Raw genomic sequence first — 144,179 nt, 5'->3', positions numbered from 1 at the left:
GTACGATATCGAGTAGTCACGTCGAATTAAGGCCAGTGAACATTATAGTGCGACAGAATGCGATCAACGGTGAATCGAAATCTTCGATACTGGCATCGCTATAAAATATTCTAAAGCATAAAAATTACGAAATTTTTTATACTTTCGTAAGGGAAAATTTGTCTATTATTCATCATATATATGTTAATTTTTTGCATTTATAATTTTTTCCTAGAGAAAAATAGTATTAACATATCAGAATGATAAAGATTAAATATATATTTAATAATCATCTATCTTATTAGAATTAAAATGTTACCTTTATATCAACGAGAATATCTTGAAGAAGCACAGAGTTTCATTTTACACAGTGAGAATGTTATCATTACTTTGAAGTCTGTCTCATAGACTTGTGAAATTCACGAGGATGAATACAGTCAGTGCAGTTAATTCAGACAGGGAGGAACTCGTTTCAAGCATTAAGTGCACAGCTCCACAATGGATTTGCTACGTGCTAGAGGCTAGTTCGGTATTAACATATTTCTGTCGTACTTGAAATTCAAATTTTATTATATATTATTATCACATATAAAATTCATCAAAATCTGAATTTTATTAACTTTTTTTTTTTATTGAATTTTCTCTTTTAATATATCCAATTTAAAAATTCAAATTCAAATAATAATATAAAATAGAAATTCACATAGGAGATATTCAAATAAGATACTTTCAAAATAAAAATAATAATTCATTTGAATCGATACATTATAATTCTTTTTATTATATAATATTCTAAACATCGATAAAATTTCTTCTTGACATTTCTTCAGAAAATTTCACTCGTTCAACACGAGTACAGCGGAAAATTTTCGAGATAAGCGGAAATTGAATCATACACCGTTCGTTCACTGCGAATCAAAATCAGTGCACATTTCACGAATGAATTTGCGTTTTTACGCAAATATCGTAAGAGAAATTTGTTTCAGATTGTATAGATCACCGTGAAACGAGCATGTGACAAGCGCAGAGGAAATAATAACAGCTCTGCACCCGTTCTACAGACACCGGATCTGTGTCAATCGATCCTTTCTTTTCTCTGTCCATCGCGAATTCCATTCCACCTACTTCTAACTTATGATATTTTTTTGTTGTAACAAATATTTTTTTTTTGAAATGTAAAATAATCGAGAGATAACGCGCGTGATCATACAAGAGAAATGATTTTTAAGATTTTGTTCGAATAAAATCGCGGAACAAGACATTCGATGCGGGATTTCTCCGGGGTTTATAGCACGGTAAATCGAGGCTGAAGTTTGTGGGTCGAGGTCATTCGATTTATGGTGTTCTCGCTGGATAAAACTGTAACGCCCTTTTGTTTATTCTCTATTACAGGGTGAAATGGGAGTGCAGTGAATGTAAATGATAGACGGATAATTTATTCCATAGATGTTTTGAGATATCGATTCTGCAAAAGTTGAAAGGTTAATAAGTAAGGGAAAATTGACGATTGACTAAATTTTTAATACATCTCAAGAATTGCTCTCGAAAGTATTTTTCACAAATGAAAATTGCGTTTAGAATAACTTTTACTTTTAATTATTCATTATTTAAGAAAAATAACTTTCGAATGAAAAATCAAAAAATTTAATTCTCTTCACATCTTTAAAATGAAAGTACTATCATCATTTACAAACAATTCAAAAACAATCTAATATCGATAATACAATCTCTCAACGAAGAATAAAATACGAACTTATCCCTCTAAGAATCCACAAGATTCTTTTCCCAAATTAAATTGAATAGTTGAAATATCAATCGGAATATATTGTAGGATAGATAACTTTAAGCAGTCGTAAAATAGTTAAAACGACATCAAACGTCGTTGAAATAGAGACGTAGATGCATTCTTATCCTCGAGATATTTTCTTTCATTTCCACCCTTATCTTCATTCGTTCCGCCTCTATTCTTATCCTAAGCCTTTTATCCATCGTTCTTTTTCCATTTTCCACATTGTTACGTTATCATTGAATCGTATCCGAATGAGGACACCGCACCGTTTTTCCTCTCCGTTAATTAACTTTCCACACTGATAAACCGGAGATCGTTCCGCGTATGATTAATTTCCCTATCTACAGAGTAAATGGACAGGCACGTATCATTTCTACGGTTATGCACAACATTTGTGGCAAATCTGGATCAATTATGTCATAATTTTTAAAAATTCTTCTACGTGGGGATTACGCAGATATCGTTTATTTATTGTCCCGTGCTAAAGATTGTATCTTGTGTTGGAAAGTAGATTAATTTTTTAATCATACACGTAGGTTGTAAAGGTTTTTGGGTAAATATTGGACATTCGTGTATTGAGGTTTTAATAAAAATTTAATATCGGAACGAATATAGATTGTTATTAGCAGAGAAAATTCCTAGAGGGTTTTGTTAACTTTTATGCATATTTCTGAGACTTTGAAATGATATAATAATTTAAAATCGTTTGGATAATTAATAATTTAAGCTTGTAATCAATATATTGGATCGAATTGTCAAATTTACTTTGAGATTATTTTACTTGAAATAATTGTCTGATTATTTTCATCAATTTTTAATCCATTTATAATCAAAAGATTTTATCCAATATTTCAATATGAAAGTTAAAATACATTTCATTAAAATATTTTCCAAAAATTATAATTTTAAATTATTATATAAAATTAACTACAAAATTTGCAATGGGTAATTTTCCAAAATTACCTTTAAAGACCAATTGATCCTTTCCAAAATACAACAAGACGTTTCTTCGAGAAAATCTTTATTTCTTCTCGATACTATTCTCAATCCATCAAATCATCCATTCTACCCCACCAATTTCCCTCATTTAAGACGATTCGATTGTCGTCCGATTACCCCGAGACGACTCACTCTCGACGTTTAACAAAGAAGCAAGAGTTCGAATCAGTCCGGCTAATTGGAGCCGATCTCATGGTGCTAACTAGTTAGAAACTAAAGGTGTAACCGAGGCTCGTTTCCATCCCCTTTCGTCGACCCTTCTACGAGTCTCGAACACGCACCCTAAGCGGAGGAAGAGCTCGTTATACGAGGCGTGCGCCGTCAGAAATCGTGTCTGTGGAAAATACGACGAGACGTCGTCGTGTTTGAGTTTCCAACGATCGTTATCTGGAAACTGTGACACGGTTCGACGTCGTCTAGAAATCCCTTGATCGCGATACATCTCGAGAAATATTGTATAACTATTTATAAATATGAACTAAGAATAATTTTTTAATATATAAACCTATTTTTTAATTAATTATCGATGAGACAAGCAAAAAAAGAGAAATTATTATATCAAAATTTAAAATCTGTTTCATCGGAATGATTTATTCGTTTATATATTTTTTTATTTAATAATTAATTAACGTATGTTATTATTATGTTGTACGAATGGACTATCGTGGAAGGGTTAACAAATAATTTAACATTTGAGTTAATATTTTTTTTATTTATTGTTAGTATAAATTAGAAAGATTTATCATGTTTCATTCAAAAGATTTTTAAATCTAATTAAATTAAATCTAATTATTTGATTTTCATAATAATTAGTTATGAATTCATATTCCAAAACTTAGAATTTTATTATTTTAAAATTAATGAAAATTAAATTATTTTAAAATTAAATAAAATTAAATAAGCTCGTGAACTATTTGAACTACTGATATAAGTTGAATAGAAGAAAAGGGAATCTTTGTGCGAGTTATAAAGTTTGCCGGAAACCGCTATCTAATGGAAACCGGATAACGATGTTCGAAAGCATGTAGAACGAGATCTGTTTCATTCTCAACGGACATCTTCCTTTTGTTAAATATATAATTCCGATATTAAATATTTAATTTGTGTGGGAAGTTGTCTTCTACAGGAAATAAGTTATTAAGACTCATTTTCGTTCGTACTCAGTTTATTTCGTTTATTTTTTATATTTTTCTTTAGATTGGTCGAATATTGAGTTTTCGTAATTTACTTTTGGATTGAATATCTCGTTTTATTTGTGCTTCGTATATAATTTGTGCAAATGATTGTGGTTATAAATATACCAATTTCTCTAGTTTTCCTTTAGAATTCCGTTTTAGGTTTTTTATTATTTGTTATTTAGCTGTTTTTGATGATATTAATTAATGATACTTTTATATAATTTATTTTTAAATGAATTACGAAATAGAATCATTGAAACGATTCGAAATAAACAATAAAGATTATGCAAATTTTTCTGGAAAACATCAAGTTTAATACATATAATTATTTAAGTAATTTACATTTATAAAAATATATACTAAATAATAAATAATAATAAATAATTAATAATATATCTAAGAAGAAAAATTAATTTTTCTGTGCCCTTAATTTAATAAAAAATTTAGCTATTATTTCAACATTTATTTAAGATATCCCCAATCATTTAATCCCATTAAATCTTTCTTCAATTCGTAAATAAATTTTTTCCTAAACTCTTAAAAAAAATCTCCAATTTTAATTCAATCATCCTATAATAAATAAAATTTTTTTCTTCAAATTAGAAACATTTAATACAGATTCCTATTTACACCCGGGTAATGCTTTATCCCGCTTAAATACTCGAAAATTCATTCACTCGTTTAATAACCGCGAATGATCGAATTTGCATTGCAAATGGAACAAAACGAGATAGGCGATTTTTGCCCCGAGGTCTTGTTTCGCTTAAAAACGTTGGCCGCATCGTTATGCTGACCTTTATATCATTAAGTTTACGTAACTTTCTTTTATTATTTCGGGCCAGTTGCGTTTCGTTACGGTCTGCATACTCGCGAGAAATCGCGTGCCAACTGCGAGCTCTAGTTAGAAACGTTAGACTAGATTCTCCAGGGGATGAAAACAAAAGAAAATAAAATTAAAACCCGGGAAGTATTATACGCGAATATTTTTACACAAGATTTATCACCACTGTAGTTTAAACGAAAAAAAAAAAGCATTGTTTTATCGCATCGATCAACACGAGAATTGATATTTGTGTTCCAGCTGTTGTTGCGATGATCGAGATTGATTTATGATCAGCTTGTCGTTTTTCCCCAACTTAATTTAACTTTGTTTCATACGTTACTGTTTATACGCTGTTCGTATTTTATTTATTTTAATTTTATAAAAAATTTGCAAGGATATATTAGAAACGTGTGAATTGATGGTGAAGGGATCGAAAAAATATCGTTGAATAATTTTTTTAAATAGTGCAAGTTTATTTCAAGTTTTGTTATATATGTTATAAGTTTAGGAAATAAATATATTTTTAATTGTCGTTCAATAGATGGTTTTTCGGTATTTTATTAATTATCGTATGTGCAAATGTTATGCTGATTCTTTGTTATCTCGGCTCTGTCTAATTAAATATTTTTCATTTCATGAAAATGAATTTGTTCATCAGCGTGGAATAATTGTGTACTTCTCTTTCGGTGAGAAATGTCTTTGATGTTGTAATCTTAAAAACTTCTCTCTGATGATGAGATTTTCAATGACAAACGAAGTTCTCATTAAGCACTGATCAATATTTTTCATGTTACTTATTATTCATTCCTTCTCTTGCTTCTATTTGATAATTTAATTTATGTTATGATCTAAACGAGCACGATAATTAATTTTGCACGACAAGCTGCGTGTGAAGCAGTAAAATATAAAATTTAAAATTAAAACGCATGACTCGCTTTTAATTAAGCGAATTAATTTCTCTTATTCAATTTATATTATTTATACTGTATTTCGATATAATATTTTATGATATAAAATTTGATGTCAATTATTATCTTTCTCCCTTTTCCTTTTTTGTTAGGCAATTATACAACAAATTATCTACATTGAATTCAAATTGCAAATTTTTATTTATCTCTATCATTTTTCGAAAATTTTAATCTAAATAAAAGTTTTCTCGAATTTCATGACAATTGATTCTTATTTCTCATTAATTTTCAATTCGATAATGACAAGTTTATAATTATTTCATCGAAATTCCTATGATTTTGGAATACGTCCATCTTAAACGCAATTTATACGGAAACTTTTTAATTTGTCGTCGACGTAAGAACAGAAAGAAGAATCCATTAAAAGAATCAACTTTCGAACTAATTTCCCATAAAGCTTCCTTACAAAATTAGTTGACATTTTTTCTTCGAGTAGCGAAAATAGCCTCAAATATTGTTAATTGCATCGTAATTAACTTTCATTTGTTAACTTTTATAACTTGTTTTCAATTATTTAAATCTAATACTAAAAACATTTGTATTAAAGAATCGTTAATACATTAATTTTACATTTTACATTTGAGAGTAAAACCTTCGAGAATATTTTTCACATTGCGATAAAGATATCGATAGTAACTTTCAACGTAATGTCTACTATCGAAAAATAAACTCTCGACAACAATTTTCAGAGATTTTATTATCCAATCCATCCAAACACTCGAAATACCAAATCCACAATTCAAACTTTAATCAACGCATTCAATCGACATAACTATAAAAAGACGTATATAAAAATTTACGAGAAATTTACGCGGAAGAGTTACAGCAAGTTGTAAACTTGCTGATCCATCGTTTAATGCGCGACTTTCGTGGAAGCGGGATTAGCGAGATTCACGAATCATAGCGATGATCGGATATCGAATACCAAATCGCGATTACAATTGTCGAGACATTCAGCCGGTGACCAAGTTTCCTCCAGATGTCGGTTGTCCTCTCGTGAACGCAATTAAATTGATTTGCATTCGGCTATCAATTTGCCCGAGTTCGATGCCCGTCGTGGTCTGAATCGATTGGCAATTATGCAATATGCAGCCGACGCGCCATTGCGGATATCGGCCTCGTTAATTTAACTTGGCGAAATGTTTATACACGGACCACCGATAATGCTTCACGTTTGGCTTTCAACTATTTGAAAGTTGGAAAAATCTCGTCAATGTTTGCCCAAAGGTTTGTAAATCGCTTTACATACGGGCGATGCTAAGTCTGATAAATTTTACATTGTTCGTGCGGTTTATGGATCGTGACTTTTGGCGGTTTTAGGAATGAAAAAAGTATCTGATCGTGGTGGAAAATAACGATTGATTTTTTGAGATACAGATATATAAGGGTACAGATATATAAGGTATATATGATAACTTTGATACAATGTAGTATATTTATTTGTTGTTGGAGTATATTACATTGTATCAAATTATATAAACAATAATATCAAAGATATCAAAGTAATTTCTATAATTATATTTTCAAGCTTTTATTTTATAAAAGATGGAACTATTATTTAAAAAAGAGATATCTTTACTATTCTCAAATGCTATATACGTATATTGAAATAATACTATTCTTGAGAATTGTAGAGATTCTTTAAATATTATAATATTTATATCATAATTATTTGGAAACGATTCAACGATAGAGAAGAAAATAGTGATATGGTCTTTTTAATCATCAGATTTCTATCATCCATTGAATTTCTTTGAAAGCAAAGATAGTTTAAAAAAAAAAAAACATCGTGAAATTCATTTAATATTTGAAACTCACCAGAGGAATGATAAAATGTTGGAAGAAATTTTAGAAAATTTGTTTCTTAAAGCAAAATATGTGCTGTGATAATCGAATTGCGAAGTGGATGCAATGAATAGTGATTATCTGAAATACAGTATCATAAAATGAATGTTTAATCGTGAATTTTTAGCGCACTCATGTTTTATTTTATAACACGATGTTATAAATAACGTTACAGCGGATAAGTTTTGCGATAAATTTAATGCATATAGTCGTTTATATTTTTTATATTTTTATATTATAGGATTGTTGTTTTATCTTTTATTATTGTTGTCTTTTATTACTATTAATATTATTGTAAATTTTTCAAATTTTGGAATAATGAAGCAGAAGTTTCGTATAATTTATAAAACTAATTTTGAGGTATAATAATTGAGTTAGGTTTTTTCTTAAAATAAAATGGCATCTTAGGATTCTTGGCTCATACATAACTTCATAAAGATTAATTCCGGTTTGATCGACTGCTAAGATACGAAAAAGCTTCATATCTCAGACAGGATCTTATTGGCAACATCTAACACCTTTAAATGTTCTATAAATCATTATACTTTGGCCGCTTGATAAGGGCAGTACGTGTCGAAAATTTCCAATAGCATTCTTCATGAAGTCAACCATGTTACAGTTATAAAAGTGGCTTATATATATATTGGAAATCAAAGAGGACAAACAGTTATATCAACTTTCATCACTATTGTTTCATGAATATAAATTCGTTTCATATTTGCTGAAATCTATCTATATTTATATATATATATATGTTTATCTACAGAACATGCCTGTGAAACTAAATTGGAGATCACTATTAATCTCCAGCCAAGCGCATTAAATTATTATGCATATAGTAAAACTAAAATTTAAATAGGGCATTACAAGCAATGTTAAAATTACTTAAATAATCTAAAATCTTATATAATTATATAATTTTCGTTTATAATATAAAATCCAAAATACAGTTTTTAAATAAATCTGAAATAAATATATTTAGAATACAGTTATAATAGATAATGGGAAATTAATTCTTAAAAAATAAAAAGATTAATATTTCGAATATTATTCCATATTATATCGTTTAACAAACAATCGAATTCGTCAATAAATTTAATTTATAACGCGTAATTCATAAAATCGTCCATCTAAATCTCATGAATTTTCAGTATCATGAAACGGTGACCTAGGTTGATGATTTTCGCATTTTCTGCCAGCTTCTATCCGCTCATAATCCTATTGGCGCAATGGCCCACGAGTAAACAGCTAAAGCTCGGAACCAGAGAGAACGAACGGTGTGCGAAAAACCAGATTATATCCTCCTTTCAGCGACACGCTCTATTTGATCATCCTCCTATGCAAATCTCTGTTCGAGCGCGCGGTCGTTTCACGTATTCGCGTGAGTGCATGTAGAATACACGCAGTTATATAGGATGTCTCATATAAATTAATCCATGAAAATTTCGAGAAATTTTTCAGATCTTGGTTATATAATTTTAAGTATAATAATCTGATATATAAATTAAAATGTGATATGTGGAATTTAATTTTGGAAATGTTTCTGCGAAATGTAAATATAATAATTAAACAAAGATTTAAGTATTTTTTTTTCTTTTGAACTTTTAACAAAAAAATAGGTGGATTAAGCTTTTATGTTTCGTGAAATTATTTAAACATATACGTAAAACATTTTTTGGAACTTAGTCTAGTTTTACAGATATTTGCATAAAACGATTTGAACATCCTATATATGTGCATACATAGGGATTAGAATTGAATCCATTCATCGTTATTTGTGCTTGATATCCTTGGAAAATTCACTTTAATGGAAATGTTATTAGAATTGCTAGATAAATATGAATATATTTAATAAGAATTTTCATTTATATCATTATCAAAGATATATTAAAGATATTTTAAATATAATGTGAAATAAAATAGTTATAATGTAGATAAAAATAAAATAAATCAATATAGTTAGATAAGTTGAATAATTCAATTAAATATCAATTAATATTCGTTCAAATTTTCTTTATAATAGTTATTAAATATTTTATCTCTCAATTTCAATTATATTGTTTATAAACTTGAACAATTACAATTATTCAAGTAAATATTTTATATTTCTTTCATAATTAATATTTTAACAATTGAAACAAACAACACAAACATTAGTTCTACGTATTCTTTTGAAAATATCACATTCTATGATTTCGACATTTATACTTTGCTGCTCCACACGAAACAATCATTATGTCACTCACGTTTCACAAAATTTAATTACCATTATTCAAGTCCCAGAAATTAAATTATATTCTGTCATATACACTACCATCTGGATACACAATTCAAAGACACTTGCGTGTTTTTACAATGATTTTATATTTATTAATTTCATTAAAAGATATTTTTGAAATTAATTTTTCCATAAAGTTTTTCGTAAAATTCATATTTTTGCTATAAAATAAATATTTTCAAATATTTGCAAGTGATAGCTTTTATATTGAATCTTCAGAAAAAAATTTAAAAGATGAAAAGATGTGAAGAGAGATGAATTTTAAATATGATAGAAAAACTTTTTTTTATTAAAAATAAGTATTTTTAAAAATAGGTTACAGTTATAGTATAAATTAATAGAATTTATCAATTGTAAAAAAAAGTTATGTAATATACACAAAAATTAAAAATTTTGCAATAATGAATAATAAGAAATCTATATATACATATGGATTAATTTATACAGAATATGCTCAGCTAATTAAACCTTTTGATCTTATGTCTATATGAATCTCACAAATTCATCTTCTTCTCTGTTAACATCCTACTTGATTTTTCAATTTTTATCAATTTCGATTCATTTTTCATTTTTTCGCAGAATAATCATGTCAGATCGAAAACTAGGTGAGAAAATAGTAAATTCCGGATTACATTCAGCGTCCATCCTTATGTATTTGCACGATTGCGACCGCAGACCACCAAATTGTGAATTCTATTACATCTGCACTTCTATGTATAGTATTGCACAAGTATGGTGTTCTTAATTAGTTGTCGCGAGTTATGTGGAAGTTTACCTCGACTTGCAATCCATTTCTCACATGGTGAGTAAAAGAGTGGAGGTATGTATATCGAGGGATGAATATGAAAATGGAGCTTAGTTGAGATAAAATGAGCAAGATGTAGAGATTGTAGATTAAATTAATTTGATAATTACTAGGATGCTTTTGATGTATCATTTGAATATTATAATTTATCAAATATAATTTTTCAAATATTATGAGCTTACATAAATTTCGATCAAGTATAATATAAATTTAATAAATGGATATTAAAAAAGATTGTAGACGAAAACAAAAAGTTTTTATATTTGAAAAAAAAAAAGAAGAAAATATGCACGAAAATAAAATACAATTATATAGGAAAATATAATTTTCTGTAACATGTAATATCGTATCAGAGCACCAACATTGCGCGATCCTGTACAAGGGAAGTTATATAGAAATGTAGTTGACCAGATGCAATGTAACCACGAACGAGGGTGTCGGGAAATTGATACGGGACAGCTGGGACTTGGTATTATCACGGAGGCGTAAATTATGCAGAATTATATGCACAGAAGTGTATATGCCATCGCAATCGAATGAGCGTGTTTGAAAAATTCATATTTTTGCACGAAAGGGGTGTTACGATAAATTGTTCATGGAAAAGCCAATTTTTCGTCGTAAAAATGCTTTTTATCGAAATTCTCTTCTGTAAAAATTGTAGGGTAACCAGCAAAATTTATTTTAAAATCTTTTAAAGTGAGGAACGAAGTATGAAGAACATTTATTCACGATCAGGAATATTTTATCTTTTTCTCTTTTCTTTCTTTAGCAGAAAATATATTAAATTGTTTTTTTTTTATTATTTTGTGGTTTATAATTACTTTCAAATCCTGTTCGTGGTTTGAAATTATTTTTATACTTCTATATTCGTATATTCTTATTAATTTTAATAATCTCTTAACGTAAAAGAATTCTCTTTGGTAAAATTTTATGGAATATTTTATAGAAAAAGAGATTTGAGACAAATACTCAAGACTGACCAATTCAAATTGTTTTTCACAAAATTTCAAGAAATATATCATTCTGTAATTTATTGTGCAAGGAATATTAAGAAAAATTCAAAAAATTTTAACTTTGTAATTAAAAAATGTTTCATAAGAGATGAAATGTTATAGGAATTATAAAGCAGAAATGAAAATTATATAATTCAACAGAAAATATAATGCGTAATCAGAAAATGTTTTACAAGAGATTGTATTACAAATAATATTTGAGAAAAAATTAATTATAAAATTTCATCCGAGTATCAATCAAATCAAAAATATTTTATATATATTACAATGAAAAGTAATTTCATTTCATTCATAATAATTTAATAACTTTTAAATTAATTATGAATCTACTAATGGATCATTATTATTTATTAAATTTTCCAATTATCCTTCTTATCTTATCTTTCATCACAAAATTGATCAATCTCTTTGGACAATCGCCTTTTCACGTCAAAATTTCATTCTCTGGCAAATCAATTTCTGGAAAATCGTACTTCTGAATCTATGGATTCTGCTCGAAGACGCACACCAATTCATGCAGAAAACTACTTCCGAAAGGAATGATTCCTTTGTAGAATTTGATCGAATTTCATTTAAATAAGATATTTCAACAGGATTTGACTCAAGACATCCTTTCAAATTTGCAATAGATATATTAGAGAAAATAATTAGACGAGGATTAATTATGCAATTACGTATATCTTTAATTATTTCGGTTTATATTCATTTAATTAATAAATCATTTCATGAAAGTGATATGAACTAACTTCATAACGTTTAAAAATAAAAGTTTCTCGTGATATTTTCGTCAAATTTATCTATTTTTTACCTAATTTCTCATAAGATCCTTATAAGATAAGAAATTTTATTAACGAAAAATACAACTATCTAATTAAACATTCTAAAAGCAAGTACTTTAACAAACATCAATATATTATAAAATCTAATATAAAATTCTATAGAGATACGATAAAAATTACACGCAAAAATTACACGAGAATTATTAAGCTAAAGAAATTTCCGGCGAAACATCCGAGAACTATCATACGAACTCAAATCGATATTTCGGCACACTCTCGAAGCACATCTTTGGAATATCAAATTTCCGCTTATGAAACGTGAATGTAAATCATATTTCCACATAAAGAAAAAAAAAAAGAAAGAAAAAGAAAACGAGAAGATAAAAATGAAATCATGTTACTCTCGATCATAAAGCATCCTTCTGTTATGAACGTACATCTTTAAATCATCGTTTGTCGAACGTGTCTAATATTTGCTATGAAATTTCTTTAGGCGTATGACGACTAATATCTAGCAGTTTTGCACACGTGAACGTTCACACGAGATCCAGACATGGATGTCGGACGATAAATGAGGTGGAAATTGACAGAATAGTCGTAGAACCATGCCTTAGGGTGGTATATCGACCCTCTATGTACATAACTTCGCATATGCCATCTATCTCTCATTTATATACGTATTGCAAGAAGAGAGAAAGGAGAAAGAGATTGGAGGAGGTCAAAGAGACTAGCCAGTTCCCCTCTGTATCTCGTTATTATGCTATGGAAACTCGTTAATCGATGATTTTATAATGTTCAAACATTTAACGAAGATTAGTCTACCTTAATAAATCATACTTGTTAAATATCGATAAACGAGTGACACGTCACCTCGCATAGTTATCATTTAATAAAAATTATTAATTGGCAATGAAATGAAATATATTTAAAATTCAAGAGAGGATGATCTGGAGAACATACAGGAAATCTATTTCTACGAATATCTCAATTACTTACAATTTCTCAATTGAATTTATAAATGAATTCAATATATAGTAGTTGAAACAATCGATGATCAATTAAAATTTCATTCTAATAAATTTAATTTAAAATAAAATTACATAATATACATAATATAAATAAAATACATAATATTTAATAAAAAAAAACTCTACATCGTTATATCTTTATATATAATTAAATTAATTATTACTTAACGATAAAAAGAAAATCTCACGTATTAATATTAGAATTCATAAAGCTATTATCAAAATGCTATAAATATTTGTTCAAACAAGAAGAAAAAGAGGTAGAAAAATGAAGAGAAAGAAAAATCACATTTTCCACGATAAAATACCTTAGGAATTTTACGAAGGTAACGCACAATCTCGCGAAGAATTGCTTCGAAATTACATCTACTGGAGGGAGAAAGAAGTGTATATACCTTGCAGAGTACATACATTTAAGAGAGCAAACGAGTTTACATATGTGAGCATAAACTCGAAGCACGTGCAAAACTCAAATTCACCGTCTTGTACCTTTATCAAATCATCCAACTGCTTCCAACTTTTTATATCAACAATGGTTCTTATCCAGCATTCTGATGTAATTTCATGCAAATACCTGTACTTAGCTACAGTTTATATCTTTAACCTGTTCATCGCCTGTTTGTTCTTCCACTCAATCGAGAACTCTATCATCCAATTGGTGGACATACTTGCGGATATTTGCATGGCTTCTCCATTTAGACGCTCGCCAATGGCTTTTGGTGTATCTTAAACCGATTATCGATCGACTAATTATCTTCGATCGAATCGAGAGCCGGCCAATTCGGTTTGCGATGAATCAAGAGACGAATTCAGGAGTGTGCTGGATGTAAATGAGATGAGCAGATAAATGGAAATTTCTAAACATATGAAATTGGATTTTGGTTTCATTTTCTAGATTTTTTCTGTTTTTACTTTTATTACATTCCATTAATTTTTATTTGGAGATTTCGTATTACTTATTATTTTTAAGTTGAAGAATTATTAACATAAAGGAATAGCTTGATAGTCAAATATAAGGATAAAGAAGTTCATTATGAAATAATGATGGCAAGACAACGAAGAGGAAATAATAAAAAAGAAGTAAGAAATAGTGACGATAAATTGTATGAAACATGAACGATTTATCTAAATTAACAGCAGAGAATGATGTGAGTTAATGAATGTGAATAATCGTGTGCTTGCATGGAAGAAACTGTTGCTTTCATGAATGTATGTTCGTTCGGGGCATTATGCACACGTGGCTTCACCCTTTCAAGATTTACGCCACTATTCGATTGATTTATCTATACGATAAATCATTTATCTATACGATTATTTCAATTTATGATTTAATATATACAATTTACTTTTTGTATGTATACAATCTCTTTATTGTTTTTTATTAAAAAATGAAATATTAAAAATTGAAGTTATGAAAATTACGAAGAATTATGTAATAATTCTTTCATATTTATAGATATAATACAAATCAGGTATTTAAAAATTTGTTAAAAATTGTTATGTCATTTGATGTTTGCTTCTTATAAATTTTTTCAAGAAATTCAATCACAGATCAATCACACTTTTAAAAAATTAATTAACATCATTAATCTATCATTTTGTATTGAATGAAAAATATCAATTATAGATTTTCAATTATAGAGAAGACTAATTTTTCATTAGAAAGAACGTTTAATGTTCATGTTCAGAAAGGAAACTCGAAGAAAGTGCATTGAGCATTGGGAGCCACTTTGAAACATTTAAATTTTATTTTTCACTTATGGGTCAGAGAGGTGAAGCGTTCGCAAGAAAGTAGGACAAGTAGATGCAAAAATATAGAAATGTTTTCTCGTTTTTAAATTGCAATCGCTGTTCGAACAACTTTGCGTGATACTATTATACCTACGTTACTCCAAACGTTCTTCACTTTTTATCACTAATTCGTGACATTTACCAAGCTTCGAATGTTGCAGTGTGCAATTCTTGCAAAACGTAGTTAATTATGCGTCAATTAAACCATTCTGATTACAATCCGCAAAGGAAATTCAGTAATTCAATTACTTCTTGGATATTCAAGTTTCTTGTAACGTAAGTAAATTCTATACTGCGGAATAATTCTCGAAAATTTATTCTATAAAATTTATTCACATAACTTCGTATCGCATCCACGACGTTAGCTCTATTTCTTTTAAGTTCTCTTCGATCCGTTCTGACCCGCTTCGATTCGCTCTGATCCGTTTTGCTCAGCCCTACTCTGATTCATTTCATCTCGATCCGATTTACTCCGATCTGCTCCATTTCGATTCGTTCTATTCCACTTCACTCCGTTCTTCCTTCGTTCCCATTTAATCCAATTTACTTTTTTACTCTTTCGATCCACTTTCGATTCGCTTCGATTTTGGTTCGTTTCGAGTCATTTCAGTTTACTCGGACTCCAATCTGATCAGATCCTCTCTATTCCTTCACTCCGACTACTCGAGAGTCAAATCGAGTCGAATCAAGAGCGAGACTTGTTTGCAATAACATTGCTTTTTTCCAACGATTCTCGTCGAAGAAGGGTAGATAGTTAGGTGGAGGAAAATAGGTCGTGGCAGGTGAGCGCCATGGCATGCAAATCATACTTCATCCTTTGGTGACCTTATTTCGTGCCTCACAGATTCGCGAGAAAGAGACTTCTGATACGTACTCCTGGCAATTCGCTCTTATTCTACGTTTTTTCTATATCTCTTGATCTACTTCGTAGTATTAGCTGATCGCGAAAAGACCATCTTTTTCATGATGTACTTGTATATGTCTCATTTATCTCTAAAACGAGAAAGATTCAGAGTTACGGATTTAAGCAAGATACGATCTTCATCCTTTATATCTTTCCTCCGTAGACGTATCGACTCGTTTCGAGATTAATTTCTAGTCTGACGAACTCTTTGAAACTGGACTTTTCACGAACGAAGGATAAATTCTCGAGATGAAAATCCTTATTTCATTAACCATTACAAAAGCATCTTTTTTTCGATTAAACTTTTTATCAAACTTGATTATATTGATTAAATATATGTAAATTAACAAAATCCTTTCTTTCATATTTATCACAAAAATATCTATCGCAAACAATGCTGTTTAATAGCAAGAAAAAAATGTTAAATGTTGTAAAAGAATATATAAAGAATATTTTATATGATTCGGTATACATTTTGCAACGAATTATCGATTTAAAGGATAAATCTGATATCTAATTAAAATATGCAATGCCATTAACTTCAGTAAATCTAGAAAAAGATTTTAAAAGAATATGATATATCATTGATCAAATATGCATCTTGCAATGACTGTCAATTCAAAAAATTGACATGATATTTAATTAAAATAAACAATTAATCTTGACGAATCCAGAAGGTTAAATTAAGGATCGTAAAAGAAAAAGGTCAAAAGGTTATAAAAGGGCATCAGTGATACCGCATTTTATAATCGATTCAAGGGACAAACGTGACACTTCGACATAATCGAACGACTGTAAATTACATTGGTGCACGAAAGTTCCTGATTAACAAAACTTATTGTTAGCGATGACGCATGACAAGTTAATGGGGCACAAAATAAGAAGTGAAAACAACAGGCTAGAGCAACTTAACATAGGATGAACATTGAGAAACAGGAAAATCATTGTGAAATTAATTATTATTCATCATTTCTTTTCAAATCCATGCTGAGAATAAGTTCCATTCGTTCGTTTTATATGAGATAAGATTAATTAAGATAAGATTAATTAGAAGATCAAGATTAATTAATTAATTAAATAGATTGACTATTATAAAATTTGACGAATAATTTAGGTTGAATTTATGATTTTAATAAGAAATTTGAAAAATATTCAATTTTAATCTTGGTTTTTCATTTGGTTTTTGTTTAATAGATTTTGGTTTGAGTTTAATAGATGGTTTATCGCGTTGAATGTTCTAATTTAGTTCGTTTATGGAAGTTTGATTTATGTGTTTGTGGTTTAGTTTGGGTTAAGCGAGAATTGGATTTCCACAGAAATTTCTGGATTTTGATTATATATTTTTAATGATATTAGGGCGTAATATTTCATTAATTTCCAATTATTTTTTCAGAAAATTTAGATTTTTGATATAAATATGAAAAATTTCTAATATATTATTCATATTCACTGATATTAAATTTTCTTTTTCAATAATTGATGATACGATACACTTCGTGTTAAAAAGACAAATTAATTCTATCATTCATTGTTTTATAATTACATTCCTTCCTAAATTGATTTATGAACCTTTTGGTTGATTTATGAATCTACTACAGTTCATTAAATCTAATTAATTTATACAGTGTTTGCTATTTCGTCACGTGATACCTAATTTATCATGTAGTTAGAATAGATTAATTTGTTTCAAATAAGAAAAGAAGAAAAAAATATTAAAATTTATAAAAAATATTATTGAATATAAATATCAACATTTCAAGAAACGATATATATTTTTACCTTGAAATATGATCTTTCATCTGTATGAATGAAAACGAAAACGTTGCAAAGTTCTGCAAAACTATCGCGAGCAGGATAACCGATCCTTATCTGCATTTTTATTTCGTTTCGGGCGCCTGCTGGAAGAACGTGAACTTGGGAAAGATGCAAAGTACACTTATTTATTGCATGCCGTTTCATGATTTTGCATATGAACGAGCGTATAAGCACGAGAAGAAAGTGAAAGAAAATCGCGTTGCGCATCGAACAACTATGACCGACTTTCTTTCCATCTCTTTTCTCAAAGTAAAAGAATCATGTGCAAAAATGCATAAAATATATCTTTTTTAGAAAATCTTTTTATTTTGCATCATGCACGATGATAGAAAAAAGAAATAAAAGTTGAAGTAAATAAATTTTATATGAATAATGATTATTTCATTGGTTTTCTTTTGGAGAAAAAAAGGATTCTTAATCTTAAGAATCATTTATTGATATTATATTTATTATTATTATACTATTTCATATTTTGATTGATACAAGCATTCCTACATATATCCACTGTGGAGTATATGACTTACTTGTATCATGTCAGAAACAGGAAGATGATCAACTAAACTGACAACTGGAATATTGATTAACTAAGGAGTTTCCGGAAATTGAACAGGATAAATGATGATACTGTTCATACTACTTTATGTATATTAGAATAGTTATTGTTAATTGTTTGTAAATGTGTATTATTTCATTTTATATAATTTTAATTACTTCAATGAAATTTAAAAAAAAATTAATTTTTACATGAAAGTAATTTTGGAGAAATTTAATTATTTAATTAATGTAGGATTTTCCATATTTTTCATCCACAATTTTTTCTAGCATTATTAATTTTATTTAAAATATTGAGATGACTAAAATTGATTTATTTATCTCACCACGAACTTAATAATATTATTATTATTAATATAATTTGAATTTCGTGGTTTCGAGTATCTCTAAAGAGCTATTAAATTTTGAAGTTGAAGCATAATTGAAATGTTAAATTATAGAACTGTCACAATTCAGAGAGTTTAACAACCAATAATTGTGTTTGCGTATTAATTTATTATAACGTTATAATATCTTTTATCTTTTATATTCCATTAACAAATTTTCATTGGTAGAATTTAATTAAAATAAAATTTATTTAAAATTCCATAAAATTAGTATAAATAATCTGAAAATTGTTAATTAAAATGAAATTAATCATATTTTTCTTCGTATAAAAATACAAAAAAAAGAAATAAATAACTATCATAAAGCTTATTAACCTCTTCTAACAAGGTCTCTACTAACAAGCAGTTTTCCGCTCATTTTTTTTCAAGTCCACATTTATACTTACGTCATCCTACACGTTTTTTTTTTTTTTCACCTACATATGATATAACACGCTGTATATCTATATCTTATCGTGTCCTAGAAAATATTACAATATTTCAATATCTTATAATCTTAAAACAAAATGATTAATATGAAAAATTTTTCACTACAATTGATATTTACAATAACAATGTAGCAATATAAATTTTGAATGTAATAATATAAAATTTCTGTAGGTATTTTTGAAAATAATTGATAACAATGATCAAAGAATGGATAATATTTTCCAGGACATTTTAATAGTTAAAATACACGGTTTGAATGGTCCAACAATTTCCACTCTCCAATCCAATTTCACGAAACATTGATATAGAAATTTACAATGAAACTACAATTTTTTATATGACTAATGAATTATCGAAAATAGGCGTGAAATTCAATTTCAAATTACGTTTTTTTAAACGAAATAAACAGTGACATGATATTAGAATTATGGAAATATCAGGATTAAATATAATAGCATTCACTTAATTTCATTTTTAAATTTTGCAAAAAAAGAAATTATTAAAAAATCATCACAGATGTCATCTTTAATCAATTGTAATCATTGGCTAAGTATCTAAATAAATTATAAATTGAATAATTCCATAATAAATCCAATATTTATTCAATTTTATTCAAAATTTCACACGTAAAAACTTATCCATAATTTAATATTTCTGTATCAATGACTTCAAATGTCATGATGCAGGCTCGATCCGCAACAGATCATTACAGTAGCTACTATATACTTGTCCAGCGTGTTCAATAGGCCATCACGCAGAGGTAATGATTTAAACGTGGCATGCATGGCTGAATTTTCCGGCTGATTCTGAAATCAACGTGACCGATAATGCACCGCGTGCTACGAAACACGCGTTGCACCCTCGATCCAAGTTATCTCGACGATAGGAATTCGCATACAATTTTGAATCAATGTGTTTTGAAATGAAACAAATTGCCGTGATAAAGTTTGTCGAATGGATTTCTTTTCGTGGAATAAATTTGATAATAAACTTGTTGACATTTGAAATAATTGATAAAAGATAAATAAAAGTTTATTTCTCTTTTCTTTTTTTTTTAAACGTAATAGATGAACCGTGTTTATCAGTATTTAATTTATCACGACGAATGGGTTATATTGGATTCAATGAATTCACCGAGATTAGTCATGATCGATGGCAATATTGTCAATAATGACGATAATATGTGCATATTGGTCATTGCCAATTATTTACTATTTCATCGCGTATTATTGTCATTAATTGTTAATGAATGGCTAATTTGATGAAAATTGAAAATAGTTCATTTCATTCAATCATTCATTTCACTTTCAATTTGGAAAGAATTATAAAATTTTAATAAATATAATTTCTCAAAATAAAGGGATAATTTCGATATTTGAATAATAATATTTTAAAACTGAATGAATAATTAATAATATATCTTTTAATAAAGAAAAAAAAATTTTTTATTTTCCATTTGATAAAAACAATAATAAGTGTAAATTCGATAAACTCATTGCGAACAATTCGTGTAAAATAAAATTCTAAAATCAGATTATCGCTTTAAATTAGGCTATTCGAATAATGAATTTGTTGCTGTTGAATGAAACGAGGAATCGTTATGCTCACAATGGTTAATCGTGACAGTTGTTCCCTCGTTAGTTATTATATTCGTGGTCATTGTACGATCAAACAGATACGATGTCTCGTTTTGCATTTCAAACTGCAAACGATCAATAATTCACTTGTCGTGTACACACACGTGCAAACAGAAACGAAGCACTAGTCAATAGTTAAACACAATTTTTATTTCGTTCCGCGACTTACTAGCTGTAATTTCTCTCGTGGATCATTAATCATTTACGTTAATCTTTTAACATCATTCTTATTGTCAACTTAAGATCATAGCAACGAAAAAAGAATCCAATTGTTGTTTACTATTTTAAAGATTATTAAAGACAAACAAGCTGCTTTAATTTCTTTGATCGATATATTGCAAAAATAATAAACAAAATTTTTTCCCTGAGAAATTTACCAATCGTTTGGTAATAATTTTGGCATGTATAATCTTGAAATGAAACATTCTTCTAATTTTAATTTTCTTTGATTTTTGGAAAATTAAAAGAAAAAGATAAATTCATATAAAAATCTTTATGGGTTATTTTATGGATAATTTTAATAATAAATTTTAATAACTCTGCTAATTATGTGGTCTGAAGAATGAGTTTTTCATTTCCCTTATTTGTTTTTTTATCGTTTTGTGCTTTAAAAAATTTTGAGACATTTATTATTATTAGTTTTTTAATTTAAAAAACAAATAATACTTATTAACTAAATATTTAAATCTTTTTACAAAAACAAACAAAAAGTCAAAGATAAAAATTTTAAATAATCTAATATAATCTAATTATATTTAAAATTAATTTTAAATATAGTTTTAAATATAAGTTTTGAAAATACGACTAGAATAACATAAATAGCGGTAATAATCGAAATATTTACGAATTCGAACGAATTTTGGAGAGTGGGGACTAATAGTATTGAACGAGAAGGAGAAATCGCTAGACAGTGTTTATACTTCGAACCGTGCGTACGTGTCGCTTAATCGATAGATTCAAAATTTCTTCGCATTATATTTTTGCGCAGTAAGTTTTTCATTTATATTTTATTTCATTTTATAAATTAATTGATTATTTAATTAATAAATTTAATATTACAATATTAAGAACAGAAAAATTATTTTAAAAATAAATAATATTAGGAATAAATAATACTAAGAATAAAAATATTTAGTAATTTTTATTTTATTTTTTTTTCTTTTCGTGCAAGATATCACGTAATTCTATTCTCTATTATTCATTTTGTATTATAATTTACATTTCAATTTTGTTATATCGTATACAGTGTTTAAACGAATCATCATTTTCCATCTCGTTTCAAATTAGTCTCTCTCAATGCTTACATAATTCCGTTCATAAAAAACATTCTACTCATTAAGCAATTGCATAAATTATGATTTAATCGGACCGCGAATTAGAAGTCAAAAACAGTTTCTCCTAAAACATACTGAAACGTGTTGCACGGGCAATCTTACTGCTCTCCCGGGTATACTTCCGGTATACAATATGCTGGGATCGAAGCTTTTAACCTGTTCGTTGTTTCAACCGCTAATTACTCGTAAATTACTCGTTAATTAGGCTATAATCGCTTACACGCCTGCCAACCGTCGAACCAAATCTCGTTTTGTGTTAATTATTTGTGTAATTATTGTAATTATATGTTGTATCATTATAAATGGCAAAACACCTTGTATACGAAATAATACAATTGAATGAAATTTATGCATCACTGAAACAATTTGATTTCTTTATTGAACTAAGCTATAAAATTTACGAGTTCTTCTATTTCAAAGAAAATTTTTATTTTATTAAATTGTTATTTTTTTAATCTCGTAAATTGTATTTTTTTTTCGATAGATTTTTGATTGTTTAATATCTTAAATATTATTTTTTTTTATCATAAATTTGTATTGTAAGTATTCTTACAATACAATTATGATTTATTCATCTATCATCTATCATTATCGAACGAATCGTCATATTTTCAAGTAATTTTAAAATATTATAAAATAAAAATAAAATAACAAATTGTTTCAGAATCATAATCATTACAAAAATTAATTTCAGGTATTTCAGAAGTATATTACAATAATTTGAAATTATAAGTAATCGTATTAAAACAAAAAAAAAATGCAGAGGATAAATTTGTTTTCGTAATTCATTTATTATAATTGTAAATCATTTAAAGGATAGTTACACAAATTGGAAACGTTAGTCATACGTTCAATATCCAGGCTCGCTTCAAAACGTTAACAGAACGATATTTTTTTTCGGACTTCCTCCGCGATGTCGATTGTCGATACATCATGTATATTAGATATAAACTCTACATTTAAAATTCCTATAAACATCTCACATGTGTCCCTCGATTCATCTCTATATATAATTAATAATATCATTCGATAACGCTTCTTAAATACAATTTCATTTTATATTTTTTAAATACAATTTATACTATTCAATTCATATTAATTTTCGTTTTTTCTTTCTCTTTCGCATTCTTCTTGTTCGCATTGTTCTCTAGTCGAGATCAAATTTTCACATTTTTCTTCTTCTCTCTTCTTTTTTTTTCTATCTTCTGGAATATAATAAACAATCACATTCTTTCGATATTAATTCTTTTTCCCGTTTCGATTTTCTCGATTCGAGATCGGGGAGGAGTCGAACTCGAAGGGTACACGATTATTTATGGTACAGCGATATTTACAAGGTGCTTACGAACGAGAAGTACTTACAATAAAAACTCGTCGATGCTCGTTATACACACACACACACACACACACACACACATACATTTTTTTCTCTTATCATCTTTCGTTCGTTTTACATATCGTTTCGATTATCTAAAGTCATTTCTCGCTGCTTGTCATACAAAAGTTTTGATGAATTTCGCGAGAAGCGAGTTCTTATGAAGGGTACGCGTTATTTTTGTCACATTTCGAGAAGATTTAGTTTTTTCGATTCTTTGGAAATGAATGATTATTTTCTTTTTTATACTCGTGATGAATCTTTGATACTAAACGAGTTGATGAAGATATGAATTTTTTTAATTCTATATATATTTTTTTTTTTATTAAAATGTGATGGAGAAAATATATATCCATAGAAATTTTTAGCAAAATTTTTAGTGGTATGGTTATTATATATATATTTATGGAATCGCATTATACCGAATAGCTTATAAATAGGTTTAACTCCTTACGTGACCAATTCGAAGTTGTAAGGGGATGATATGGCTACTCGTATCACGGTCATGTTCCATAAAAGATAGTAATGGTGAAAAAAATTGGAATAGAAAGGAGATTGTAAAATAGTTGAGATTAAATTTTATGTTTATAGATAGTATTAATCACGAAAATATAATATTAGTCACGAAAAATTAATTATTATCTTAAAATAAAAATATCACTTATTTCAAAATTTTATTCCATGAGTTTCATATATTGTTTTTACATTCTTAAATTATTATTTTTTTTAAATTTTTCCCGGCAAAAGTTATCATAGATTAGGTAATTGTAGAAATATAGAAATCGTTTTTCTTTTTGCAATTCAAGCTGTTTTTATTTCCGAACGTTTTAATTGTAACGCAATCGCGATCGAGCTGATCGAACAATTCAAACAATAAATACACACCTCCACAGACAAACGAAACGTTGAAAACTTTTCCTCGAAACTCGGTTACACTCCTTGCTCCTTCCACAAATACTAAAACTTGTTCGACTGCTGTCAAACTTTTTCGCCCTCGCTCTCAGTTTTACGTTCGTTTTACGTTAATCAATACGTATGGCGTGAGATTTATACGAAAACAAAGAAAACGACTCGTCAAAATAAGAGGCTAGAATTACGAAGAAATCATTTTATATTTTTAAATTTTTCCTTTTTTTTTCTTCTTTAATATTTAATTATTTAAAAGTTCTAACATAAATTAAATCTTTATAAAGAAATTTTTAATAAAACAAATTATAAGTTGATTTCTTCTTTTAGAAAACTTAAAAATTTTATGAAAACAAGGATCTTTATATAAAAATTCGTAAATAGAATTATTTACATAATAATAATTTTCATAAAATTTAAGTATAGAAATCAATCAATGCACAATGCATAATATTCTTTGTAAATAATATTAATCATATTCAGATGATTTAAAAATTCTTTAAATTCAAATTAATCTTAAAATTCCATATAATCATTCCACTAATCATTTCGTTAAAAATCAACGTGACGTAATATCGTTTCAAAATTGTTTCCATCATATTACATTTTAGCTACGATCTATTTCAGAATTCGTAATTTTCCAAGTTCTACCAAATTTCAACAAGATCGTGAACCTTTCCATCGCACGTTCTCATTGCGAAATCCAGTTTCCGACCGTCACGATAAATCACGTTGAATTCCATTCTATTCGAGCATTACACAGGACACGCGTGTTTCCCTAACTTCTTCCACGGATCAGTTTAATGGAAATTTACATTTTATTCGCGGAGTTAGTGACGGGCACGTACCCATTTTAGAAATGTTTCTCGCGAAATAATATCAGGCACTCCGCTTCGAACAAGTCACCTCGACAATAGGGTAATTTGGATATGCTCAGAAACAAAGTTCGTGAGATGAGAAGAAAGAATTTTTGGAAAAATTAATGTTCCTGTTCCAAAATCATATTTTGGATTTTTAGTTTGGAGTTTTATAATTTAGAGAAAACGAAATCAATTATAAACATACTAGTATTTTATATTTATGGTTTAGAGAATATTTTATATTTTATTTTTTAAATTGCAAAATATATTTTAATAACTCGAAAATAAAGATATGCCAATAATAAAAATAATTCGTGACTTTATTTCTGAGCCCATAATTACATCCCTATTGATCGATGCGTTAATAACTTGTCTTTGGTACAATTTTACATGCTTTCTTAGTTAGTAGGTATATAATGGTAATAAATAATAATTTGCGCAACGTTCAATACATTAATAGAAACGCAATTTTGCCATTATATAAAATATAAAAACGATATTATATTTATTTTTCGCGTTGACTCTCCTTAGTTGTTTATAATAATCTTAGTGAATTATAGAGAGATAAAATCTCTTTGAAATTGATATATAATCAATTTCAAATTATTGCATTTCATAATTAAAGAAAAAAGTTTATAGAATTAAGAATATTAAATACGAAAATATATATGTAACTTAAACAAGAAAGAAATAAAAATTAATTTCTTTGGTAATGTTAAGTATTATAAAGAAATTAATTAAAATATTAATATTATATAAAGTAAAGAGAAATTAATAATAAGAAAATTATAAGAGAATATTATATTAAGAGAAATTAATTATTGCAGTGACGAGTATAAATAAACAGCACAAGATATCAATATACATTGTCAACGCATCGTACATATTAATACTTAATATTTATTTATAAAAACAGAATGCTTAATGAATACCTGGTGCTTTACGTGAATCTACAAATGATAATTATCCTTTCACTCTTGACACATCGTAACAGTTCATTGAATATCTATTATACATTTTTGTTTCATACCTTTCATTCCATTGAGCCAATACCAATGAGAGCATATTACCCTATGGTAAATTATTCGAAATTCTCTGCACATTCTCTGTGATCCTCGACTTTCAAATTACCATTTGGAAAAAAAAATGGTAAAAGTATTGATCAAATTGAAATAAAATATAAAAATTGAATTATAGAAGAAAGAATTATAAAACTTCCTAAAAAAAAAAAAAAAAAAAAAAAAAAGAAGAAGAAAAAATTCACCAAGATGAAAAATGCCAGAGGATTGAGCGATGGAAGAAAGAACACGTGGGAATATCTGAGAAGTGAGAATAAAAGGGCGGAGAACCAGCATTCTTCCGGCAATTAGAATTTTCCTGAGACCAGTGTGACTCGCTACAAACCCTCACGAGTGGCTTAATTAAGCCAGACCAATTAAAAACACGGCCACAGCGAATTATATATCACCGTGCGATCTAATCAACGGAACAACGCGGATTTTTTTCATTCTTCTTTTACAAATAAGTCGAATTTAATAATTGATTGGCTCATTGATATATTTATATTGATATATTTAAAAAAATTTATTATTTATTTTTCCATGTTCTTCAATTTTTCACCACCGAAATATATACCATTATATTTTGCAAAATTAATCGCATGGCAAAGAAATATGTGGGAAGTCTGTTGTTACCTCATAGTCTATTGTTAGATTCAACCATTTATAAAATCGTTTGTTGCACGAAGAACAGTTGTGTTGGACTGTTCCATTGTCGTTGCATTATTATATTCGACCGCTTAGTCGCGTGAGAAAATCGTATTTTTCGAAATACACGTAAGTTTGGACGGTAGAGTTAAAATTGAATTTCGCATGCTATGATTCCGGGATCAAAGAATGCTTATTGTAATCCTGATGTTGTTATCGTGTAACGAATATCGTGTTTAACTTGCATATTTAATGGCCATGAGAAAGATATTCTCGAATAATTAATTAGAAATTATGGTATATTCGTTGGAAAAATAAGTTGCATTAAGTTTACAAATGTGCAAAATCAATGTGCAAAAATCCTTTTTCTCTTGTAATTTCGTAACATATAATTAAGAATATTTATTTTAACATTATTTCAATAAGCCACTCAATTTTCATTATTTAATTTTCGATTCAAAAAAAATATTAAATAAGAAATTCTTATATTAAATATCCTCGTTATTTACGATAATAACGCCGTGAGTACAAAATTGTAGAAATTAATGTACAAATTAATACTTATATTATTACCTATAAACAATTTATAAACCATAAATAAAAAAAGGATTAATTATGCGAGAATGGCACTATGAATTTCACTTAATATTTCTTCAAAATATGTGCATATTTTATTACAATTGAAATAAATATTATCAATTAATTAAAACATTTTCATTTCTTCGCATGATTATCCATATATTGGTTAAATTCTTATTTTAAAAAACGTATCATAACTTTTCATTGTACATATGCACAACTTTTCAGTGCAATGTAAAAAATAAAATACAAAGAAAAAAATAGTCTAAGGATTATCTTAAAATTAATATATAAATTTTCTGTTTTGTCAATTGATTACCTAATATTAGTTTAATATTAATCTAATATTAATCTAATATGTAAAATTATACAAATCAATCCTGACAGAAACAGAAAAAAATCATTTAAATAGCATGAAATAGTAGAATTTTTCCATGCTTTTTAACATAATGTCAAGTGATAATTTCACAAGATCATTTTTGATACAATTTATAAACTTAAAAAAAAACAAATATCTTGTATATTCCAAATCATGAAATACAAGAAAATTTAATCTCATTTATAATTTTATAATTTAACAATATATTTGAAGATCCTAACTAGATTCTCTTCCATTACCATCAATCACAATCAATCACGTGAACCACCACAGAAGATTTAGATCCTCTATAGTGAAATTCAACTCAATGGCACAGAGAATAATTTTCTCGACTACTTCCTTCGATTACACTCTCGATCTAGATACAACGTTCTCTCGCATACATACACTTTCTTCCTCTTTAATTGAATTCCCTTAACAATTACAGTAAATTACATTGTTCGTATTTACAGCGTGATATACATACAGATCATTTCTCTATAAAAGTTGTTTCGCAGTGCATTTTTATTTTCATTTGTGTTTCTTTCCTATTTCTTTTTTGGTTGCGTGTACTCGATACACAAAACCGCTGTAATTTCGTTGAGATCGATCGATTTCCTGTTTCTTTAAGGCTAATATGGTTAAACCACCATAACGAATACCAATTTCAATGAATTTCAATCGAAATTAGGCATTCGATCCATTGCTTTTGTTTCTTTTTTGTTTTTTTATATGTTTATTTATTTTTTTTTGTTTTTTTTTTGATATATTTTTTTTATTGTTAAAGATTTTTCAGGTTAGATTTTAGGAAGATCGATCGATCGTCGATTCGTCTCGTTCGATCGTGTCGTTTTCGTTCGTCCATCGAATGCAATATTGATCCTTTCAATCGGTGACTGTTCGTTCCGGTTCTAACTAACAATGAGCTTCAATCGAGAGAAATTTGAACAATATTACCAATTAATGTTTTGCATGCCTGATTGGTAATATGTGTAGCTCAATTACTTTTAAATTTTAGAATTATATTTAATAGAAAATTCAGAATACCATTTTTTCAGTTATTCTATTTTAAAAAATTATCTCATAAAAAGTTATCAATTGTTTTAATTCAAAATCGAAGAATATATTCGTATGCATGTTTAAATTACATTTATAAAATATTTAAATATAAATTATATTTCGAGCTATACATACTTCTTTTCAATAAGATAAATATTCAAAATTTATATTAGAAAAATTATTATCAAGGAAACCACATTATTAATATTTGTTTCTATATCACAATATCAATAACATAGCTCGATTTGAGAAAAATTTAAGAAAATTTGGTTCGTAACAAAAGACTCGTATGTCTTTTTCTCATCGATTAGGCAGTGATAGATTTTTTTTTAGACAGTCTCCTCGATCTTTCGACAAAAAATAATAATCTTTTAAATGGAAAGAATTACGATTATTTATTGCTGTACACAATTTGTTTGTGCAGATATGTATTATTTTCTCTCTCTCTCTTTTTTTTTTCTTTTTAAAGAAATATGTGCGTGATTTTCGTTGGAAAAAAGTGATTTTTCACAATAAATTATTGTATGTATATATAGGATATCGATTCGCTTCTCTCGCAGATATTTATTGTTATTGTTGCTACTGTTTGATAGGCAGTGATACTTTCTTTTCATTTCATTCAATTTTTATATTTCAATCTCGTTCTTCCAATATATTTTTGAATTCATATACAAAAGTTGACTGAAAACTGTTATATATTTTTAATTTTAACAAATCACATCTTTTTTGCATAAATTTTTAAATAAATCAACTTAAATTTCAATTATTAAGATTTCTAATCATCGAAAAATATCGTCAGAAAAATCAAAAACATCAGAATTTAATGATTAACATCACGAATTATCTTTTTATCTCTAATATCGATTATTATTTCATTCCTTATCCTTCATATTTCATAACACTTTTCCAATAAATTCTATCGTTTAGATATCAAAATCTAATTACAATTAATTAATCATTTACGCATCTTTGACGGTGTCGTAAATATTTATTTCCGGTATTGGTCGCAAGAACGAACACTGCCTTCATAAATTTTTCTATTTTCTTCGTTTACATTCAACGTATATTTATATACTTTCTATTCGATTATCCAGCCTTATATAATAGCAGTTTCTTATGAAAAAACAATACTATCTTCAATAACATCATCTTCAACAAACAATAGAAGTTCTCTTAATATCCCTATTCGATCGGGGTATTTTCGAGATATTTCTCAGAATTTCCATAGAAATAGCTCGAAACCCTCGACGATGTATTTACAACGCTCTCGTTAGATTTCCCGCCTCGTTGGCCGAGCTCTCATTCGCTTCCGGTGTCGGATACAGGCACGCGTGAAACGATTTCGCAGCGAGAGATAACAAGTTTGTCCACTTCCAACGCTCAGAATCCAACTAAATTTCCATTCGTTTCGTGCTATTGATTTATAGGGATCAAATACATCGCTTCCTGCAGTGAAAGCATACGGCCACGAATATTCCTCTCGAAAATTTCCAATTGAAATAATCTCAGGGAACAGAATCGTAGCACGATTCTTTCTCCCCTCTCTCTCTCTCTCGTTTTCTCTCGCGTGAAATCGAATTTTTCATCGAATTTTTTGCTCGAGAATTCCAAGAGTTGGAAGAAAAGTAAAAAAAGAAATAAAAAAAAAAAAAAAAATGCGTCACCTCCACATGCTCATTTTCGGTACCAGGACGAAGATCTCTTGACTTTCGCTCGAGGAAACAACGATTTCGATCGACAACGAGTATCGCCCGTTGATATCGATTGTCTTTTAATATCGTCTTGTCTTTTACAGCGGCTTCGTACGCCGTTAGAAAATCGGTCTCTGGATTAAAAGCAGTACTTCCGCGTGCTCACTTCCGGTACCGGGCTCAAGGACGGGGGCCGCCCCTCGCGCGGGACAACCCCCCCTTCCTCCTGTCAGCCGTAGTAATAGCTCTTCGTGCTCAAACTCCGTGGATTTTCTGGGCGTAGAATCGTGTGAAGACTGTCCGTGCCTACCATATGGTTGCCCAGGTCCACCCTGACACCTGTGTTGCCAGGGTAATGCCCTGGCGCTGGATGCATCGTGGTGGGCGACATAGGTATCCTTGTTTCCGCGTAGTAACGATCGCCGTGGAGCCTCTCGGCCAGCTGGGTCTCTGGAAGCCTGGAAAGGAAATTCAGAGTAAAATAAAAATAGAACTTTTTGGAGTGGTCTAGAATGTTTGCAAGACTGATTGTGTTGAGATTGACGAGGATTGAAGAAAGATGGGATTGTAATTGATATAATTTAGTAGATGCTAGTAAGTTTATTATTATTATTATTATTATTATTATTATTATTATTATTATTATTTAAAAAAGATATTTTTAAATTGTTAGATCGTTTGAAAAAACGTATTCGAATGGTGTACGAACCTTGTGTCTTGCATCGGAACTGGTACTGGCGTGGTAAGATCAATATCAGCGTCAATTTCCGAAATGTCATCGGTGAATCCATTTGGAAGCGCTTCGTTATTTGCATGGAACTTTGCGTCTCTCTTCGCACGATGACGGCTGACTAAAAGACGTCCAATTACCAAGCCCAGGAAGATTAAAATACCGGCTGTGACCGACACGATGATATAAAGGTAGAATTTCTCTTGATTTTCTGTGTGAACGGGAAATCCAATAAAATGTAACAATGATCAAATTTTATAAAATTAATTAGATTATATAATTGAATTAAAATATGAAATATGAAAATTTAGGAAGGGTTCAACTTGCATGCAAAATTACTGGAAAATCTACTACTATAGATGCAATGCAAACACAAATGCTCAATCTTTTTGATTGCAAACTAATCGCGTTTCGAGCAATAAAGTGCAATATTACTTAATATTTTCAAATATTCGTTTTTTTACGCAACATAAATACAATACAAAAAAAATATTTATTAAACATACATACGACTACCTATAATTTCTAAATTTTCTAATCATAAACTTTTATCTTCCAAATATTTTAGAAAAATTTAATAATTATTTTTCAACATTTTTTTTGTAAATGTATTACATTATATTATTGACACTTGATGATAAATTAATGACATCATTAACTGTAGGAACAGAGGTTTACCAATTAATCTAGATAAGCTAAATTATCGATTGTAAATAGTTACTATCATTTCAGAGCTTGGTAAAAGCGGGATCTCTGTTTACCGACATTTCCCTAGACGATATATCTCTAGTTCAACCGATAAAGAAATAAAGAGAACAGAGGGAAAGACCGGTAAAAAAGGCGACTTACCGACTGCTCGAACGGGAAAGTGGAGTACAGAGTGTACTTACTCGATATGAACGAATAGGCATTGATCCATTCATTGATATATCCGACAACGACACGATCCTCTTCGGGAAAGGCGTAGACTACCGTGGTGCAATTAATCGGTGACATCGTACTGCTGGTAATATCGGCCACGTTGTTGTCGAACATAATCATCCCTTGAATAACCGTGGGTGTTAGGGGCGAGTCTTTCGCTCCTACACCGATTGACTTAAACTTGTTCGATCGTGTATCCACTGTGTAGACGCGAGAAATAAATGAATAGGATTGGCTGATCAAGAATAAAAGATCGATAAGAAGGGATAAGAGAATGCAATGCACAAATAGGTGCCGATAAGTTATATTAATCATCCCTGATCCTGTTATTTACAAGAAGCCATAATAATCGTTGTTCTTTACACGATAACAGAGGTAATTTCAAAAAATTTCAAATACAACGCACGTTTCTTTGCAATATATTTGATATAACGATCAATATTTACACATTATTTGTCAGATATACGATTATGTGTGTTAAATACGGAAATTATAAAAGATAATCGAAACACGGTTAATTTATTTTACAGATAGCGTATTCTTGGCAAGGCAATGGTGATTTATTCGTAGCTTCGTATTATATACAAGAGTATTGGGAATAAAATGATGTAAAACGTAATCCTCCACCAAATCGTAATTGCTTCGTGTTATTTGTACAAAATTGCGATCAATGCGAGAATACGAGGGTGCTGTGTAAAGTGATAGAGCAGAAAATCTGATATCAGGGAAAATATTAAGATAAGATGAATAATGTGAATTTACAAATTGAAATTTATACGTGTAATAAAGGCTAATTTATAAAATTTAAGTGATGTAGGATATAGGAAATTTTGAGAGATATTTAAATATGCGATTACATTGATTTTACTACTTAAAATATATACATTTTTTGCCATTTATCGTATATATAATGAATTTAATCATAATTGAGATACTTCATTATATTATATTCGTTAATAAAATGGATGAGAAGGATTAAATATAAAATTATTAAATTCAAAGTTATCTTTTTTGCTATTTTTAAATATAACAACTTTAAATTAAAATAATATAAATAAAAATAAAAGACATTTCATTTTAATCCTTTCTTTTATCTAAAATAATCTCTCAAAATTTCCTGAATTTTCTAATAACGCTAAATCAGTATGAATTAACTTTATTTATAGTGACAAAAACAAAATGATATCAATTCAATTGTCGATAATTTAACATAAATTGAACGTATGCTACGTTACGATATTGTTTTCGACCTAATATCAAACATTATTGATATCTTCTATACATTTCGTTGTCAATCTATAAGCACAAATGACTGTCGATGTTGCATATGCTCTTATCACTAATGGACCCATTTCATTCCATAATCAGAATATGTCAATGCTACTAGACACTCTCACATAATAATAAACTAACATTATAATTATTTAATTTTCAGCTCTCTATCAATTACCAGTTACAAAATTATTATGCAAGAGGACTTTAGTGTCGATTCTGCGCCATACAATGTTACCAACTTTTAAAATTCCCTAAAATAAAATAATCTATATAATCTTATCAATCAAAAAGACATTCCACGCTCCTAAAGTTCATCAACCCCCAGAAATCTCTTAAATGAATTTAAACGAAGCAAATTTCATTTAATCTTCTCGTCCAACAATCAAGACCCTTTCACGAAACGCGTTGGAGGTTCCCTCTGACGAAAGATGAATCGAAATAACGTGGAACAAGCGGAGTGGTCCATCGATAACCCGTTCGACGTGTCGTTCACCCCGTGTTTTTTACGGATCGATGATCCGGCAAAGAAGATACCGATACTCCGCGCTTTCGACAGGTTTTCAGAGCACAGACAGGCCATGGATATTTTTCAAGAGGAGGAGGAGAAGGAGGTGAATGCCAATGGGAATGGAAATTCGAAGTTCATCTTATTATATATCGGCATACGACAGTGGCTTTTGTCATTCGTGCCGCAAAAATACGTAAATTACATGCGAGCACGGATATCTTGTTTGAAATTTCAACGTGTTTATATTCATATTGATGAAAATTTGGAAAATTATAATTATAATCGAAAATAACTCGAAAATAAACGAATTTTGAATTTGACTATAATCGAGAGAATTGGAAGAAATAATGGATTGGAACGAATTTTGAAAGCGACGTTGAAGTTATTTCATTATGAATGTAAACTGGATTTAAATCGAGATTATAACCATTGAAATTACAATTGATGCAATCATTTGTTTTAATTATAAATATCACGTGTTTGTTTCATAAATTTAAAAAATGAAACAATGTTATAAAATATAACGTGATATAATTAAATTTCTCATATTAGAATTCTTCGTTTGGGCTACCAATTTTAATCATCTGAAATCACCCTTAAAATCGAATCTCTTTGAACGTGTATAAATAACGAAACGCAAACTTACGATCTTCACGAACGATGAGTCTGACGTCCCTGTTTATTTGATTTGGAAAACCGAGCCAGTTTATCGTGGTTCTTAACTAGAACGCTTCGAAGACACTGATTTACATAAACGGAGCCTCTGTGCGACGCAATTCTGCAAACGCAGTGAAATTTACATGGGAATCAGCAAATAACTTACCGCGAAATTTTGAATCGTCATCAATACGAAGAAGAAACTAAAATTCAGCATATACGTTTTATGATGTTGACAAAATCAATATTTTTTTTTCTACATATCCCAGAATTTATTTTATTATTTTTATGTCGGATAATATATTTTCAGTTGCATTGTATCTTTAACTTTGACACGATTAAGGAATTAAATAATATTTCTCCTTTTGTAAAATATTCGAATGGATCATTTTATGAATCTAATTTAATTATATAGATTGAATATGTTTTCTTTGAATTGAAGAGAAAAAAAGAGAAATTATTATTAACTATTTATAACTATAAATTTTGTAAGAAATATTTGTATAAAACTTTAATTGGAGCAAATACGTTTCGAAGTTGGACGAAATATTATGTAGGATAGAAAGAAGAATTAAGTATTCTAATATCAAGTGACCTAATTCAAACTTATGCAATTATATATGATCTGACGAAACTCGACGAGCAAGGATGGTTAAATATGCATAATCAGCCATTTCAAATAGTACCTACATTTCATCTTATCATCAATATATGCTAAAAAGAAAAAATAAAAAAATAAAAATTGTAAAAAGAAGAAATAAAAGGACGAGTTTATTAAAAATTTTCATTAATTAATTAAAAACTACGAAGAGAAAATAATTAATCAATAACAGTAATTGTTGACATTATCTTAGTAAAAGTTTTTTTGGTTTTTTTAGAATGAAGAAAATTTTCCTACAAAAGATTCCCAAGATAAAGTCTAGTAAAGTTAAAAGAATCTTCCATATTATTTACATCTGAATTGAAACTGAATTGAAGTCAGATCCAGCAGTTTCATGATCCGTATTTGCGATCAGATCATCACTTGAAGTTTCGAGTTTTCCAATTAAGAACTTTTAAATACTTAGAATCAGTCATATTATTTTAATGAACCAATTAAAAAATATAAACATTATAAATATTTTCTTAACATCAAAGATATTTTTATTTGCATCTACACAATAATTCACAGCTCAAGAACAAAATCTCAATAAATTTTACTTACTTTGGAAGTGATAACATTTTATATCATAAGAATAAATTATTAAAAAACAGTTTTCTTCTTTAAACGTTCACTTAAAAATCATTGATTATAATTTCCTTTCAATACTATTTAATTCATTCGACCAACAATAAATAATTAAATCAATATGCACTTGTATCCATCGAAATTTTTCAAACTCACAAACGAAAAGTTGTTCTCCAATCGATTGACATTTATGATTTTTCTTCGCCAAAATGAAATCGATAGAGCGATTTTCTCACTGGAAGTTGTTCGGCACAACCACGATAGACGTAAAACTATTCAAGTGATATATTGTAGGCAAACATTTAAAACGCTTATCAGCACTCCACGCGATTTGCACAGGCGGTCAGATAATACCAATGTTTCGTATTCTCAAATATTTGTTATATAACTAAGACTACAATGATAATCAGTATCGAACTAGAACATTATTTTAAATATTCATTTTTATTATTAAATATTATTTAAATTTTTATTCTTGAATGGGAAAATGGAAGAAGCTCTTATCGATTGAATCAATCAGTTAAAATTATTGATGAAGATCTTATCTGAGAAGAAATTGTTATGTAGAAAATTTTTGCATAGGAAGAATAGAACTGATTTAAATAATTTTTATATATAATTTATATTATCATCAATATTTGTAGGAAATATATTGTTTCAAATAATTATTTGATTTCACAATAATATCTCATACATGTATAACATCTAAATACGAATATTTCTCACTTTTCTTTAACAAGATAATCTAGTTAAATTTTAAAAAATTGTTGTCTTCTATATAATTTTATTTACCTGTTACGAAAATAAAGAAAATAGCATTCGTGTAATTTTCATTATACGTGCAATTATTTCCACAAGCAGAATAAACAACATGCCCAGAGTCATTATTACCATCGTGATATTTAGCAAAATAAATATACTATTATATATAGATAAACTAAATACAACGGTAGATTCAGATTATGATGTATTTTCCACTTAAGAAGTATGTAGTATGTGCATTATGTAGCTACATCATACAGTATTTTGATGGAGTATTATACATTATAATGCATCATACTTGGAGCCATAATTTAATGTTATTTTAATGAAATGTTGCTAAATATCTAAAAGGTAAAATTCTTTAAAATGCATGCAATACTAATCTTTTATTCATCCGCACTGACACATATATTTATGCTAATATACGTATGCGCAATATTTATACTAATTTTGAATTATTAAATAATGAAAGTAATAATATAATTTATCTTTTATTATTTTCTATAATAAATAAATAGGAGATAATAATGAAGATATTTTTAATTAATTAGATGTTCAAAAAAATATGCTCGACATATATATCTATATTTATCTGTATTAGTTTTTTTATGTATATAAAATTGTAAAAATTTATAAAATTGTTAGTTTAGTTTAATTTTAATTTTTTGATAAAATTTTTCCTACAATTAATCTTCCAATAAAAAATTAATGATAAAAGAACGATAAAATAAAGAGGCACAAAATTAAAATTCTAAATATTTCATTAAACAATATAAATGTTTATATCCACATTCTTCTTTTCTTCGTGTAATATATTTCGAAGATTATATTTTGGAGATTAAAATTAAAAACAGTTATTATTATTGCGAGATATGCTTTCCATATTATTGTTGCTCATACAAATTTCATACGTATATTACGTATATTTGCAGAACAAAATGGAAATAATAATATTTATGTTACGAGTTATCTGTCTTATATTATTATCGTTATATTATAAATAATACAATCTCACCGTTCATTATCATTTTCAGTTCTAAATTTTTATTCCATCATCGTTTACAAGAATAGATGATGAAATTATCCGCTAAACAACGCGTTTGAAGAAAGACAAGATCTCACTGAAAAATGGCAATCACTTAACAGACCACAGTTTAACTGCTTCTCGTTAATGGCGTTTGAAACACTTGAATATAGAGAACGGAAACATCTGTATTAGTATGTTGTTGCAATGACGATGGTTCCGTCACAGATTGGTCTATCGGTTGGCGATCCGCTATCAATACAAGAGGAACACTATGAACCCAATCTAATCCTGATTAGATCCATAGGAATTGCTTTGGAAATCCTGCTGTGCTTCGACATGCGGATTCTGAACGAGGAAATAATGTAAACGCGCAAGATATCGGATAGTTGTCGGATGAACTATTTTCACGCTCGACGCGATGTCGATCGAATTATTAAATTCCTTTCGATTCCAATAAAGGTGCCAGGAATTATCGTCTCACAATTGTAATTTCCATTAGTCTGAAAATAATAATATATAGTGGTAGTATATAAAGATAGGTATTTCTGAATAAAAAATAAATATTGAAAAGAAAACAAATATTAGATAGTTTAATTTTAATCAATATTCAATGAATATTGATGAATATTTATTGTATTGAAAATCCACGTTCATGAAATCAATCCTTGTAATATAAAATATATTAACTTTCATATTTTTCGATTATACGGTATTTTATTATACGTGGATTAAACGTCTGTCTTAAATTCTAATCAAATCTAATTAAACCAAGCAGTTGATACAATTTTCTGAGAGAAAATTACTGAAGCATCCTAGATTTTCGTTGGATCGATAATTAACCATTTTGGTCACGGCGAAACGGATGTTTTACGATCAAACGCAACGTTGTTTCATTGGGAATAATGATGCCACAGTTTCGCACGTAGCGCGTCTCATTAAGATATTTAATGGTTCGTCGCTTGTTTTCCGCGGCAATTTATAGATCATGTTTAATTGTCCATCTATCGGTCGTTTCTTTCCGGAAATTAAACTGTATCAGTACGCGCTAATGCGGTTGTTAATTAATACACGATCACGAATTATCGACATGTAAAATTGATATCCTTGGCACGACTGATATATCCACGATTAATACCTTTATGAGCAATTATCGATTTAATTAACTTCTTCAAAACGAAACGTTCGATAAAAAGAAGCTCCTTTTAAGAAAGTATTCGCTTAAATTTTAATGCAGTAAATATGTTTTATCGAAATAGATAGTTTTAAAATTTTGAAATTTAATAGAAAAAATAAAAAATTTTATAATTTATGTAATATTACTGAACTCTTATTTTTTTTTATCAAAAGCATTATATTACAATCGGAATTGATTTAACGATGTATCAATAATGGTATAATTCAAATGGCTATTTATGAAATAATATGAATGCTTCATTATGAATATTAAAAACCATTATTGTAAATCGTTTAACATTGAAATGTCCACAAGTGATAAATGAAGACATCAATAAATCAAATAATTGATTTATGTAAAACACTATTATCTCTACGTGAAATATAATATAACATAATAAATGACATTTAAATTGCTATTTAAATAGCTTTAATCCTCAAATTATATCACAATTAGCGAAAATCATTTTCTCAATTAATTTGTGTCACGATATCAATAATCAAAATACCAAAAGTTTCTTTAAAAGTAAGAATCATCGTCCAGAAAATTATCCTAATTTTCCAGAATTAATTCACGAATTTAATGGACTATATCTTTCCATTTAATGAAAGAATTTCAGGTAGAAGCTCAGCTCTTCAATTTCGTCCAAGTTTATCGCTAAGCTCGTCGAAACAGTGTAAATTTTGCCTCCAGTAAACTTCCGTCAGGATGCTTTGAGTCATCAGCTTTAGTTAGCTAATAACTTTTTTGTCAAATATCTTCAGCATTATATCTTGGAATATATCTTGCATCATTATCGAGAACGCTTCACGGACGATTTAAGCTTAAACTTCCGTACCACAACACGGGTTCGATGATCTTCAATGGGGATGATACAGGGTGAAACTCAACGAGAGGATTGGTTAAAATGAGGAATTATCTACTTCAACGACTTTGTTGGCGAATGAAATTCGTAAGGAAATTTGTTGAAATTAAATATTTAGTTCAACGTATTATTAATACACGCGATAATTTTTCAAAAATAATCTTGAATCTTTATATCTCGACAAGAGATATCAGAATGAAATATCAGAATGAAATATCAGAATGAATCAAAAAAATAAATTCCAATGGCATAATTTTTGAGTAAGCTTTGATGACAAAATTTTTAATTCCTTCTCATGATTTTTATTTCCATTTAAAAATGTAAGTTTTGTTTTTATAATCTCGCGTGTTTGCTAAAATAATTAAATTTACGTTTTTCTCAACAATTTGTTTACTAATACACGCAATAATTTTCTGTTTTTTTTTTCAGGGAAATTATATATTCCTGTCTATTCATTTCCTGAATTAATCTGTGGAAATTTGACTGATGATGGTTGTCTAATCGGAATTAGATTAGACTTGCAGCATATTAGTTAGTAGAGTCTCATTACCAATGTCAAATTGGTTATCAACAGTTCAATCTTCAATGCAACGCCGATATGAGTCTCAATTACCTGTGGCTTCATTATGGCCGGAGACAATTAACGTTGACCACCGACAGGGATGAAAGATAATCTCAAAGCGCCTCTTCATAAATTTTTACCGATAAAAAGGTAATTTAATTCTATGGATAATTTAAGTTTGATCATCTTATTTGATTTTTCTTTAAATATTATTAAACCATTGATCGACATAAATTATGACAAGCTTGTTTCGTGAAGTAAAAAGAAAAATTAATGGTCTATATTTCAAACTTATTTTCATTGAAACACTTTAATTTTAAACGCAAGAAATGGGATTTTTAATGGAATTTTAATCAAAGCAATCAGGACGATATTTTAACAACAAAAAAATTTTCCATTAACGTTGAATCTTTGTCAAGGATAAAAAAAAAATAACGATTTTATATCGAGCTCAATGAAAAAGTTAAAAGATATAACGTTTTTGACATCAAACAAATCTTCTAGAAAAAAAATTCAACCATTAATTTATCAACCGTAAAAAATATTATAATTGTTCAAACTGAATAAATATTAACAATAAAATTTTCAGTTGCAGGAAAGAATAAACGATGATTACATCAAGTAATAAATAAAAAATATTATTAATTAAATATTAATTCAATCTTGAAAATATTAAAATATTAAATATTAAACGTATTTTAAACAATACGTTTCATCGGTAACAGATATAAATTTCCTTTCTCGTGACAATTAACAAAACTCGAGACGAATAAAAGCAACGTGAATGCTCGAGAACGAACCTTAAACGTGTACCTGTGAAATAATCCGACGTGACAAACGTAATAAGGAGAACGTGAAAGTATAATAACCGGGGCCAACTTGTTGGTATTCTTTGTGAAAATTCGACCGTGTTTCCTTGCCGTGTCATAAAGTTTGCCGACGATCGCGAGCTCCTGACTGTTGGAATTCTAGCCCGAAGGGCTCGAAAGTTTGCGCAACTGCAATACCCACTACGCCAGATATTGACACCACGATAGCTGTTTAATTGTCTCTTCATCGATCTAAGTTTGACTTGCATACGAATAAATACGACGATATTTGAAATTATCATTGATTCTCATTCGATCTTAATGATGATCTTAATTCAATATTTCATTCAAAGATTTTTTAATCTTTTGTTTTTAAAATAATATTGATTTGATGAGATATATTTTATTTTCTTTATATCACGAAAGATGAATTGTTTAAGAATTTAACATTTTACTTGATAAAACATTGATATCCGATTAGAACACGAAACAAGGAAATTCTTTAGCAACGCATAAAGTTTCCGTATTAGCGTTAAATTATTCACTTAACTGTTGTCTCGAGTTTAAGACTCGCGTTTCTCCTAGACTTTCAGCTAGATTAAACAGTGAAAGTTTCAATGTTAAACTGTGTCATTGTTGAACGTGTGGTTCATAGAAATGATCCACTTAACAAACAGCAAGTTTTAAGTAACTTAAAACTCTATCCTTCCGACGAAGTTCTTCTTACAATTTTGATATCACCATCACATTTCTTTAAATAAGAGAAAAGTAGATGATATGAATGAAAGTGTGAATGTAATTTTTTTTTATTTTTTTCGATGAAACTCGATGTACTTTTATTACTGGCAAGGAATATCTTCTTTTTTAAAAAGAATGAAAATCGCACTAAGAAGATTCAACAAGTCCATTTTATTATTTTTTATCCTCTAACTGTTAAAAAAGATGAGAAATTTAATACGTTTTAAAATACAATCATTTCAAAATAGAGAAACAAGGAAAATCCAATTTTAAAATTGTCCTCCAAAAATTAAAAAAATTCATTTATCATGTTTCTTTCTTCAAGATTGATAACAACAAATGATTCAAAACCTATCCAATCTATATATTACCAATAAAAATTAAAATTACAATCAAGATCACAAGGAATATCAGTTCGACTTCTGAATAAAAAAAAGAAAGAAAGAAAGAGAGAGAGAAATTCAATTTCTGACGTGACACAATTTTTAACCATCGAATCGCGCGAATCTGGCAAATCCATTTCGCGTATCGATCGTCGAAAATTTAATTTCATCGAAAGGACTTAGCTGGTCATTGGCGAGTTTCACTTCGATTCCGATTTGAAGGCCGGCAGAAAGGAGAGATCAATTATTATTAAGTTCGCTTATCTAATCGGCCATGAGAGATTATGCGAGGTGGAGTTTTCATCGAAAACTTTATCAATATTTTCTTTGTCGATGAAATGGAACGACAAGAGGCGCCGATTCGAAGTTCGACAATGATGTCTGATGGAAATGATTGGAGATTCAAAGATTGATTTTCTTCGGTCTTCCAATCGTTAGTTTCAATTAACGATCAGATAAAATCTGATAATGTAATGAGACACGTGATAATTGCATTAATTTCACGAATGAAACGTTGATGTCGATGAATTCGATTTTCTTTTTTTGTTTTCTTCTTGCTTTAAAGTAAGATGAAATACAATACTTCTTCAAATTATTAAGGTTTAATTTAATTTATTTTTTGTTTCTTTTCAGTATATAATTTAACAATTCATTGATACTTATTTCATCTTTTTTATAATTACAATGAATTTTTATACAAAAGATTTTTAAGTTTGATATTAGTTTTCATTATAATAAGCATTGTAAGATATTGATTGATAATATGATTAAAATAAGAACAAACCAACTTTTTTTATAATCATTGCGTGGATGAATCGAGATACTCATAATGATTACATAATAAATCAGAAAAAAGAGAAGAATAGACATCGTTCGAGAAAAGAAGGCAATTGTTCACAAAGTTAATTCTATTAGAGGCTATTTAAAATCATAAAATATCGAGTAATAACATGATTAAGATAAAACCAATCTTTCATTTTTTTATAATCACACACAATTGAACCAGACAAAGAAAAGAAAGAGGAGAGTAAAATTGGACAATAGGAAAGATATTGCTCTAGATGCCAAGCACGAGCCAGATTAAGATGATAACCCTGATGGCTACGAACAAGGCCAGTCCATAAACTCGAACTTTCTTTTGTCAATGAGCCTACGCGATTCAAATAATAATAAACCTGGATAATGAACAGAAACATTGTAACGATATATTATCGTGTTGCGTCTTCAGCTGTCAACATACACGATTTGTAATCGTGAGTTTGAAATAGACCCACGAGGGGTAAGAATGGTTTTAATTAGAAGGTTGAATTATCTGCATGGCCGGCAATTGAACGTTTAGTAGCGGTCGTTAAAGCGTGCGGTCAAATGAATCGGTTAATGGGGGCCCAGTGCCCCCGATTTTCACAATTTTGCACGAATGTGGATTCATGGTTGGCGCGGTGACGTACCGTGCATGTCATGGATAGAACGGTGATCATGGCCTCTGATGGTAATCGCGTTTTGTTTTGTAGTTATGTGTGGTTTCGTTGGTCTATTTGCGTTAAACAAGCTCGAAGGTGTGGAGAGTATGCAAAACAGAGTATTTGAGGGGCAACCAGAATTAAATAAATGACGATAAGTAGTTTAAATGGATTTGTTTGGCCCTAAGCTATAATGCGTTTTGTAAATTTGAAAGAAATACAGAAATTGTTTAGGTATTGATAAAAAATATGATTTCAAAGGATTAGAATTTCTGTCTTTTTTTTAGAAAAGAACAGAAAAGTTATCTGGGCAATTAATAAATTCTTTTTAATCAATTGAATCAACAAATCCATTTTCCTTACAAATAATATTATTCTCTTCTAAAGGAAACACTCTTTCCTCAAGTATTTATCTATGATTTTCTTCAAATTTTATGAATTTATTTTTAGCTTCATTTTTACACGTATTTTCACGTATTGGATAATTTTAGTTCATTTCATCGGTTAGCTTTTCCTCTTATATAACGTTTGATCCAATGTATATTCATTTTACTACGAATGCACGTTGGCACAATTTTCGGTTCACTTTTACACCAGTTTATAAGAACTTTCCATCTATTTCACTCTTTACTCTCTTTCTTTTAATTAGTTTGCCTTCCCAGTTGCACCAACATCTTTCTCCCTTATTTTCCTTTCAACGTATCGCTCTTTGTGTTCCCTCTCTTATTTCTCGTTTATCGCCACTTTTTTCCACTTGATGTTGATGTAGTACGTTCCGATGCAACATTTACCACCAGTTTTTTCCTCTGTCTCCTTGAAAACTTTCTCTCCTCATTTTTCTTCCCTTATTTCCTTTCTTTGTAACGAATATCTGGCTCTCAAACTTCCGCCCTTTGCAGCATCTTCGAATTTCCATCCAGATTCTTCTTCCATCCACCTGATAATTAATCTTACCCACCGGATTATTTTCCTTATTCATTCCTCATTCTTTATTCATTGTATTTTCATCGTCGACCCTTTAAGAAAAATTTCTTTCAAGTACTCTCGTGGAAACTTTTTCACCCCATTCATTTGCTAATTTCTTCAACGAATCATAAACGTTCGAGGAAAACAAGTAAAAAATTATCTCTCACCTTGTAATTATTCTACACACAAAAATTCTAAGATAGAAGATATTTCGCAACAATTGTTAAATATAGAGATTCCAGTGATACATCACGAAATATAATTAATCTTCAAACTCGATAATAGCCTTCCAATTTATTCATTTTCTTCTTTACGTTCATTTCGAGATTGATTTACAAAAGAAAGGAATTCGAATCGAGAGACGTTGTTCAATCGCTTTATTGAATTCGCCAAGCTTCTCTTAACTTCACCAAGATCTTTGTTAGATAAAAAGTGAAAAAAAAAAGAAAAAGAATAGAGATCATGGCGTCGAGAGAAAGGTACATCGATAATACTCGTGCATAGTGGGTACCCTTTCATATTTTAACAAGGTCGAACAGAATTTTAGCAAGTCGACGTGGGTGGCATTAAAGGGGCTACGCCTGGAGAAAATTGGATTTTGAGCAGGTTTGATTGGATTAAAAAGGATGATAGACACGCGTCGCGAAAGGATAATTTCGTTCAGTCGAGTAAAATAAGGTTGACCAGACCTTTTCGTTCTTTTTTCTTTCCAAAGTAGGTTACCTTCTCTATGTTTAATGGATAAAGTTATAGTTTAGAACGATAAGATTGAAATTAATGCATACGATGAAAGAGATAAGGAAAAATATGGCACCTATAATTGGTGGAACAGGTAATATAAGTGTTGTACAAGGCGTTTGGTTTGTGTCTTTGGCAGGTGCCCAAAAATTTAAGGGATGATTATTCGAGACAAAATAAAAGTATTTGAATAAATGAACAATGTGTTTCTTGCTTATAAATATGCAATAGTGTATTTTGAGGAAATTTTATCGATAAATTCTTCGTAATAAAATTTTATTTCTTCAATTTTAATGCAGTTATTTCTTTTTGACAAACATATATTCATCTTTCAATCTGATTTAAAATTATATTTCATATTATTCTCACGAATGTTTCAAATTGTAGAATGCAAATCAAATGGAAAATTTATGAATAAATTTATTATAACGTATGCATCAATCTTCAAACTTATTATCTTTTTATCAATGAAAAAATTAATACATATTTTATCATTAAAAATAGACAATTTCATTTTCTTCTAAATGAAAAATCAATCATAAATATAAACATAAACAAGAAAGAAGAGACAATGGATGAGCTATGTATAATTTGAATTAATATTGATTTAATAATTTCATATAAAAAACAATATACAAGAAAAGAAATATCATAGCAGCATAATGTAACCATCAAAAATATCAAGCTTTAATTAGAGCGAAAACCTAGCAAACCGCAAAGACGAAGCTTAATTAAATTCTAACCACGATGGCATAAAGAGGCCGCTATAAAGTTTCTGTTGCATATATTGGATCTTAACGATATGCAACACGTCGTTTTCTTCGATTAAAATAAACGTATCTTTTTTTCCATCCAACTTTTATCATCGACATGCAATATTTGTGATAATACATTCCACAAACTTCTTGGATTTAGTTTCATAAAGAAAGAAATTCTCGAATTTTATGTGAATTTATTGCACCATTTCAAAGAGAATAATAGAGAACTTTTATGAAAACTGAAATCTGATAATAGTGAATAGAGAAGAGCAACGCTGTTTCAAACGAAAGATAAACGAAACAAAAGAGCATAGATCGACGTTTATGTGAGTCATACTAGAGGCAAATGTAACAATACGATATTGTTATTCGTACTGATAACCTGTAAGTTTGGAAAATCCTATTTTCAAAAAAATATAACTTTGGTAAATATACTTTTTTGATATTACTTTTGTACAAACATCGTAACCTCCAGTTCGAATTTTTTAATAATTCTAAAAAAAATCAGGAAACCTTTCAAAAGTATATGGAAGATATTAAAAAAATTTTAAATTTACTTTCCAAACATCTCTACATTATAAATTACAAAATTATTGGAAGAATATTGGAAGATTTTTTCTAGAGAAAAAATTATAATAAATTTCGTCCAATGCAAATATGACAATAATCTTTATTAATTCAATTACGCAATATCTCGAAACCACTGATTTCTACTTTGTAGCTCTTTAACCTCTCTCTTGCTCCCTGTGCAAACAATTCGTCAGTATACGGCTCCAACGACATTAGGCAAGTGGTGTATACGTCAAAGCGAGAACTATCGTACCATGCTAATACGATCAATTGAGGGTCTCGTTTACGTACAATTCCCTAATATTACAACAGATTCGTGAATTATTCGATCTGATCGCACAGACGTACGCATGAATGGTTAATAATGAATCCTAATACGATCTCTCCATCTAGGAATAATCTAAACTAACCTTCTAAAATTTGGACGATTTTCGTGCTTTTGACCATCCTATGGTTAACCTGTTCAGACTTTGGAGAATGTATTGACTGGAATAGGATACTCTCGAGTTGAAACTACTGGAACTCTCCGTATCAGTTGGTCGATAGTTGTTATTGCCAATAACCGATATCAATTTCTGATTAATAATGGATCCTAGCGGGATAGAAAATGTTATATATAAGGGACACAAGTGTTGATTAGAGTTAAAACATTAAGTTGAAAAAATTGGAAACGAAATTTCTGGGAAGTTTTCAATTTATTTTGTCACGAATTTTTTAATTTTTTTAAAACATACAGTTTTGTTTAAGCTTGTTTCGCGATTTCAATTGAATAAAAGAATTTGTTTCTTTTACAGTAAAACTTCTTTTTGGAGAAAATGAATATGAATGTCATGAAGATTGCAAAGGAACCACTACAAACTCCTTGTCTTCCCTCGTTTAATATTTCTCAATGTATAAATAACAAACATCAAATATGAAACGAAATTAAAACACAATAATACATTTATTGGTTTATCCAAATCACAGAGGAATCCATTTTTAAAATTATAAATTTCCTTTGAACATTTTCATAAATTTAAAAAAAAATTACATAGAAAGAAAGATATCTATAATCTCTCCGTTCGACCTACTTACAAAGTCAATTACTTGCTCTAATCCCTGTCACAAAGTGCCTTTTTCACTTTGCCCATACGAAATAAAACCGAGAAAAGGATAATCTCCCTCTGATCCCTCGCCAAATACGCGAAATCCAATTCGAAAGAAGGAAAAAGAGCGTTCGAGACAAACGACTCTACCTTTCATAGTCGGTCATAGAAATTCATTGGCCGATTTTCCGATTTAAACGCTGCAAAATTAAAACAACAGAAGCTGGTGGCGAAAAAACCTAAAAAAAAGGAGCCTTTCCTCATGGAAAGAAAAGAAAAACATTCGTAAGATACTCGATTTGCGCGAAGATAATCAACCAGGGGAAAAGAGACAGAGACAAAGAGAGAGAGCGGAGGGGAGAGAGAGAGAGAGGAACTGGAGGAGAGTGGCTGTTAAAGGCTCCAGCTGTGTCGCATCCAGGTAATTATAGGTGCATATACCTAGGCTGAGACTGTGTCTTGGACGAAAGCTCTCCAAGTTTCCGCGGTGGCTTTCGAAGCGGTATTCTGAGTTCCGGTTACGTGGGTTTAATGAGTTGGTCGCCGGGGCGTGTATAATACAACGCACGAAACTAGTTGGCCCCCACTTTTGTCATCATGATTAAGTTGAACTCGGTCGAATCAGCGTATTCAACGCCTCGCTTCTTCTCTTTTACCCTCCCTCGTCGTTTCGTCGAGATCGTTGGAATTACTTCGACGACAGGAAGGGTGATATAAGGTGATATAGGAGATATAAGGTGTTATAATCATGAATTTTTAGGTATTTTATTTCTCTCTCTCTCTTTTTTTATGTAAATTCTTTTATTAGAGAAGGAATTTATTAGATTGATGAATGTGAAATGGAATTTTCTGAAATTTTTTAGCTTTTAAACTAGATTTTGAACTGTGTTACATTTTGCATTCGTCGAAAAAAAAAATATATATATATATATATTTGAGCTTATGTAGATATAAAAGTTTTGAAGATATTTTGAAAAATATTAGAAATATTAGAATTTGAAATATTGATTTGTGATCCTTTTTTTCTTTTTTTTTTAAATCTATGGAATTTTTAAAATTAATTAACATTTAACTATGGTAGCATGAATATGCGATATCTCGCGGATGTAATTTTTTAACATAACGTGCTCTATATCCTCTCACATTCGTCTAAATCTTTTTTCGTGACATCGATGCAAGAGTTAAAAGAAACATTCGTTATTTATGCAAATTTGAAATTAAAAAATTTATGCTCGTGCTGCATTTCAAAATTTCAGTTCTGTCAGTGAACACGAATGAAATAATTCAAATTTTTGATTATTATAAAAATATATTAATATGTTTTCAATTTTTTAACTTTTAATTTCAATAATTTTATGTTTAGATCAAAATTTTAGATCTTAAATATATAATTTAAAAAAAAACGATTATAAAAATCCTTTACAAATAATCATTAATTAAAAATGAATTTCCAAATAAGTCTCTCATAAGCAAAGTTTGTACTTTTTTTTTTACAGTTTCCTCGATAAGATCGATTGGATATATGTTAAAAAAAAAAAAAGAACTCAAATATCAGCTCATATCAAGCGAATCGATATTAATTTTTCATTGAATAAACTAAGAGCAGGTTTCAAATATCGAATGAATAAAAACATCAAAGTTAAACGTATTACAAGTTAAACATAACTTGTAATAATGGATAATGTGAAGAGCGGTTCGAGTACGAAGGTTGTTTAATATGATATTCCAAAGACTCTCCTCTCTCGGCGTAAATGTATTCAAATGAAATTAAACGAGTTACGAAGAAGTGGCTAAACGCGATAAAAAAGGCAAAACTCTTGGATAAAGGGATCGTTTCTTTCTCCCTTTTTTCTCTCCCTGTCTCTTTTTCTTCACTCCGTTCGAGCATCTGGAAAGAAGAGTATCCGAAGCAAGAGAACTCGCGACTGGAAACGCGTCCGAGTGAATAGAATTCCAATTAAAGCTTCCAAGACTCGTGGAAGAATCTTTGAAATTCAAGTTCCATGATTCAATTTTGTCACACAATTCGTCCCGACTGCTGGCTAATTAGAAATTTTCGGGCTGAAACGTTTGGCGTGTCCTTATTCATTCGTGGACACAATAACATCCCTAGATTAATTTTAATGTTAATTGTTTTTATATAATTATCTAATATGAATGGATTTATTGGCCTTTCGATAATTAATGATTTCAATCGTTTTTTTTTTTCGTCGTTTAAATTATATTTGAAGCAATTGTATTATATAAATTAATATAAATTTTAAATTACCTGATTTTAAATTTTTTCTTTTATATCATTATTGCTTCAAATGAATGATCAATATTTGGTTGAATTGAATTGAATCAAATATTTGAATCATAAAATAATTAAATAATAATATTAAATAAATAAATTATTATTAAATACAATAAAAATTATAATAACAATAAAAATTACATGATTAACAAAGCCAGCATATAAAATTTTCAGAAATTTTAAAAAATCTCTCCTAATTTACATTTCGAATTGTATGTATCACTCAATACAATGCAAATCAATTATTACGAAATAATTATTGACTAATAAAATTGTTATTACAGATACCGACAAACAAAGACAAAACAAAAAAGAGCAGAACAACTGGGAAACGAGTCCAAACCACCGAATGTTAGCTTCATTTCCGACCAATTAACAAGATCCATTCTCTCGCTTTTTTTACTTCATTTAATAAACTTGCCTCGATTCGAATATCTTCTCCTCCATCCCCATCTTCATCGTCGTCGCGCTTCGAAGCGAGGGCGCGTTTAAAGGAATCAGTGGACAGGAAATTAACTCGGGAAAATCGCTTTCGAAGTTTCGAACAACGAGAGGGGGCTCCCTTTGTCGGTCGTTCAATCGCCACAGAACGTTTTATCCATCGGGTCGTCACTTCACGACGTATTTGCTCGTTATCACGCGTCGTCGTGAGATCGTCGTCGAATTAATTGCGATAAATATTTGAAATAAAATAGAGCGGGATGGAGAGAATATCGTCGACACCTTGACTGAGATTAGGTAAATTTGCTTGATGATTAATTAAGGTAGCTCGGTTCGAGCCACATGGTTAATTGTATTTGAATAGTATGCACATTTGTTCATGTACTTATTGTGTTTAAACGTGTATTTTAATTCTTAAAAATTTCTTATCATTTGTTTATTAAGTTGTAATTTTGTCGAGATATAATTCGATGGTACTTATAGGATAAAATGTCATTTTAATCTAATTCAAATATCCACTTTTACAAAACATGTTTGGAAATGGATATTTGAATTAGTTATTAATTTAATAATAATCTTTTGAATTTAATTTAAAGGTGATGATTTTTATGAAATTTTCAAACGATAAGTTTGAAAAGAATTTTAAAATAATTTTAGAATGTAAATAATTGTATTCTTTTATCATTTACAGATTAAAATTACCAATCATGAACGAAACTGGTAACACGAAATGCGCGAATTGTTTCTCTTTCAACGAAAATATATTAAAGTGGAAATCGATTAAAGTATGATCGAACAAAAGAGAAAGAATTTATTGTACTGTATATCACATTACAAAAGCTTTGCGAATTATGCAGTACTAACTACAATGCTGTATACTTTACAAGCGTTTCATTTAAATTCAGAAGATAATTAACCAAAACTTATCCCAGGTTAATTAATTAAACCTGGAAGATCCTTTGATCCTTGAAGATATATGGATTCAACTTTGCAAAATCTCCAGGAATTTTCTGATAAAAAAAAAAATAAATAAATAAAAGAAAAAATTTCGTATGGATAGACAAAAGAAGCAACGATTTTTCATTATTAATCTTTTGAATATGCCGTTATATAAATTAAATATATATCTTTATTTCTAATATTTAAATCTTTAACTTATAATCTAATAATCTTTATATAGAAAATACTGCCAAGAATCAAAGTATTCGTTTGCAAAAGATTAAAAACGCTTTGTTTTCGTTCAAAATATCTATGTTCATCGTGCAGGCAAAGAGGGAAGGAAGAGAAAGATATCTCGACTAATTTAGGAATGCATAGCATATTGTTTATTATGAGGATGTACGAGTTTCTTTTTCTATTTATAGAGAAATGGATTCAATATGGTACGGAGAGATAGGGTGATGCATCGAATCTTAATAAGAAGAATATGTACGATGGTATGATTGTCTGAACTAATTTAGGAATGCACAGCCCGTTCTCTTGGTATATTTTGCGTGCTTGTGCACATGGGGATGATTGTTGTATGAGGCGAATGAAGATGAGAATTGTTTCTCGAAATACGAAGACAGTGTTGGTAATTTAGTATCTAATAATTGACTTCTTTGTTTTTGTGTAAAGATAATTTTTAATTTCTTGCTTTTTTCTATTTTTTTTTTTGTTAAAGCTTTTTTAATAAATCTTTTCGGGATGATTCAAATGAGATGGAGAAACAAACAAACAAAAATGAACAAGAATAGTACAAACAAATCGAGAAAAATTAAAAAATTAATGAAAATGAGAGATAATTGATTTTCAAATTGAAAAGAAGTCTATTTTTAATGCTACATATTCTCGAGTTTTCTGGCACTGATTGGAGTCCAAGTAGTAACGTCCCATATTGGTCAGACCTGGCATCGAACTATTTCTGCCTGAAATCTCCACTATTCACCACTGCTATTAGTAATACCAGTGTACCAATGACACGTTTCATGTTTCTAAAGTAGAACCAGCTATGCCATCCTGGACAACAGAGATCGACGTCTGCCAGATATCTAGTTTTCCAGCATCTGTCGTGTTTCAATGATAGCGGATTGCAGGGAATTGATGTCTCTCGTATGTCGTTCCAAGAAAGAATAGAATCAATTAACTTGAATACATTCCACAGAAATATATATTTTACTCGAAAATCTTCGTTAATTGATTACAGTTTGCACATATTTTCTCTTCTCTAATGATTAAAATTACTTAGAATTAAAAACACAAATCACACAGCAATAATAATCTTATTTAATCATACAACAATTTTAACGCAAGTAAACTATTTCTCAATCATCGAAATAAAATTCTTAAAATCAAATCTCTCTACGATCTGCCGATAAAATTAATCTTTTTTCAAAGAAAAAAAAAAAAACAATATTATTCAAAATTTTCCAATATTATTCCAAGATCTATTTCAACTTTGCAACATGGATATCTTATTCCACGTAGATTTGCGAACAATTGGTTGGCAATTATCAGAATGCAGGGATGCATGACGAATACGATCGTTGACCGAATTCCAGAAACCGTATCACGTTTTGAGCAACGACGGTTGGTTGCATCTGGACTTGTACTTTCCGTAACACGAGATGCACGCTTCTCCCTAGGTTTACAAATCCAAGGCTATCGATTTCCTATTAGCATCAGAACCGCCAACCGTTATCGACCAAGAAAATACTCATGGATTGGCACGGATCATCAGGTAAGAGTTCTATATACGTGTGCACGTATATATATCCAAGGTATATAAATCATAAAGCAACGCGATATCGGCGTTACATTAACCCTAATTACGTTCGAGCGTTAATGTTCGCGTTTGATAACGAGTTTGGTTTCGCTAATGCTCGATGTTTATGCACGCGTGTGCCATGTATCAGTGCGGATCCAACCGACCGTGTTAAGGTGAGAAATCGTGTCAAGCAAACATGCGTGCGTATATGCGTGCGAATAGATCATGAAAGTGATTCGAAGGAGAGATCATTAAGCAGATTGATTATCGATATGCATAATTGGTATTATGAAACGTACGTAAATTTTGGAAAATGTTGATTCACAGAAATGTGAAGATACTATATACCATTTACGATAGAATATCGAATTAATTGGGAGATAAATCTTTTCAGATTATTGTGCATACATCGTGTAACAACTAGATATTAAATAATTTTCAAATACGAAAGTTTATTAGGTGAAAGAACGAGTATAGAGAAATTAAAATAATCGTTTTTAGATCGACATTCTATTGTAATTTTTTTTTTCTATCACGTTCGTACTTTTTCAAATATTATAATAAGATAATTGCTATGATTTCTCCTTACAAAACTACTTTCTTCAGTGAAACATACCGTTCGAAAAAAATTCACATCGATTCTATTTTTTATTCTTTTCGGAAAGATCTAGCAAAACAAAGTAATATTTCAACATTCTTCTAATAAACAAAATCAAATAAACAAAAAAAGACTTGCACAGTTCATTAATAGTACAAAGTATTCCAATTTTCCACAAATGCAAAAACGTCAAGGGAAGGAGGATCGTTTCCGCGCGAAATTAATTCCACGTGATACGATCCCTCTGACACAAAGTAGGAAGAGGATTCACGAAGTAGGAAGTTCATCGACATCGAATCAGTTTGCTATACATAAATGCAACTCGTGAGAGAAGCAATTCGAGCGGTATGTTATGAACGTTAGCTCTGGGCCTCGAATTCTGCGAGAGGAAATAATTTAACACCCGCCATTACTCACCATCGTTGTTGGTTCTTGCCCTAGGTGGAGATGAGCTGACCGTGGGGAAATTTCGAGACACGTTGTCCCTCGGCTGCGATTGCGGTCCTTCAAGGTTAGGGCTAGGGCTGAACTCAGCTCTGAAGTCAGCCCTGTCGAACCCTTCCTCGAACTGATGCATCAGATCCACCTCGTCCACTTCCACGTCCCCTTGGTATTGTTCTTTCAGAACCGCCCTTGGCACTAGAAGCAAACGAGCGGAACGAGTTAACGAGACTTCTTTGCAAAAGTAAATAGGGAAACTAACATATATTTTTTTTTCTTTCTTTCTTTCTTTTTTTTTTTTTTTTTCATTTTTGAAATTACTTTTAACTGGAAAAATCTTTTATTAAAGTTCGCTCATTATACTCGTGCGAATACGAGTATAATGTAATTCTGTTTCTTGTTTGATTCTCTTGTATTTTTTTTTTTCTTTTTGTTTTTGATAACTATTGGATTTCTTTCTGAATTGTTCTTTACTCAGATTTTCATTCTTTTATGGATATTAACAAGCATTATTTTGGTTAATTTTTTTTAGAGAAATATGATTTTTTAATAAGATTTTAAGAATAAGCGAAGAGAATTATTAATTAAAGATTTTCTTTCTTTGTTAGTTTTTAATAATTGATATCCATTAAATAATTTAGATAGAGATTTTTTATTAATAATAATAAAATTGAACCTGTTTTCTTTTTCTCATTCAGTTCTTTAAATAAGAAAATAAGTTTCAATTTTATACGACAAATTTTTCATTTTTACTAATTTTTTTTTATCCACAGAGAGTAACATTACCAAGGGAAACGTATGAATAATTTCAAACTTCAAGTATAATATAATTCATTTTTTTAACGACGTAAACAAACGAAATGAAATAATCTCGATTTCTGCCAATCGAATAAGATTCTCCATTTCACAATCTGACAGTAGTCGATTTATTTCCGGTCGCATAATGTTCGACTTCGATATATACCTACGCTATCGATACATCGCATCATGTATGCAATTGCATTTCAGACAGACAAGTATGTAGACACGAAATCAGTGTCTTGAATTGACGTGAACGTGTTGTACAACGGGCTTCAAATCACTCTGTCACGTGAAAATTTCACGAGTGCCACTTCATCAAAGTGTGTTTATAAATCAACTTAAATTTCGAATCAAAAGATCGATATATAAATAGAAATTGAAATTCGAAATAATTAACTGAACGAATATATAACTTGACGTATTTAATTAAGATTTTTTTCTGTAGATTCTATGTATGATGCATTCAAATTTCATGGAATTTCAATTGCGAAATTTTTATTCTGTTAAAATTTCTTTTCTACATAAAAAGAGGTAGTTCTTGAAAAAATATGATTTTCATAAATGCGTCATAGACATAGCATAGCCTTATGAGTCTTTATCTTGAAGTGTAGCATGATGGCGTAATAAAAGCTTAAATGGCTCTCCCGACGAAGTTAGAAGTTATATCTTTAGATGGAGCGCAAAAATTTAGGCGATGCATCTCGCGATGCAACAGCACGAACAAGAAAATTCTTTCTTTATGTTAACGAAGTTTGGAAAGAAATTTGAAATGACCGTCAAATTACTTTTACGTGAATTATCTTCATATTCCTAATTAATTATCGACATATAAATAGCCACGTTTCTTGAAAACAAATGTTAAAACTAAAAAAGAAAAAAAAAAAAAAGAAAAGATAAATTCAAGATACATCAATGGAATTCTTTTCAAGAATTATTTCTTTACTTTAATTTACAAATTATATCAAAGGGAGATAAAAATCCAAAGATCAAAGATTAAAAAAAATAATAATTAACTATTATTATAATAACTATTATTAAAATAACATTAATTTTATCATTCACGTAATTTTTAATAATTTCACAAAGTCTGAGGCTAACCAATTTAAATTGATATTCGGTAATTTCAGCGTTAAGAATAATTTTCATTTTGCGAATATCTGAGTGCATCACCCGTGTAATATCCTCAAAATTTAAAAGTTATTCGCGAAATAAGAACATAATTTCCCAGAGAGACGAGCAAATTACTTGTAAGGATCGCAACGCGTGCTCCACGTAGTTTAGCAGAGCTGTTTCTTTATGCCGGGTCACGAAAGCAAATCTCGTTTGATGTAAAACGCGGTAAAATTATCTCCGTGCATTTTCTCCCGCGTATTTCTACACCGTGTTGCGGCCAAGAATGCGGTTGATAAATAGCAAAGGTAGCGACACACAGGAAACGAGAACGTGGCGTAAAATTTAAGGAGGATTCAACGCTTGTTGAAATTGCTGAATTTTTTTTCTCTTTTTTCCTTTTTCCACCCCTTTTTTGGGGGAAAATTTCGTCTTTGTTTGTTCGGTGATATATAAAATTATATTTGAAAACAACTGTTGGAGTCGTTGAAGAGGGAGAGTTAAAGAGAAAATACAGGGGGTGAAGTTGTTGCGAAATTGAAATACAACTTCAAAGCTGCTCGAAACTTGCGAAAGTTTGTTATAGTTGGCCGTGTTCAACATTTACGCAGGGATTAGGAAGTTTGTGATGAGAGTTCGGAGCGCAATTAGAGGTTGAAAAAGTTGTTAATTCCGGCCGTTGCGTGTTAATTATGTAATTCGTATTGGTGCATGTTACTTTCAATCAAGTTTAATGAACATTTTTTCGAACGATTCGTAATTTAAATTTTCTTAATTTATTCGATTGACTTTGAATAGATTAACTTTGTACTTCCTCGATTAATTTTTACCAATTATTTCTCAAGTCAATCACCGTGTACAATACAAGAAACAAATATTTTTCTTTTATTTTTCTCGTCTCAGTTTTAAATCAACAGCAGGGAATAATCAGAAGGTAGAGGCATAATTAAAATGCAGATATGGTAATTTTTCTGTAAAATATAACAGAAGCCATTGGAAAATTACGGTACGAATAAACCACCAGTCTCGAGTGCTGGAAGTAGAAACCCCTCGTATAGTTTACTTACCGCGATTAATAATTGCAATTTAACACCAATGTTGTGGTATCGGCCAGCACAATAGGTTACGTTAGCCCAGTGCAGCTTTAACCGAACCGGATATATTATAACGCCCTCGTCCATGGATAATGGGAAAATGCAAGAGAAAATAATAGAGAAGGTGCATCGATGGTAGTGTTAGGAGCGTTTCGTTTTTATCGAGTATTGAATAAAAATTATATTCGATATTCTTGAATGATGATGATCCTATAACAGAGCGCATTATATTGGAAAAATATGGTAAATTTTTATTTATAAGTTTTATTTTTTCTTTAATCATTCGTAGAAATTTTATTTTACATAAATATCCGCAGTCTAATGACGATAAAAAGTCTTTTTTCTTTTTTTTTAATAATTATTAATTTTTTGAGAGAAAGATGATAAAAATGTTTAGATTCATAATAATCTAATAAAAATATAAGTTCAGTTTTGAGTTTAATACATAAATTCATAGCTTGATTATCCTTCATTGACAGATGCAGGTAGTTATTATAGAATATTTAAGTATATATATTTTTCATGGAAGAATTATATATTAATTAACAGGTTGGTTATATAGGTAGTTATATTGATTGGAATTTTAAAGTTAAAACTCTGAAATCTTATATAGAATCCCCATTTTTATTGAGAAAGTTTTTAAAGGTTATATAGGATTGTTTAAATTTTTGTATCGTAAAATAAAATTATCCAAAAACTTCTTTTATAGAAAATTCCTGTATTTGGAAATAGTTATATCCCCACAAATATATTTTTAAACAGATATAGCAAACGTTGATGAACAATAATTGTTATTCATCTCAAATGTAATTATTTCCACAACCTCATGCTGGCAGGAAGTACGATAATAAGCTTAAATTATTTCGATTCTGTACGCTGACTAGCTGCTAGAAACTATAATCCCCATGGTCGCATTAGAATCGGATGAAGATAATATAACAAAGGAAATACGACAAAGGAAATGAGATGCAACTACTACATATTGTTCTGACGAAACGTAACTATACTATATATTGTTGTCGATAATCAATACAATTATGAAGGATCGTGTGATTTACACGTGTTCAAATGTGTTCAAATTTAATAAGGAAATAATTAATATTTTCCAAAATGAATTCGAAAAAAATATTTCATTTTTTGTTGTCTCTTATTACATTCTCATTACATTCCAATTTATTTATTTTTTTCTTTTTCTATCTTTATTTTATATACATTATGTCATGTTACATTCTTTAGTTATTAATTATATTATATTATATTATCTTAATTATATTATAACGTATGATTCTCATTGTTATACATATAATTACATTATTTCATCCCACTGTTACATTATTCCATTACACCTATGATAATATAGTAGTACCTATGATAATATATTTATATTATTATTATATCTATTATTATATTCACTGACTAGTAATCGTGTATTATTAATCGTATCTTTGCCATATATCCAGAATGTAATATTTAATTAAATTCTTGATATTTTTGTTTCAGAGTATAACAAAAATGAATTTCCTCGGAGAATGGCTTTTCGAACTGGCTCTCGATAGTTAAGAACTTTCAGAATTCAAAACTTCCTGAATGGTTATTTAAATGGCTAGATAATAGAGTAAATAACTCGTGGTAATCAATAAAATACACAGACGAGTTTTCAAAATATTTTAAATAGTTGAGGGATTGTAAAGGGATCAATTTAAAATTTAATGAAACTCTTGAAGGTAAATCGAGGCCATTAAAATTATTAAAGGAAAAATAATATTTTATTAATATTTTGAATTAATTTTTAATTAATTATCTTTCTTCAGTCGTACATTCATCATGTATCATTTCCAAAATTATAAGACCAAAAGTAAACCACGCTATTTCGAAAGCTTGTTGCAACGATACATTTAAAAAAGAAAAAAAAAAAAGAAACAAGATAAATAAACTACGCGTATCGATATACTCTCCTTTGTAATGATCGAAAGAGTTAAAAGCATTCGAATGGACAAAGAGCGGGAAAAGGACAATCGTGTAAAACTCGCGTTCGAAACAATGCTGCACACGAGGAACAGGAAGGATAAAAAGAACATTCCGATCAATGGGCCAGCAACGAAATGGCAAATGGCTGATGCGATTTGCAAATAATGGTCGCAGTTACCATTAACTCGAAAACCAAGTTATCGAATATGTATTCGGCCAAGTGATTTTATCGCGTTCTCTATTGTTGTTATCGTAATTCCACATTTCAATCCGCGCCGCATTCAAAAGCCTATTCCGCCGTGTAATTGAATACAATATCGAGAGCTCTTTGCGAGATTATTGTGTGCGTGGGGGAGCACGATGGGCAGACGTAAAGAGATGATCTTATTTTTTTTTTCAATGGTGAACAAATTTTGGTATCGCTTCGATGTCTTTTTCGTTTCGATTATTTGGCGAAGGGAGATGATTTTATTTATTCGTTATTCGAATGGATGGAAGGGGTAAGTCGACTGTAAGTTGGACATGTACGATGGGATTAAGGAATTAAGTTTTAATGGGATATTAGCGCGCGATAATAGTTGAAATAACACGCGCGTTTCAATTTTGGTTACAGTTCAAGTTCTGCATGCTATTATCTGAGAAATTCAGACATTGGACTTTTAATGGACACAAATTACAGATTTCTCTTTATTTATATTTATAATTTCTTTTGGCGATAAAATTCAGGATGGACCGAAATTTCATATAAAGTTTAAACAATCACTAGTTATTCTCTACTGTTTGGTAATTAAAAAAACACTGGAGATTGCAAAAGAAAATATATTAAAGATGAGTTGTAAGATAAATATAAATAAAAATAGAGTTTTTTAAATTGGAAATCTAAATTATATCTTACTATATCTTTAACTACGTTAAAAATAGAATCAAATTTCTATAATCCTGTTTTTTATAATAGTCATTCAAACTTATCTCCTCCAATATTCATAACAAGCTCACACAACAATATTCAACAATATTCAACAGATATTCAACAATTCTACATCTCCATTAAATATACAATTCAATTACAATTGAAAAGCACAAACAACGGAGAATATCTTGTTAAAATTTCTATCAAACAAAGTTTACAAGAATGGTTTTCTATATGAATTCTTTTAAACAAGATCATAAAATAGCAAGTTTATCCTCGTGGCGACCAAGGGATCGGTATAACGATGAAGCTTATCAACGTAACGTGGATCGTAATAACCTTGGCGCCCCATTGTCCACCAGGATTCCAGATAGAGGGAGTGTACGGGCCACCGCGGACCCGGATAATTATGAGGACATGCAATTTATAGGAAGCACGTGTGGCTTTCGCCTCTTCGATCTGTGCAAACCTCTTGAAACCGTGGTATTAACAGGTCCTCGTTGGTCCAAACCTCGCGGCTTATGGCTAAGAGGCATTAAACGTCACTGATGCACTCGTACCTATATGAGAGGATAGTTTCGTTATCGTATAGCGTGCTAACAATTATGGGGAGCGAAACGTTTGAACGGGGATCAAATGTCACACGGTTAATTAGACAAAGTTGTTAAATTTGGGATTAATCGAGCATTTTAGTTCGATCTGTGATTATGACATAAAGAATTAAGAAGAAAGAGATAACAAATTTGGGATAGATTCGTTACAAATTCTTTTTCCTTTCGAAAGTTGTAAATAATTTAATTCGTAAACGAGTAACGAGAAGTAAACGAAAAAAAAAAAAAAATAAATTTTGGAAAAGAAAAGAAGATTATATGCATCTAGAATTATTAAACGGGGAATATAGTTCATGCTTAAGCCAAGCTGAAAACTTCAAAAGCAAATAACTTAAAAACTTTCGAGTATCTGTCTTAATATAGTGATGATTTGTAGACAGGAAGAATTCTGCTACACGTTCTAAAAGTTTCGTTAATATCGACGATCTTGAAACTTTCTTCTTATAAGTAGAAAATATAGAATCGTCGAGATGGTTTTATTCTACTTAATACTATAACGATTGAAAATCAAAAAGTTTACGAACAACTTGGACCAATCCAATTAGTGATCCAGGTAGTTATTCTCCAAACGAGATCCTCCATCACGCAAACCATAAAACAATCTCGAAATGTTCCGTGTGGCGTGTAATTGCGAGATTTCCAATGGCGGTTCGCATAAAGCAACATTAATTGTCCAATCAAGCGGCCAATCGAGGCACCCTGAAATCATTGGCCGATCTCAGATGCGGATCAACGTCGCCGATTCGTTCCATCGAATCGAGAATCTGCCAGTGTGTGATGCAATAAAGCTTTCAATGGAACCAGGAAGCGAGGCTGGCCCAGTCAGGCAATTATTATCCCCCGATGACCCATCAACAAGAGATACAGTCGTGAAAGCTGGCAAACCAGAAAGGTGTCCTAAATTTCGTGGGATCCTTGGCTATTTTCGCGTTAATAAGACTCGTCTAATACCTGCACGTTCAATTTCGTTCAAGAAAATCTTGATTTTTTGGCACGAAGGACAATTTCGAGGATCGTTCCCCGATCGATCGTTGGGCCGACGAAATTTGAAAGTTTTCTTTCTGAAATAGCCTCGATAAACTCGTTGTTCGTGCAATTAGAAGATATTGCCAAGAATAAAAAATAACGAATATCGTAGAATTGAATATATCAATTTTGGTAATACGAAATGAGAAAACTCATTGGAAGAATTTCTAATTATGATGTCATCAATTGATAAGAAAAAATGGATGGAAATAATTGCAATTAAGAAAATTATTCGATACATATCGATATTTCATATTCAAGAAACATATTTTAAACAAACACGTTAAAAATTACTTTTCAAGCTGAATGAATAAAAAGATTGTTTACTTCCACATGGTGTATAGATCGTAAAGAAATCGCTATCGTCAAAGAACGGATAGAAAAGAAAGAAAGGAAAAAGTAGAAAAGCGAAACAATGACCACGGACATCACGACTAAAAATTTCCACAAAATTCCATCGGGACACATCCGACACGTTGGTCAGAGCCTTCCGCCGCTACAGTTTCCGGCAGGTTTTTATCGAGGCCCGTTCGATCAGCCACATTCAACGCGTAAAATCGAAAATCGTTTTACGACAGCGTGCATCGACCACGAAACAATGTCGCGTTCCTATTTTCTCATGGAGTTTCTCTGTCACAGGCAATAAGTGCTGCACGAGCAGAAATAAATGGGCCACTACCGGGAATGGTTATGCCGAATAAAATGTTGCAAGAATAATTGCTATAATGGTTTCCATTTAATATTCGTGCAGTTTCCTCGATATGTTATACACATATTTAAATTTAAAACTAAAAATTTCGTGAGAAATATAATAAAAATAAAAAAATATTTTCTTTCTTCTTCATCTCATTACTTTTCAATTATCAATTCATTAAAATAAACAACGTGCATCTTCGTCAACGACACGCTAATTTGAACAAAATTAGGAAAAGTTTAAAATAGAATCAAACAACAGTTTTACCAAAATTAACACGTCAATCAATCAATGTTCGATCTTGGCAAATTGAATGAAAACAATCCTTTCAAACTTTCGCGAACGATTTCGCATATCATTCACCTTCGAACTTTTTCACCGACGAAGAATAGAACAAAAAGAGTTAAAGATATCTCAATGATCGTGGCGCAGAAATAAATTAACGTTTGCGCGAAGGATTTACGTGAAAAAACGACAAGGAGGCGGGATTTCCGTCTCGCGGACCGAGCCGGGTAAATAAAGTAGAGCGTTACACGCCGGAATAAAGTAAACTTGTCGCCGTGGAGAAATTGATTAATGGAAAGTCGGTGAGTGTGCAAGGGCGAGCGAGAAGGGAGAAAACTTGAACTTTAAAACCAACTATTAATTACGAGGGGGAAAGTTTCGGGCGAAGGAGGCCGATCGACATTGTTCGAAAATAGAGAGGAGCGAGATGTTGAAAAGTGGAGAGTGAGAGAGAGAGAGGAGAGAGAAAGATAGATAGAGAAAAAGAAGAAATTCCACGGGGAAAAGAAACAAGAGTGGGGAATTGGTTTTCTTTTGTTTGCAGACTTGTTTGATTTACAGTGAGATACTAGTTTAAAATCTAATTGTGAAAAATTTGATTTGATAATACGATATTATGTTTATCATTGTAGATTTTTTTACGAATATATGCGAATATTTTTAATTTTACAAGAACAAACTTTTTTTTTTATTTCGAACAATGATTCAAGACAATTGTTTTTTAAAAAGGAAAGAAAATGAAGTCATATTTTCAAAGTGAAATTTTAAATAATTTCAAGATCATTTTTTACAATAATTTCATCATTTCTAGGATCAATGATAAATCATGAAAACGAGAAATGTGCAGGAATAAACTCGGAAAAGCTTTTTAATGCTTTTATCGAAGTGAAATGCACTTTTTGAAGGCGGTATGAAATATTATAGAGTGTACATTCGCATAAAACAGGATAAAAATAATACAAGAGCATTGCACGGTGACGTACTTAGATTTGTAACACGCGAGTTGAAACTTTGACAGTGAATAACTCAGATAAGTCATAACCGTACGTTACATAGGAATATCACGAATCGACTGATTTCCGCCTCGATATCGATTCACAACGACGCTTGTTTAGTAAGAGTATTGTTTCCTAAAATAAAATTTCGAATTTAAACTCGGAAACTTTTTACTACTATTTATATTTTATGTCAATTGTCCAAGAGAATTCGAATTTTCTTTGAATTTATTAATTTTTTTAACAACAGCCATTCAAACTGATACAATCCCATTAAGTCATTAAAAATTCAATCAATTAAAATTAAAAAATCATCAAATGTAAGGCTATTGATGAAAAAGCTTTCTCATGCAATCAAAAAACTCGATTTCCGAATTAATCCGAAATTCGTCGTCGAATTCGACCGAGAGTAGGAGTATCGTTTCCAACGATGCAATTAAGCTTCGAATTGCAATCAATTTATGCGGCTTCATTAGCGAATGAAGGGATAATGCGATATTGTGTTTCGTATCGAATGTAAAGGCGAAAAAAAAAAAAAAATTCGGATCTATCGAAAAAAATCAGAAAACCGGTTTTGAGAGGACCGGTGATTTCGTTTAATCCGAAAAATAAGCGGAGGCTACCCTCTCATTTTTAAGATTTGGCCAAGTGCCAGGCTTATGTGCCCAAGTGGAACAAAAACACTTTTACCCAACCGCAGAATTTCTACGAAGGAGAAGAAGTAAAGTGAAAGATATATAAAGAGAGAAAAAAAAAGGTAGAAGCAAAAAATTGACTGGAAAATAATGTGTTGCGGGATATTAAATTGAAAGTAAATTTTGGAATATTGTGTTGGTGAGATTGAATTGTATTGAAATGTATATTCGAATTACGAGAAGGACCATTTTCACATTTTTAAGTATTCATTGTGTATCAAAAAATATCATTTGAATGGTAAAAAAAAAAATTGTATGAAAGAAAAATTGTTAAAAATTATGAAGATACGTATGATAATAATTTACTTATATTATCTTTAGTCCTATCATTAATTATTTAAATATTTTCTTCAGTTTGTTCAGTTTTCATTGATATAGGATATATTTCTTGTGATTTTAATATTTTAATATCACGAATCCGACTAGCTAGAAATTCGAATTGTTTTATTCAATTGGGAACTAGGGTAATTATGCGATATGGTATTGTCCGTGGAACTTGGTTGTTTCAAATTAGTTGAATAGAATGGAATGGATCCGTGTGTGAAAGGAAATGGTTGTTTCATTGCTCAAATGGTTATGGAAAAGGAAATGTAGTTTTTATTAATAGAAAAATAACAAGAGAAGAAATAAATTTTTGTATCATCGTACTACTATTGTATAGATATATCATATATTTTACATATAATATTTATTAATAAATCACAAATTATTGTTTTCAATTTTTTGTTTACAAAATATACTATTAAAAATTGAGATATAAAATTTTAGTATTTATCGCGTTAATCAAAATTGAATAATATGAATAACATTTATGGCCCATATAACGTCCCATTGCTGCAATTTATTTCATTGAATAATAAAACAAGTTTTATTATACGAATTTTATTCGAAATTTTTCGTCGTGTGATAAATATTCAAAAACTTTGCGTATGAAATATTTGATTGGAAAGTCGAGCAAAATATATCAATTATTTCAGATAACTTTATTTTATGTAATATTTTAAATGAACCGAAATATAACCAAAATGTCATTAAATTGAATTATACAAGCTTTTCATTTTGAAACTTTTAAAAGCAATCAAATAATAATTAAAATTCATGAATTAGTTTCAAAAGGAACAGATTATTCAAACTTTTATAAAATCAATATTTTCTGAGATAAAACTCTTTAAAAAGAATTCATTAATTTTCTATTTTATTACTTTGTTTGATCTTATATATTCATTTTCATAATGCTTCATTTTAATAATACTATACATGGAAAAACAATATTATCATATGGAAAATTGAACAAAGTTAAGACAATTATTTCCAATGAAAGTATAATAAAAATGAAAGCAGAAAAATTTAAGAAATATAAACTTGTACAAAATTGTCTTCATATTTAAAATGTAATAAATTTAAATTTTAATTCACATATATTAATATTAACAAGCATTTAAAAATATTTAAAATTTATTTACTCTTTAATATTTAAGAAAAAATTAATCCTTATTATCTTGAAAAGAAATTTAAGTTTATTGTTCTGGAAGTGTGCTAATGATCTTAAACGAAAAACTAAACGAAATATAAAATGCGATGTTAAATACAAGAAGACAATTATTTGCAGAAAAGCTTTTATCCCTAATTAAGCTATATACATGATTACATTAGAACAAAAGAAATAAAATGAATATAATAAGTAAAAACAGGTTGTTTTGCTTATATACATTATGATCTCAGTCTGATAAGCTGATTGTAACTATTTAATTCTATAGATATATTTATACACGACTTTTCACGAGAAGTTAATTACTTTTAGTTTTTGAAAATTTCTTAATTTCATTATAAATGAATACATTTAATTCTTCAGAAATTATTGATCAATAAATCATCAATAAATCAATAATTAGCACGATATATTATTTTCTAAATTGTTGCAAGTTAATTAAAAACGATTACACTAATTTATGATAATGATAATCTGATCGTAACTCACTCAAATAGATATATAAATATTTCATACAATAGATATAACAATATTCATATATAAATATTTCATTAATTTGCATGTGTCACAATTGTTTATATTATTATTAAATTGTTCATTTTGTATGAAGAGTAAATTAATAATTATTTTATTATTATTAATCTTATATATAATTAAATATATTCAGGACGAAATTTATTCTCAGTGTATGTGTATTTTTAATAATTTTTTAATTGATCTAATATTGTATTATTGATCATGTTCGTTTAAAGGAGGAAAAATAAAAAATAAAATTTGACAAAGTGATTAAATGACAACATTTTACAAAAATAACATGTGCACTCTCGTTCAAGTAGTCTATGCAGTAATATTTCGGAAACAAAAAATGAAAACGAGGGCAAACGAAAACAGAATTACGTGAATTACTTTGCATCTTTAATTTATTAAAATATTTTTATCCACTGTTTTTTAAATTATGCGTTTAGACACAGGTTACGCTTAATAAACAATAATATTTTTATGGCAAAAATGGCAGTGAAAAATCGATTCTAGATTCAGAAAAAAATCGTTTATAAAAATTGGACGACGGCGACGGAAAGCACGTAAAAAGTTAATGTATAATAAAATAATTATTTTTTCCTCTGAATTATTATTGTTTCAGTGCCTCAAAGCTCGAAAATTCACCTCTGCCTTTTTAAAAATATTTTATTCAAAGGGAAAAAACCTCTGTGGCCAAATGACTACATTATAAAACGTACGTACAACGTTCAAATAAATTAATTATTCTGAAATTTATTCAACATCAGTAAATGCATTAAATCGATCTATACGTCGTCATAACGCGTTTAAAAAAATTGAAACGAGTGGTAAATATTGAACTGAAAATCTACATCTCGATTTTCCTGTGGAAAAGGCCGCAAAAAGTGGTCTCTCGAGGTCGACGAAACGCATTTGTGATCCTTCACACCCCTTTGCAGAAGCAGTGGTACGTGTTTGAATTACGTAGAGGCGCGCTGACAAATACCATCTGTCGTGTAACTTTACTGCACACCAGTGTACAAGTTCTCTGAGTATATTTTAAACCCGCCATGGATCATTTTTATAAAACCGACTCCTCTTTTAAATCGAAATTCGACACCATGGCAAAGACATACGATGAAAACGAGGAAATCAAGAATCGTTGAACATTATCGTTCAATATTATTTGAATTAGATATGTAGAGAGGTATTTATGATTAAAATTATTATCGTTATTTAATATTTTTATTCGTAATGTAAATTCGTTAAGAAAAATTATTTGTATTTAATTTTTCTTACCGATGTGTTTAGAAATTAAAGATTGTGAAGATTTTCCTGCTCTAAAAATTTTCAATTTATATTTTATATTTTATTTCTTTTGGAGATTAGAAAATAATGATTGATTTGGAATTTCCATAAATCTGTAGACAGTTTTATAAAATTTTTCATGATTTGTTCATTGCATTTTTTGAATTTTAAGTTATTTATATAAATTTGCTTTTCATTCAAATGAATTTTATAATTAAAATTATGTTTCGAATAATAACCTTATATCAGCTTTTCAGGTTTCGATCAATAACTTTTGTCCCTGGATTTCAAGCTTATTATAGTCACTGAAGCGAAGTTAATCATAATCAAAATTAAAATCTTCACTGCAAAATCTTTAGTTTGCACATATTATAACATCGTCATTAATACATGTCATTGTGAAGCTAATCATTTCATTGGCTTCGATTGTTTCCGTTTTTATTGGATTAAAATACGAACAGAATGCAGTATCGAATATACATTTTATCTGTCTTCATTGTATTCATAAATGCTTTCCAAATTTTATCCCAAACAAAAGGATGAATAGCACGTTATTTAAAAAAAATTAAATATCAGTTAAATATCTCAAAAATTCTTACAAAAAATTTCACATCGTTAATTATCACAATGCTCAAAGAATCACTCAGAGAAACGCAAAAACAAATATATATATAAAAATCACAAAATAAAGTTAAAATAAAATATCTTTCTCGCACTCGACAAACTATCCTCACAAGAATATTTTGCAAATTTCCTTCAAAAGACTTTAAATTATTATTTCCACTATCCATCGTCCTCCAACCATCTCGATTTCTTTTCAATCTTCAAAATTAATGTGAGAACAGAACCTCGTCCAGAATGAATTGCACAAGTTTCCATTCATCTTCCAAGCGAGAGAGAGAGAGAGAGAGAGAGAGAGAGAGAGAGAGAGAGAGAGAGAGAGAGAAAGAGAGAGAAAGAAAGAACTCTTTCTTCCTGCCAAGGGACAGGAAAACGTAGCACGTCGGTGCATCGACGTCGAGACGTCCTCTCTCACCCATCCACTTAAGCAGATAAGGGTTGTTTCCACCCGCTGTAACTTTCTCGAGTGTTCCCCACCGTGTTCCCCCCTGCGCTCTTTTCTGTGGCACAATACTGCGTACGATATTGTTGTTTGCATACTCGTTCGAGTTTACCTGGACGAAGGGAAGAGTGTTACGTGGACAGGCAACAACGGTTAACTTCGGATGTTTCGCAGCAGTCACGTGGGAAACGGATGATATATACGATACGAAATACGAAAACCGACAGGGACAGATGGCGCGTGTCGGATATAATAATTCTGTAATTGAAACCCGGAATGTCTGTGCACTGTGTATTTCTGTTCGCCGTTGTAACGCTTATCTTGGCTTTTTTCGTTTTTATTATTTTTATCATCGATCGAGCGTTATTATAGATGTCTGTGGATAGAAATATGGAGTTTTGTTCTGTGATTTATATTGCACGTTACGATAGCGATAAATAGAGGAGAATGAAATATATTTTATTAAGAGGAAAAAGAAAATAAAGGAAAATAAGGGTGGAATATTAGATCATTTGTAAAAATAATATCGCATCTGTGTATTTATTATATATTCGTGAAATAAAATGTAGAGTTAAGATCATTTAAAGATCATAGAAGAATTATCGTTGACAATCAAAGATCATAGATTATCAAGATTGTGATATTACCATTCAAAGTCGTATGGAGAAGGTATATTTAAGATTATCCAGTAAGTTATCAAGGAATTGGTCGATTGAAACATTATTTCATACGAATTATTTCATACGATTTGTAGGAGACTGATTCTAGAAGAGTATTTCATCATCCATTTTATAATATCTATTATAAAATAAAAGACATCACGATCCGTCTGAAAATTCAGAAATTGAATAAACGATACAATTCCCGGTCTAGTTTAAATGGATTTATTTATTAAATACTTTATCCCAGTTATATCGGTCTCGGCGATGAAAATTCTACGAGTTCCATAAACTTCTGTAAACTCCATTATCGTTAAATCCACAACGTCCCATCCACAAATTACGTGCTAACCTAATTGCACCTATCGAGACAAATATTATGGCACGGTAAGAAAATCGCATCTCGTTATTCAACATGGACAAAAGTAACAACTGGGTACGGTTGAAAAACAATTCAAGTTTCGAATGACAAACCGAAATTGCGGCGAAACGCGACGTGACGATGTAAAAACAACGATGATAAAATAGAAACGATGTATTTTTCGTTGTTTTCGTTATTTTCACGCGAATTATCGCCGTGTACGCGTGCAACGCTCGACTAATTTCGGCCCATTTACATTCAGAATCGGCCCGCTGCAGATTGTTCCACGTGAATTTGTATCCCTACGGATGGTCGAATAAAATACGCTAGATCGCTCACGTTTCAACGATCTCGAATTTTTACGATCGTCAGTAGTAGTGATTACATTATGGTGTTACGATCACTGATTTTGATCACGGTTTCTGTAAATAATTTTTCATCATTTTGGCGTATAAATTATGTTCGTTTTTTTTTTCGTCACGCGTTACGCACTTATTAAATGTTAAATTTTAATAATAATGATGATATTTATTTTGTTTCAGTGCTTCGAATTTCGTATGATACCCGTATAAAATATCGTTATAAACAGGTAAATGAGAGGATTTGCCTGCCATTTCATTAGCCATTTATTTTGAAAATTCAAATATGTATTTAGCACGTTATTATGGCAAAACATTCGTTGCAATCTGCTTAAATAAATATCGGAATGATAATTATAAAAGATAATTGAGAGATACTTTTGTGTCAAATTAAAATACAAAAAAAGTAGACTTTTCAGTGATATGATATTCATTTCAACGTTCATTTTTTATAATCTACACGTTAAAAGTCTGAAATTATTTCCGTTTATAAAACTCTTTTATACCGTGCACTCGTTCCACTAATAAAATCTCTTCATTGTTAAAGAATCTAATTTAGGATGATAATTACACTAATTTTTCGACGAAATGGAGAAATTGGCTGGAATACTCGAAACGAGCAAATGGATCATTCTCGTGAAAAGTGAATTTAGCTAATAAATTAATTCATATTGATGTTTGCGAGTATTATTTATATCCAAATTATTCGATGGAATGAAATTTTATCAGAGAGATATATAAAATTTAATTGGATTGTTCATTTTTCACCGATGAAAAACGATGGTCATCTTTTGATCTCAATCTCCTGTTACCAATATTCAATGTTTAATATTTCATCTCGGTTTCAAATGAGAGTATTGCTTAATTTGCTATGTTTAGTTTCTTTATTGGGTTATGTATTATTATTTACAGTTTATCTCCACATTTATTTCTTTATTTATTCATTTACGTTTCATTTCGATATTTTTCCTCGTGTCATTTTGCTTTTATATTTCAATCGATCGTTTTTATTTTATTATTCAATCCATCAAATTTTCATAGAGAAATATTTTATAAATTATCATAGAATATTCACATGAAAACTGTACATTTTTAAAACCAACATTCTCAGACAAAGATGATTTAAGATGATGGTTCAAGCAAGAATCATCAAAGGAGAGTTCAAAAACCTTTTTTCACGATAGTTCGACATAGACTGTTTTTTTTTTTTTTTCTCAAGAATCGAGGCGATAGAGCGAAGCTTCACGTCTCGTTTCACGTCTCTTTTAAGGTTGAACGACGACACACCCCTTGTTACCAACGCGCGGGATGCGTTCGTTTCAGTGTTCAAAAGGGAGACGACTCACGGACCTTTAATAAGTTGCAGAATCCCCACCCTTAGATACCGGGTCTATGTCCCTAGAAAAGGGTAAGTACCGTGTGTGTGAGCTCGCCTCTGATCGTATATGATACTTGGTAATCCAATGGCGTAGGCTTGATGTCTTGCAATTCATTAAAAATAAAAATCTAAGATGTACAAGTATTTTTTACAAAATTTGTTAATTTTTATTCAGAATTTTATTCGATTTTGATCATTTCTGTGTAATAATTTAAACGAATATCATAAGTAATTAGTGACTTTATTATATATAATATGACTGTGCATTTTTATCTCTATATCAAATTAAAATTACAATTATAAATCATATAACAAAAATCACACAATCCTTCAAAATAATTCATCCTGCTAACTCTTCCATCCATTAATTTATATCAAATAAATGATTTTAAACTAACGTAATCTGTAAATGCTTTTTTCAGATACCGATTCATCAAATTTTCACGTAAACCATGGGACAACTTGCAAAAATCTTCCACACGATTCTTCCTCGAAATAATTCACTCTGCTTCGCGCATCGCGATTACAATACAGAAGAGCATAAAGTAGAATCGTCCCATCTAAAAGCGGAGAAGAACAAAAGCAGCGAGCTTTTTCGCGCGACGCCTATGGTCACAAAGTGTGGACACCGGGAGGGTGGACACGTTCACCGCCACTTTGATCACCAGATCGGTGCCCGGACCGTGCATTGTTCAACCATGTGCACGAAACACACGACACGCACGCACACGGCCATACACGCCCGATTTGCCTCGTGCATAGGCGTCGCGAGCGGAGATGAGCGAGCTTTAACGAACCACCTTGGTAAACGAATCATTGCCAGCCTTTTCATCCCTTCTGAAAAAAAAAAAAAAAGGGACAGGAAATTGCCACGCAACCGATCTCCCTCGTCCGTTTCGCGCCAGATCTATTGTGTACCGCTGGCCGTAGTGACGAATGAGCTATCGTTGTCCGATATTTCATTGGAAAGGAAAGTGTACCGTTGAATTTTGAACAATCGAGTTTTGTGCTGGATTTGGCGAAGTTTGATTATTGCGAGGCGGATGAAAAGAAGAATTTCGAAAAGTGGGAAGGGTTTGGCGAGAGTATACGAAGTGAAAGAATTTTTAGTGATTGCCGGTTCTTAGTTTGCGATAGTTCGATCAAGTTTGATTACTCTAATCGCGAAGAGGGGAAGAGTTTGAGCTGAGAATAAAAATTTCGAGAAGCGGAAGAATTTTAAGTAATTGGCGTAATTTTAAGTACACGGTTTGTGTTAGTTCGATGAACTTTGATTACTTTAACCGTGAAGGGAAAAGGTTTGAGAGTTTGAAAATAAAAATTTTAAAAAGATTCGGCGAGCGTATAAAATAATGGAAGAATTTTGAATAATTTGGGTGATCGATTTGTGCTAGATTCGATGAAGTTCGATTAGTCTGATTACGAGGGGAAAGAGTTTATAAAAATTTTAAGAAGCGATAAGATGAAGTGGAAGAATTTCGACTAATTGGCGAAACTCGGTTTGTGACTTGATAAAGTTTGATTACGAAGAAAATAGAATTTCAAGAAATGGAGGAACAGAATTGGTAGAACTATAGAGTGGAAAAATTTTGAATAATTGGCGTTATCTGATTTATGATAGACATAAATAAAGCTTGGTTATTCTGGATAAGATTTTAAGTAGATATATAAAGATTTCGAAAAGATATGGAACAGACTTGAAGGAATATGGAATATGGAATAGAAGAATCTTATTAAGAATCTAACTTTAAGAAATTTCTTCAATTTATATAAAAACCAATGAAGTTTAATTATAATTTCAAATTTGGTGAAAATATGGAACAGAAAATGTTTTAAACTATCGATTTTACAAACTTTTTAACTACAAATGTAACTCTATTATTCTCAAAAAATCTAATTTATAGATTTCTACTTCATCAACAAATGTATTTTCGCAACAATTGATTACACGTTCAAAAAAAAAATGATTTAGCACCATCTTCTCATCTTTGTTCAAAAGAGAGCCTAAGAAAACTTGGCAAGAACACTTGCAGAGAGAAGAGCAACAGAATACGATTACGCTCCATCTCTAAACGGGAGGAAATAAACTGCAGCATCCGGAAGTAGAAATTACTTAGAGAGAAACCTCAGCGTCTCACGTTCGTAGCTCGAGATTGCTCGACGATAAAGAATATAAACGCGACGCGGATAATTAGCGAGCCAGCGGGACGGCAATTAAATTGAAGAATACTGTCGCGCTCGACGCGTTGAGTGCGCTTTCGAGACGACCGGTTATCAGTCGACTGTGAAAAACGGGCCAGAGGTAAAAACGAGAAGGAAGATTTATATCTGAGAGCGAGCAATCCTCTTTCTACGACACATTGGTCTTTATTGTTTTTCTTCGACCACCGACAGCCGATGTATCGAGCGTAATTTCGGTGAAAGCGTAAAAAGAAGAAGCAATTGTTTCGAACGCGTATCATTATTCGAAGCTGATTCTTATTTAAGAATTTTTTATATAATATTTTTATATATATTTTTTTTTCACGGATTATTTTCAAATTGCTTAATTTCTTTTTTTAGATATAAAAAGAAGATTCTAGGAGGATTCTAAAAGGAGACTATTACCAATGCAAATGTAAAGGAACAACATACTTGATCGCTTAAAAATATCTCCTTTATCCTTGATGGTGGAATTTATGATACTATGATATTTAATAAAAAAAAATCACATTAATTCATACAACGATAAAACCAGTATACGGAGGGAGATGTTAGCACGAGAACAGAGGAAGAAGGGACAGTGATAATCGAAAATTCGATCGATGATATATCGCATAGCGATGTCGATTATTATCATTCTCGAAAATTAATATTTGAGATTATATTGTATACGCAAGATACCGACTGTGAACCAATTAATGAGCGAAGTTAATTATTAGTAATTTGGTGTTGTGACCTGATCGTAATTATGATTGGATTGCATGGCGTGTGTGCTGCTTAAAATTCCATTCGCCCTATCGCGGTTTCAATCACTTATCATAACTATAATAATCCATGTATTCCATGATTACGATACGATATAGATTTCACGCTATCTATCTGCATATATATTTATGTAAACAAATGATTTTCGAATTTTTTAATTCAGTTTTTTAATTTATCATTTTAATTTATCATTATTTTAACAAGAACTTGTTTTAATCAAACGAATTTCAAGTATTTATCAAATCGTAAATTTTCGCGAAATTATTTCATTATAATAATATTTAATTACCGGTTCCATTTGTAAAAATAATTACTATTTATTGAAAAGCGACGGTGTAGAATAAATTTCTATGGAATGAAATTGAACTCGGATTCGTTGAATTCAGAAATTGAAAAACGATGGAAGTATCGATTCAATTTATTCGATCGAAAATAATTTAATCGCATTGATCGACAGGATTGATACCGTAGGGCTTAAAGCAATTTGAATCGAGCTCGCGCTAGAAACGTGCTCCGCGTAAAATATCGTCACAAAAATTATATAAAGCCTCGTTTTATCCGTTAATCAAATGACAAGAATTTACTCTCAATCCTCCATTATATCGAATTAAGAAAAATCTAATTCCCTCCAAAATTCGTATACGATAATTATTTAAATTTAAACTTAAAAAAAAAAATTGCATTGCAAAAATTCCATATTCGACTTTTTCCTTCTTTTTCAAAAATTAAAAAAAAATAATATCTTTTCCAAAAAGTAATTATTTTCATTTCTAAAAAAAAAATATACACAATTATGAAAAACAATTCATCACACGAGTAATTTAAGACGACAGAATTCAATGACTCGCCCAGTATATGAACCATATACTACGAACAATCGAATTTACAACCAATCATAATCGATTTAGCATTGGAAAACTTATTGAGACCATTTCATAAACTCGGCATTAGGGTTCCCCACTTTGGCCAAGTTTTATCAAAAGCATCATCTATTCGATGCATCCTCGAGGAACGAAAAATTCGTTCGACTTTCTACCATGGGCCCCCTCCCCCCTCCGGCTATGCCACAGGAAATTCAATTCCCGCGTCAACAGAGGCGAATTTATCGCAGGGGTCAGAGAAGGGTTAGGCTGGTTCCTCTCCTATGAATACGGAACTCTCCTATGGCCACCCCCTAGAATTCGCCCTCTCGATAATACTTTTCGCCGCTGCTTTTCGAGTAATGCCTCGTATATCGAAGTGTGCCGAACCATGGTAAGAAAAATCCTGGACTCCTTTTCGATTTTCCAAAGTGGAAGATCGACTTTTGCTTCCTTCTTTCCACTCGAGTTTGAATGCAAAACGAACACTACGAATTACAGCGAGCCAGTTATTTTGTAACATCAAGTTTCGATGATATTTGATATTGATATCTTGATTTGTAAAATATTATTTTAACTTTTAATTCAATTATTCAGTTTTTTTGGAACTGTATAATATTATATATTAGATTTGGAAATCTAATTTCAAGATTGTGAAGAGATGAAAATTTTCAAAATTCAATTATTAATTAATATTAATTATAAAGATGTCGCTATAACAGGAATAATATATATGAAGATTTAAATTAAATTGAATGGTACATATTTATTTATTTATTCTGTGATAAAAATAATGATTATAATTTAATGGATGGCTCAATACTAAACATTTTGATAAAACAAATAACAAAATGAAATTAATAGATAGATAATAGGTAAATAATTTACGGATAGTAATTTATCTGTATAACTATTTTTCATTTCTATGAATTGAAAGTTACATGAACAGTTTTTTACGAAATTCTTATCGAAATTTCAATTTTGCTTTACATTTTTTATTTAAATTTTTTTTCTGCTTTTTTTAAAAATTAAAGATAAACCTTTTATTTCTCCAACGGTGCATGATATTAAACATACCTACGGTGAGAATTTTATGCACACACTACCAAAAAATATTTCCAATAGAACTGGGCAGAATAGAACGAAAAAAGTGATAACCTGCGGTATACGCAGCCTCTGTCCACAAAAACAGAAATTTCATTCGTGGCAATAGTACTCGACTCTATATGTGTATATATATATATATATATATATATATATATCTCTTCCACGAGCAAATATTTACGCAGCCCTGTACTTCTGCATAACCTATTTGTTCCATAGTGGTGAACTGACCAAAACTACGTGATAGATCAAAAAATACACTCTTATATCATAAATCACTTATGAAAAATAAAACAACAAATTGCAAAAATATCATTGGAAAATTTTAAAAATTTACAAATTAATTTTTTACGAAAAATAAAATAATCTTAAAAAATTATAAAAAAAAATCAAAAGATCGTTGGAAAATTCTATAATTTTTAAATTTAATTTTAATTTTCATTGATATTAAACTTGACAACTATTATAAAACTTGATAAAACGATTTCCATTCTCAAGTGGAAACGTCAAAACATAGGAAACGTTTACTTTGTTCATTGAGTAGCTTTGGTTGCCAACTATAAATTTTGATTGGAGCATTTTAACATGAATTGCGAATCCGCGCGATAATTCCTTCCAAGTTCTCATAAATTTCCACGCTTCGTGGAATACGCTCCATCCGACGTGAATAAATGACATAGCTTTTAAGAATTAACACTTTTCAAATCCTCTATGAATTCATCCACCATTTTTATCAGAGCACATCACCTGTACTCGATAATGAAATTTAAATAAATAAATCAACATTTGTAATCTAAGAAAAATTCGATTATTTAATTATTTATGAGTGGAATAATGGCGTAAAAAATTTTACAATTTCATACAATTTGATTTTGTATAAAAATTTAAAAATTTATCCATTTAACAAGATACACAAGATACATTATTTTATGAAGTTAATATAATTGATACAGAGTACAATTGAATTATACAGAATAGCTTTTGCAAATTAATATTGTAAATCAATTAATTTCATCTTTGAAATCTTCTTTTGACAAGCAAATTTTCACTCAACCCTCATATTTTAACATTTATATAGAAATACCATAATACCATCGAACATTTTCGCGACAAAATCTCACGTTTCTCTTCATTTCTCGCAAAAAATTTCGGGAAGATTCGATACCCTTGAAGTAAAATAAAAAATAAAGACGTTCTCGCCATTAAACGATGATTCTACCCTTTGCCGGGAAAAATAAATTCGAGTGAAACGACGACGAGGGGTTGTACGTCATCCTCCTCTGATCTGCTATTCTAAAATATTCAACGAACCTCGACAGGCCGTGCAATAAATTTCCGAGGAGGACGAATGCCAGGTATTTGAGAGGTTAAAGGGGCGCTGGGAACGGCGGGTCGAAGGTGGATGTCGAATTAATATCGACGCTCGAAAGTCGAACAGCCTTTCCAATGGAATATCGAGAGGATCGAGAAAAGTGGTGACGCGAAACAATTCCTTTCCGCGCGTATTTGATAACTGTGCGATTGGTTTTCAGGCCCGTGGTTGCCACTACCCTTCGACTTATAGGATTTCTGTCAGCAAGTAGGCAGTACCCATGACTGCTGATATTTTCTCTTTCTCCTCTTACTGTTATCTTATTTATTTTTCGCAAGACAATTCACGATTCTTATAGTGTAATTCGATATTAAAATTGTTTATTTATATAACATGTAGTTATATGTATAGAAAGATGTATAGAATATTTATACAAGCTACAATTGTTTTTTAATAGCAATAGCCGGAAAATATTTTGACTCGTGATATTTACATGCATACAGTTATCTCTTATTTATTCTTCACGAGATAATTCATGATTTATATGGTTTTAACTTTATTTCTTATTAATTTCTCAATATTAAAACTATTGAGATATAACATGTAATTAAATATACAAAGATAGAATTAAAACAATTATTACGATAATAATCAATAATAAAAGTATGCTGTACATATAATTATATTAGACTATAAGAATTATTAAATAAAACTTTCTATAAAAATCAATATTACTTTTGGTAAAAATATCTGAATGTTTTTAATACGTATGAAATCAATAAAATTAGAAATAATAATAATTTTACTAACAATTTTTTATTATATTATATTATATACGTACATGTTATATATATAACAATTTCATTTCCAAGTAAAATTCTGTCTTCAAATAACTATCTGTAAATACAATTATTTTAAATATATATACACTCGTTTGCATTTATAAAAGTCGCAATAATTGAAGCGTTCTAAAAAATTCTAAACAAACATTGAAGAGAATTGTATGGAAAATAAATTCGTTTGCAAGTCATAGTACATGAATAACAATGAATGCTTTTTGGTCACAATATGAACATTCATTTTTCACCAATGAAATATTTACGATAGAACTCTATTAGAATTAGAAAATTTGAAAAACATTAAATTTTGGTTTTCGGTTACATTTAATAATTTGATAAAAAAGAAAAAAAAATCCTAAATTTTACGAAATCATTGTAAAAGAGAAACTTCAATCTTTTGTGGATTTAGACAAAGAAAAAATTTTTCAATGTCTCGAATGAAATTTTTCAATCAATCGAATTTTTCAAATATTTCAGGAGAAAAGTATTTTTATTTTTTCATCTATATATGAAAAAAAAAAAAAAACAAACTCAGGACTGTGAAAAGATTTCAATATCAACAATTTTTCATCGAGTATTGGTTAACTCATGCCCCTCACTAAATGGAGTTCTACCATATTCAAATCGATACAAACAATTTCGAAACGCACTTACAAATATTAAAATCGATTGTTTTCGGAAAAATGAATCAATGTTCACTTGTTAACCATAACAATCGATTCCGAATCGAATAATCATAGCGATCATCACACAAAGAAAATGAAACACTTGATATATATTGAAATTTCCGAATAAACCGGAAGCCAGATCGAATAGTTTCGCTCATCTCAAACAGTTCGTTGATTTCCTTAAATTCGCACAGTTTACTCGATTCGCTCTAAAATTATTCCACATGACCTGGATTATTCGGCTACGAACCGAGCGTAGTAGAGATTGATTGTTGGAATTCGATTCTATTCCGAAAGGGATAAGATTTGTCGTACAAAGTGCCAAAAATTTTGCGCGATCGCGATCGCGAATAAATACTGGCTCTCGAATAAAATTCAATATATCTTCACTCTTTATTTAAATTTAAAGTTAGTTTTCTGTTGATAAATCATTAATAAAATATTGTTCTATATGTAATCCATTACAATCTCATTACATATTCATGATGTTTTATATGAAATAGAATTATTAGTTTTAATAAACACAATTTATTAATTGAATTTGTGCAAGATATATGAAGATTTCTATAATTGATTGTAATAATATCTGATCCGCAAATTGATTGAATTTGATTTGTGAATTATTTTCGCATTGGTTTTGTGTGAAAATTCTAATTTCAATTGAAAGTATTTTTTAATTCGAAATATTTTTTAATTCGAAAGTATTTTTTAATTCGAAAATGAAATTAATTTTTTTATTAAATTAACCACGAGTTTTATAGTTCTGTTTAGTTTCTATTATAATAGTTGTCCTGTTTATTCAACTGTTTTTATTTTTTTTCCTTTTCCAAATATTTGAAAATATTGAATTGAAGAATATATTTTAAAAAGTACAAAAATCGCAGAAAAATTTCAATGAATCTCGAATGGAATTGTACGTGCAAATGAAAAATTTACAAGAAAATTTTAATGAATCTTGAACGAATTTTATTCATATCGATAAAATATCTTAGCAGAAATTAAAGTTCATGTTCTACGAGGAAATAGAGTCAAGATACTAGAACAAACGAGAAGATAAAGGATACGATTTAGAATCAGATTTGAATTTTAAACGAATAGACAAACTATTTGGATAGCCACTGAGGAAATGCCAATTTCTCTTGTTACAATTTGGCATATATTTCGATATACAGTTCATATCACATAGCAAACTGTTTAAAAGCGCTCCAAGCTATCGCACGTTATTGCAACTGATTTGTATTATATCTGTAACATATTGTTGTTATTTTAACTATTATTTATAATATTAAATAAACAAAAGAGCATCGAGAAATTATTGTGTGTAAATTGTGCGTAATGTTAATATAATATTCCTCATATTTTGACAATAATATTGTCAAAATAACAAAAAGGAACATTCTTTACAAGAAGTAAAAACTTGTTTCAAAATTATCTACTATTAAAATGAAACTTATTATTTTTTTTTATTATCATTACTTTTTCCTTCAATTTTATTTTAAATCTACAACTTTTGCAACACAAGAACACTTCATTCTCTCCACGAAATTCATTCCTCAATGAATAAATGGGGTAGAAAAAGAAACCTAAAATAACATCATTGCAAATATCAAGAAAATAAAATTATTAAATTTTCATCAAAACTATATTATTTAAATTCCTCTCTACCATTATAAATTAAATAAAATCACATCTTGGCAAAGGAATTTTTTTATTTATAATATAAATGTTGCAGTTTTATAAACGTTCATCTTGGATATTCCTTGGAGCTAATAATATTCAATATACAATTAAAAATCGAAGAGGATATTGATTTTTGATAAATGGAAAAACATTTGTGCATATTAATAGCAACAATCGTATGTATTTAAAAAGAAATTCAAAATGATTGAAAATTCTTCTGCTTTTTTTACATATTTTGACAAAAGAATCCTCGACGTGATCATATTTGCCATTGAATAAATCTATTCATTGTTACATATGTTGGACGTGAAATTGTTAATAGAGAAACTATGTTTCGTTACTCCAGTTGCAGTATCGATCTCGAATATTAAGTTTACACGCGATATAACAATACGCAAGCATGTTGCGCTTAAATGGGCTAACAAAGGGCTCGAGTCAAATAGCTATTTAGTCTGTTTGCTTGGCTTGATAAACAGTTTTAATAGACGAATGAAATTCAGAAATATGCATATTTCTCGAAGCTATGTATTTGCAATTCTTAGAATGATTCCTAGAAATACATTTCATTCTAGTTATGATAATATCAATCAAAGAATAACATTATGTAGAATTCCCTAGCATATCAAACGATTAAAGTAAATTTCAATGATTTTGAATGCAATTAATATACGAAGATAAGAAATAATTAATTTCATTGGATCTTTATGATAGATACAATAATGTTTCAGAAGACAAATCATGAAATATATAATACAATTTGAACGAATCTTCGAAATTGTTTATTTATTTTTCCTTTAAACGAAAGAAATAAAATGAAATTGGAACTCTGTGCTACAATTAACAAACATTTCTGATCTTTGGAAACTGGTTCACACTATGGAACAATACTCGTAACTAGCCTGCACAATATCACAATGGTAATGATTATGCATTGCTCTGAGTGATAAACTAACAGTAACCTGATTTTCGTACACTCGTGAGATTTACATAATCAAATTATTGTTATTGTATCATTATCTTGTTGGATATTATATAAAATTAAAATATATAATCTAGAATGCTTCTGGAACGTTTCTATGAATTTGTAGAATCGTCGCATCAAGAATGATCAAGAAGGTATCAAGAAATGAGATTTATGTTTCAATTTCATGATTTGCCAAATGTTGAAATTTTTTAAATAAGAATATAAATATATTTCTCTAACTTTCTCGAGTTATTCGAGTTATTTTTCGTAAGTAGAAAATTAATTGGATTGAAAATAATCTTAAAATCAATTGTCGAAAATTTTACAAATGTATTCACACTCTACGAGTAATTAAATTTTATATGACACGAGTGAAAATTTTAATTCATTTTTCGTTTAACTGTAATTATAAAATACAGATTATTTTTATTGCACACAATAATTGGTTCTTTCACTTAAATGGCAATATTCCAAAGGGAACATTGATTTTTTCGCGAACTGTAATCACAAGTAGTCAACCGAGGAAATAATTCATCCAAGTTAATTTCTCGTCAGTTTATTTTGTCTCTGATGAATTTAAAAGCAACTCAGAGATAATCTTATCCAAGTATAAAAAGAGAGAGAGAAAGAGAGAGAGAGAGAAAGAAAAAAATCAAAGTTTCGAGAGGCAAGGATTGAAAGTCAGAACGTACGGTCAATCCTCGAAGGAGATTAGTTCATCAATGTTTCATGAGGCGGCCATGTGCCGCGTAATTCACTCTTTAAAATGGAAATCGGAAAAAACTCGGCCGAGGATCTGTCTCGGCCAATTGAATTCGTTGGTTCCACGTTTCGAACACCGCCTTCAAAATTATTTTCATTGCCACATACCACAAAAGTTCTGGCCAGGTTCAACGATAGAGTTCTATGATCCCACGAATAAATTCCATCTCTTGTGCGTGTAGGTGTGGATTCCGTGATAACTTTTATTAATGGAACGGCGATGAGCTATATCGAGAATGTATTATGAGACGGGAAGAGCTTCGATGAAAATTATAATGAAATTTTTTTGGGAATTAAATTTGGGAATAATAATGGAGTTAATGATATATTAAAAAGAAGAGGAAGAAAAAGAAATAAATAAAATCTTGGTTGTAACAAGAAGAGAGAAGAAATTCGAGAAAATTAATATTGGAAAATATGAATTTCTTTCATTATCAAAAAATAATTAATTTTATTAATCTATAGAATATGAATTGGACTTGAAAAGCTTATTCTATTATCTGTTTTATATTATAAAATATATTTTTAATAAAAAAACAAACGTATCATTGAATATTGATGATTATTTTCCATATGAAAAATAATAAAATTATAATTAAATCGAAGAGAAAGGAATAACAAATCTGTCAAATCTAATATATATGCATTGATATCATTTTATTTCACGTAAAATTGAAGTTAATTTAAATTAAATTCCTATATTTTTATACCATAGATAAATTTTAAAATTTTAAAAATATTTATAAATTTCCTTTCCAATAATGGATAAAAATATAACGTTGAATGAAAGTAATTCAATAACTATTTATTTGAAAAGAATCTACTTGCAAGTAGTCTTTTCATCAAACGATCAACTTAAATGTAAATCCATAAAGTCGTTACGAATAAGACATAAAAGTAAAAGAGAGAAAGAGAGAGAGCGAGCGAGCGAGCGAGAGAGAGAGAGAAGGAAAGATGAGAAATGAAAATAAGCACGATAGAAAAAACCGATATGAATATGGGAATAAGTTTATCTGTATGAAGGTAAAAAAAACGAGGAAAATAAAACGGATATTCTTCCGTTTATTCCGTGCCAAGAAGCAATTTCGGAATCAGGACATGAGATCCTTTGAGAAGCTTTTAAACAGCTTTCTTGGCCCAAGAATACGTCATCCCAGATATTTACTTTAAAGATTCTGTCAAACATTTCGAAGGAAATCACTCCCTCCTTTTTCGTATGCGCGTTCGATCTTACCTTAAAAAGGAAGGGAAAAAAATAAAGTGGAATAAAATTAAAGAAAAAAAAGAAGTTTGATTTTAAAATTTTCGTAAAACATCGATATTTATAATTTTTATTATGGCTGTCAGTTAATATAAAACTTGAAAGAAAAATTAAAAAGAATATATAGAATTTTATAAACTTTACAAAATTATATATATTTTTAATGGTACAATTATAAGAAAATTATTATTAAAGTATATCAAATGTTTCTTATGATAAATCCTTTTTTTTCTTTTTTTTTTTTTTAATAGATATTCAATAATATTCATGATAGAAATTTTTCAAAAATAACACGATATTCATTTTTATTTCAGACCAACGAAGGGATTGGATGAAAATAATATATATCTTGGTATATAACTATCCTGGCACATGCATCAACTTCTGGGATTACATCGTCGTGTTTAGTTTCATCTTCGATATCTGATCGTACTTTACTTTAATATAAACACAGAAGAGTTAATATATTAAGTATTCTGATATAGATTCACCTAATATAGAAGGAAAATTTAAAAAATGACATTATAAAATACAGCATTCCAATACAATTTGTAAGTATTAAAATCTTTTATTTTAAAATAGAATTATTTGATGAAAATTTATAAATATATTTAAGATGTATGTCTACATATATCTCCATTACGAAATTATGAAATTACATACTTTGTACATAAATAACATGGTACATGTATATCGTTTTTCGTTAATGGAAAATAATGGAAGAGAAATATGAATTGAAGCATTGATTTTATTTTAATCGTATTTTTTCAAAAAATTATTATAAATTAATAAAAACGATTAAAATGCAACGAAATAAAAAGAAATAAGGAAAATTGGAAATAATGGAATGACTAAATTAGATGCACAATTATAATCATGCAAAAATGTTTCGATTAATTAAAATGATAATGTTACATTATGAAAATTTTCTCGCTAATTAAAATGTAATTATTTGTCATTTTTATCTTATTTAATCCAGTTAAACGAGCATATATGGCAACGGAAGTGAAACAATTAATTTTTATTGAGAAATAATTCACTTCGACTGAGATAGTTAAAGGATGAATGGGAAATATGTCAAACTTGTTACCGATAACAAGTATTAATCTCCTTGTAATTGGAATTTCTGACGAAAAAATCGATTTAAATTTATTCGTTTCAGCGATATCTTTCTATTTATATAATTTTTAACTTTATTTCAACGTTTCATTTCTTGTCGCTCGATTCTTTCAACGCATTATATTTAATCCAATTTATTTATCCATTACATATCAATATTATCAGATATTTCTTATTTTAATATTCTTTGATGTATTTAAATATCGTTTGTTTTATTTTTACAATTAATGCATAATTAATACATGTTTTTTAAATTGTTTCAAAATTTCAAATTATTATACGATCTTGCGCGCAACTTTGAGAAATATATTCATTCAAGCTTTCTTGAATTTCAAACACTATGCGTTGAAAGTTATTATTTCGTTAATAATAATGTTACATTATGAAAATTTTCTCGCTAATTAAAATGTAATTATTTGTCATTTTTATCTTATTTAATCCAGTTAAACGAGCATATATGGCAACGGAAGTGAAACAATTAATTTTTATTGTGCTTTATACGTGATTAATAACAATTTTTTACACAATTGAGTTAGCAAAAGAAGAATTAACTCACGTAGAATAATGAAGGATCGGAAAGCAAAGTGGAGTATTAGACGGAAATACGAAAAAGAAGGAATTGAGAGGTATTCCGGCTTTTCGAAAAATCGAGGCCGAGTATCACGATTGGCCGTAATTCCTCCGTATTTTACCAGCCGTGATAACGGAATAGAGAACGTCTGTCCTACGGAACAGAGGATTTAGAAATCACGAAAGACATTGCTCGTTTCCGCCTCGTGTTCGTTCCGTGTTATTTGCTCTGCCCTTCTTTCTCGTCCTCGAGGAATGTTACTTCCGTCGCGTCGTTCGAACATCATTCGATCGTCTAACGGATGCTGAAAAACATTTCAATGGACCTTTAACAGGAAATTCTTGCGAAGGACGATAGATAAATTGGTGAAAAATTTCGAATTTTGTGAAATGAAGATTGTGAAGTGAACGAATTAAATATTAAGCAAAGACGAATTTTTAAGTTGGACAGAATTGAAATAAATTATTATTGAATTCAAGATATTGTATGAAAATATTTTTCAACATGAAAGATTACAAGTTCAATCAAAGTGAATCGAAGTAATTTGTTCATATTTAATAACGATTAGAATTTATCTTTTATTTGAAAATAAACTAAAAGTGGAAGAGGAAATGAATATCTCTTGTGATTCGATAGAAGTTGTTGATTCTCATTTGAAAAACAATCGATCCGATGATCCATAATGAAATTGAAGACGTTTCCTTGACAGGTTTTATTTCCATCATTTTTCTTCTTACTATCTCCTACCTCCTTTTTATTTCTTTCTCTTCTTTCGCTTATTCTTCCACTTTCGCCAACACTTGCGCTTTCACCAGACCCGTCATCGAGAAAATTTAACGAGGACAAATGAAGTGGAAAAGGATGCGTCGTGTTCCTGATTCCTTGAATAAACTTTCCTTCATACATGGTTTAACGTGTCACGTATATTTTCCATGACTGAACTGTTCATGACAAAATATTTTCTACAATTCGTACATTGGTTCATTTATAATATATTACATTTTAAACAGAATATCATATCAATGCTAAAATATTTAATTACATATATTGAATTACATATAAATTTTAAGTAAAATATAAACTGTATGGGAAAGAGTATTGAAACATATTTGCAAAACAATTTTTTGAATTTAAAAATTTGAAATTTCATTATTAATTCATGATTACGACATTTTCTTTCACATAATTTATCTTAAACAAATTAATTTCCAAAAAGTAGTTTAAAAAATTCCAAATCTTCCTGTGCGAAAAACAAGAAAAAAATTAAGTATGATTCGTTATATGGAGGCAAACTAATAACCACCTGTTTAATAACACTGAGAATGATAACAAATTATCAAGTATTAAAATACTTTGATGTTCGAGGATAATTCATGAGAATCCAATTAGATTTTGAGATCGTGTCCATAATTATTTCGAGCCAATAGTCTGACGTTGAACACGAAGAAAGTATCGTCGCTTTCCAATAGGATTTGAATAAAAACCACATTCTTCTACTTCATCGAGTTTCACAATACATATATCATAATCATGACACTTATCGAGAAGATTTTGAGTAAAAATATCAAAGAATTTCAAGTCTGGTAATATTTAAAGGATGCAGAAGAAATAAAGAAATTCGTCTAACGAAACTTTCGATTTGAAATTTTCCAATTTTCACGCAATCGACAGAAGATATTGAGACAAAATCGAGTGGAGAAAGTCAAAGAAATTTCAAATCGTGGCAATATTTAAGGGAATACGAAAGGAATAATTCGTGATTCGAATTAATCATCGAAATCCAACACTTCAAGTTTTATTAGGAAAAGGTACGTAGAGCAAGAAAAATCCTACTCCTGTCTTAAATTTTCCAACTTTTTCGATCTTTCAAGCATATCGCAAAAGGATTAGCGGAGGGCTGTCGTTGAAACGTCGTCACGCAAGAAAAGTTGACACGATGCAATAGGCGTTCTTCGTCGTAACTTATCGCGATAAAAATCGCCTAGGGGATATGAGGGCGAAATTCGATCCCACGAGAAAGAATATTTGTGGCCTTGGTGGCGTGCACGCTTATTATTCTCCAAGCTTTTTCACGGGAACGTATGCGCATATTTTGTTCGCCGGTGGAAAAACCACGGCTTATGGCATACATGACTCACTGTTAAATTAGAATATCGTCCACTGTGTTCTTCCTTCTTTTTTTTTTTTTCGTGTACGTTGCCTTTTTTCCTTTTTTTTTTTTTTACTTTTTCCTTCTCTTATTCTTCTTTTTTTTTTCAGTATAGAAAAAGGAAACCAAGAGTAAGATGAAATCGAACGCACTTGTGCTCGAAAAGATAAAATTTTTGGAGTAGAAAAATGATGGATCTCTTTTGATAATCACTAATAATAGACAATGTGATAGATCCAATAAAACCTAAGATCTTTTTCGCACGATTCAAAAGAAATATCGTCGAATTTGTGCGAAGAATATATTGATCGTATATAAGAATTCGACAGAGAAATCTAAAAACTCCAGCTTCCATTTTACAGTTTCGATGACAGTAATTTTGGTTTCATAAACAATTTCAAGCCTGTGCTTCGTGGTATGTATAATAAATGTATAATAAAAATAGATAAGATATATAAAAGCATGTAATAAAAAAAGGGAAAGCTTTCTAAAAGAGAAGTCATATTCCTGTCATATTAATTTTGGAGCGTAAAACATTTTTAATATTTTGCCGTGCATTTAGAAGCATCACGAGAAGATTTTTACTTTTATGTCGGTCTTCATGTTTTACGAAACGAAACCATTGATTAATGACTTCTGTTTCGAGAGCAGGCTGTTTTTTCGTCGGTGCATACGAATGCAATGCGCGAAACATTTGTTTTCTAATGCACCGCTAATTAACACTGTTCCATAGATACGTGCTAATTCGTGAAACGAGCTTCGATAAATCGTGGCGTAATGAAAAAAAAAAACTGACGACAGATGGAAATTTTGTTCGAGAGAAATGTCTGTGCGGTAAATTGCACGATCGTTTGAGGATAAATGAGACTGCAAGGATCGATGATTGTTTTTTGAGCGTTCGATTTATACGGGATGGATTGAAATTAATTCTTTGTTATTTTGTTCGTGAGAGAAATTGTGATTTATCACAATTCAGATTTATAATTTAATCTGAGAATCTGTTTGTTATAAAAAGATTGACAACACTTATAAAGTTATAATGAATCGAAATGAATTTCGAAATGAATCGCAAAAATTTTGGCTTTTGAAGAAAGCAAGTGTGGTTTTATATTTTGTTGATATTATCTTTCGTATATTTACTTATAACGAAATTACACACAAATCACGTGTTCCATACGTAAAAATCTTACAGAATGTTAGAACAATAACAAGGGGAATAGAGCGTAGTTTATTTTATTTACATTTCTTTCGACGTTGTGGTTCCCATTCAAGGGAATTCCGCTAATTAACTTGGCACATTATGTTTTATATTTACATTTATATTAAACGCATCGCATTCTACGATATAGAGATGTAACGATATTTGCATAATGCAAACCCGTATTTGCATCGAGTTTCGCTTACGACTCCTTATGATCATCCTTTTTTTATCTTCGTTTATTAACCTTTATTCACAATTTCGAAAGACAATCATATTGTACTTCTCTTTCACATTCTCTTCTTTAAACCATTTCATTGTTTGTATTTTAATTATTCATTTAATTTTTTTCATTTTCTGTTACTATTTTAAACTTAAAACTTATAACTTCTTTCAGAAATATCTGGTACTAATTTAAATATAATTTTTAGTCTTGAACGTGTCGAGTTTGTTGTCAACGATGCTCAATCATGATCCGAATATTTTATCTGGAATCCAAGCGTAGTCTATTCGCAAAAAAATATCTGAAAATAGAAGTGGTATGATCGGCGTATAAAATTCTAGGATTTAAAAAAAAGAGTTCAACTGTGAGTACGTGAAACATTCCATCGATTACTCGAATTGATCGTCGCCATGAACAGTCGATTTTCCATTTCGTGGATAAAATGGAAAATCGTTTGGAAAGCTGATAGAAACAAAAGTTTCGAACACTTTCTCGTAGTTGCTGATATAATGAAAAAAGGAAATGAAAGAAATAGAATTCTTATAATGGTTAATTCTTTATTAAAAGAGAAATTTGAAAAATCAAAATTTTGAAAAATACTGGATAAAAATATTTTTATTTATTAAGTGTTTCGCGAGATAAATCAATAATTGAAATATTTATTAATTAATGAACTTGATACTTCGAATGAAACTAATGTTTCATACATTTTAAATTTGCATATTACGTGTTATTGTTCAAAATTAATGAAACAATGGCTCACTGCATCGATTTAATACAAATATACCATCATTGCATATTAATATTGTATTAACCTCAAGATCATTTTGATTCCTCTTCACGAATAATTAATATATAATTAGAATGCTGGAGAATATTTGCATTCATATATTTGTTATTGATTCTGTTTCATTCTTCATTCAATGAATATGTGTAACTTTTAAGATTACCAGATTATACAATGATGTTTTGCAATTTCTACGACAGCTTGATGGAATGCATAAAATATACGTAGTTAATACGTATTGCATCATAAGAGTGATTCAGCGTTTTAAGATAAAATCTTTATGGAAAGCTTTTTTTAAAGCTGAATTTATTAACTGCGATCAATTTATTAACTCAAACATATTCATTACATTAATATTCCTGAATTTTTAATCAGAAATTTTTTCTTCAAATTTTTCTGCTTTATCATATAATATATGATAATAATATAAGAGTATTACTTTATGGAATTAATCTATAATGATAATTAGTATCAAAGATTCAATCTATAAATAAATAAATATATTTACTAATTGGAATATTAATGATAACTAATAATAAGAATAATTACATTAACATCAGGAATAAAAATTATAACATGGCGGAAAACACGAGTCCTTAAAAATGCCAAAAAAGACAAAAATAGAGATAGAAAAGAAGAAAAAAGGATATGGAGAAAAAAAGAAAAACAGACGATGTAGAGAAAATTGGAGTAGAGGAAAAAAAATCATAAAAAAAAGAAAAGCCAAGAAATTTTGGATCTGGTTAGCAACTAACAACCAACTCCAAATGAAATTTTGGAGAAAATTAAGACAAAGTTATAAAAAATTAATTACAAAACAAAAACCATTAAAATAAAAATAGAAATAAAAAAGTAAAAAACTTGCCAAGGTCATTAAACGTGAATCCAAATTACAAAAAAACCTTGAAGATACTTACAAAAAAATACAGCATAATAATTATAGCTACAATATTTTCGAGTCTGCAGTAATATAATATTTATCAAGACAGCAATTACACTCTTGTAAAAATCTCCAAATCCAAAAATCAAGATCTCTACAATATCTATCACAATATCTTTTTGCTTTCTTCTTGTTATCGTTCCAAATTTATCATTTTTTTAAACATGAAAATCTTGATACCATATATCTATCAGTCACCAAATACATTATTCGTTTCACACACGACAATTCTCCATTAACTTCTTCCCCAAAACTTTCGCCAAAAAGAAAACTTGCGGAAAGTAGAAACATCCTTAACGAGTTTTATTTTCTTGTCCTCTTTGGCGATCCCAGCCGGTGTCATAAACTCGCCTACAATGTGCGAGCAGTCGTTTCCGGCCGACAATGTTGCGCGACGAGTGCCATTAAAAGTATCCGCGGACCAGTGGCGTGTTCCAACCGAAGAAAAGGAGGGGAAAAAAAAAAAAAAAAAAAGAGAATTTATCTTCTGCCTGTGTTGCGTGTGCACAATGAGAATAACCAGCGTTACGAGTGGACGCCTCGTTATACGCTCGCGATACGCTCGAGCGGATTTCTTCAAGGCTCGTTAAAGGTATGGTGTCGTTATTCTGAAATTTTCCATGGAAACTTATTCGATGGATAGATTCGTGTATGTCTTAGTGGATAAAGGGCTGTTTTTGAAAATATATTACGATGATCCAGAGAGAAAAACGAAATTGCCTATCGAATGGATTTTTATAAGATTGTTTTATAAGATAATTCTTTAATCTTATTAATTGGTTTTTATAGGAATAAAAGAGTATTTTGATAAAATGTTTTTTGATATTGACAACATTACATATGATTTTTTTCTATTTGTATAGAGAATATGTTTTTTAATTGTTAGTTTTTATATTTTATGATCACATATACTCGTGGTTGGTACAGATTTAGTAATAGATAGTTATTCCTAGATGTCACCACAAGTATAATAGGAGTCTTGAAAGGACGATAAATTAATGTCAAATTTCAATAGAACTCCATTTATATGAACCCGACAGGGAACAAATAGTTTGGAATAATAGCGATGGTAAAACTTCCATTATTGATTTTTCGAGAAAAACAAGCTTGCGTGATATGTTCTTGAATTGATTAAATCGAATAAATATTGAAGTTATTAATATTTATTTTAAAATAATATTTAAAAATATTATTTGATAATCTTTTTTGCTAAAAATTTTGCTAAAAAAAATAAACGACACATATGATTGAATAAATTCATATAATAGGAATCCATTGAATATTAAATTAATTAATTTGGCATTGATTCATTACTCTTTCAATAGAAACATCCTGTTTTACTGATAACGAAAGCTAAGAACAAAACTCACTAATACTATCATTACGCACATAAATCATTGCACAATTTGCGAAATTTTAATTAATAATAGAAAACATTATCAGCAATACTGATAGAAAAAAATAATATATTGTCAATATCAGAAAATAAAAAAAAACATCCCACTTTTTGTTCATATCTCATATTGGATTTTTATTTTTGTCATAAAAGGTGGTTGTTTCTCGAAGGAGGCGGAATGATTTCTGGAGCGCGTGCTTTCGACGGTCGCAAAAGGATTCTGACCGGGATGATTCCGCTCGATCTTCACCCGAGTTTAATGGGATTTGAAAGTTAGAACGATTGAAATTGAGTTCTCTAGGATTTTCCGGGATTTCCTTTTCGGCTGTTTTATGGAGCTTCCTTAACGTTTTAATTTGATTAACATCCTCGTTTGTAAAACGTTTGTTGATTTAATATAAATTAGATTATACTTTGTATTCTTTTTAGAATTTTAAGCAAGGTAAAATTTTAATTATTTTCCTTTTTATGAAAAGAAATATCGCATAGAGAGATATACAGTGTAAGGAATGTTGGATATATTTATTCGTTTTAAGAAGAAAAAATATGGTGCGTTTAATTTCTTCAGGGAAATTACGTTTTTTTATGGTGGTTTTCATCATTCAAGAAAAAAGTTTTTAAGAAATTTTCTGGTAAGTCGAATATATTAGATTTGTATATCGTATATCATGATTAATTTACGTTTCTGATTTTCTCGTTCAGACTTCGATCATAAATTAATTCTTTGCAAAATTTTCTCTCATTGAGAATCTCATTTGAATAACGAGCAACAAATTAATAGCCTTGTACACGATATTTCTGAAAATCCTTTTGCATTCTCAAGAAATGCTCTCGATCTAACTCATCGTAAAATATATTTATAATTAAACAAGAAAAGGAATATCGTTTAAAACTTCTCATTTTTCAAATATCTCAGTTTAATGACCAAACTTTAAGGTAATATATAACTAGATAACAGCCTGAAATCCATCAAAGCTCATTGAAATGTCTATCTCGAAGCGGTATGAAAAGAAATTGAGGAGAAGAATTCATTCCCATTTAACGTGCTCGAAAATTGGCGAATTCCAAGTATTAAAGGTTACCAATGGTGGAACTTTCGAATGGAATACGACAGATCATTATTCACTTGCCACCGGTCCAAACAATGGCTATTAAGCGATTACTTTCGTTCATGGACTGACTGGCCATTAAATGTAGAAACGGGCCGTTCACAGTGGAAAGCTATCAGCAGGAGAACTTACCGCGAGCCGGAAGGCCGTGTCAATCGTCCTCGAGCTTTTTGGGTCAATCGACGCCGGTAACACGGACTTCCGACTTGATGGCGGATGTTGCTTGCTCGTTAGATCCCGAATTGAAACAGTCTTTGTTATCAACAAGCGTCTAGATTTTCAACACGTGACGTCAACACGTTTTATTTGGTAATAGTAGAAGAGGAAAAAGCTAATTGTGAACAGAGTAACATGATACGATTGCTACATCATTTAGAGAGACAAATGTGCGTTAAATTATAGTGCATTCGTTAAAAGATGACTGGGCATTTTCTATTCCATCTATTCGATCTTCTTTCATCACGTGCATTCTTGTTATTGGCTGAGGACAGTGACAAAGATCGACTAGGGACTGATATCGGAGATAAAGTGAAATAGAATGATGATCTTCCAATTAATAGAATTTTATTTGTTTATAGCTGACATTTTAATTGGGAGACTGTGTCAGTACTGCGAGATCATTCTATTTCTCGATATTTTTTGATATCATCGATCTTTGTTATCGTTCTCAGTTCATATATATTAATCTAGATTATCTTGTTTGGCATGATTGCCAAACAAATAAATCTATAATCGGTTATATACTGTTCGTGGTTGCTAAAAACATCTCTGGAAAATGCTTCTTGTCAATCTTTGTATTTTATGTAGTTAAAACATTTCTTTATTTTATTCGTTTTGATTATTTCAGATTGTTTAAATAGATTGTGCAGATTATTGTTTGGACACACGTTTTTTTCAAATAATATTTATTATAGAAAAGACGTAAGTTTAAATGGCAAGTATAATTATATATTGGACGAAATGAAATTGCAAATGAAACTCTTATAAAATAATTCTTATTTGAGTTAATGGAAGGTGTATAATATTTCCTAGTTTATAGATTTTAACTAATTTCATATATATATATTTTTTGTCTCGCAAAACGTTTTTAAATTTTAGTATTTTTATTTCAATCTTATCTCTCGTCGATTTATTTTAACAGAATTGGATGTTTCATATGGCGCACAATTACACGACCATCGAATCGAAATATTTTTTAAATGTGCAAAAAAAAAAAAAAAATCAAATAAAACTTTTTATTATTAAGCGATGCGAATTAACGCATCTCAGATGTGAAATTGTTTGTAAAAATTATTTGATCGCGAGGTAGTGTTTGTTCACGGTCCAAATTAAATTGGCCGCTATCCCCCTTGTTTTCACTCGTGCATTAAAAATACGCGGTGATTTATTACGTAAGAACGAACAATTTTCCCGGGCGAACCGTTTCATAAGAGATCACAGAGAATATGACGTTTCGCGGGAAACAAATGTTCCGCTCCATTTGTCGCACGTGAAAAATGTCCAAATTCGTTCCAAATATTCGCGATGAGGCGCGTTATAACATTCGACTATCGATTTCTCTCGTTCTGCGAATAATAACCGAATGTATATGAAAATAGCGATTTAAAAATTCACTTGAAAAATTTATCCGTAACACGTGTGATATCGCGCCGAAGGATTGAGATTGATGAGTTTATGGACAATCGGTAGAATTAAATTAACGTTGAAATGTTCTGTGGAATAATAAATTAAAAGATAATAAATGAAATGAGAATATTTGTATCAATTTACATTAATTGGATGGATGGAAAGAGGTAGTAGCATTGGAAATTGTTTCTTTAATGAAGCTGTGATTAGGATACGGATCTGTTGGCAATTACCCAATTGAATAAATGAAGAAAGTTCATTTTGGATTGTTTAATGAGGTTAAATATTTGAGAAACTGAGAAATTAAATGATTAATTGAAAATAGTCTTTGCTTTAAAATCGATTCGAAGTATAAAGATAAATTATTTCAATTGTGAATATTAATTATTATCCCGCCTTCCCGTAAATTAATTTTCAATTAAATTTTAAATGAATTTCATGCTTCTTATCTTTATCCAATTTATAAAATAATATCTGTCATAATAATTACAAAGATTCTAAAAATCTAAATGTAATATTATATACAATAAAGATTAATAAGTGAATTAGTAGAATTGATGAAAAATTGTTGATATTTTAAACGTTTATAACTTTGTAAAAAAAAAAAAAGAAGTACAACAATCAACTCGCATTTATTTCAAAGATGTTTTTATATCATATAGAAAATAGAAAAAATCCTTTTTTTTTCAAGAAATTTGAAAAATTCGGCTGTAAAAACACAAACAAAATTTTTTTGTAATTGAAGATTGAAATTTTCTCTTTACAATAATCGCCTAAAACTTACCGTACGATTTTTTTTCATCAAATTATCCAACTTTGAATATAATTGAAAACGATGAAAATTTAATGTTTCTTTGATTTTCAATTAATTCTAATATTTATATGATTATACCATCATTTCTTTTTTTATTTGTTTACAAAGCTATATAATTTAAAATATCAACAACTTTTTAACCGAGTTCATTTATAATATCTATTTTTATTTATTATTATATATATATAATAATTATTATTATTTTATATATGATAAACGAAAATTAATAGATATATTCATTATTTAATAATAATCAATACGCTTAATAATAAGCGTATATTAATCAGACTCACCACACGTGTAAACAACTTTCAAATACGTTCTGCTTTCCGGGCTACAGGGTTCACCGAATGTCGAACTGTTTGCAACCACCGAACAGCGTCGTTTTCCATGGCACAAATTCATCACGGTTTCTGTCGCGTACGATGCCATGCAAGCTGTAACCAGACAAAATTGATCTATTCAGCGCATTTGTCCGTAGTTTCGTCGAGGATGAAAAAAGAGAGAGAGAAAGAGAGAGAGAGAGAGCTGGCTTTCCAGCTTATCAGTAATTGCATGGATCGTTCGCCGGATGAAAACTGAATGTCGGATTAAAGGTTGACTGTGACTACTTCACCGCGCTTAATGGAAATGTCAACTTCATCAATCTACGGTTAATAATTCCACGCTTGACATGAATCCCGTATCCCTCTCGTACGAATACAAAGCATTGTTTTATTTCCTTTTTGTTCACTTTGAAAAGAATCTCTCGATTGTTTTGTTTTCTTTGATATTTTTGTTTCCTTCGCCCTGCTTTATTTTCTGAGAATATTGATCGCGTAAAGAAAGATATCTTTCCTTTTTTTGTGTGGAACTTTGGTTCGAAATAAATCTATAGAAATTGGATTTGATTAAGTGATTAAGTATAAAGGAAAAGGAATTAATTATAAATATTTTGTTAAATGTTTCATTGACGCAAAATGAAGAATGAAAGAATCTTTGATAAAAATTTCCTGATATTAATTAAACGTCTATAAAGTTGAACAAATTTAATGTATTAATCTTCAATAACACACCAATGGAAAGTTTTGGAAGTTTCTTTATATTTTTTTCGAAGAATTAAATTATAATTTCATCAATTTTTTCTCGCATCCCCTTTTGAATCGTTAATTTGATTCGTTATCGTTATAACAAATTTCTTTTGCATTCTATTGATGTGATAAAACTGGATTACATATCACTAAGGAACACGCAGATTGAAACGATATCGTGGGTAACAATACCATGGAGAATCATTGGTGAAACGACTATTACGTGTATTTCATTGTCACGTTCGAGTGGAATTAAAGAACATGGGAGGAAACTTTTGAACTGGTTATATTGCCTCGTCGACCGCGAGAAGGACTTCATTGATTCGAGAATTTATTCGATAGAGAAAATTAATAAAGAGTTCCACTCTGATCTAATTTCAAAAATTTTAATAAAAATCTTTGTCGGAAGAAACGGGAATGAAAATCACGGTGGATGTTAAATTTTAATAATCGAACAAATTGTAAAAGTGTCATTTTATTCTAAACGATAAAGATAATTCTCCAGAGTTAATCAAACACAAAAAATATAAAACCATTAATTTTTCATGCGTAACACAATTACTGTTACGCGAGAATTTTTATACTGACACGAATAATATAAAATTTCATGTGTATGTATTCAGGATTATTATCAAAACTTTTTCCAATTTTTATGATATTTAACATACTTTGATATCAGAGTTGGAATTTGAATTAGAGATTTAAAACTAAAAATTTTACTTTTTAAATAACCTATATTTCAAAAATTGTTCGAAACTGTTCCATTTCGTCGAAAATATCCACTTTCTGATTTTCATATCTACAGAAAAATTCAAATGTATTATTTTACGGAAATAAAACGTTTAAGATTCAACAGAATGTGTTGAAATACTTTTCCACGAGCACGTTTACGACTGGAAAATCGAGATCGAGCTCATAAACATTTGCAGAAAAATTCGTTGATTAACGAGATCAGGGAGAGACGAAGTCATTGGATAAGGAAACCCTTTCACAGCGAGTGATAGCATTTCAATGTTTTCGAGGGTTGCTGTCGCAAAGATGCCGTCTGGACAACGTCACGAATGGGTTGATAGCAACCCCCAGCTCCGTAAAGTCCACCACTTCGAATCGATTCGAACCGCCATTGAATGCAAATGAGCAATTTCACGGATTTGTTTTAACATCTATTTGAACTATTTGAACTAATTTCATGGAATAAAAAGAAGGAATAGATATTCTTAAGATTCTTAGAACTTGATATACAAATTTTTAAATATATTTGAAAGGAATTTTAAACACGTAAAATATTATTTCGGCGCATAATTTTTAATTTATGATAATGAAATCGATTTAAATATCGATATATATTTGATTTATTCAATGCACAATCCGCTCAGGAATGAATACGGAAGGAAAAACAAAAGAGTATCGATCCTCCAATCTTTAAAAAATACAAAAGTCACGATGATTTTATTCAACAGAAATTGTTGAGTTTAAAACACTTTAATAAAATTAATAGATTTATGAAGAAAAATACTTTTAATCAAAGGCTATTTTACAAAATCGAAACGTAAAATAAAATTAAAGAATAATATTTCGAGATAAAAAGAATATTGATATTGCTGTAAATCTTCCGAAAAACAGGTTTGAGATTCATAAGCATACCATTATAAGGTAGATATATGCTCTTGCTTTAACAGCGCGCGCCCATGAATGTTTACGCTCGCGTAAACATTTAATGACCCGGCTAACTTCCAAATATCTTTTTTGGCCATTATTTTCCTTGAGGGCTTTCACGATTCGAGAGAACGATATTTAGTAGAATTATTAAGACGTTAACTTATAAGAGTGTTTTTAAATCTTTCCAACAGCTAAACTTATTCCCCGATGGTCGAAAGTTTAATTTTTACAAGCGAATCTTCTTACAATTTTTACGCGAAACAAAAATAAGGTTTAGATTTACAAGTGGCGTGAAATCAAGATTAATTTTAATCCAATAATCTTTAGACGAAATGCGTAATTGTGATATTAAGGAGTGAAATTTTAAGATTTTACAATTTTCTACTCACTTTCCTCCTTTACGTCGTGGGGTTGTGGACATTGAAGGGATTCGTACTCCGTTCTACCGAACGATGCACTGAAAATGGCAACCCTCTGTCCTGGATGGCAGACAAGATTGATGACATCATTCTCACAGGCAACTTTACTTCTGAACTCATCTGAAATATGAAAGGAAGTTTTTAATAAATTCATCGTCCAACTTTTATTTTTTATTGCAACATAGAACGTAATTACATTTGAACCTGTGGACTTTGACAAGTTTACGAGAGACAGTTTTCAAGAAATATGAATATAGAAATATACAATAACAAAACTTTAATTTTTTTTTTTAAACTTTTCTCAAATTTCAGTTTACGAAATTCTAATATTTTTTCTTTCTCTCTTTCTTTTTTTTTAAATAACAGCAGATATTAATATCGTTTTATTGGAAAGTGTTTGTACTATTTCCCGATACATTTTATTTTTGTAAAAGAATATGATACATTTTTATCGATATTTTTCGAAAACATTTTACAGAAATGATGTTTCTCTCTTTTAGTTATAAACCGTGTTGTCAACGTTTATTGAAAAACCGTCAAAAACTTTGCCTGTATTCATATTCTCTTATTGCTATTCGAACTGGTTTATTTGTAATATTTTGTATCCGAATGTATTCATATATCTATGCAAATATTTTTCCCAAGAATTCTGGAATTCCTGGATAAAAATTCTGGATAAAAATCTGCACAGTCTCGTTATGATTCGCTAATTGCGAATTTCAAAGCTAATCAGATCAAGTGTTCTTTACGGTGTCACGTTTTTATGATCGCGCAATAACTTTACCCTCATTGGAACAGTGGATGCTACATTCTTGAGATTTTATTTTTGTGCAAGGTGCAAAGATGCATTATCTTAAATTCCAGAGAATTATATAGGATTATTTGTCATTATTATTATTGTTTGCATAGAATAATGTATTAGATTAAATTTTAATGAGTTTTCAAAAGAGCATAAAGTAAAATGAAATACTTTAAATGCTCTAGAAATTTGAATTATATCTCTTTAGAAAAACATGCCATATCTTTGTTATAAAAATATATTTTTTAAATTATCATTATCTGGAAATTTTTTCTTTTAAGGATTAATAAATTCGACAGAGCGACAAAATATATTGTTCTTCAATTATATCAGTTTCACGTACATGAACAAGGTTTCTAGATACCTGGAGACAATTAACAGAGTACTGTAAGATATGGGCATATAATATATTACAGCACGTGACACAATGTATATATAATAGCTCACATATAATATTCATGAACAATGTGTGACAGACTGTCTGCAAACAATGTCTACCTCTATTTCGTATACATTAAATACAAAATTAAAATCTCAATTATTATTAAATATAAAATTAAAGTTAATATCAAAATTATTCTTAAATATTTTGATTAAAATTAGAGAATACGAAACATCCTGATTCCTTCGAATATCATTGATTAATGAATTTTATATTCGATGTGCCAATCTGCATCTCAGAATTGCGATAGATTACCTAGCAAGTTAGGAATCAGTTTAATCTGGTAATAATATTTCCACTATTGATTATATCCACCAAACTCTCGAGTATAGAAATCTAACGATCTTGAATATAAGCACGCAACTGTTTCCACGTCTCAAAGTCAAGAATTTCTGTCGACGAGAATACATGATATTCTCATAGGCGAATCAATTTACGGATGATTAATGTCTGAATAATTGGCATTCTAAGGTATCAATTACGAAGATGCTATGCGATTGCAATTATACGGAGAAGTTTCGTAGAAGCCATTGTACGAATTGTCCAATTAAATACGTCGAATATTAATTACGACGGAAATAATCAAATTCGTTGGAGTTAAATTATAATACGAAAATCGGATAAGTTGCATCATTCTGACTTGTCAAACATGATTTTTTTTATAATTGTCGTCGTATTCCTGTTTTATTCCAATAAATCGTGACGATTGGTATTATACAAACTATTATAAGAAAGTCGAGCAACGAGCATTGAAGAAGATAAATTGCAGTTGTACGATATGGATTTCGATAAAGGATGTAATTGAATCATAAATAAAATGATTATCTTTGGTATTCAATTCAAGAATTTTGCAGAATTATCCATTATATATGTCAACTGTTTGATATACATCCTATATGTAGTATTTAATCGAAAAGCTTTATCAATTAGTAAATTGTAATTCACATGATATGACAACATAGCTTTGTTATGAATTTTATACGTATATCTACAGATAGTAGCAACACTCCAGCTGCTAAATAATCTGATAATGAGTTCTTGAGATAAGTGCTACTTATGCTACAAGTGATACTTATAATGCAATAATATTTTAGTGACTCTGCTGACTCTTCTCTTATGTGCGGATGAACTTAGCCTGGTATGTCCCTAATAATAATCCTATTTCTCTAGGGACTTCCTTTGCCAGGTATTTCGAAAGTAATATCCGTAAATTTGCGAGTTACAAAATGACTTTCCAATTTCGAGTCTATGTTGCCACTCATAAATTTGACGAAATTTTCGTTACAAGAGATATTCGAAAATAAATCTAATCAGAATAACATTTTAACATTATAAATATAAACTTTCTATAAACAAATTTTTAATAAAATAAATAATTTTGATGCAACGTTACCATCATATTCAGATTTATGCTCGAAACTCGCATAATTATTACCGAATCGAGCGTGGTTATTATGAAGCTATGGTATCTAATTAATAACACGAACTTACTACGATAACTAAAGCAGGATTGGTATGATTAGGAAGCGAAGACGCCATGAAACAGAACTTATTGTTGGAAAACTAGAAGATAATCTTCAAAATTAAACGTAAGAGTCATAAAATATAATTGCATACAAATTTTAAATATTTAAAATTTTTTACAGCCGTTCGAATGATCGAAGCAATTGATCGAGCAAATAACGAGATTCATCAAAGATGGAAGGTACACAATGATTTATGAAATTTTATAGAAAAGCAGGAAGAAAACTCGTTCATTGTACAATTTTTCGAAACGTCCAGTCTGAAGCTTTAATTGGTTAAAAAAAAAACGCAAAAAAAGACGCAAAAATGTGGATATAAGAGGCAATTCTTTCAGCACCGAGCACTCGAGACGACAATAGACCCAGCATAAAGCTTTTTCAACAACCTAGCTCTTCGATCGACCCACTTTCGATGGCATCTCGAATTTTCGCGTGTGTTCTGTTATGTCTATAGCTGTGACTACCTTCCAGATATCCAATGACGTCGCTAATAGAGACCAGATGGAACAGGATCAATCTCTATTTAAAGGGGTAAATCTTGAGATACTTATAGTATATATAGTACATAGATAGATACTTATTATATCTTCAATAACATTGAACGAAATTTTTTAGATTAAGACAATGATTCGTGTGTGAATGATTCGGAAAATTAAAAATTAAAAAGATTAAGAATGATTTTAATAAGACAAACAAACATTGAAAACAAATTAATACGAAAGTAGATACATATATAGATGCGTATAAGAATTAATTGTAAATTTTCAACAACGTATGTAATCGTAATTCAAGCTCGTGTTAATTGAGCAGAAACAAAGTTGCTGACAAATTGGCGGAAAAGTAATCGTAAGAAGATAGAGAATAAAACGGTAATTCGAATGCGATGAATCAACAAGACAAATATACGTTACACGTGTCACATTGCGTGCCAAAAGCAGGCGACGCCTCACGTGTCAGCCGCAAATCTATGCGACTACACACGTGCTACTTATTGCACTTGGCGTCATTAGCCAAACGTGCTTCATTTGACTAATTCGTTTTTCTTTGCGGTCGAGTCGACGACGTTCCACCGCCGTTTAAACGTCGTCGCTTTGTCCTGTGATTGATGAATCTCAGCTTGAGATCTGTGTGTTCGTGATCGGTATAATGCGCGCCGTAATGAATTTGATTTTTGATATTTTGCGAGAATTTTATTCGACGAATAAAACGGAAATATAATAAGAATTATTATCATTGCTTGTTTAATTTAATTGGAACAAAAATAATAAACAAATAATTCAATTGAGATCTAAATTTTCTATCTTAATGTTTCATTTCACGTCTTATTCGATTTATATTCTCGAAAAATAAATTGGTTTAATTTTAAAATTAATTTACAACTTTAATCTAACAAAGAAAATAAACTACATAAATTTATTAGAAAATGATGAAACTGTATACAAGTAGAATAAATCATCCTAAGTTCATACATTTTTCTTTGATGCCACTGTTAAAAAAATGAAATGATCTTTTGAAAAAAATATAGAATTTTTTTACTCGTGAAATAAATATCGTTTCAATATTGTAAATTGAAAATTAATAACTTCAGTCTTAATTGATTGACAATCTCAGCAGTTTTCCAGGATCGTGTTACACGATATTTGCGAAGAAATTGGAATGTTTCAATCATTCCAGTCAGGAATGTGTAATAATTTCATATTGCCAATGGATTTTTCCGTATAACTTGTTGCCCTGCGAGAAAAAAAAGATGATCATATACAAAAAAAAAAAAAGAGAGAGAAAGATTGAGAGAGAAGGAAGGAAAAGAGAGTATAAACACGATGTACGTGTAGAATAGATGCTGAATGTCAATCGAAATCAGAACAAGTGATTCAGTGAAATCAATAATGATTTCATGGTTGTTAGTAACGTGAACAGAATGTATTGTTACTGTACCAATGTGTTGATTTCAAGTAATTTTATTAGAAAAAAGAAAAAAAAGAAAAAAGAATAAAATATATTTTCAAATAAATTGATGTCAAATATGGGAGAATGAAGATTTCTATATTGTTAAAAGAGTATATAGAGTGACAATTAAAGTAAAGTAATAACAAGAGTAATAATTGAACTTACTAATTATTTTTTAATGTAGCAACTTTCATTTGAATGAAATATTTTTATGAATTTTATTTTTGTAACAATTCATTATTTTTCTTTCAGGTCGACATACATCTGATAGACGGAAATAAATTTTAAAAAATTAGATAACAATAAAGATTCTCTTTAACATTGCAAACAAAGTGCAATTTGTTATGTTACCAATTAAATCGATCATTCTTAAACAATCGTTTCTCGTTTAGCAACAAAATTTTTTTACTTGGTCACAAACTTCTATCCAAGTTTTCTCATTGTTGCATTAAATATAACACGAGTTTCTACGCTTATTTTGAATCTCTTTCTTTCTTCATCGTAAGTTTTAATCTTCGTAGAATTACAATTTCATGTGACCTACATGGTGGATTTTTAAAATAAGATTTTAATAAAATAGAGAAAAATGGAGGATAAGCAGATGTGGCTCAGCTCAGTTAAAAAAGATCTAGAGAAATCTGAAGCATAAGTCCACGTATACATTAAAATTATCAACTATAAATCCAATTTTGAATCAGATGTGTGCCATAAACGCATTAAATACAAGTATTATAGATTTTTCCCTCAACGAAGAATGAATAATCCGATTCTCAGGTAATTAAACTTAAATAATAATTCGGTCCGTGACAGATACAATCACAAGCGAGCGAAACACTTCTGTTCGTTGTCATTTATTTAATTAAACGACAATGCAGAGTGCAACAAAATTAATTTAACTGATACAATTTGCACGTTCACAATATAACGTGTAATTTTAGATCGTGTTTCAATTGCGTATCATTAATTCATTCGAATCTAGAAACTTTTACTAACTTTTTTAGATAAATCTTGATCTATTTGAAAGAAAATTATGCTCAATCGTTGTAATTATTGAGTTGTAATTATTTATTTCTTTTTCTTTTATTTTGTGTATCTTTTATATGATAATGATCTTTTATTTAACTTTCGATATTAATTATAGCTGTTTCTTCAACGTATGGTGTTGGTATTATAGACGAATGAATTATTGATTTGTACTATTGGATTATTTATTCATTAAATTGGATTATGTATTCATTAAATTGCAGATATTTATTACATGTTCATATTTTTCATATTTTCTTTTTTAAATTTTAACTTTACAATTCAAATTTTAGAATTTTTTGTCTACGAATAATCGCGTAGAGTAATATACTCCGAAGAGTTCCAGAAGTTGTCAAGATTGTTTGACAAATACATGTTTGACTTTTAATAATAAAGTCTTCCATCGAACAGTTTAATAAACAAGGGTATCTTCTTACTTCCCTATTTGATTAAATCAAGCAACATAGTTGAACCTCCTTTGAAATGATTTAATTATTTTTGTACTTGGATGTCATCAACGTAAGTTAAATATCTAGCCATAGGAGATACACATAACCTATTTAGCTCAGAGCTTTAACGAAATCATTAAATATGAACAAAAAGAATTTGTTGGATCTATTATTTGCAAGCATAGCATAGATTTCCTAAAGAAGTTAATTAATTTTTTACTGAAATATAATTTAATACCTTAAAAACGTTCAAATATTAATTATTATTTTACTGAGAAACGAGGTTTAAGAAATTAATCAAAATTATTTCATTCCTGTATAAATTTTCTCCTGCAAATTGGAATTCCATTTGAGGAAAATTCGTGAACGTCTTAATTCGTGTCCTCCTTTCGAATTTCTCCGAATCCTATTGATCGAACATCACGATTCAAGTGGCACTTGCCACGTCTACGACGATCGATCGAGGTCTGTTTGGTTCAACCGTTTGTCCACTGAATGTCGCCTTCATGGCCGCATATATGACGCGATATCGCTTACTACACCGTTTCTGTGATGCGAATAGTACGGTGTAATACGCGTCTGTCCAAGTCACAGCGTTACAATCGACGCTTGCCATGATCGACGTACGTTATATCGTTAACCATAAGACGTATTATACACATGATAAACTGGCCATTGAGATGGAAATTGAAAAATTCAAAGCTTTCCAATTCTTTCACAATCCATTATTAAAAAGTCGAAATTGATTTCACGATCTTTAACAATTTATACATACACAGGCCATAGCTGTGGTGCAACGTCTAGAACTTCACGAAATTGGAAAACTGCCACGCTTTAACAGCGCACCCGTTAATAAATGGCCATGTATCGACTGGAACGTCGTCCGTGTGTTCAGGATCTTAAGTAAATGAAATATCGCGGTTCCACGTGGCGAGAACGTAAAACTGAAGGGAAGGCATGTTTATTACACCAGTTCTGTAAAGTATGTGTATATTAACGGCGTAGAAACGAGGGCATACGGATCCGTGCATCCACAATACGCCGGCGACAACCTGTTGCAGTAACAAGTTTCAAGTAATTTTTGTCGGAGGATGCATTAATTCTTTTTCTGTTACGTGTTTCTACGAATGTCGTTTGATATGCTCATCTTGTTGTTTAACGGTATTAACGATATCCGGATGGAAGGAGTTTTTTGCTCGTTGATTACTAGAGTTTTGATTAAAATGAATCAAATGAGAACGAAGAGGAATTTTTGGTGAAAAAATTAGGAAAGAAAAAACATGATTGGACAATGGAATTGTGGAATGCAAAAGTTGATTGTATTTTGATGAAATAAAAAGATTTGATGAGAGAGTGAAATTGTGGAATATAATTGTATTTTGAATTAAGAAGGAAGAGGATGAAATTATGAGATAGAGAAGTTAAATTGAATGTTTTTTTCGTTTTCTTCCAGTTTTGATATTGATCTTTTAATCTTTCCGTAATATAAATTGTGGAAAATGAAATAAAAGATTATATTAAAAAAAAGTGATATGCGAGATATTGGTGAATGCAAGTAATGCCGATCGGTTAGTATTTCAAAATTCCATACAATTTAATAAAGTTGCCGATTCAAGTTATTCAATGGTGAAAGGCGAAATTCAATAAAGCTACATACCGCGCGAAATTCTAAAATCTCTAATAACGTGTATTCAAAATTCCTATATTTACTGAGATCAATTATAATACATGTAAATTTGTTACAAATTCCTTAGCAACATACCTTGAGAAGAAATTCCAAACATCATGGAATATTTCATTTACATTATATTTCACAACGAATCGAAATTGGTATTTATCAAAAATACCAATCTAATAAGTTAAATTTAATCACTCCACTATATTTTTAACAAATTTATTATAAAAATATAATATTTTGAAAAGAAATTCCATGTATTTTAACAAAACATGAAAAGGATAGAAGAAAGTTCTCCATATCCTGTGTCATAATTCATAATACATCGCGTATTCTATATCCTTTATTTCACGTTTAACTTTCATATAACTGCTCATATTTCATGAAACATTAATATTACAATATTCCATCTCAAATAGCGAAATATGTATATTAAAACACGAAACTTGTCGTTATTATACGTAAAACGAGAAACGTTTAACCAAATGTTTAATGGAACGTTGTAATATTTGAATTGCATCAAAGTTATGCGTAACTTAATCAAGACGAGATAACTTTTAGCAAGTTGTAGATAGTATGATTCAAAGTCGAAGGAATACGTATTGTATTTATGCAGCATTTACTCAAATCTTGAATGAAACCGCAACTTGCATTAAATTTCTACGACGAATTATCCTCTTCGCGTTATTCTCTTGCTCGTTATAATTGTTTCGCCATTTTATCGCAGATCACGAAAGAAATCGCTTTTCCACAATCCATAATGCAAAAAAGACAAAAGAATCTAATTGGTTTCGCTAACTAATTAATTCTTATTGAACTCGTGTAAGATGTAATACTTTTCACCGTACCTGAGACAAAAAATGGAAGAAGTTTAACATTCTATTACGTTCACGAGTACCCAAGACAAACCACGATCGAAAACGAGGACGTTCATCAACGGAACGACCGGCCAGAATTTTTCTCCATTTTCCAGCATTTTCTCGTAATACGGGCAAAGAATCTTCCGAAGCTACATCGATATCCGTGCTTTTCACGTTCAACTGGGCTAATGTTCGACGTGGCCGTAAAAACGGTATCGATAAGTGCTACGAGGAGAAACGACCTCTTCCTGAAAACGGGTCTTCAGTTACGTTCGCGCGAATGCTCTTGACCATTCTTACAGTAATACTTTTTCGCTATGTTCGTCATCGGTTCAAGCTTTTTCGAGATTCTTTGTGCAGCGTGAGAGCACCTCGACCGATGAGTTGTGCGAATTAAAGATAAATAAAGACGTATTCTGAATTTCACACATTGAAAGATCACGAATATGTGTCGATAAAATTTTTATTATTTTTATAATATATTTTTTATTATTGTTTACTTTTTGCTTAAGAATAATTTTTCAAGAGACAATTTATAATAGAATTTCTACGTTTGAAATTTTTATATAAATTATACGATACAATAGAATATTGATTGTCGAAATTAAATTAACTATCGAGAACAAAATCAATTCTTTCTTCTTACGTGGTTAAATTCATTCTCACGCTTTCACCACAACGATGTGAGTTTCTTCGCAAATTGAATCTTTTTGTAAGCGAAGTGTGTATCATTTCAATGCATCGAGCGAGCGTTGAGTGCACTTTCTTCCTTATTGAAATAAATAGCGCATGCACGGATATAAGTGTATCGATCATATATCTTAAATCGTGAAAGCTTTGAAGATGTCGTTACATCTATTGTCACGACGTTACAATATATAATATATCATACAATTTGGATCAAGAAAGATGTAAAACGAATGAAAATAAATAAAGTATCATAGAAGTAAAAGTATTGGAGAAAGATAAGGAAGGAAAAAGTAATCTAAATTTATAAAAAAAGTAAGAAGAGAAAAAAGATTACTTACAAGGACGGCATTGATAGGCGACCTCGATGTATTTCGGCAATCCAGGACACGGATCGCCCTGAAAGGTTTTCGGACTGGTGTTGAACTTGCACTGCCTCTTCTTGTGACATACTTCCACCACCGTCTGCAACAGTGAGTACTAACGCGTCATTCAGACGACCCGCTCACTTTACGATAAGATTCGATTCGAGCTTAATCTAAGAAAAATAATCTGTGAAAAAGTAATTCTTGATACTTGATCAAAAATGTATTAATTTATAGGAAAAACGAGGGAATTTTGGATTGACAAAATGATTCGAAGCTTCCTCGATTCAATAAATATAATTGAGGTATATTAAGGAAGTGACATGGTTTTATTTTTTACATTTTTTTTTAATCTGAGTGCTTCCTTGAAAGCTTATTTGTTATATTGATTATTTAAAATATAAGCGATATTTTCGTCAATATTTAATCGATTATCTCTTGCTAAAATTTATACTTTCAGATATATATACATCTTCTCATCAATTATCTCAAGATTTGAATCTCAGTGACAAGATACATCGATGGATTTTAAAGCAATTAATCAAAAATAATCTGCTGTATTGTGAATAGTAACTGAGAGTACTCGTTATAACCTGAATCTCTTCGAAAATCTCTTCAATGTTTCAAGCAATATTTTAATAGGAATTCTAATTCTAATTTACTCCAAATTATTCTACATTTTCTATTGATTTTAAAGTCACTTTGATCTTTATCTGTTCATAAATTATATGAAAGTTTACATATAGATAAGATGAATAAACAAAAATACGATAAAACAAGATTAATCGAAGAAATGATAAAATTTCACCGTCAAAAATATCGATTTCCTGGTAATATTTTAATATATTTTCATCCCTCATTACTTTTCTATTTTTCTAGAATCGTTTCACTTTTACAATTATACGATCCTTTGATGCGATGTATTATCGCAAATTATATCGACACATCATTTTTAGAACCAACGATGTCACATTATCAAAACACGTAATTTATCGGTGTGTGATTGCATATTTCGCGACGTGCCATCGAATATCGTGAACACGTCCTTCATAAAGCCGTGTTTAAACGCAACGACAAATTTACTTGTTCGATATTAACGGCAATATGTTTTAATCTCGTGTTCGTAATGATAAATTTGTTTCATCGTGCGCAAAGGGCGCGACGAATAAACGTTTGGATCAGAAATCATCGGGATCTATGCTCGTTTACATAAATGACTAGGTACTTTATTGAAATCGTGCATCATCCGTAATATATAATTGCAATTTCCTTCGATTAATTATACCGTAATTCGAGTTAATTTTCCGGTTGGGATATGCGTGTGATAAATCGACGATAGAGTGAAAATATTCAATGTGATGATTTCTGGTGTTAATTATGCTTGTAATTTTATAATATCGTGCTTGAATTATCAATATCCGTTTTTTTTGAATATTAGAATGGTTTAAAATGCACGAGCTATATAAGAATCAATTGGTGAACTGAACTATTACATTGAATACATATTTTCTTTATGATTCTGATGATTATGAATAGTAATCATTGATCAGATAAGATTTTGGGCATCATTTTGTTCAAGATAATGAATCTTGTAATAAAGTGTCTTTATGAAAAAATGAATCTAATGATATATTTATTTTTGCATGGAACAAACAATTGAAGAAATATTGAATAGAAATTTAGAAAGGATATATTGTAAGGGTATATTTTCTCAGTGATTGAAGAATTTAAATGATATAATTGTAATGGAATCCATTTGAACGATTCTTACATCAAAGAATATTTTCTTATATTATATTAAACCCTTTATATTGATATCTTTTTGAGAATACTTCTATCTATTCACAAGAATGCTTCATCTTGCATATAATGAAATATAGCTTAGTTTTGATAAAAAGTATTATTGAAAATTCATCGAATATGAAAATATATCAAAAGAAGACGATAAACAGATTTCTTATGCATATCAGTTTGGAAATAAGAATAAATATATTTTTAAAACGGGATTTCGTTTCAAATCCTTATCTATTCCTTGGATATATAACATTTGAATGTGCAGCATTTAAGATGCGAGGAAAGCTCAATGATGTTTGAAATTCTTATGATCTTCACGACCTACTTTTTTCTCCTTTCTACATTAAGGTATTATTCTCTTTCAGATTATTGATAAAGCTTTAAATAATTTTCATTTGTATAATATTTCTTATTTATATATATCCAATAAATAAATCTTGGAAAAGAAAATTGGAAAAAATTGGAACAGTCATATGTATATACCATTCGTCGATATTTTTGATAATAGAGATAACAGGGAGTATCGATACGAAGCAAAGACTACAGAAAGAGTTCAATCGTGTTGGTTTTAAATTAATGTGACTTCTTTTTTTTCAGTAAGCTTTGAATATGGTCCAATTCTTTTTCGTAATTAATCCTATCGATTTCAAATATTTCCTGCAATATATATATATGTATATTGTTCTGGAAATATCTTATTACATGTTTGAATATATCGAATATACGAACTGCAATGTTAAACAGAATATCACTTTATCTGTTAAATATTAAATCAGATATTTAAAGTATTAAATTACAATATAATTTTCAATATAATTTTCAAAATTTCTATGAATAAAATTTTCTTCAAAAATTTGGATTTGGTTCTCAATTATTTTTTCATTGTTTTATTCGATTCTTTTCGATTATTTTCGATTCTGATATTTTATTAGTATTTTTCTATACGCATGATTTATTAATCGATCTCGAGCATCATATTCCAAGGCTTCATATTCAAAGCTATTGCCAAACGAAAAATGGAGGATGGAAAATCGAGGATGGACGATGTCATCGAAGACGCGTTCCCCTTTCCTTCTTTATTCCGTCGTTAGTTCCCCTTTGTCGAGATGCATCGTGTCATTCGAAGAAGAGAGCGAATGGGGTGAGAATTGGACAAGGGTGGAAAGGGAATAGGGGTCGACAAAGGTGAAAAGAGGAGAGCAGTCGAGTTGCATCGCGAACCACGGCCTGGTACAATACAGTCTCAGAACCGCTTTGAAGTCTAGCCGAAATTAATGTTGCGTCTCTCTTTGGCGGTTATTGCAATTGCCGGGGTAAAAATAAAAAAACAGGGAGGTATGGAAGGGCGAAAAATTGCGAGGTTAACCGTGGCCTCAATTCCACTGCTCTAGTTATATTAAGATTGCCACTTAATTTTGCGTCAGAAATTTTTTGGTGAAATTCAAATTTCAGGTGAATTTTCGTTATAATAATTAATTTTAATGTTTTTAAAATTAATTCTAATTTTAGAAAAGAAAAATGAATGCTGAATTGTTATAAAAAGAATTTTGTTAATGATATTATCTTTTCCATCCTTTTTTTTTCTTTGAGAAAAAATCCACAATTATCATATTTCATATGCAAGATTTTATACGGAACTTTATGAAATTACTGTCAAACACAATTAGCTTTTTAATAACTGAAACGTGACCCAGGAACGATGGTTAAGATGATATTCTAACAATTCGAGTCTTTTTTCTTGTGCAATTTTTTTTAAATAAATAACGTTTGTTCTGTGATTTATAATATTTAAATACCAAAGATGCATCTCTCTAAAATGAATATATAGGATTTTAAAGACTATTTAAAGGTTTTCTCGTTATTGATTTTATTTTATTTCTATTTTAGAAATTAATTTATGCATTTGACAAACTAAAACAAAAAATTAATTAAAAAAATTGGATATAAATATTTTCTATATAGAATATCGAATATTCTCGTTGTTTCATTACAATTTTGTATGTTACCTGGAATTTCAAAAATCTTAAAAATCTTAAAAATTCCGATTTATTGAAAATTTTGTTTTAAAAATATTTAAGAGGTTTTGCTTTCAGGAAAAAAAATATATATTTAATTTAACAATATGAATGAAATTTAATTTCTAATTTACTTAATAATCACTTTCCTTATTTATTCGTAACTAATTGATCCATTCTTCGTATAATCTCAGCCATTTGACTACTACACTTTTTATGATTATTCGATGCTTTAAATAATAAATTATTGAAAGAACTTCAATTATTAAAATTTTGCCCATCTCTGATTTCGCCGGCACGCATTTAATTATCGAGTCTTCAACTCTCGATTTGTTTCTACGTGTTTCATGTACAAATGAGAGAACGTCTCGCGGGAGAAATCGATTTCCAGAGGTGTGCATCGATGATCACGTATTCGGCCCGTTTCCTAACCAGAAACCAACCCCCTCTTTCGTCACACAGCCAACCCGATCTTACACGCTCCAACGCTCACCCGCTGGTCCATTAATTCCTCGATTAACGATACGCTCGTTCCTCCATTCGTCCCGGAAACAGGATATCAACGGAACCAACGAGAGCCTCTGCTATCTGACGAAAATCGTTCCGGCTGGTGATGTCGAATTTCCGTTTTTAATCTACTGGATATTACACCGATTTTGGGGCGAGTTTCCGTGGTAGCGGAAGTTGAGCGGAAGTTTGAATGGATTATTTGGCGTTTTTGAGAGTGTATGTACGTATATGTGAGTATGAAATGCAATTATTTGTAATTGAAATTATGAAATTATAAAATTTATCAAAATGATAGATCTCGGAAAGTTTCGATAAAATTGTATGCAATTTGATGTTTACAAAATTGAGATATTGAGTAAAGTTATTTTTAATTTTCTATATAATATTTAGTGGATTAGTTTCTTTATATAAAAAAGTAATGAATATACTTTGGGTATAATTGGAATTATGAAATGGGAATATTATCAAATTTATTAATCTTTATTTTTTTTTTTTTCTCTTAGAACAAGGACAGAAATAATTCTTTCGCACTAAATGTATCGTACATCAATATACGATTAATATGAAATTCTTCGACAAATATGAATTTTGATATATTGAAGAGCTGTTTCGAAGATTTTTATTCGAAAATCAAAATTGAACTCGGCACGTTTAATGATTAAAGCGTGACCAATGTTAAGTGAAGAGTGAAATGCAAATAATTGATAAAATATTTGATAGTTGTATTATTGAGAATTGTTTCGTCAATAAAAGTTTCTCGTTCATGATGTTCGATTAACGAAAATTATTCTCTCTACAGGAACGTTAACAGATATTTTACTAATACTTGAAACGTGATGGTGGATAAAGATGAAATACATCAGCCGCTAATAATTTCCGTAAATCGTGTAGATTGGAACAACTAAATTGGGTGACTGTCCGGACCAATTAATTTTATATAATCCGCTTTGCATAACTCAACCGGATTTCGACCATTTACCTATTACCATAGTCTCAACGAATCATTTAACATGCTGATGTCCCATTGTCATATAAGAGAGTCGAATACAAATTGATATATATTTTCCATTTCTCAATTTTTATTTCCATTAATTTCTTCACTCCAGAATTAATAAAATAAAAATTTGATTTTTCTACTTTATATATATTTTCAATCAGCAAAGATATAGAATTTAAAAAATTGTTTGAAATTAAGAAATACAAATACCATGGAAATATAATATTTGGATACTTGGCACGAATTCATTTTATTAAAAATATATTCTATTAAAAAGAATAGAGATGACAAGGTACTGTGAAAGTTTCACTTCCTTTAGTCTGCAATTTCGACAAGGGTGGAGAACACTATGATAAACAAGTTTTGCACAAACTTGGTCAGCAATTCGTGGAATCCATAGGATGTCCTTCGACAGCGATTCGTTAGGGATATTGACGACGTACTTGGTCTTTTCACACGATGAATAGCCTATGCATTATCGCTGGAAATTACTACACAAGTTTCATTATGCTATGCCGCGTGTACCTCCTCGTTATCGTGTAATGAGATCACTTTTGTTGGATGAGACAGATTATTGCATCTCTTCGAGAAGTATATTGAAAATTTTCCTGTGATTTGTTCTCTATAAACGATGTATTAATATGCGAAGAGAAATTAATTAATTACACGGAGAGATACAATTTTATTATTGGTGTGTAAAAATAACAAAGTTGATATGTTTAAAGCTTAAGTATGATCATTGAAATGATATCGTTTTTAATTGAATTTTTTTCATAAGGATTAAATTATATATTTGATAAAATTTAATTTATAAATGTGTATTCTTTATACCTTATATCAATGAATAAAAAGATAATCTCATATGATTAAATTTTATTTATATTAATTTTAAATATAGATATATGGAAATATTCAGAAATTTATTTATCATGAAATATGAGATACCAATATGAGATTTCCATATTAATAACAAAGAATTGTTAATTATTTTTATTCATTATTAAGAGAATTTTTCTATAAATTTTGCAAATTTTGATTAAATGTATTTCGTTTTTTAAAAATTCATCGAGAATTTTATTCTTTTGTATCGAAAAGAACAAAAAAAAAAAAAAAAGAAAAAAAAGAAAAAAAGAAAACTAAATCACGCTAAAGTACAGAACTCGAGCAGAAATTAAACCGATCAGATTGAAATATCCTATCGAGTTTCTCTCGAAGAGCAGCTAAGTCACAATGAACCCCTTTCAAACGAACCCATCGTTGGGAAGGCACGAATAAAGGAACAAAGGGAAGCACGTTCGTCGAAGATTTTCGATTCCGTTCATATATCAGGGACCCGGCCAGAACTTCCTTTTCTCCATCGCGGTTTACGATCGCATTTGTATCACGCGGCGAACCTACCGTATATTTTCAACCGAAAATGAAAAGAAACGAAACAACCACCACCCAGGCGGAGAAAGACCAAAGGGAGAGGAATTCAATCTTTCCTTCGAAATTTTCCAGCATTCGATCGATTCGAATTTTTAATCCATCGTGAATTCAACGTATCTCGTGGAGATCTATATCTTAAAATGCGAAAATGAGAGGTAAAGAAAAAAAAGAATGAAAGAGAAATGAAATATGGCAATGGAGATCTACGTTTAAAAAGGAGAAAAGTGGAGAAAAGTGAGAAGAAAGGGAGGGAAAAAAAGAAGTGGAAAAAATAATGAAATACTGTAATATGAATACGTATTCTTTTTTTGTTTTTCGAAAGTACGATTCTGCAATTGCGATAGACCCAATCGTTCATCTTTATAGTTTACGCTCGTCATTTTTATGGTCACGAGAGAATCGAGCTATATTTTTTTTCCTCTTTCTCCATCTACGCAGGATTGAATAATGCGAATAACTGACCGTTATAAAGGTTGTAAAAGTTTTATTTCTTTTTTCTTTTTTTTTTTTTTTTTTTTCTTTTTTTGCTTTCTTTTCGGCATGAAATGGAGTTCGAACGGACAGGTCCCGATAAGGTGTAACGTTTACTGCACACGTTTGCCCTTAATGCCACGGGATCAAAACGTGGCCGACGATCGGCGATTTTCACGCGGAGCCTTCCGGAAGAATGGATCAATATCGTGGATGCGGATTTTCTGAGTAATTCTGGGGTAATTCTGCGCGAAAAATGTTAGGTCGATGTAAGGGAATGCTTGGAATAATACAAAATGTGGAAATTATATTTGAAATTGAGATAAGAAATAATATTTTAAATATGAATTTTCATAAGTATGTTTCATCGAATTGGAAATAATTATTTATTACATTAATAAATTAGATTAATAAGAAACATTAATTGATCTTATAATAATCAATATCTCGTTTCCTTTTTATTTCTATAAAAATTCTTTAAAACTTTACGTACGTATCATATATGAAAAATGCCAAGAAACCTAATACGTGTATTTTCTCAAAAGGAACTTCGACTCATCAGTATTCCTAAACTTCAAGATTAAATTTACAAAACGCTTTGCCAGTCATTTATCAGAGTTTTCATCTTTCCAACAAATATTTTACAAGATCACAACTTGAAACTAGTAGTACGAGTCGACGCTTCAAAAGGCAGGCGAAGAGATCTCTCGAGGGAATCAGAGGCAACAAGAAGTCGATCATTACGGCTTAATCTTCACGCTGTCGAATCTTAAGACCTCGACAATCGGTATCCCAATTAAATCGATTTTCCAAACAGTGTTAAGGAGCCAATTTGCATCGATAAGTGCTTTCCAATATTTTTTTTAACGTTTGCTTTATTTTATAGATCAGAAACATGTACGTGTAGTGATCACATTGAAGAATATTGATGACGACGCTGATCTTCTGATTTAATAGTTGCAAATTTTATTAATCGCGTTCAATAAATTAATACTAATCTTTCGAAAAAGGTTCAAGTTGTTTGGTCCAATTATAGAATTAGTTGTTCTATTTTAAAGAGTGAGAACGCTTCACGAAGGATTATAGTTGATCAAACAATTCAAGTTGTTAAGAAGCACAATCTATCTTAAGAATTTTAAAAGTTTGCCAAATCTCATTTACTGGGAAACGCGAAACTTCTTCTCGAGGAGACTTGGAAAAATTGGTAGAAATAGCGTGTCGATGGTTGTTATACCAAGATTAAACATAGGAATAAGGACAAGGGTTGTCGAAAATTATTCCGATTTAATTAAGGAATTTAAAGTTTTAGCGGAAGTCGATGAAGTAATGACGTTGGTGATTGGGAAAACTCTTTGATTCAATCGATCACAGGTTCAAAGGGGAGAAATCTTGTTCTAAATTTCAAATTAACATGCAAATACCTCAATAAAGTATTTTCCTTCTCAAAACACGATCATTCGATAAAATTCAATAATAGCATAATAGCATAATTTATGCACTTGATGCAACGTTAATACCAAAGATTAACTCCAAAGAAAAAAAAAAAAAAATCAAAAGTTCTTCCCTTTGTTATCACATAATTTTCCATAAAATCTCATTATCTTAAAAAGTTACACGAAGTGTAGTTAAGAGTTTTAATTTTTAAAGGTTGCGCGATCCCGTTAAGATTTTTAACGCTTCGAAATTGCAACTCTTAATCCTCTTCTTGATATTACCCACCGTTTAACGTTCGCCAACGTCTCTAGAAAAGAGAATCATCATCGCTCTTAATCAATGAGAAGAGAGAAAAAGAAATTTTTGTTTGTAATAAAGCGACGGAATTGTTTCGCTGATGGTGGTTCGATAAATCTAAACGATGTTTCCGCAGTTGCCTGGATCCGCAATAATAAATATTATCAGGAAGATCGGAATAACGAGCGTATTTGGCGCGGTGCCACGCGTTCGAGCACCGCACCCTCCTCTTACCACCATGCTACGTAACATTTTCATATTCCATTTCCGATAAGCTTACGTTGAAAAACGTAAATGAACTTGATCGTGGTTCCTCGGAGTGATCACATTATACTAAGTGGGTGGCGGTGAAAGCCTAGGAAAAGATTGTTTCCGTGTTTCCAGCGCAAAGCTGCATAACCATGTGAATTGATATTTTCCCGATATATCGTTATATGATATCTTTTGAAATGAAATTCATAAATTTTTGATAACTTGGAAATTTTGGATTTAAGGTTGGTGTTAAATGATGATAAATTAGGATGGTTTCATTCGTTATTTTTTTGATGAATAGCTAATGGTTTTTTTTAGAATCCTTGAATTTAGCCTTCTTTGAAAATTTATGATAAATAATGAGATGATTATCATAAGAAGAATTATAGAAATTAAAATGATAGCTGATATATATGAAATAATATCTATTATTTTTTATTAGTATAATATTGAAAGTGATTAAGTGAAAATAATAATATTCTGATGAAGAAAATAACAATTTGAGAAAATATTTAAAAAAAAAAGGAGAATATATTTAATGATAAGTGCAAAAGAGAAAGAGATTATTGATAAAATAAAAGGAGCAATTTTATTTAGTTTCTTCACCACTAAAGTAAGAATCACACACAATGCCTAGTTTCCAGAGCAATGGAAACGTGTAATACGAAATCCTCCACTTTCCTGACCATTGAATATCACAGTATGAATTTTCATTGTAGTTTCATCGATAACTTATCTATTGTATGTGTGTGAATAAGACGAAAAGAAAATTATATATAATACGAATTAACAAACTTTTTAATTCTATATAATATATATTATATAAAAAAGAATATACAAAGATATTTTCTACTTTCTATTTCGTTTTTCCTTCAAGGATTTATCTTCTTTAACCTTATAACGAAAAGAATGACATATACGATACATCGATGCAGTTTTTTCTAAAATCTAACGCAAATCATTATCAAGTCGACAAACCTTCGATAATTACACGCTACTAATATACTCTGCATAATTTACCCTAATCAACATCGCAAATCGAATGCAGCCGCAAACCCTCACGCGAAATTCGTTCCACGTTGCAGTTAATTGCACGGAAACAAACAGGATTTTGCAAGCGACTGCAAAACCTGGCGTTCTGTTTCGTCTTGCTAATCTCTGTTATCCTAACCAACCTACAAATTACGCCCTTATAATGGGATAACCGCGAAAATTTTATAATTCCCATCCAAAATTATTCTAGCGAAAAGAGATTGCTCCAACAAATCGAAATAATCTGGTATCAAAATTTCTTCTTTAATTCCAATTTTATCTTTTATTTTATTTTATTATATCATAATATATCAAATTAATACATTCAAGATTGATGATGCAACATATGCATCATGGAAATTTCTTTTTATTTTATAATTTATATCATCATGAAGTTTTCCATAAGTTTATATACTTTTTCATACCTGTTTAAAACAACATTGTCATGGATACACACAACCATTTTAAATTTCGTTGGATTTTTCACCGTTTTACGACTGCTTTCCAACAAAATCAAGAACTTTTTACGTTGATTTCGATATATGTTCAAGTCGTACAAATAAATAAATAAAAGATAAAAACATATTTAGCTTTGATCGAATAATTAAATAAAGGTTATACAATTGGAAAGATTCTTATTTTGTTTCGATTCACGAAAATTGGTCGATTAAGGTGTCGAAATTAGAGGTTCGTTTTCCGTGGAAATTCAGTGGGAAATCGTGGAATCGTGAGTCTCGTCGCGAGTGAAACAGAGCGGAGTGAAATTGGACGAAAGAGGTGCAACGAGATGGCCGTCATTTAAAATACACGTTCGAAAAGATAATGACAACTGACCCGAAAACGACACTCCGCTGTTTCGTCGAGTTTGCTGCCGACCAACTTACTCGAGATGGAAGAAAATGCAGCCTGAAATGCGAACCTTCCCGCGAACACGAAATGTTTGCATTTTGCACGTAACGTACGACAGAAATTTATTTCGTTAATCTTGAGAAGTGCGAGGAATATAAATATATATCCTTACAAGTAAATTCTTTGCAAAGATAGTTTATTATTCGAAAGACGAGATATAAGTTGTGGAATCTAAAATGAATGTAAATGGTATTATTCAATTTAAAAATGGTAAATGGTATTCCTGTCATAGAATGATCTTAAAAACTTTAAAAGTAGTTATTCCGCATTTCCGTAAACAAGGCGATCAAGACGTTGTTGACTCTTGTTGAAAATGGAATGCTTACGACATAAAACGAGATAACAAGAAGTAATTATACGTCGAATTCTCGAGATTCTTTCGTGATGTTCATTCTTCAATATTAACTTATTGTAACAAACTTTCCCTGAAAATAAGATTCATCTTCTGCTGCAACCATATTTTCTTCATACTTTTGCAACAGATCATTTTAAGCATAATGAAATTCGAGAAAAACGATAAATTGTTTAATAAAGTTGATACTCTTTTAAAAATATTATTCGTTGAAAACAAAGTAATGGAATGATTAAAATTTTATCCTTCGCAGAAAATAAATCTAGGATTATTGTGCTTCCCGCGTTTATTTTTCAAAATACATTTTGTTAAAAAAATTATACAGATTTTTACTCCCATACCAGTTTTACGAATATCCTATTCTGTCGTTTGTCAAGATATTTACAAATCCTCGATTTTTCTCCTCTTTTCAACTTTTTTGTTTCCTGTCCTCGATTTCTTTATCCTCCTCTCCTCGACTTCAAATTCACTTCTTTGCCTGCCCACAACAACACACCACCGTTAAAAAACCATCAAGACCTAAGAAAAACGCTTAAGCCAAGTATAATTCGTCACGAAATCAATCTAAGAAATCCTCGATATATCGAAGAAAGCGATCAACGAAAGGAGGGAAGAAATAAGTTGTAAAGGATATACAAAGTCACTAAAATCTGAAATGAAATCTCAAGGTTGAAAGGATCTCTTTTTGGTGAAAATCTTTGCAAGGATGCAAGGCCACGAGAGTTAAGTACAAGTTACGAGGGTTGAAATGGTTAACCGGTCAAAGTGGATTCGATTTACGATTATTTTCGCTTTGATCCCTTCTTCTGGAAAAAGATCTTGAGTGTCAATGCAATCGTCTTTCTACCTTGAATTAGAAATCAGGATTTCGCAAGGATCTAATAAATATAAGATGGCGGAAAAAGTTTCACGAAGAAACTCTTTCAACTTCGAGAGACCGAATCTTTTCTTTACGGCGTCTCTACTCTTAGTGCTTTGCGAAGTTTCACGAATATGGAAAAAATATAATAGATAAATTCATATCGAAGTTTTTTATAGTGAATGTATTTTCATGTAATATAATAATACATTTTAAATTAAAAGGGATATGATGTAATAATGTAAAAAAGATTTTGAAAAAATTGCAATTAATTACGAAATAAATAGTAAAGTTTCTTTTTCTCAGCCAAGTTCATATAAATGGAATTCTATTAAATTTCTTTTTTTTTCTTCAATATCAATATATTTATCATATCTGTTAAAACAGATTATAAAGAAAAGATTGTCTTCCCTTCGTTAAAGATAATATTTTCATCAAGATCATGAAAAAGAATATGTAAATTATTGAGAAATTGCTTTCTAGACACATACCTGCAGCGATTGCGGCCAGATGCAAGTCTGATTCGTTTGTCTGTCCCCGAGATACATCGATGGTTCTGAATAGGTATTGCATCTGTCGGTACCATTTGGTCCCGCTCTTCCATATTGAGCCAGAACGATGGAGATGGTAGTACCTAATGGACACTTGAGCGTCATCGACTCCTCGTCGCAGGCTGCTCGCTGGTAGGTCTTCAAAGTGCCTAATAACAAGGCTGTTGTGTTAAAAATCGCAATTTACGAGATTCAAGCAGAAATTTAGAACGTTACAAAAACATGATCGATAACAAAATTGAATTGGCAAAAATTTCGCGAAAGCAGATGAATATCGAAAGCAAAATATTAAAAAAAAAAAAACAATTCGATCGAAGATAAATATTATTGAATTGTCATTTGATCAAATATCGAATATTAAAGTGTGTTCATCGTAATACGAAGCAAAAAGAAGATTAAAAATAAACGTGAAACGAGAGAGAAGAGCATATTACCCGATATAATTTCAATAAAAATAAATAGATAAATAAATGAAAAGGAAAAAAGAAAAATAGAGCGAGGGATGAAAGTGTCGAGTGAAGAAATTCAAGAAAGATAGATTGATGCGGAAGAGAGGCGAAATTTGGAGGGAGAACCGGAAGGAAGGAAGCGGAGAAACGTGAATCGATCGATGACCCGTAACAGTGTCGCCGCAACGGTGATCAGTTTCGGGGGATTCGCGGTAATTAACGAGTGGATCAATCGAGGATCGGTTGAGCGACGATGTATCGATGACATCCGCGAAAGCGGTGTCGTTTCGTTTACACGCGAGATACACGAGAGTCGGGAGGAACAACACGTTTGCGGAATTCGATGGCAAGTTTGCGTAGGGAACCGCACACGTTACCATGTTTCATCGATGAAAGATAATGGGAAAGGATTTGTATTGAAATTATTTATGGAAGAAATTTTAAGGATATATTTGGAAGAATCGTGTTTCGACGATGTTTAATAAAGAATAGGCGAGATGCGGAAAATTTTGAAGACGAATAATAAGATTTCATTGAAGATTGTTAGTCAATGAAGAATGAGTTTTAAAGATATTGTAATCAGATTAATTTATTTAAAAAATAAACACAACGATAAAAAAATTGGTGATTGACAAACATTGATAGAAAGAATTAAAGAAATGAAACACGATTGGCATATTTAAAAAGCGTTTAAAGGATACATTACGAGGAGCGATTAAGTCGTTGGTCCAACAAGATGTCCAACAAAACGTTAGTGTGGCCACAGTGAGCGTGGTTTGTTAGCATGCCAATGCGGTCACCATCACCATGATTTATTAACGTGTCATTGTTGTCACCGTCACCACGGTGTACCAGGCATTGTGGTCACCATCAGTACGACAAGCCACCGTGTTATCGTGGTCACCATCACCAGAGTTAATCAGCGTGCCGTTGTTACCATGCGGATTGTTAAAGGTGTCATTGTTGCGATCACCACCATCATCACCAAGGTTGTCAGAAATAACCAATGAAATTCCAAGGTCCAAGGGAAATGCATGAAAAAAGAAAATAGAAAAACTTTTGTTAATAATACGTTCCATCGTTATAATAATATTAAAAAAATAAGACAGAGATGTTTAAAAAATTCTTTGTCCATTTTATCAATATATCAATACTGTACATCATCATTTTTTATATCTTCCCTCGACAAAATATTTTCACAAAAAAATTAAATTCAATCAATCTCCATTTTTCAATATTCAAAATATTAAAATCAATCATATTTATATATAAGAAGTGAATCGTTATTCCATTCCGTTATAAATTGTATCATTTCTCTACTCCGTATTTTTAAATAAACACGTAAATAACGTATTAATATACATGAAACATGAAACCAACCATTTAAAAGGACTATTCAAATACCTCGAAAGCCACGCTCGCAACTTTTACACAACTTATAATAGACCCTCTCTTAATTGAGCGCAGGGAACAGGGGAGATGCGAGGGAATTTTCTGATTGCTTGCGGAATTCTCGCGTGGACCACATGAAAGGGGCGAGCAGACGTGCGAAATTTGCTGGGTTTTCGGCTATGGAGGATGAGATCCGATGGAGATCGAGGTCGAACCAGCGAACCTGATAATTCACGATAGGATCCAGACGAGTGCTCTTCGAGGAACATCATCCGCCATCCTTCTACCCTTCTACCCTCCCTCTCTCCCTCTTGTTGCCGTTGCTTCGCGAAAGGTTGGCGAAGTTGCGGTGAAACGTGGATATCGCTCGTTCCACGACGCCTCTCGAAACGGTAATTTCGTTTATGCGGGAGAAAAGTAAATTTCGTTGCTGTCGAACATCTAATTGCGCCGACGTCGGAATAAATTACGAGATGACTTTTGTCGACTTGCGATCCTTGCGCAGACAACGTGTCGTTAACAAGTTTCGAATGGAGTTTTGGAAAGATTATCGGGAGAATAGTTTCCAGGGGATGAAAATAATCCAGGTTGGTGCAATTAAGATTTCATTTTGTCGAATGTCGAAAAGTTCGTGGTTATACCTTTGATTTTGATATTTGAAATTGAACGGAATCGTTTAATGCCAGAAGTTTAAGTTTCTGGATTAAAATTTATGAATTCGAGGATTTAAAAAAGATTTAAAAGTTTAAATTTTGGATATTCAATGTAAATTTTTTAGTTTGAATTTCTACGTTTAAGGATTTTACTAAGATTAAGTTTCCAATTTCTAAAACTTTCCACCACAAAATAACATTGATATTTCTCAAGTTATAAAAGTTCAAGTTCTTCCTCATAATTTTTTCATCCAGAAACGTGTATAATGCCCATATATTCTAAACATGAATTGTAAAAAAAAAAACACATCTCACAATTACAAATTAGTCTACTTTAACTTTCCACCATTGAAACAAATATTTCTCAACTACTACTTTTAAATATCTATTCACAATTTCTTCGTCCAGAATACAATACTCATATATCCTGAATAATTCCCTAGACATAAATTGCAAAAACCACATCTCGACTCACAAATCACTTTCTCCCCACCAAAGCTAAAAGCAAGGATCAACGACTTCCAATGCTACGGGATCCCCGACCATCGCCCCTTTAGTTTTTTAATACACGTTGTAAACCTCGACGAGATTACCAACGTGTAATTACGCGAAGCGCGATCGTACGTCTCTGGGAGCTCATGACAGCGATTTTTTGTCCCGTGAACGTTTCAATCCTTGGCCATGCTTCGCCTCGAGTTTCAACGGCGGTGTAACGCTTTTATGAGGCCATTTCTCAAACTTGCAATATCGCGCCGCTCGTTCTTCCGTCTCATTAACTCCACACGCTCTTTACAAGTGTGCCAAGGGGATGGAGGAAAGATCGGACACGTGAAAGATACCGCATTCGTAGGGCGAAAGCCGCAGACGAACGTGGCCCGCCCTATGGAATCGCTTTTCTGCCCTATGAGATCGCGATCCATCTTCAGCGATCCCGAGGATTTATCTTAGACGACGTTGGAACGATCGACGAGGAATTTTTCTTTGTTCTAAGGGAATTTCGATTTGTCATTTCATTTATCTGTCTATTTTATTTTGATTTGTAGTATTTATATTTTTCTTGGAATTAGCTTCGAAAAGGATTCGATATTCTTCAACGATTTTTTAGTTATATTAAACAGAAAATTATAAATTATAGTTGCCGCTATAAAGAAAAACTATTGGATTTTAGGATTCTTTACGCTTTATTTGCTTAATTTTTATCTTTCTTATATTTTATGTAATTAGTATTGTGTTTGAAAATTTTAAATGTGTAATGAACTTAATTTCAATTCATTTGTAGAAATCTCTTTTTTTTCTTAAAGGTAGAGGTAGAGCTTTTTATCATATGAAAATATATTTTTAGCTGTTTGCGCAATTTTATCTTATGCACGATTTCCACCTCAAGTGGCTACATACTTCTTTAATATCGCATATTCGTTTCCCTTTTTACGATAGTCTTAGAGAATACTCTATGAGAGAACGTGCAATTTTCATATTTTCGAGAATTTTAAATAACCGCACAAAGGAATTCATTCCCTTTCTCGTGCTCTTTTCAAACAACCACTTATACCAAACTATTTCTTCTTTTTTTTCTTTCCTATTTCGACATTACGATTAATAAAAGCAGGAAAACAAGCAACAACGAACAATGCCCACACTTTTTAAAGATTTTAATCTCGCTATTCTTTGTCTCGTTTTATTCCAACACAAAAAATTCTGAAATTATCTTTTTTTTCTTTCTTTCTTTTCAAGCTTGAAATTTTTTCTTTTTTATATTATGCTAATAATCATAAAAAATAACAATAGTGTATAAGGTTAATAGAAATAATAATCATTCAATGATATTTAAAAATTGAATTATTATATATTGAAAAAGAAATTACAAATAGAAAATAAATAACAGAGATACAGATATTAGATATATTATTAAATCAGTGGAAAAATAGAAAGAAATATCGATGAACAGTCGAATAGACTAGCGAAAAAGAATCAAAAGGATTAAGCTCTCTTTGAAGTGATCATTACTTTATACTGTCGATAGCATGTAGCCATTCCTAAAATAAATTTCTACAGTACAAAATGTGCCTTTGTAAATTTTTCCCCAAGCATCTCGTAATGCTTTTAACTCCAGACTTTTATTTCGCTCGATGCTTCGAAATTAATGATTCCACTTGATCCCGATGTGAAAACTGTCCACTACGTTTCTCTTCTTTTAGCGTTCAATTTCTTTTTTCGATTTCTCGATAAAAAAAAAATCTATAAAATTGCGGTGAAATACTCAAAGAGGAATAAAATCGAAGATATTCGAATGGAAAACTTTTAATAACGAACAATCCTATCTCTCTGTTTGCAAGCATGTTTAATCGCAAATTTTAATTTTGTATTAGAAGAGAGATTAAATCAAAATAATTTTTTATAGAAAATTGAGATAATCTTTTTTGAAATAATTTATATTAGATATATTATAATTCGTCAGAAATATGAATTGTCTCATTGTTATTTGAAAGTATTAACTTCAATAAAAAATAATCTGAAAATAATATATTTCATCCGAACATAAAACTTTATATTTTATTTTTAGAATAAAAATAACAAAATAATTGGAATATTCCAATATATTTCAAATTGTTATCTTCTATCTTTATTTCATAAATGAAATACACAATGAATACAATGTTTCATACAGCTATCATAATAAATAAAATAAACATTCTATTTACTATCGTTTCTCGAAATTCCCAACTTCTTAGAATTAAATTCTGTATACAAAACATACAATCTCGTTCACGTTATAATCTCTATTTATAAATATCTAACCATTTCTAAATATCGAATTTATATTTCTCTAGTTGGCGATAGAATGCGCATGAGATTATACGTATCGATCGCATCTGATTCCTTCTGTGATTCTGAATTTTGGAATATACTTGGATCAACGATAGTGGGCAAAAATATTTTACATAGTATGGCCATTGTAGTACACTGGATCCTCGAAATGCACCTGATGCAACGCAACCTACGTCACGTATTTGAGTTCGTCGATGTTGACTGGTATTCGCTATTCGAATCACGTATTCGACGTTAAGACGACAACCGAAAAGGTTCCACGTGTCCACGATATAGTTTTCGAGACAGATTCGTGGTCTTTCGGCTTTCGTGAAAATTAACGTAATATCCAATGGAATCTGTGACATTTGACTCATGAATTATTTGCATTGTTTGGATTGAAGAATTTCTATGAAATTGTACTCTCATGTGTAAAGAAAAGAATAGAAAATTTTTAAGTAGATGAAATGAATTCAAATATGTTACTAAAAAGGAAGAGTTTTACGAAAGATCTAAAAATTTATGTGAAGATTAAAGTAGAATCACTTGAACCTTCTACATATTTTTCTGAAATCCGGTGTTCAAGATGTATTCAGAATACATTCAGAAAACGATTTTCTTTTTATAAATCGTTATAAAATATTCTATTCGCGAAGGATCCAAATTAATCCATTTAGAATTCTAAAGCTTTAAAATAATAATTGTTATTTGAGACACGAAATCAATTACTTCAAGAAATTGGGATCCAATAAACAACTTGTAGCAAACTTAGCATCAACGATTCTTTCTAAATCTCTTTCTCGTATATCATTCTCGCCACAATTTCTCGTTTGACGAGAGAGAAAAATCTGGAAATTCGGAAAATCAAACCATCAATCACGGTATAATAAAAAAACCTAAACTAAAAACGCATCCGCAGAGAACCAGGCGAACGAGGCGAGCAGAATGTTCAACCATCCCTGCCAGGGTGTGCCGTGTATATTTCTGTTTCCGTTCAACCATAAACCTGCCAGACAAGATGTAAATACATAGGGCGGCACATTTATCGCGAGCGTATTTTCCGGCTGCGCCACGATTTCATCCTCCCTCTAACCTCTTATTTCAAGTGCATCCTGCCGTTTTCGCGGGTCAAGCTGTGAGACAGCACCGAATTTCTATTCCAGAGCTTCGAAGAAAAGAGATGCAGAAGCGCGAAAGTGTAGGAAATAGGGGAAGAAGAAAGAAAGAGACGTTGAATTTTAATGTTGTTTATTCAGTCGAGAGTTTGGATCCTTTTGGAACCAACGAATCGCGGCCATTTTGTTCTGCATCTTCTAAGATGGCCGTCCATCTATTGCATCGTCGCGACGATCGAAGATAAATTGAATTGAAATTAAAATTTTAATGATTTGGTTTCTGGATATTTATGTATCGATTTAAAAATTGAGCATTTCATTTTCATGAGTGAGTATGAATAGTTTTGTTTATCAAATGAATAAATATATTTTGAATGATGGAATATTTTGATGAATGAAATTTAATCTTTTCGTTGTTAAGTTGATCATCATCGAACATTTATTATGTAACGCGAAAAAAAAATTTAATTGATTTTTATTAGGAAACTCTTGGTTAAATTTTTAAATATTAATGACAGATTTTGTTTAATTTAAACTTTTCGAAATTCTACTAATTTTATCAATAATTTATATATATATCTTATTTAATAATGGAAAAATTATTCAACGTTATATTTAGTCGCTAAATTTTTAAATGCTTTTATTCATTTGCGAAGTCGATCATTTATTATAGCAATTTAATATACCATCATCACACGAACGAAATAACAACAAATAAAATCTATTACTTTATTACAGGAAACAATAGCGCTGTTATCAATCACCTTATCAACATAATTATACGAATTTAATTAAAATGTCGCGTCAAAATATTCTTCGTTCTTCACTGAATTTTAACGTCACTTCTCTATGAAAAACACTTGACGTTAATTAACAGAATGACAGCTTGTCCAACATGGTGGATAAAAAGAATAAAAAGCAATTTAAACGACAGAAAAATTATCTATACATATTAATAATTTGAAAATATTATTAAAAAATTATTAATTCAATAATTTTCTTTGATAATATTTACATTTTTTCATACATATTCTGTATGTTATTCTACTGTTTGATCTTTAAACGAATTTCAAAAAACAAGATTTCATCTCAATTTCAACGATTTTAGATTCGCGATACAACGAAGTTTCCTTGGCGATTTGCGTGCCATCAATCAAACGACGCTAAAGTTAACCCCGAGTTAATTTGCTTTCTGGTTAATCCAAGCTTTAAAGGGTACTCGAAACGAAAGCTTACCACCGGATTAGCAAAGCATCCCTTCGATCGGAGGGGATACTGAACGCCGCGGTGTAAATGTCTACAAACGCGGTGTTGTTTAATCGTATACTATGGGATCGAGTAGTTTCTTCTCGTAAAAGATGCGAGGAAATGCCGTAGTAATTGGCATAAACCTTGAAAGAATCGTTTTTGCTAATTTTAAGCAATTGAATTGCAGATGTTAAAACTATCAAATCAAGTAAAGTAAGTAGACTTTTCTTTATAGCATAAATTTCTTATAGCATAAATTTTGAATTTATTTTTATACATATTATAAATTTTTTTATTTTATATTATAATTAATATTATATTATAATTATATTATATATTATATTTTATATTTTTTTTTATTTTATATTATAAATTTTGAATAAAAAAAGTTGAGATTAAGAGAAATTTGATTGGTTTCGTAATAAATAGCAGTATAGTATGTATAGTATGAATGCTTATGTTTTGAATAAACATTAGAGATTAGAGAGAAAGAAAGAAAGAGAGAGATATTTAAATTCTGTTTCAAAAAAAAAAAGATTATTTATTCAATTTAACATACAATACAGTGATAAAAATTTATTTTAAACGTGAGAATAACACTGGTTGTATTATTCTGTAGAAAATTATGAGATATGGGAAATTGTACTTGTATTAAAATGAAAAATTAATTTAATTTCAGGTTGAATTGTAAACGACAATCCGAAGTGACTCCTTCGTCATTGAATTTTTAACGATAATGTTAATTAATAATCGACTTTTCTCATGAAACGTGTCGATTTTAAATTTTACTCCTGTATCGAAGCGTGTATAATTGTTGAATTTTACGTAAACTTATAATGAACGAATAGTACGTAATGTTAGCGAATAATGGCATCGTTGAATTAATTTCAATCATTTCCATTTGTTTATTATTTGATTTTGAAATAAAGAGCAAACATTTTCATTTAGAATAATTTTCAACAAATTTCGACGAATTGAACTACACTACAATTCGTATTAAAAATATACACAAAATTGTGTAAGCCAAATTTAAAATTTAAACATATTCACGTTCATAAAGATACTTTTTAAAAAATTTGAAAAATTCAATCAATTCTAAAGATATTGATAAATTTTTCAAGAGTTTAAAAATTTTTTATTATTGATAATTTTTCATTGAACAATAGATACATTATGCCTTTCATTATGTATTCAAGATTTTCAATTTTCAATTCAAAATAATTTTTTAGTTTTATTTATCTTTTACTCCAATGTATAATACATATGATTATATCCAATAGATGTATGCAGTTGCAGATGATCATAATTGAACTATGTAATCGAATCAAGAAAATATTATCTGCTGTTTCTATTTCGCAACGAAATTCGATCACACTCCGTTGTAAAGAAGAAATTGAAAAACATATATTTCAAACTCCTTACGAGATACAACCATCTTTTGTTAGAACAACTGAAAACGATGCCAAGTTTTCAGAACTCGATGATCCGTTGTAGCTACCTCATCCACCCTCTTTCTACGATTGAAGGGTTAGTTTTATCTTCTACATTTGAAAATCCTGTTTGAATTTCTGTGAAATAAAGGATAAGATAGATTTCGAAGAGATCAAGTTATTTTTCTATAAAGAGATTTTATTTATAATTACAATGCTTGGAGGAAGAAATAATTTTAATAATAAAACAATCTTCTTCGAAATTTAATTTTATCTATTAGGTTTATATTTTAGGTTTAATAGAAACCTAAAATATTTCATATTTACATATGTGTAATACTCTAGTTTCTTTATAATTGTTTATTAATCTTTAATTGGAATTTTTTTACATTCTTCAAAGATGATTATGCATCAACAAAATAATTAGATTTACATATCTAAATTTTTTCTATTTTTTTATCATATTATTTAAAATTAATATAATCAAAATATTTATCTTTAAACAGTGATAGTGAAGAAGATACCAAGAAGATACTTTTATATGGAACATTTTTTTGATAATTTTGGTAAATTTGATGAATGGAATTTAATCTTTCTATTTCCATAAACAATTCAGATAATCTACTTAATGGAATTACATGATGTATGTTTTAGCAATAATTTATTGTATATATTGTAATTATATTGCATATATTGTATATATTGTAATATATTATTGTAATATATTATGTAAAAATGTAAGAGTAGTTTTTGGCAAAATTGAATCTCATAAAAATTTTCAAAAATAATGATAAAATTCACTTGAGAATATTATTAATTCAACATTTCATTGAGATCAATTCATGATCAATTGATTATTAATTTAATAAGAAAATTAATTTTTAGATATTAAAATGTTAATTAATTATAAATAGTAGAATATTAAATTACATTTATTACAATATGTACATATGTGAATATGTACAATGATTATTAATTTATCATTTTGGATTTTTTTTTTCATTTCGATAAAAAATATTATTTTCATTCCAGAATATATAAATATTGATAAAATATTGATTGCAAGATATCCGTTTGAAAAGAGAGTAAATATATACACCAGATGTGGGAATACGTAAATGGATATCTGTTTATTCTTTTATAGAATATTCATCAGACCAGCAACTGAAAAAACACAATGTTGTATAACTCGATTACAAACAACAGGTTTTCATAAACACTTCTCTGGTGAACGTAATCAAACAGTGCAACGAGAGATATAAAAATTTTCTGTAAAATAATTCTCATGGTATTGGATTGTTCTTCTTTCTCCTTTCATAATTTCACGATTAAATGAAATTGCAAATAATCGGATTGTTTAACAATAATTGAAATATACGTATAATTACATAAAATTTATATATCTCGATAATTCAAAAATTGAAGAAAGATAATGTCGTAAAAAATGATAAAAAAATGATAGATAGAGAATATTTTTTTAAGAAATTAGAAATTTCAAATTTACGTAACTTTTATCACTGTTTTATCACGCAATATAGTAAAAATATAAATAAAATATTTAAAAGACACATTGACGAATTGTTTTTAGCAATAAATGATAATCTATTTAATTTAAATATTATTCATCAATGCGTCTCGTTTGTAAATTATAACAACAACGATAAATATTCACGATTAAAATTTTACCACCACTATTTTACATTCCACAGGAACTCGTGTATCTCCTCGATAAATTAATCTCTGAAAAATTGAAAATTTTTTCATCATTGAAGTGAATATTTTCCAATTATAAACTGCTGTTCAAATTAATCCCAGCTATAAAAGCAATTTTTTCAATTGAAACAATTAAATTGGAAATTCTTTCAATCTATAATAATTTCGATAATTGTTCTAATCACAATAACTATTAATGCTATAACTAATCAAAGCAATGGAATACAAATTATATCAAATCCATTAATTAATATTTATCGAATAATTTATAGAATTGACAAATATTCGAAATTCATCTAGAGTTTCTAAACAAAATCTTCCATTAACGAATCATGATTAACAAATATAATTAAATTTTATTATGAATCGTATCAAAAATTATTCAATTATTTAATACTCAGAAATTTCGTTTCTTTTTTTTTTTTTTTTTCTTTCCCAATTCTCAACTAGTATTTTTTATTTTTCGAGCTAACAAACATTCTCATTACCCTATTTCCCCTCCTGTTTCGCAAACGACCGATGGAAAAGGTATTCCACTGAATATTCGCGTCATCAATTTTCCTGCAGAGCCGTTTGTATTGCTCACGAAGGGGAAAGAAATGCAGTTCACCGATATCGATTAAATCCGAGTCGATGCACTTTCAGCCGAGCTCCAGGTGCGCGATTGAGAAACTCGGTCCCCATTTGTTCGGAAAATCCGAGCAAAAAGACATTGGATCGCGTGACCAATGCCAAAAATGAATTCCATCGTGTATCAACGCTTCTTTAAAACCGATTGTTTACGATTTTTGGCTGTGTATCGAATTAATCTAGGCAATTGACACGTTTCGAGAATTCGTTTTGATATTTTCGTTCATAATTATCGAATGGTAATCTTTTGCTGTTTAATCAGTTGATTGGATATTAGTATAGGATTTCATTTATGTTAGAATTATTTTGGAATTTGTAATTGTAAGTCTATCTATAGATGTATTAGCAGAATTATTGATTTTATCGTGTATCTAATTGTATATAAATTATTATACTAAGATACATTAAAGTGATATGAAAATATAATAGATTTCTATCTTAATAGAAATTATTATTAATTTTGTTAAAACCTCGTGTATCTTCTTATAATAAATGCAGTTATTCTTTATTTAGTTTCAGAAAAATAATTCAAATGATTAAATGTAGAATTATCCACGAATTATGATTAATCATAAATTTAACAATAATGATAGATTAATGTATAATCTCATTTATACCTTTCAGAAAATAAAAAGAAATAGAAGCTATCTAATCTATCTACCCAACTTAATCTCCCTTGTAGGAAGTTTATATAGAATTATCAATGAATTATAATTAATCAAAAACTTAACGATATCAATAATACATCAATGTCTAACCTTATTCATGCCTTTCCTCCCATAATTATCTATCTTTTCAACGCTTCCATCAAGAAAAAGTAAAGAATAAAAGCAGCGAGGAACCAGGCTAATTTCCTTCTTTCATTTTAAATTACCCCAAGCCTCAGAATAAACGGATTTGCCGCGTGTTACTAACTTATCCCTGTGTTTCCGCCTGATAATTCAGATTAATGCATTTTCTCAAAGCAAAGGCAACAACGTCCCTTTCGACATCTGAAACGGAAGCGGTGAATCAATCAACTTCACCCCTTCGCCACAATACAACTACCCCTTCCTCTCCACCCGTTTCGCGCCACTTTTCACCATTCTTTTCACTCACACCCCTTTCTCCAAACCGTGTTTAATTCGAATCAACACGGCTCGTTTCAACAATTGTCCCGACAAAATTCGTCTCGAGACTGAGACTCGAGACGAGACGAGACGACGACGACGTCCAGCAACTTTTAAATATTCGCTCGACCAAATTCTTTCTTCGAGACAAGAGGTATCTTATCGTACTCTTTTGGCAATATCGTCCCTTTATTTTCCATGGAGAGAATAAAATTGGCGGTCTACTGGAATTGCCATGGTAATTTACGGTTTTGGACATTGTTCTTTTTCGATTGAATACAGAATTCCCCGTTTTTTCATTGAATTGGAGGTTTAAATTGTTGAAATATTGCTTTCTGTGAATTTGCCTTTGTTGTATTGATGTTTGAAATAAAATATTGTGTTTATATTATTTTTGTTGATACATCGTTGTATTTTGAACTCTTTAATGAATTTTAATTATTAATACTATTTTAGAATTTTATATTGTTTCTTTTCTAGTAACATTTTGTATATTGTTTATAAAGTTTTTCATTCCTTTAGAATTTCGAGTTGTATACGTCAATAATTCAATATTGTTTCCAGAAAATAGTATTTTTTTTTATCGTATAATGAAATCCTATGTAGCTTTTTAATAAAAATATGGGATTGTTTCGTGAGATATTGAAATATTTTAAAATTGTATTCTCTCGTGAAAAATGAAAAACGAGAAAAAATCGATTATGCATATGATGAAATGAAAAAAAAATTTAAATCTCTTTTTTTTTTAATGCAAAACTTCTAAATTTTGAAGTATAAAGATATTTTTTTTTATTCAAATTTGCATATTTAAAAAAATATTATGAAAAAGATTTCAACGTCGAAATGTATTATAATTCAAAAGATATATATCTCTCGAATTCAGAATCGATAAATCAATCAAGTCTTTTTCATTCTCGTTGACGTCGCTCGATTGGCCCAATGATAACTGAATTCTCGATCATTTCGAAAATTTCACAGGAATATTCCGTTTATCAAAAAGTGTGACATTTATAGGTTTTATTATAATCGGAAAGCCGATGAGGTGTAGATCCGGATAAGTAGAATTCGCCTCTCCGCGTGAACGAATGAGATACGAGTATTGCAAAATCAATTCTAAAATGATGAAATAACACTTGGACACTTCAACAATTGGTCCTGATATTTGTTGAACGAAAAATTCATTTTTGTCGACAGATTTTTATTTTGATGCACGAGTTTCTCATGATCAAAAAAAAAGAAAAAAATAATTTACAATTTTTCCTCGTTAGGGAAGATTGATAAGTAGAAATACTTTTCTAATTCCTTGATAAAATTTTTACAGGGAGATTGTATCAGTCCGAATTTTTTCTAAATGAAATAATTTTCTTAAATAATATAAAAGATATTTTCAAAAAAATTATATATAAGTATAAAATATTAATATCAGTATATATAAATTAATCATTTTTTTAATATTATTTTTTAAAATATTTTCTTAAATTATTATATAATTTAAGAACAAGAGACAACAACATAATTGTCTGATTATAAGTCGTTCATTTCCACTTATATCGTATACTTTAGAAATCAAAAAAATTAATTTTTATTTCCTTATATATCTTTTATCTTCGTATTTATGTTGTGTCGTAATTAATCTTTTTTTTGATCTCCAAATGACATACAAAAAAATAATAAAATTAATAAAAAATATATTTTCATATATCCTTAACGATATTATATAATTTTAACGTTATGTTCTTACTTCATGTTCTTCAAATTTTAAAAAAATTAAAAAAAATATATATTTCGAGTGATATAAATTTTCACATCTGGCCAATTATATTCAATCCATTTATCCAATACATTTATTCTTCAGGTGGAAATATCGCACGGATGACAGAGTAACCTGGAAACTCGTCTTTTTCCCGAAAATTGCCTTGATTCGTGGAAAACGTGTCGTCTGAAACGATGAATGTCGCTGACACCACGGGTGTCTTATTTCCACCGCGTGTCAAAGGGTGCAAAATTCTTGATCGTGCCAAGGAAACTTCTGTGACGAGTTTCCTCTGCGGTTCGAGTGGAATAGCTCGCGTATAAAGCGCATCGTTCGGTTTAGAGGAGACGAGAGGTTGGAAAAAGGAATATAAGAGCACAGATACAAGTGGATTCTGCTTTATAACGACCGCGTGAATTGCTGTTCTTGATACTATGAATCGATATCGGTTGGATGCTTGGAAAAAATATCGTATAATTGTAGGATGAAATATTGTAACAGAATAATTAGTATGCAAAAGAAGCGAAGAGATGATTAATTGATTAATTAATTGGTTCTTCATATTGATGAAGATTATAGAGATGGTTGATAATCGATTTGAATGATGGATTTGCTTAATGATGATTCGATGTGTATAATTTATGAATGTACAATTTATTCGATATGAAATGGAGGGAAAAAATTGAAATCCATTGTACTTAATAATATGATTTTATTGTGATTTTTGTAGTAAGTTTCTGTTATTTTCATATTTTGTTTATATTTTTCGATATAAACAACATAAAAATCATACATAAATCGCAAAATCAATTAATGAAAATATGATTTTAAGACATATAAAAAGTTAGATATGCTTTTATTATTTAATTTTTATTATAAAGAGAATAAAAAATACAGGGATAAATCGAATAAAATCGAAGTAGAAATTTTTGTTCTAAATTTTTAAAAAAGAACAATTTATCAATATCTTCATTATAAATATCGATATTAATTAAATCAATATTATAATAAAATTTTTAAATTTTAAACTTCAATTAACAATCACTGAATATATTATGGTAACAGATATTAATTTAAACAATATAAATCTTTCTTTCAAACAGCAAAAATTACCAAAATTAACTAATCAAAAATATTTTATTTTCAGCGACCGTTTCTCTCGTCGAGATCCCCGGCCGTTCTCGCCATCTCTAACATTTTTTAATTGCTGATCTCATGGAGATTTCGAGCGGTTCTTGGCGCGACAGAAAATGGCGAATATAAGGAACGAAGCGAGTGAAAAACGGCGTATGCGAGTCGAGAGCGAGGCACACGAAGCGAAAACATTTTACGCAGAGACATTTTGCACAGAGGCAGGAACTCTCAGTCCGCGACGCGTTTCTTCCCGCGAGAAGAGGCCGGAAGTGGCCTCTTCAACGTCGAGCCATCCGGCGATCGATTCTCCCTCCTCCTCTTTCCTCTCCTTCTTTTTCTTTCTTTCTTGCTCGAAAAATATCGTGGATCGTAACTCGGTGGAATTGTGTCTCGTCCATGAACTATCGATTCCATCGTGCAGATATCGAACGTGAGAGAGTGTACGTTTATGTGTGTATGTCTGAGAAGTGTTGAAACGTTTTAGAAATTTATAGTGGTAAAATAAAATGTCCTGAATTGTGTGTGTTCTTGGATAGGGAGGAGGAGTAGGTTTTATCAAGGGAATTTAATGGAGTTGGATTTAGTGCATCGTGAAATAATAATTGAAGAGAAGTGAGTGGAATTTCTGTTCTGCATTATTCCTGATTATTTATTCGTGATTATTCTTCTTATGTATTTCAGCTCTTTCATAATTTCGATTTTAATGATTTCTTCGTGGATATTGTTTTTCTGATCGACGCTTGGTAAGGTATGCAGCAAAGATTGTTTCCTTATTTTCTAATTAAAATTTTCCTAATCATTTTTTATTGATTTATGTTAACGTGATTCATTTGATATATATAATATCCTTGAACGAAAAATAATATATCACTTTTCACAGGCGTATAATAACTTCAATATCAATGCAAATTAATTTAATTAAATGATGTCACGATAATTACTTTATAAAACGATTTCATCTCTCTTGTTCGAACGAATGCAAGCTGTGCCCCCTTCGTTAAAACAGAATTTCCTTCGATTTGTTGCATTCCTCGTGGAGTACGTTGGACGCATTCCCACGACAGAATGCTTCGTGAAGCTTTTCCGGGAAATTCATCGAGGACGCAAGGTAACCGACTTACCGGTAATAACCCACAGAGACGTCTATTCCTGTAATGGAGCGTGAATATCCGGATAGGCTGCCAATAGACGACAGTTTTCGCGATTTTACCCACCTCGAGTCGATTCATTTCACGCTTTCGTCTGTTTCCAGCACGCTTTTCTCTCGAAACGATACGAGGATTCTTTCTTGACATACGATTATCCGATGGAAAATTTCATTTGTTCATGGAAATGTAACGACTATAATTAAATGACTGTAATTTCAATTGAAGATTAATATAAAAAATTTATCGACGTATTTATACAATCCTTGATAGAAATGGAATTCACTTTTTAAAATCTTAATTTAAATTTGTACTACATCTTTCAATACTTTGTGTCTGCATCAATCGATTTCGATGAAATTTTCAACACGTAACATAAGTGATATAAATACAGAGATAATCTAAAGATAAAAGATGAAAACTCTTCAGTTTTTTTAAATTTTTCTTTCACACATCATCTAGCAAATTAATCCATCTTACTTTTAAAAAAGTTTATTCAAGTTTGGTCCAATATTGAAAAGATTATTCCGTTCCAAAGGATTGTAAATAATAAAAATAAGTTTCCAATTATGATATTTATATTGACAGAAGTAATCAAGAAAATAATGGAAACTATTTTAAGAAGAAGAAAATAAAATGTATAAACAAGATAGAATTATCGAAATCTTAGATCGTATCGAAGCCTTATATGATATCCTGGATTCAGAGCGATCGTGTGGAAAACCGATTTCCTCAGTTAGAAACAATTTACGATTCCTCTTTCGTGAAATCGAGCAGAGAAATAGAAATTGTTCGAACGATCGTTTACGCTCCACAGAATTTCACGTGGCCTATTATCTCAAAACAAAGATATTGTTACCCGGATTGGATGGTACTTTCATCATAAAATTCTCGAAATATATACATATCTATACTTGTTCTTCAACAACTCTTATCATCGTTTAATTATTTCACTTCGAAACGTAATCTGAAAACTGTCATCCGTATTACTTTTTATTATCTTATTCATGAACTGAGAAAATTTCGAAGAAGTTGTTCGAGTTTGCCCACTTTTATGGGAGATGGTCGTTACTTCGTTATTGTTAACAACTCAGACGAAAATCATTGTTAACAAGATGCAGTGAAACAGGACACGATGATGCAAACAAATAATGAGAAACAATGTAAAGTTTTTAATGAGTATGCAGTATATTCAATGTTCAAGGAATATGAAATATTTATTTTCATTTAAATCTTTTTTCATTTCACAGTAAGTAACTTCTGGTTAAAAAATTAAGATTCGTGACACGATTTTCAATATTTTTTTATGCTTTTAATGGTGTGAATTTAATTATTACTTTCATTAGTTTCCTCTCTTTGTTTTTAATGTTTTTAGTTATATATATGTTTTAAATAAATTTCAGATATTCTTAATTGGATTCATATTGGAGAATTGTTTAACCACAGGACATGGTAAAAAATAATATGGTATTAATACGTGTATATTAATAATTATAATAAAATTTATAATTAAATTTTACTAAGAACACGAAAAATATTAAAGATTGAATGCTAATCTTTTGGCCGTAATTTTTACGACTGTATTTGAAATAGTTTGAACTTAAGAATATTTCACAAAATTTCATTGGCATAGAAGTCATCTCGAATTAAGAAGATAGAAGTTATCTCGAATTAAGAAGATAGAAGTGTCGTGGTAGATGGTAAGATAGTCGTGGTAAAATTTATCATACGCGTATCTAACCCCCATTAGATTCTTCCATGTAATACTCATAAAGAATTCAAGATTGAACAGGATATTCTTGCAATATTTTCTCGGAAATGTTTCGTCACGGAAATACAAACGGATCGCATAAAAATTCATCGTTTTCTTCTTCCATAGACAATAAAATAAGACAACGATGATACAAGTTTTATACGACGCTATAAACCTTGTTTATGAAGGTGAAATGAAATACTATGCGACAAGCGTCATTGTTGGGATTTGTTCATATGGAAAAAATACATGGTGGAGGGTTAGTTGATTAATGTAATAACTTAGATTGGAGAAAACTTGATTCGTTTTTTGCTCGAATATAAATATGTAATTTGAATAGAAATTTATATAATAGAAATTTATATATAAATTTAAATATATATATAAATTTAATATTATTTAATAATTTAAATTATATATAAATTTAAATATAATAGAAATTTGATCCTTTTATTTTTTTGATTTCATCTAGAAATTGTATGAATACATCTAATTTACAGATCTGTGTATATTCATGCAAAGATGGAATTAAAAGTTTAATGAAAATCTACAAAATATTTATTTCTCCTTTGATAATTTTTCTGATTACAACCTATAATATTAAGAAACTTTATAATTTTTACATCTTGATTACGTAAAAGTGAAGGATGAAAATCTTCAGTGGTAGCACGAAACTTCCATAATTATAATTACTTAGATCAATAAAAGTTATTACGCTCTATCTATTCGATTATCCTCGTAAGAATCTTCGTTTTTTTTCTCGTAATAAATCATCCATCAAAAAATAAGAAAATTCGTCGTCAATTACAAAATTTTTCTTATATCAAGGAAGCTCCATCCACAGAGGATTAAATCTACATTGTTTCAGACTGATGAAATTCGATTCACCAAGAGTAATAGTCGATATCGATTTCGCGTTCATTCCACCATAAGGGATAGAAATCGAAGTTCTAGGGGCATAACCCCGGCTGTTGATCATTCCTGTTAGTCCACACGTGCCCTCCACTCTGGCGATTTCATCGCCTCGAGCGTGAATTTTAATTGAGGCCCGCATTAAACGTGACCCGACAAAGCTTCGATTGTTATTAATTTCCAAAGGCAGTTTCGGGTATTTGTATCTGGTGACGCGAGGAGGAACCGAAAAGTTTCTGGGAACTCGATTTCATTTGTATTAAAAGAATTATATTGGAGCGATATTCAAAACCTCCCGCCGCCTCTCGACTTCCGGCTTTTAGATTTCGCGATGAAATTCAGAATTCGTTCAGGGAGAAGTTTGTCTGTCGAGGGGGTAATTAATTTTTCTGAAGACGAAGAAAAATGAATTTTCAACCTCTTGAAAACTTTATCCCTCGAATGATTCGAGTCTGTAATAATAACAGATTTAAAACAAAGGTATTAATTTTGAATAAACTATTATATAAATGTTCGGATATTTATTCGGATGGAATTCGATGGAAAATTTTTCTGACAAATTGAAAGGCTGATATATATATACGAGGCTAGAAGTTATGAACGTACTAGAGCATGCTCTTTGCTCAATCTTCATTGCATTATGCTCTCTATATCGCGGAAGTTTGATATAAATTTCTATACTTGACTGGATTATCTCCTCTATCGTCCATAGAAATGAAAGTTTGATATGAATTCTTATAGCAGCGAGTTGGAAATGCGAGAAATTGAATGCTTAAGATTAGCATATAAAAGAGAAGTATATTCTGGATTTCTGGTATACGTGACAAAGATCTCGTAAAGATATTTGCCCAATTAATTTCGAGATTGTGAAATAAGAGTAATAATATTATACGTATCATCCATGCACTTTCGACATATAGAATTGTTAGAACTAGAAAACTAGTTCTTTCAAACTTCATTGGAACAATTTTACACACCGTATTACGCGACATTTACTTTTCCAAAACGTTGATCTCCGTGGTCTTAACACGGTAAAACGATTGTAACATTAATCCCGTGTTAAAACAAAAGGAACAATGTATATATTCGTGAAAAAGATCCCAAAGTGTAGATCTGAAATAAGCGAGCTGGTATCACGTTAAGCTTTGTCCTCTGTTTCCTCGAGAAACGCTCGTTGCCCTTAATTCCTTATCAAGCAGTAAGTGGGACTGATTAAACAGATTTTGTCCTCTGTCGTGAACGGTGAGCTCTGTCCAGGGAATTAAGTTGAATTATATTTGTACCAGTGGCCCGTGTCGTTTGGAAAATGCCACGCGGAATGAAAGGGGAGTGGAGGGGATGGTGAGGAAGAGGGGAGGTTGGAAAAAAAGACAGAGATGAAGCACGATACGAAATGAAAGAAGCCCTCGTCTCGACTGGGATTAATTAAATTGTTTTCAAAGCAGATCGTTCGGGGGTAAGGCAACCCCGTGAATATTAACGCTAATTAATGGATCCTCGAGTCGAGGGAGTCTTGTTGCGGCACAGATCGGTAATCAGCGAGAATGTTTTGCGAGTATATTCTTTGTATTATTGAGATGATGAAAATTGATATCGAGAGAACTGGTTCTGGTACTGGTGAGAATAAAAATTACAGGTAAGGAGAAGGTACGTATAATTAGAATATATTAGAATATAATTAGAATGTGCGAATTTTTTGGAATAATATAAAAAGTTTGTGTACAAGTTTGTTATTGGAGTGAATGGAGAATGTTTGTATTAAAATTTTTTTAATAAAAATGAAACTTTGAATTTTATATTATCTGTGAATTTTAAGCAAAACGAGAAAGCGAACAATAATATTTCTTTTTCCACTTTTTAAAACATCAAATGCAAGAGTGAAATTTATGAATCCATTGCACAGATTAACTAACGCAATAAAATTTGTACGGTATAAAAAGCTTGAATTTAAAATTTAGTTCAACGATTCGATAATCCAGTGGAAATTCAGCGTGAATGTATATCTATTTTTTAAGAAAAAAGTTATTGCAACCTACATAGCTTAATTGGCGCAGCAATTTCCTAACACGCGAAAAACTCGGATTTAAACTCCGATCCAACATTTTATCTCTTTTTCTTTCGAAGTAGATATATATTTTCCTGTATCTCAATTTAAATTTTAACCAACTTTAACCAACAATTTATATAATAACAGTTACGTAATTTAATTCATACAACGAATATCCCGAATGCGTCAGAAACTTAAATTTAAAATTTCAATTTATTCAATTAATTCTTTTCCTTTTTTTTTTTTACTTCACGTACAATTATTCCTTTAAAAAATTCTACAACTCGAATATCTTTCTTTTATTTTCATAAACATTCATAAACATTCATTCTTGCATTAATTTCTCCATTATTAATAAAAATTCCTTGTATACAAAATAAATAACATGATTAAGAATCTCAAAAAAAAAAAAATAAATCCAAATCATATTATTATCTACTCGTTTAATTATTTACACGCATCCTTGCATTCTCAAGTTTCTCCACAAAGAAGACAAACGCAAAACGAAGGTTATCACGAAGCCATCATTACCACCCACATGGCAATTCGAATCCCTCATTGCCGAAACCACAGTTTCTGAAGACCCGCAATTATCCTCAATCAAGATAGCAAATAACGAAAGTTGGGGATGATATCCACGAACTTCATCGGTCATTACACCCATTCGTTAATAAACATCGTGTCTCTCGACGAAACATGTACTCGCCTTTAAACGCTCCCGCATAATTGCGCTGTACCAGCTCGCAATCCACCTTTGACGGAATATGGGCGAGCGTGTACGCGTTTATTCCGTCACACGGATACGAAATACGAAA

The 144,179-nt window shown here is 30.0% G+C and overlaps 1 protein-coding gene across 1 annotated transcript; it reads right to left on the bottom strand.

Annotated features, from left to right (window-relative positions):
- Positions 1 to 29,980: 29,980 nt before the first annotated feature.
- LOC122716335 lies at positions 29,981 to 122,232 on the bottom strand. The gene is made up of 8 exons (XM_043939323.1): positions 122,017 to 122,232; positions 109,152 to 109,275; positions 99,376 to 99,525; positions 96,551 to 96,694; positions 54,581 to 54,802; positions 32,487 to 32,717; positions 31,576 to 31,807; positions 29,981 to 31,324 (listed from the first exon to the last, which is right to left on the bottom strand). Exons 1-8 carry the CDS (start codon positions 122,179 to 122,181, stop codon positions 31,096 to 31,098), a joined length of 1,497 nt encoding a protein of 498 aa, XP_043795258.1. The 5' UTR covers positions 122,182 to 122,232; the 3' UTR covers positions 29,981 to 31,095.
- Positions 122,233 to 144,179: the final 21,947 nt, after the last annotated feature.

This window comes from Apis laboriosa, unplaced genomic scaffold (assembly GCF_014066325.1).
Source record: "Apis laboriosa isolate Shangri-la unplaced genomic scaffold, ASM1406632v1 scaffold453_cov159, whole genome shotgun sequence".
NCBI lineage: Eukaryota > Metazoa > Arthropoda > Insecta > Hymenoptera > Apidae > Apis > Apis laboriosa.
This window is presented reverse-complemented; position numbering and strand designations above follow the sequence as displayed.

Bases quoted from the DNA above. Each gene is read 5' to 3' on its own strand.
- LOC122716335 (XM_043939323.1), bottom strand. From the start codon at position 122,181: ATGACGCTCAAGTGTCCATTAGGTACTACCATCTCCATCGTTCTGGCT. The intron at 99,526-109,151 runs GTAAGTAATCTT...TTCATATTTCAG, and splicing joins CGCCTATCAATGCCGTCCTT to ATGAGTTCAGAAGTAAAGTT. The intron at 96,695-99,375 runs GTGAGTAGAAAA...GTCTGGTTACAG, and splicing joins CCACGACGTAAAGGAGGAAA to CTTGCATGGCATCGTACGCG.